The following is a 111,828-nucleotide window of genomic DNA, read 5'->3' as shown; positions in this document are numbered from 1 at the left end:
TCATTGCTTGCTATCTAACTAGTATCAGGTATTAAAGTGCTCTCTTTTTATCCTCCACAGAAACATCCTTTTATTCCCTTTACAAATCCTGTTCCTACAGAAGACATCCTGTGCCTGCGTAAACATTTAAATGTAATGTAAAGGATTATTGTTATTATTCTTTGGTGTAAATTACAGTTAGTGCAGCAGATGTTTAGCAGGTTAGCATTCCCACAAGGAAGCTGACATAAAATTTTTTTTAAATCGGGTGAAAATCTAATTTAGAGAATAATGTTTTGGTCATTTAGTTGTCCTCTTTTCTGCTAGTTTTTGAGTTTTGAGTTTAATTATGAGTCTTGGCTTAGGATAGAGTAAAACTGGCTCATATTGTGTGTGTGTGTGTGTGTGTGTGTGTGTGTGTGTGTGTGTGTGTGTGTGTGTGTGTGTTTGATTCTGCACTCCTAAAGGTGTGAGCAGTAAAAACTCAAAGCCCATTTTTCATATTTAGTTAAGTTCTTCTCCCTTTTAATTAAGCAGCTTCAATAAAACATCTGCTTTGGACAAACATGTAAACAGGAGCAAAGACCAATAAAGTGAACTATCCAAGTAATTAGGACAAGGAGGTGTCTTTCTTTGCCTGTCACTCATTTTACCGCTTAAGATACAGAACAAGCTTAACACTCAGGCATTCTACAGTAGTGTTATGTTATAACCTTTTTAGTGAACATGTGATATGAATAAAAATCAATTTGGATGTCAACTCACCTTGTGAAGTATTCATTAGCGTGGATAAGTTGGGGATGGCGGATTTTTATGTATGTTTAAAATGACAAGAAATCTACATAACTATCAGTAAATAAATAATATGAAATGATTTGCGGTACCTCACACATCCAGGGTTGGGGGTTCGATTCCTGCCTCTGTCCTGTGTGCACGGAGCTTGCATGTTCTCTCCGTTCTTCGGGGGGTTTCCTCCGGGTACTCTTGTTTCCTCCCCCAGTCCAAAGAAATGTGTTGCAGGCTGACTGGCATCTCTAAATTGTCTGTAGTGTATGAATGGGTGTGTGAGTGTGTGGCAATGGGTTGGCACCCCATCCAGGGTGTCCCACTGACAGGCTCTAAACTAGCATGAGAACCACCTTCAAAATTACATTGGCCTAAGTGGAACTGCATAGTGATATGCAACACAGTCATCGTGGAATTCACAGGCTTTTAGCAAGAGCTCTAAAGCAGAGTTTAGACAGATAGATGAGGTTCTAATGTGATCTTATTATTGGATTACATATGACACTATGTTAACCATTCTACTGCCACCATTGGAATCTGCAGATATTGAACACTCTGTGGGGAGTTGATCGTCACCTTACATTTACATTTACAGTTATTCATTTAGCAGACGCTTTTATCCAAAGCGACTTACAAATGAGGAAATACAAGCAAAGCGATATATCTAGCAGAGAACAATACAAGTAGTGCTACTACACAAGATCTTTAATTGAGTTCCAGATGAAGCAAAGTACACAGAGCAGAGGTGAAAGAGCCAGAGTAAGGTTTTTTTTTTTTTTTTTTTTTTTTTTTTTTTTTTTTTTTTAAGGGGTTAGTCATGTGTTCACAGAATAGGTGGTTCATTCCACCACTGAGGAACAGTTAGTGTGAAGGTTCTGGAAAGGGACCTTGAGCCACGCTGAGTAGGCACTACTCAGTGTCGGTCATTGATCGATCGCAGATTGCGTGAGGGAATGTAAGCCTTCAGGAGAGTGTTGAGGTAGGAGGGTGCTGTTCCAGACAAGGTCTTGTACGTGAGCATCAAGGCCTTGAATTTGATACGGGCAGCTACAGGAAGCCAGTGGGGGGAGATGAAGAGGGGTGTGACATGGGTTCTCTTGGGCTGGTTTTTGACGAGGCGTGCTGCTGCATTCTGAATCATCTGAAGGGGTTTGATGGAGCTGGCTGGGAGGCCCAAGAGTAGTGCATTGCAGTAGTCCAGTTTTGATATGACAAGAACCTGGACTAGTAGCTGTGTAGCCTGTTCGGTGAGGTAGGGTCTGATTTTCTTGATGTTGTACAGAATGAACCTACAGGACCGTGCAGTTGTTGAGATGTGGTCTGTAAAGGTCAAGCTGTCATCAACTATCACCCCAAGGTTCCTGGCTGTCCTGGTTGGCTTGAGTGTAGTTGAGCTGAGCTGTACAGTGAGGTTGTGGTTGATTGAGGGGCAGGCTGGGATGATAAGAAGCTCAGATTTTGACAACTTGAGCTTAAGGTCGTGTTCCATCATCCAGTCCAAGATGTCAGAGAGGCAGGCAGAGATTGGTGTAGAGACAGATGGATCATCAGGCTGGAAGGACAAATAGAGCTGGCTGTCATCGGCATTGCAATGGTATGAGAAGCCATGAGACTCAATCACCTGCCCCAGAGATGTAGTGTAAATAGAAAAGAGCAGTGGACCCAGAACTGACCCCTGAGAAACCCCAGTTGTGAGTTGCTGAGTTTCAGAAATACTTCCCCGCCACAATACCTTGAAGGATCTGTCTGAGAGATAGACAGATCTTACTCATGGCAGTGGGACACAATGGAAAGGAGAATGCAGGTTTCGGAATCACAAACATGAAACTTAGGTTACCGCATTTTCAATATCCACCAAGGTTCTGTTGCCTAACACCAGGCCTAAGCAGGGAGAGCCACCTCTCAGTCCCCTATTAAGGGGCATGAGCACCCTCTGTTCATCCCATTGGGTAGGCCTTAAACAAAACTTTCCCCCCAAAATATTGTTCATTTGGCAGTGACAACATTTGATCAATGGGTCCTGATATCAGTGTCACAGGGATACAAACTTCAGTTCCCCTGTCATCTCCCAATATTCTCTCACCTCAGAGCCTCATAAAAACCACACTCCAACAAGGTTGCTGGTCTGACCCACGATGTGTGTTCCCTCAGAGGTGCAACTGAGAAGATGAACCTTTAAAAAAAAGGGGTTTCTTCTCAATATACTTTCTAATTCAGATGTATAGTTTCTGTCCTTTTTAAGGTTTGATAGAATTGCTGAATTGGTTCTTAAAAACCCTTCCTTTACGTATGCTAAGGTTGTCAGATGTAATTGATTCCTTGAAGCAGCAGGATTGGTTCACACTGGAGGATCTGCACAACCCTTATTGTTCGCATTGGCCCAGAACGCAGATGCATTTTGAGTTTTGCCTTCCAAGCACAGGCATTCCAATTCAAAGTCTGTAATAGTCACTGCAAATGCCTCCTTCACTGGGTGGGGGCAGTGTGGTGCCACAGGGACACAGGGGTGTGAAACCCTCCCTGTGAGATCAGGCATATGAGATCTGAACATATCAACCAGCTAGAATTGAGGGAGGTAAATCAGGCCCTAAAATCAGGCCTTAAAATGTCTTACCAGTTCTGAGACATCATTACATGCTAGTCTGCTCAGACAACATTGTGGCACAGATACTTTAGTCATCCCGGCGGCACAAGGTCAGTGTGACAGTCTTACGTCAGTAGTGACTTGGTGGTGGAGCAGGTAGCTTTGTCACCTCACAGCTCCCCAGTTTGATACGGAGCTCATATTACTGTGTAGAGTTTTGTATGTTCTCCCCATGTCTGTGTGGGTTTCCTCTGGGTTCTCCAGTTTCCTGGTTCAGCCATACTAAATTGCCCCTAGGTGTGAATGTGTTTGTACATGGTTCCCTGTGGTAGACTGGTGTCCCATTCAGATTGTGTCCCTATTGTTCCTGTGATTGGATCTGGATACACTGCAACCCTGACCAGGATAAAACAATACTGAGGATGAATGAATGATGAATAAATGTCATATGTCACTTTGTTACATGTGTGTGCACATACTCTGGAAACAAGAATTTTTCCAGATGATTTTATTGCCTTAGGGGTTATCCAGGGTTTATTAAACCACTGTTACATACTGTTGGCAACTAGCATTTAGGGCGTTTTCAGACCTATAGATTTGTGCTTTGTTCCAAAATGGGGACTTAAATTGTTACAGTGTTGTATTTTCTCCTTGGCTCGGATCAACATGTTTCAACACGTACCAAAATGTGTTGCATGTGAGTAAACTGTCCTCTCGTTGGTCAGAGTGTGCCTGTTTATGTTCCGGGGTTCCGCCCATAGTGGTCATCAATCCAGATGGATAGACAGCAGCTCCACGAGCTTATTATGGCATTCTTTTTAGCTGTAGTTAAAGTAATTGATCTAATTTATATATTCCACAGAGGAATTAAAGCACATCTCATTGAGATGCTCGTGAAACAATTTGTAAACCTAGTGTTTTTATGCATTTTTGAAAGTTGTTCAGAAATATGATTATCAGACCAAATTTCAATGAAGCACTTTACCTCGTCTTTGGTCCAAGTTAAACCACGATTCATGTTGTGAGCCATTAGCAAAACAAACATGTTTTTTACATAATGCAGTTCCCATTAAGAATTACTATACAGGTTGGTTCGTTGGTCCATTGGATTCCTTTCTCACCATGAGCAAACCGCTCCAGAGTTCGTTTGCAATCGGGCCAAGACCGCCTCATTCAGGTGGTCTAGGCCTGATTGTTTTGGTGCAGATTGCCATGTCCATATATGTCAAAACGAACCGAGCCAAGGGAGAAAACGCACCAGGTTCCGAAACAAGCTTTCGAAACAAGCCAGGTGTGAAAACACCCTTAATGTTGTTAACTGCTGAGATCAAACCAAGACAGTGAGCTACAATAACCTGAAGTGTGTACTGGATAGGGTGTACTGGATAGGGTGTACCTATGTTGGGTGGTTGTGGCTCAGATGGATAAAAGCGCTATATAAGTGCAGACCATTTACCATTTATGTTTGGGCCTGTTTCATCTATTTACTATTCAGATGGTGTTTTCTCATGATAATTTTTTTTTTAAATGTTATTTGCGTATCTATACATATACAAATTCATGTGTACTTCAGTGTAGTATTTATAGTCTTAAATTGTATCTTATTACCATAATTACTTGGAAAAGTAATGAGGCTTTTTTTTATGTGTGCATAACATTACTCATTAAAACCATGTTCCTCAACAGTACATATCTGAAGCTTCTATGTGCCAGGGCCCACGCACATTTTTCAGAATGATGAAACCACTTGCATTCAGCCCCAAGTCCTTGTTAATTTCCCGGAGAAATCAGAAAGCCTTATGGAGGCACATTTGCAAAGCCGAAATACAGAGTAGAATGCATTCATCAGGCTTCAACTGACAGCCCTGATTCAGTGTTCAAACGAATCACCACTAGCTAAACACTTAGATATTACTGGAATCGGATAATTTAAATAAGAGAATATTTTGAAGGATAGAAGCTGGATTGGGAGTAAGAGCGATGAGTAATTCTACAGTCCTTAGATTGGTGCGTCAGAACAATACTTAAATTCACAATAAACATGACTCTGGCACAGACTTGGTAGCAGCTGGGAGACACAGAAGTACAGTAAGACATAAACTGGACTCTCAGGGTGAAAAGCTCTTTGTGGTGCTTTAGTTGCCAGTGATGGAAAAAGGGATAATTCATGCCAAGGCACATCAACAGAGATGATTGGAGCTTTGGAAGTGAATCTGAAGTGGTGTAATAATCAGTGCGCCATTCAGGGCTTCATGCTGTGAAGTAGAAAATCCATCTTTGAGATGTTTGGCTATGTGTGAAGCACAAGATGCAACACCCTCCCCACCCCCACCCCCGCAGCTGCAGCAAGTTTATTAAGTTCATTTGTGTTTTTGTGTATTTAGCATATACCTGCTGTAAAACATGTCCAGTTAGATAGGAAGAAGGTTGGCTTGAAACAAAATTATTCTTCCATTTGACTACAAGTGTTTAATAATTCTGGTGAAATACACCCTACGTGATAAACCTGTTTAAATCAACTTACTGAAATTTCTTTTTACAAAGCATAACTCTTCTTGGATTCAATTCAATTTGACCTCATCCAGGAACATGTTCCACAGAAAGATTTACTTGTCAGATTGCTCGAATTGCTCTTTTACAATAGTCAGGAAGAAAAGTTAACTTTAGACAATAAGTGTTGAAAAATGTCAGTTTCCATCTGATTGCTGGTCCCTCTAGTGAACCTGGATAATGAGTGAAAACCTTGTGTGGGTGGAAAGAAAGTGCTAGATGTATAGAGCCAAGATTCATTAGACTTTTGTGTAAAACCCAAAGTGCATCCTGAGTAATGTAGCACATTGTAATTCCTGTGGAGGTTATTTATTGATGTGATTGCAAAACATGAGTTCCTTTAGTGCCACTATAAGCTAAAATATGCATGAACACTGCCTAATTAAACATGAGCTAAGCTACACCCAGAGATATAACTAAATTGAACAAGCTGTCTTTTTAGTCCACAACTGCTGTTACCTGGTATTAAAAAGACATTATGAAACAGTTATAATTAACAGAGATGGTTTATAGGCAAGGTTCAGCTTTTTTCCTCTCTTGTGCATGTGCACATTATTCTTATTAATTTGAAAACTAAAAGAAAAACATGATTGTCTTGATCTTCCTGAGATGTGCACTTAACAAAGGGCACTCTCTTTAAAAGTCTCAAACAGCCAAATTCACACATTACAATTGAAACTATGGACATTTTGGGAAAAAAACAAAAATTTTTCAGCCACATATCTGTGTGTCAAGCTAGTTAGTTTGATTACATGGCTAATACTATTAAATACCATTGATTGTTAAAGTAAATTAAACTATTGTTAAGAGGTCTCAGAGAATATAATAATTCAGATTCACCCAGTTATTTATACCTGTGGAAATTGATCTAATTTACTAGCATTTAACTAGCCAGTTAGCTATATGCTACTGTTACCTATAGTGAAGCACAATATATTTTCATAGTAGAAGAGAGCAAAGTCAGTAAAACAAGTTATCTCAAAACCCCATGCCTTTTCATAACAGCACTGTAGTCCATAAATAATAGCACTGGGAATGGTGTTAAGTTGGGAAATGGGGCATGTCCAACAGTTTATATTCATGCATCTATGCATTTTTATGAAGGTGAAGATGTAGAGACGTCCCTAGTCCATTTTAGTAGTGCCCGGGCCTGGGCTGCGGCGATGAGAGCCATGCTAGCCACTTAAATTAAATTCTTATAATTCTTCTTCTTCTTCTTATCATCATCATCATCATCATCATCATCATCATAACACACACACAGAGTCAGACAGACAAAAGTGCATGCGTAAGTAGAAGCATCTCTTTCTCTCTCTCTAAGTGGTGTGCCAGTGGTTTTCCATTATAATACAATCAAGTGTACTGGCAAATGTTGCCAATGTTCTCTGATTACTGCTGAGCCTTTTCCATTTCTCACTGATTACCATACTGGCATCCACACCTAAACGAGGATAGTTTACAAAGTTTTCTTTTTGGCATCTTACTCATACGATAATATTTTTTTGTGTTTAACTATGACTTGAAAGTAGAAATTAGATTGTGAGCTTACACTTGAATAAGGATTAAGAGAGTAAATGCAGAATCATCATCTGAATTGTATCATGAACTGTACCTGTATAATACTCGATGCCAGTAATGCAACAAATCACAATGATTCGATAAATACTGCAGTGGTAGAAGATGGAAGGTAATAAGCTATTGTGAACCAGGACAGCAGGGTACTTTGTACATTTTAGAGAGTTGTCTACATGATAAAGTTTTGTATCTTGGAAAGTTTAATATAGAAATACATCATCTGAATTAGCAATAGTGCACATTCAGAAATACAGGTACCAAACTGTACTTTTCCTTGTCACTGAGGTGGTACGATCAAGAGTACATCCATCAATTTTCCATAAAGCTTATCCTACACAGGGTTGCGGGGAGTCTGGAACCTATCCCAGGGAACTCGGGGCACAAGGCGGGAGACACCCTTGATGGGGTGCCAATCACACACACATTCACTTGGACAATTTGGAAATCCTAGTCACCCTACAACACATGTCCTTGGACTGGGGGATTAAATCGGAGTACCCGGAAGAAACCCCTGAAACATGAGGAGAACATAAAAACTCAGGATTCAACTCCCAATCATGGAGGTGTGAGGCAAACGTGCCTACCACTAAGCCCCCGTGCGCCGGATCAAGAGTACATCTTTGCAGTGATGTTCCTTTAAAGCTTTACCACCCCAGTGGGAAGGAAATACAGTGTGCTACCTTTATTTCTGAGAGTGTGGAATGTCATGCCTTTTACACCACAGCACTAATGGTGTATTAACAATGTCCTACATACCAGGGGAATTCACAACCATAACTAAGTAAACAAATTGTGTTCTGAAACAGAGTTACATTGCTGTAGCCTAACCCAGGACATTGTGTAATTATTGTTGTCTGCAGGTATGTCAAGTGGACATACCTTATGGTTCTTAGTGACAGGCTCAAGCCTGAAAGGCTACAGGAAGCTTAAATGTCCCTCTGCCATTTTGTTCTGCACCTGTAGGAAAAACTCACTGGCTCTATTTGAGTCCTGCCAAGCAGGCCATGAACTAATCTAACCAATTCCAGGCACCACTGATAGGTGAGGTAAGGCCAATACCAATCTTCTGCTCTAGTTAATAGACTATGTGTGTGCGTGTGTGTGTGTGTGTGTGTGTGGTTGTGTGATTCGTGCATTGTATTTTGAACATATGCTGTGGGAGTTGCTCCACACATTAGTTCCATATCCTTCTCCATCTGACAGGAAAGCAATAACTTTAAGGTTATTCTTGACTTCCATGGGTTAAATCTGTATTGTAATTGAATACTTATTAGCTGTAAACAATCCTAGGGAGCCCAGAAAGTGTGTATATCTACTATATCTGTGTGTGAATGGGTGTGTGTGTGTGTGTGTGTGTGTGTGTGTGTGTGTGTGTGTGTGTGTGCATCCCATGTTTTCCCCTTTTGGATTGTTGCTCAAGGGTTTCCTTCTGACACACTCTCTGTGCGCGACTGACAGCTCTAAAGCGAGAGAGGCAAGACTCCCTCAACCATGCCACAACCAGCTGCTCTCCGCTGCTCTGCAGGTTTAGCTCAAAGCTGTTCAGCTGACTGGTCTGGCACACACATTCCTCACAGTTCACCTGTCACACTCAGACAAGCAAGAGATTCGGGGAGAACTTTTAGCCCCCTCTGCATTTTCACTCTTTACTCTGGAGAGCACAAGTATATTGGCTCGTAAACTGGAACAGCTGAGTCAGACTGTGCTGTAAAAGAGTAAACGCGTTGTAAGAGCGCTGTCAGAAGGATATTGACTAAAGAATATTGCAGTACCTATGATTCATGAATCGGAACGGCATGTCTAAAAATTATTCTAAATATAGTTTGAACCATACTAATAGAATTAGTGGATAGTATCGAATGATCACTTGTATTAAACATCATTGTGATCACTGAAAATATAACGCATGCAGTGAGTGCATTACTCAATGTGGTTTCTATATTTTTTTGTGTTTTACAATATGGACTATGGTTGGCAAAAAAAAAGCTTTACCAGGTAGTTTTATCTTCAAACTAAAATGGGAAGAGACATTATTGGGGGAAATATATTCAAGAATGATTTAAAATCCAGTGGGATATTGCAAAAAAAAAAAAAAAAAAAATCCATGGAGGGCATGGTGACTTAGTGGTTAGCATGTTTGCTGCACACCTCCAGAGTTGATTGACATTTCCAAATGGTCTGTAGTGTGTGCGTGATTGTGCCCTGTGATATGCAGGCACCCCATCCAGGGTGTCCCCCACCTTGTGCCCCAAGTCTCCTGGGATAGGAGAATAGAATGCCAATAAAACAGAATCTTGGTCACTTACAATTTAACATTTAATCAAAAATAACAATAATATAATACAACATTGATTGTATTACTCAGAAGAATTCAAATCCTGATCCTTCTGCATTTTTTCAGATCTTATGCCTAACAATATGGACTATGATTTTGGGCATAACAACTACAAGGGTTATCAGGAGAATGACAACACTCCATTAGTAATCAACTAGTTTATATATTCAAACAACAAGGAGGAGAGAATTGAGACATTGTTGTTGGAAAAATATTCAAGGTCTATTCAACTGCCAGAAATGTGCATCCAAAGACAGAAGACCAACATTATATCAATTAGACAATTAGATTAAAAAAAAAAAGCCCATTTAACTGCTTGGGATATTTCAACTCTCAAGAATTAAAGGTTAATTTCCTTTCCTTTCTTTCATCCCATGGAATGGCACCTACAATTTGACAATGGTCCAGATCGTACTGAGCACCTTTCACTGTCTGAGACAGAGCCAACGTGCACAGCAAATCCCATTCTTCTATACCCAAAGATTTGAGCCGAAGCCATCTGGGCTGGCAGGCCTCACTGATACAGCTCCATACGGTTCTCCATGCCATAGCACAGCACATGCTCAAATCAATACCACCCACTGACCTCTTAATGATCTTGGCTAAGGCAGCCTGATGCAGATGACTGAGAGAGGGCAAACATGAATTTGATGATAAGGATAATGGCAATGAAGGCATAGCGACCCGCGAGAGTGAAATTTTATTGTCGTAAGACAATATTTAAGAAAAAAAAGCTGAAATATAGTAAATATTTAAAAATAAATAAGAGTTTCACAAGAAAAAAAAAACCTCCCAATGGAATAAATTTTATTATCATACATCGGAATCAAGACAAGAACTGATATAAATACTAGAGATGCACCGATGTATCGGCAATTTTTAATGCTATCGGCCGATTTAAAACATTCGATGATCGGGCCGATTATATCCTGTCAATCAAAAGAGGGCGGGAAAACACACCGAATACGTACTGTGTGTAAAGAAGATGTCACTTGTGTGGAATTACTTTGAATTGTGTGACAATGACAACAAAACTGTAGTTTGTAAGCTTCATGTCTCTTTTTTTTTTTTTTTAAACTTTTTATTTATTCATGTTCATATGATTCATTTACATGTGATACATTTTCATCTGATTCATATTCATGTGATTCATTTTCATGTGATTCATTTACCTTTTCTCTTCTCTCCTCCCTTCCCTTTCCCAAATATTTCATTGTGAAGAAGAAAAAAAAGACAACAAAAAAAACAAAACAAAGGAAAACAAAATTAAAAGTACCACCCCCCCCCCCCCCCCCACTCAATAACTGTCGCTGGTTATATAAATATTATAAAACGCAAGAACAGGCACAAAAATTTAAGTGGGAAGTGTCTGTAACTCCATAAAGTATACAATAAAAGTATGCCATTTATAAAATAAATAAATAAATAAATAAATAAAAATAAATTAAAATAATAATAATAAATAAAAAATTCATCTAAGTTAGGAGCATATACAATACCTGTCTTTGCATTAGAGTACCAGCAACTATAATATATCTACCGTTCGCATCAGCGATAACGTTAGTGGACGAAAACTGTAACCTTTTGTCAATTAAAATAGCGACCCCTCCTACTTTCAAATTAAAGTTCGAGTGGAAGACATTTCAAATATGTAAAAACCTTAGATCTCTTGACAGGATTACCTCTGACGTTCCAACAAATAAATCTTAAAGGCGTGCCTGTCCCAGCCGGAGTGGGACCCCCCCTCCCCCCAACACACCCAAAGTCTCCATAAAACAAAGGGAAACAGCAGTGTTTCCCACCAAGAGTTGTCCACAATGTGAAAACAACTCAAAGAGTAAGCCGAACTAACCAACTAAATTACTTAAACAAAAAAAAATTCCAGTAAGAGAAAAGTCTTTTTTTTTTTATTCAGTCAATGTTAATATGAATTAATAACATTCAATAAGTTAAGAAATCTTACTTTAATCTTCAGAATTTAGTTCATGTGTTAATATTAATTTGAGTAATGTGTTTTCTGTTTATGAGACCAGTTACTGTGAAACTTGTTGAATTGGAGAGAATAAAGTTTTTATTTCCATTTCCTGCAGAATTGTGCAATTTATTATTATTAATTTAAACGAAGGTATAAAAGGCAGAACCACCAAACTATAGGTACCGGTATCGGCCGATATCACTCTGAATAATCGCTATCGGTATCGACTGTGAAATTTAGTATCGGTGCATCTCTAATAAATACCTTTCATCCCAAATGAGAGAGGTATTTGCTACTGATGATCATTAACGCTAATGACACAGTGTGGAGTTTGTTCTAATTCTTGACTAAAATTTGTTTTGAGCAGAAATAAGTGTCATTTAATACAAGTTTTAGTGCGTGTCTGAAATATTAATGTAAGTGCCCACCCACTTAAAAGATCTTTAATAAGCTTCTGTCTCAGAGTCTCCTGCACCCACACAAGTATTAACATCCACTGCTATTTCTCCTTAGAACAACACTGTTGTGTTCCAAAAATATGCTGTGGTTGTACTCTTTGAAAACTCGTTTGCTGCCATGTTTCCTAGCAACTGAACTGAAGTAGTTTTCGTTTTGTTGATATCTCATTTTCTTTCACAACACTCGTGTTTAAAAATGTCACCCAGGCTCTAGTGGAAGTAGAAACACTTGTCCTACCTCTTGCCAGGGTTGCAGTTCTTCAAGCTTTTGTTAAACTGAAAAAAATATATATTGAGAATCCGGTGCCTTTAGAAAAGCAGTGCCCTCCTTTTTGCCCGTTCTTCCTCTTATTAACTCTGCTACCTTATTTGAAGGTTAGCCACTCAAACGAGAAAATCCCTCCTTTCTACCCGTTACCAAGGAAACTATTTACAGTCAGTTTCCTGCACATAAGGAGAGAAAGAAAAAAAATGCAGTTGAAATGCAAAACTTTAGGCCAACTCAACCTTGCCCACATATAGTCATGTGAAAAAATAAGTACACCCCACTGGAAATTGTTGGCTTTTTTGACATATTAAGATCCAAGCAACATTGGATCATCTCTGAAACAGTACCTGTTAATAAAGATGATATACTTGAATACAACCACAAGGAAAATGATCTTTTTCAATCATTTACGCAACAGAAATATCAATAGATGTGATATTCTTCTGTGGAAAAAGTATGTACACCCTTGGCCTCAAAAGCTAGTATTTCCCCCTTTAGAAGAAATAACTTCTTTTAGGTGTTTTGCATAATTGTCCACCAGGCTTGCTGGAATTTCTGACCACACTTCCATGCAATATTCTCTCAATTCCACAATGTTTGAGGGTTTTCTTGCATGTGCTGCCCGTTTCAAATACCCCCACAACATTTCAATGGGATTCAAATCTGAGCTTTGTCTAGGCCATTCCATAACCTTTCATTTCTTATTTTCGAGCCATTCATTGGTGGATTTGCTAGTGTGCTTAGGATCATTATCCTGCTGAAAGGTCAACTTTTGGTTCAGGTATATGACCACAAATTATCTTCAAGCTGACTTTGCTATGATATAGAATTCATAGTTTAATCAATGAATGTAAGCTGTCCAGTCCCTGAGGCAGTGAACCAACCCCAAACCATAACATTTCTATGATCGTTCTTCACAGTTGGTATGAGGTGCTTCACCTGAAAAGCTGTCTTTGTTCTGCACCAAGTATGTCTGCTGTTACTGTGGCCAAACAACTCCTATCTTTGATTCATCTGTCAAGAGCACATAATTATGGTCTTTGCCTATATGCTTATTGGCAAACTGTAGTCTTGCAAAGGCTTTTTCCTGGCACACCTCCCATGCAGGTCAAATTTGTGTAATCTCTTTCTGACTGTAGACGCATGCACTTTGACACCAACAGTTACAAGACTTACTAGCAGATCCTGTGATGAAATTTTGGGGTTTTTAGAGACTTCTTTTTGCATCAGATGGGCTGCTCTTGGGCTGAATTTACTGGGACTGCCAGTCCTGGACAAATTGGCAGTCGTTTGAAATCTGCACCATTTGTAGATTATTTTCCTTACAGTGATGTATTTAAATCCCTTTGCCAGACTCATGGGCATCCACAACCGTTAATCTGAAGGCCTTACAGAACTCTTTAGATCTTAGCATGATGACACTACACACCTAAATAACAAAGGGAACACCAAACACTAGATATTAGACGGGTATAGATAAAGCCGTTTCCACCTGCACTTCCTAAGCAGGTTCTAATCACTGGCACCCAATCTTGAACACCCGATTCTAATTTTATGGATTTGAAGGTGTGATAAATGTAGTTGGGGTGCACAGTGGCTTAGTGGTTAGCATGTTCACCTCACACCTCCAGGGTTGGGGGTTCGATTTGTGCCACTGCCCTGTGTGTGCAGAGTTTGAATGTTCTTTCAGGGATGTTTCCTCTGGATACTCCAGTTTCCTCCTCCAGCCCAAAGACATGCATGGTAGACTGATTAGCATGTCCAAAGTGTCCATAGTGTATGAATGGGTGCGTGAATGTGTATGTGATAGTGCCCTGCAATGGATTGGTACCCTGTCCAGAGTGTATCCTGCCTTGTGCCCAATGCTCCCTGGGACAGGTTCCAGGTTCCCCACGACCCAGTAGGATAAACAGTATAGAAAATGGATGGATGGTTAAATGTAGGGGTGTACTTACTTTTTCCAGGTGACTGATGTGTTTTTTGTTCATTTAAATTGTGAACATTACTACAAAATGTCAGTTTTATGTATCATTTGATAGAGTGTATCACCTTTATTAATAGTCACTATTTCCAACTGTTTGCTTGTCCATATATGTCACAAAAGCCAATGATTTCCATGGGGGTGTACTTATCTTTTCACATGACTGTACACTCACTGAAACTGGACAGCTGAAGACTAAAAAACACCACAAGTTGTTTTTTTCTTATCTAATCTTCACCTGTCCAGTTTGGATGCCTATGATAGCCTCAGATTGCTGTTCTTGGCTGACAGGAGTGGAACCCAATATGATCTTCTGCTGTTGTAGCCCATCCACCTCAAAGTTCAATGTTTTGTGCATGCTGAGATGCTTTTCTGCTTACCATGGTTGTAAACAGTGATTATTTGAGTTACTATATCCTGCATGGCAGCTTGAACTAAGCTGGCCATTTTCTTTTGACCTCTCTTATCAACATGGCATTTGCACCTACAAAACTGTCACTTGCTCAATGTTTTCTTTTTCTTTTTTTGGCATCATTCTTTGTAAAATCAAAGGAGATCAGTAGTTTATGAAATACTCAAACCAGCCCATCTAGTAGCCCATCCAAGCCTCAATTAAAGTCACAATCTTTGATGTGAACATTAACTGAAGCTCTCGACCTATATCGGCATGATTTTATGCATTGTTCTGAACATGATTAGCTGATTAGATAACTGCATTAACGTGCAGGTGTACAGGTGTTCCTATTAAAGTGGATGGTGAATGTAGGTAATAAATCAATCAAGACCGGAACCAGGGCCGCTTTTTGGTTTGTGATGTACTTAACTCACACACTGTTTAAAGACCAACGAAATGACTACATCATTATCTTTTAATAAATGACTGTACGTAGGGCCATCATCTGTTTATTCATAATTTCACAAGTAACCTAGTTGCATAATGAAAAAAAAAAAAAAAAACATCATTAATAAGTATGCACAATTTATGGGCTTTTCTAGGACATTATTCATGTATAGGGAAATGGGTCAGCAAAAATGAGAAAAGAAAATAAACTTCAAGAGAAGTAAATTAAATGGAAAAAACAAATTATATCTGGTATGATCTCAAGGTTGGAAATTTGATAAAGCACACAAATAATTTCCAATGTTAGAGCTAGGGTCGTAATACCTGAAAGGACATACCATGAGGGAAAAAAGTATTTGATCCCCTGCTGATTTTGTACGTTTGGCCACTGACAAAGAAATGATCAGTCTATAATTTTAATGGGAGGTTTATTTGAACAGTGAGAGACAGAATAACAACAAGAAAATCCAGAAAAACGCATGTCAAAAATGTTATAAATTGATTTGCATTTTAATGAGGGAAATAAGTATTTGACCCCCTCTCAATCAGAAAGATTTCTGACTCCCAGGTGTCTTTTATACAGGTAACGAGCTGAGATTAGGAGCACACTCTTAAAGGGCGTGCTCCTAATCTCAGCTTGTTACCTGTATAAAAGACACCTGTCCACAGAAGCAATCAATCAATCAGATTCCAAACTCTCCACCATGGCCAAGACCAAAGAGCTCTCCAAGGATGTCAGGGACAAGATTGTAGACCTACACAAGTCTGGAATGGGCTACAAGACCATTGCCAAGCAGCTTGGTGAGAAGGTGACAACAGTTGGTGCGATTATTTGCAAATGGAAGAAACACAAAAGAACTGTCAATCTCCCTCGGCCTGGGGCTCCACGCAAGATCTCACCTCGTGGAGTTGCAATGATCATGAGAACAGTGAGCAATCAGCCCAGAACTACACGGGAGGATCTTGTCAATGATCTCAAGGCAGCTGGGACCATAGTCACCAAGAAAACAATTGGTAACACACTACGCCGTGAAGGACTGAAATCCTGCAGCGCCCGCAAGGTCCCCCTGCTCAAGAAAGCACATATACATGCCCATCTGAAGTTTGCCAATGAACACCTGAATGATTCAGAGGACACCTGGGTGAAAGTGTTGTGGTCAGATGAGACCAAAATGGAGCTCTTTGGCATCAACTCGCCGTGTTTGGAGGAGGAGGAATGCTGCCTATGACCCCAAGAACACCATCCCCACCGTCAAACATGGAGGTGGAAACATTATGCTTTGGGGGTGTTTTTCTGCTAAGGGGACAGGACAACTTCACCACATCAAAGGGACTATGGACGGGGCCATGTACCGTCAAATCTTGGGTGAGAACCTCCTTCCCTCAGACAGGGCATTGAAAATGGGTCGTGGATGGGTATTCCAGCATGACAATGACCCAAAACACACGGCCAAGGCAACAAAGGAGTGGCTCAAGAAGAAGCACATTAAGGTCCTGGAGTGGCCTAGCCAGTCTCCAGACCTTAATCCCATAGAAAATCTGTGGAGGGAGCTGAAGGTTTGAGTTGCCAAACGTCAGCCTCGAAACCTTAATGACGGAGAAGATCTGCAAAGAGGTGTGGGACAAAATCCCTCCTGAGATGTGTGCAAACCTGGTGGCCAACTACAAGAAATGTCTGACCTCTGTGATTGCCAACAAGGGTTTTGCCACCAAGTACTAAGTCATGTTTTGCAGAGGGGTCAAATACATATTTCCCTCATTAAAATCAATTTATAACATTTTTGACATGCGTTTTTCTGGATTTTTTTTTTTTTTTGTAATTCTGTCTCTCACTGTTCAAATAAATCTACCATTAAAATTATAGACTGATCATTTCTTTGTCAGTGGGCAAACGTACAAAATCAGCAGGGGATCAAATACTTTTTTCCCTCACTGTACCTATCATTTCACATTTATTTATAATCCAACAGTATAATATGACTCACATACATTTCTAGACAAAATTACTCACATTTATGTAGTACCTCAATGTTGACAGGTCTGTAGGCATAAAAATGACTCATTGGATAAACAACCTTAATTTAGTTTTGTTGATAAACTGGATTTACACAGCTTCCCATTTTAATTTCATGTCTGATGTAAGTGTAAGTAAAATTTAACTAGTGTCTGTGTATCTGTCTCAGTGTGCCATGTGAGGGATTTTCTAATGTGTTTATGCCCATGTTTCTGAGCGACATGCATTGTGAGTGTATGTGTGTGTGTGTGTGTGTGTGTGTGTGTGTGTGTGTGTTAAACGCAATCTCTGTTAGAAGTAAACATGTTCAGTGATGTGGATTAGGAAGTGAAAAAGGGAACAAGACTGCCACAATCCCCTGCAGTTTTATCCTGCCCCTCATGACACGCCTAACATCTGTTACGCTATACCACATGTCCAAATGGCCTTGCAATTTATCAGCTATTACAGGACTGGGAATGACCTGTACTGACACTTAATGCTACTTAGAATGAGTATTTGGCTAGCAAATATATGTCTTTAATGTTCTAGTGGTAGGTCTAGAATTAGTGGAAGTTATTTGAGTCGACTGGATTATAATCTTGAAGTGGTTTTACTGCAGGGGCGACTCTGCCACCCCAGCGCTAATCTCAAATCATGTTTCAGACAGATCTGGCAGCTCTATGCAATTCATGCAGACTTAATGAATCCAATCTGACCTGTGTAAATTTAAATCATCCCTTCAGTATTAGGAATTACTGTATACAGCACCAGTAAATCAGATCAGATATTCATGCAAATGCAACCTTGTCCTATACATACTAATTAGGTGGGCAGATCCTCTAGTAAAACACCTCCCCTATACCACCCCATTTCTAAAGAAAAATTTTACTACTCACTATGTACTATACTGTACAGTAGTATGGGGCTTATATCATATTATCAGACATGAACCTATTAGAGTCCATTAAACAAGTGGTTAAACAATATAATTCAGGATTTTAAATGATCCATCCATCCATCCATCTTCTATACCACTTAATTCTTTTCAGGGTCACAGGGAACCTGGAGCCTATCCCAGGGAGCATCAGGCACAAGACGGGGTACACTCTGGACAGGGTGCCAATCCATCGCAGGGGGATTTTAAATGATGATCACTTCAATTGAGTATTTGTGTGTTAGCCTCACTAACAAAGAAAATAACATACTTTACAAGGGCTGCACATGGTAAAGAGTTAATGAGCTACAGGGCTTGGAGTCATGCAGTGAAAGCAGAGATCATTAACTTTGCCTTGAGAACATGATAGGATGCAGATCTGAAGCAGGTAAGCTGGAAATTCTTTACACCTGCTTTCTGCTTCTTTTGTGATGCAGAGCTGCGAGAGTTGAGGAAAAGTGCACAGGCAGATGGAGGGGGCAGATCTGAATAATGGCACGGATATGAAAGCAGTCTTGAGCACGGTATTGAGCTGGAATACACTCGAGATCACATTCACACTCTCTGTGCATATGAGATCTATGAAACCTGGTTATCATGCAGGGACGGGAAAAAATACTTTCCATTTTTTTTTTTTTTTTTTTTTTAAAAAAAGCATTTCCAAAAATTGCAAATGTAAAAGCATCAAAATAAATTAAAATATACAGCTTGAAATGCATTCTAAAAATAAAATACAGCATTTTTTATACTTTTATAAGTCAGTAAAGGTAATGCTGGTGGATATCATTTGTGTCCCAATGATTTTATTTTTATAAAATGTATGTACAGATAAACACATGCAGGTAAAGAGTCTTCACAACAATCTATGTGGATATTTCAGAAGAAAAAAAAAAAAAAAACATTAATAAGACCTATCTTTCTTTGTTTGAACTTATTTCCACAACACCCCCTACATTCCTGTTAATATACCTATATTATGCTGTATTTATAAATTATATATATATATATATATATATATATATATATATATATATATATATATATATATATATATATATATATATATATATATACAGTATCTCACAAAAGTGAGTACGCCCCTCACATTTTTGTAAATATTTGAATATATCTCTTCATGTGACAACACTGAAGAAATGACACTTTGCTACAATGTAAAGTAGTGAGTGTACAGCTTGTGTAACAGTGTAAATTTGCTGTCCCCTCAAAATAACTCAACACACAGCCATTAATGTTTAAACCGCTGGCAACAAAAGTGAGTACAACCCTAAGTGAAAATGTCCAAATTGGGCCCAAAGTGACAATATTTTGTGTGGCCACCATTATTTTCAAACACTACCTTAACCCCCTTGGGTATAGAGTTCACTAGATCTTCACAGGTTGCCACTGGAGTCCTCTTCCACTACTCCATTACAACATCACGGAGCTGGTGGTTATTAGAGACATTGTGCTCCTCCACCTTCTGTTTGAGGATGCCCCACAGATGCTCAATAGGGTTTAGGTCTGGAGACATGCTTGGCCAGTCCATCACCTTCACCCTCAGCTTCTTTAGCAAGGCGGTGGTTGTCTTGGAGGTATGTTTGGGGTCGTTATCATGCTGGAACAATGCATACTGATCATGCTCTGCTTCAGTGTGTCACAGTTGGCATTCATGGTATGAATACAGGCACACCTGTATTTAAAAATTATTTTTTTATAAACTTGTGTTTTGTTTGCAATTGTTTAATATCCATGAGAGGAGAGTATTTTTTGTGAATTTTTTTTTAACAAAAGATCAAAAAGTTAAATAATACAGACAATTTTTATAGCCTTCTTTGCTCACCCTTACCAAGGGTGCCAATATTAGTGGAGGGCACTGTACGTACTTAAAATAAATATGAGTGGGAATCATACATACTAAATGTGCAAAGTGGTGAGCAAAAACGATGGCTGTGCAAATTTTAAAATACTTCAGAAATCATATTTTGGTATTAATTTATGTGATTCGATTTAACGTCTCATGCTTTAACATCATTTTGCACATGTTATCCATTATAGGTTATGAAAAAATGCACATTTTAATTGTATCCCACACCTTTTCACAAGTCACATGTTCAACAGGAAGCTGCATCATCCGAATTTCCTGATGATGATAGGAAGAAGAAATGTAAGTCCTCTCACTCTTTTCATATTATTTTTAAAAATAAGATTGTGATATTGACTGACATGGTAACTTTGATGTACAGATAATTATTCATTAAAAAAAAAACAAAACCTTAATGTCCTTATGACATGATCAGGGATGCCAGTTATCCTGATTTTGTGTATTTGCTAATTCTATCCTATATATATATATATATATATATATATATATATATATATATATATATATATATATATATATATATATATATATATATATATAAAACTAATCCTGTTACTTTAAACTATATTGCTTATCTTACACAAAATGCACCCATTGTCAGAAAATAAATAGGTGAGCTAACACAGTTTTGAAAATAGTGAAGTGCAAGTTTCATTTCTATCTTTCAGAAACCACACTGCCCTGTTGGACAGGCTAACTAATTATACTGTCCTTTTATTTTTAAAATAGTCCTGTACCACAAATGTGAATATGCCTTTAAAAATTTTTTCCCCTATGTTTTTGTGTTATAATGTATAATGAATAATAAAGGACACCATAATGTAATAGTTTATACACAAAACATTCATGTCATGGATTTTGAAGCATGTTGGATAAAAATTAGTCAGTCAACATGCTGAACCCTTCCATTTCCTCCCGGATGAGTGCAGGCTGTTTATCAACTATTAGATGCTTCCTTTTGTAAGTCTTGAGTGCTGCAGAGAATCTATAGGTGCTGACCAGCTATGATGGAGAATCAAACAGGAATCCTTTTACATCACATGTATGGGTTTTATTACCATCATAAAGCACAAATTCTAATATAGCAATTTCTGTTTTGGATATATGTGTAAGAAATAGCATGAAACATGGCTTCTCTCATTTCTGCTGTGCAATTTAGCATCTGTCAGGCTCAAATTGTCCATTCCCACCTTCCATTCCCCAACATAATGAGTGTTAGGTAGTAATGAAAACACTCAGAAGATAAAGTAAAGGTCAATTAAAGTACAAACAGAAAACTATTAATCTGATAAGATGTTATCTGTTGATGAGCAATATAAGCACATGTGAAAGAGTACAGCGAACATGGCTGCACACGCTGCAAGCAGTTTAGATCTCTGACGATTCTGTGAAAGGTTCAGTGTGTAGCACATGATGGATCTGATAAGATGTGTAACAGCGTTTCACAAGATTTTGTGATGCTTCACTAGAAATCATCCTTAGCTCGGTGCCAGAATTCTCTCCATTCAACACTTTCCTGCTTGTTCCTTTTTTTTTCTTAGATAGGAGATTTTGAATGAGCTTTTTGGCAGTAAACTACACCGTGAAAATATACAGTAAGTGTTTTTGTGTGTCTTTTGAGAAGAGCATTGAATTGTTGCTTGGATATTAGAATTTCATGCTGATATCGAAACATCTTACTCACACTCTGTAATCTCTTCTGAAACCCTCATTAGAATACTTCATTATCATGTGAAAGCGCCATAAGAAATACTGACCATGACAAATAAGAGGAGTGTTCTAATAAATGAAGTCAGTACCTTAAGAGCACTCTGACCTTAAGAATGCATTAGTGGGTGTGCGACTGAACAAGAATGTAATGGCAAACACTAATAGCTCGACATACAACATTAACCTCCTCGCTACCCATAGATCCTACTAGAACTCTTTTTATCATTCCATGCTAATGGGCTCCCATTTGCACTCGGGGAACCACTTCAGTGTGCCGGATATACACCTGAGATGCTCACGGAAGCCCAACAGCACAGCAGAGAGCATGTACAAGATGAATTACTGTCAAGCAGATGTGCGCTGAACTAGCAGTGTTAAGGATGCAGGCAATTTTATTTCTGGCTACACAAAGATGTATATTAAAGGAATAGCAATGAGGAGACATTTCCAGGTGCTTTTAGGAGACACTGCAAAATCAAAGTTTGCTCTGTTTGCTTGCACACACACATTCATGCACCATAAAAATATGACACAGAGCATTATCAGAGCATTATCATATTAATAATGAATAAGAGAGAAAGAGAGAGAGAGTGAGAAAGAGAGAGAGAGAGAGAGAGAGAGAGAGAGAGAGAGAGAAAGAAAGGCAAGCTATGGAATTGAAAGAGATAACATAACAATGAGAAGAAGGGGCCTGGCAGCAAAGAAAAAGTCAATTTCCTGTCAGAGCTAGGCCGGGAGAAGGATCTCCTCAGAGAAAAAGCTGATGTCACATTTGTGGATTACATGCCTAAGAGCCTATCAGTCTCCAAACCTGACACTTTCTCGCCTGCAAAGTACTACCACAAAAGACATTAGTGAGAATGAGACAACTTGCCACGCCACCACTCAGGCTAAAATTACAGGGCTCAGATGGATAGGCATTTCCCATCAAGACCCAGTGTGATTGTTTCCACTGAAAACAAATCTCAGTTCTCTCCGAGCCAAATAATATACATCAAAACCTATGCTCATCGATCAAACTGACAGAAGAGCTTTCTCTTCAACAATATGATTCATTTTGGTCACACAAATGAAAGCAATTTTGATACTTTTATGGTAACAGGTTTGCTATAGCATGAGACAAACGCAGCACTGTTACAAAATGTTCTTAATATAATGGTTCTGATTGAAGCGAAGCAAATCGTGTTTACTTTCCATTTTACCATCCGAGAGACCTGAAGTACCTTGTGTCTCTTTGGCGAATACATGCAACAAATATGGAAATGAGATGGATATGGACCAGACTTGTTTAGTATCATTTACCTATCACCTGGTTGTTTTCTTTATATCTGAAGCACCTGATGTGGACTGCCAAAATAGGAGTGAATGGTAACCATCACATGGGAGTTGTCCCAGTGGATGATGGCTGTGTGCACAGATATAGTTTGAAGGATGCTGAATTAAAATGGGAAACACTTGAGAGCCATCAGCTCACAGTGTCGGGTGATTTCAGTCCAATTTTCGACCTCTCATTCCCTGTCACTATCACTTTCCATTATGCCGGCTGAGTAAACAAGCCACCAAAATGTCAGTCTCTATAGGAGAAGCACTGTAACTATACAGCATCTGCCATTCCTTTAGCATTATACTCAGAGTTCATTATATTACTATCGCCTACTTCCAGTAGAACAGAGTGGGCAGGTATGACTTACTGTACATGGTATAAGATCAGGCCTCATGTTAGCTAAGAGGAAAAAAGCTTGTTTTTGTCAATGTGAGCCATTTAAATGTATCTGTTACATAGCATTTGGCATTTAAAATGTCCATTAAAAAAAAAAAAAAACTATTCGGGGCAAAAATGTTTTGTATAAAATTCGGATGCCTGTCGAACTCCAAATTCTTTTCTTTTTCTTCTTTTCTTCTTCTTCTTCTTCTTCTTCTTCTTCTTCTTCTTCTTCTTCTTCTTCTTTTTAATGTTAAGCATATGCTGTAGCGAGTTAAGGTTCAAAAATCTCATTTAATTTGGTGAAGTTGTACATTACAAGTAGCTGCATATGAAAGACATCTTTTGAGTGGTTGTTTTAATCCCTATAGTGATACTTCAGCTAGCAGTACATGTGAAATGGAAAAATCAAGAGCAAAATATCCCTGAGAGAGCTGCGTTTATACATTGATGAAGAAATACTCTTCTATAGTTCATTACCAAGAAAGCAAACTCATGAATGCTGAAATAACCCTGCAAGCAAAATGTGCTGTTGTCTTACATACCTGATTTTGGTTTCACTGGTGTGTGTATTTCACGTTCCACATGTGCCTGTGCTACTAATTTTTTTTCCTTTTCAACTAATCACAAGTAGAACGTCATTGGTTCTTACTGTTTCTAACCAGTGATTACATTCTGCTACTTCCCCCTCTCGCTGAATCATGACCCAGATTTGATGTGACTCATTTGGATGATTTGCATGGAAATGATCTGTCATTCTGAATATTTTATTTCTTGCCTGTGAAATGGCAGGTCTTTGTTTAAATCTCAATGCTGTGAAAATAATTCGGAGAGATGAAACAAGAATAATGATTCTGTATCTCATACATAAAATTGTGTGTGTGTGTGTGTGTGTGTGTGTGTGTGTGTGTGTGTGTGTGTGTGTGTGTGTGTGTGTGTGTGTGTGTGTGTGTGTGTGTGTGTGTGTGTGTGTGTGTGCATGTGTGTCGAGGAGGGTATGGGTGAAGGCAAGAAAATTAATGTCTTCCGTAGGTATTGTAATAATCTCATATAATAAAAACATCTTAATTTCCATGGACTCAAACAACCAAATTTCTTTATTTAAAAAATTTCGCAGGTCATTATGGGAAATTTGACTATTGTGGATCTATTTTTGTGCCATATTCACCATTTTGTAGTTTGAAGAAAAGGTATAAGATGCATGCACGGTGGCTTAGTGGTCAGCACGTTCGCCTCACACCGCCAGGGTCAGGGGTTCAATTCCCGTGGCTCTGTGTGTGCGGAGTTTGCATGTTTTCCCCGTGCTGAAGGGGTTTCCTCTGGGTACTCCGCTTTCCTCCCCCAGTCCACAGACATGCATGGTAGGCTGATTGGCATGTCTAAAGTGTCCCTAGATTATGAATGTGTGATTGTGTGCCCTGTGATGGATTGGCACCCTGTCCAGGGTGTACCCCGCCTTGTGCCCAATGCTCCCTGGGATAGGCTCCAGTTTCCCTGTGACCCTGAAAAGGATGAGTGGTATAGAAGATGGATGGATGGATGTTCAAACCTTAGATGAGTGGAGAACTCATGATAATTTACTGGCAGTCAAATGTTTTTGAACCCCTGGAGTTTGTGTTTTATTACAGATTAATCAACACTATTACCACAGATGATCACCAAATGATGAAGAATAGCAGTTAAATAAGGACAGCTCAATCTTACATAATAGACAATACTAGTATTAACTGTAATGTATAAAAACTTCAATTAGAGTGCTTAAGATTATTTTATGAAAAATGCTTAAGTTATTTAATATATGTTTTTTAATAAAATATACTTAAGTTATTTAATGAAAAGATGCTAAAATATAGGGTGTTCAAGAACTTATTACTATTAGACCTAATATTATTAGACTTTAAAAATGACCGGGCTTGCTGAAAACCTTTACAGATATCCCAAGATTTGATGAGTACAATCATATGTTCTTTCCATTGAAATGGGGTAAGTCTGGGTAATGGAATAATTGTCTAAGCGTACCCTCTAAAAACGGTTGGGTTAAAAATAACCCAACCTTAGCTCCACCACTGGGTAACTATGGGACAGAACATGCGCTAGGTTGGTTTGACCCAAGTTCTGGGTTTTACCATTTAACCCAGAACTCTGGCTTATTTCTGGCGAGTAAAATCTCGCATTAATTATAAAATACTTTTATTAACCTATAAAGCACTAAATGGTCTCGCGCCACAATATCTAAGCGACCTTTTGGTTTTATATGATCCGCCACGCCTACTTAGATCAAAAGATGCAGGCTATCTGACGGTACCTCGAATAGTGAAGGCTACAGCAGGGGGAAGAGCTTTCTCTTATAGAGCCCCACAGTTATGGAACAGTCTTCCTATTAGTGTTCGGGACTCAGACACAGTCTCAGTGTTTAAGTCTAAGCTTAAAACATATTTGTTTACTCAAGCCTACCCTGACTAGATTCTGTTCTACTACTTCGCAGTCATAATTATCTTTTTTCTCCCTCTCTCCTTTCGCCGAGCCCCACACGAATTTATGGATACTAGAGATCCTGATCCTTTCTGCCTCTGGATGAAGCTCAAATCTTCTTTAATTCCAGACTGCTGGGACTACGGCTGCTCTTAACGCCATACAAACTTCATATAAATCCATAATGAACTCTTTCACAATATCTGTTGTTACCCAGATGAGGATGGGTTCCCTTCTGAGTCGGGTTCCTCTCAAGGTTTCTTCCTCTTAAAACATCTTAGGGAGTTTTTCCTTGCCACCGTCGCCACTCAGTGGCTTGCTCAGTTGGGATAAATTCGCACCTTTAATATCTGTATACCATGTTGATATTTCTGTAAAGCTGCTTTGAGACAATGTCTATTGTAAAAAGCGCTATACAAATAAAATTTAATTTAATTTAATTTAATTTCATTTTCCCCAACCAGTGGGTGAAATGAATCTCTTGCTGGGTTAAATATTACCTGTACTTTGGGTTATTTCCTGTCTTAATGCCTTGCTACTTTTATATTTAACAACAACAACAACAACAACAATAACAAATAAAAAATAGCAATAACAAAGGAAAGTGGTATTATAATTATCGTTGTTCTGTAATACAATAATACAAAAAGAGGCCACTGTAAATGTGATTTAAATGAGTTTTCACATTTTTCCGCAAAACAATTTATGAATGGATGTGTCTGAACACACACTTGACATCCAACACCAACCACTAACCTCCCCATAGATAAAACCACAGTTTTTCTAGAACAACTTCTTTAAAACATACAGAACTGTGCAAAACTTTTAGGCACTGTTGAGTTTTATCCATCATGCCATACGATCAGGGTGGCATCTGAACACTGAAAAATTCATTCATGCCACATGACAATCAGTCCAAAGATTTAGAGTCATTAAGAACTATCTTCAGCCACAAGAACAAGAAGAAGTCCTGCAAAAGATGGTCCTTTAACATATGTTCTAAAAAATAAATAAATAAATAAATAAATTAAAAAACTTGTTAAATTTGGGCTGAAAAAATTTAACAGATGAGGACTCAGGTCCATCAATATGACAGACCGTATGCTGGAGAAACTCCCAGGTAGGAAGACACTGCTTGGTATAATTAACATCAAACATCAACAGCCTCCAGCCTCCACCATCGAATTGCGTTTATGTCCACCTAATAGTCTCCAAACTGAAGGGCAGCATCGCCACTGTTAAGAAAAGGAAAAACAAACAGCTTGTCCACTTATATTATATATTGGTCTCGCAGTTTATACAGCAACATAATATAGCTTTGACTGAAATAGAGGAAGAGTAAAACGATCTGTGTAAACGCCTTACCACCTTACCCTCATAATGTTACACCGAGTGATTACTGTGCAACGTTAGCTAACTTTACATACTGGTAGCTAAGGAAACATTAAACTTTTAGGTAACAAATAACATTACATACCAGTATGCGGTAATCTTTTGGTGTAACATTATTAAAGTAAGGGGGCATAGTGCTTTTAGCTAGCTAGTTAATGCAGCTAGCTAGCTAAAAATGGCGGGAAAATGCTTAACATGAAAATGATGTATTTCTCCTTGGATTAGTCGTTGTTTACTCGAATAATAATTAAGCTCTCGAAACTTACATTTTTTGACAAAATGATCTGGTTCTGACAGAAACATTATAGAAGACATACACAGACTGTCATTGAACTTACCCCCATTACTTCTTCTGACAAGTATATTTGTAGAATATGCCAACATACTTACACTGGTGTAATTTCAGTACAATTTCCCTCTGAACTTTGTGAGTGCGGTGCTAAAATATGGGACATAAGGAGCTCCATATGGATTTAATACACAGCGTTTTTTCCCCCTTTTAAATATGTGATGATTCCATAATATACCGAATGGTTGACAACCCTGAAAGATAAAAATGTGAAGTGGGACAACTAAAGTCAGAAAAATTAAGCCAGGAGACAATTTAAACTGCATATTTCAAAAAGGCTGCAGATATAGCTAGTTTTCCTCTAACAATATAGTGATTGTTGAGGCATTTTTTGGTCAAATAATATAACTTGCTAGCCAGTTAGCTATTTAATGTTTCACAGAATAAAAAACACTAACCTCCCACAGCCCCATATCAAAGACTATAATTTTAACAGTGAAATGAACTTGCTGTTACCACAACTTATTAAAAACTATAGGTACCATAAATTCCTGCCGAACTGCGAGTTGCGTGAAAGTCTGAAGGCAAGTGAAGAATCCAGAAAGTTTGACAACGAATGAAGAATGAAAAAACAGTAGCTGGGTCAAAATAACCCAACTAGCTGTTCAGCTGTGAGTGAACCCCTTACATCCCATTTGACCCAACAGTGTGTTTACAGTATTCCAAACAACCCCGAATTGTAACCCAGCACAATCAACCCAACAATGTGTTTACAGAAACAACCCAGCACTTTTTTGAGTGTACTGACTGTCCCCTCTGAAAATATTGGAATGGCAAGGCCAATTCTTTTTTCATTTAACATTTGGGGTTGAGATCACAAGATGAAAATGAGACATTCGATCAGAATTTCAACTTTTATTTCTTGATATTTACATTTATGTGTGTCTGCAGTACAAGCCTGGAAAAGCATTGCAAAAGAAGAATCACAATGTCACAATTCAGATGGTTGAGCCAGAAGCAGTTGCAGACACAGATGCAGATAAGGACATTTATTTAAAGAAGCGTACTAAGAAACAAATACACAATAACAACCTTGAAACACACTGTGGCAAGAAACAAACGTCGAGACATGAACAACGGGAGTCTAAGACAACGAAAGACAAACTAATGGTGCAGACAAGGACCATTTATACCCATGAGTGCTCATTAACCAAAAGATGAATCAGGTGCAGATGGTCATGTGACAACTAGTGCAGTGCAGTGGCTGATGGGAAGTGGAGTCCAGAGTTTCCCGATACGTGACAGAACCCTCCCCCAACTTTATTATACAAAATTATACGTCCTCCATCTGGTGGTCCTGGCCCCCTGGAGAAAATGTCCCCCGCAAAACCAGGAGGCTGGGCGGCTTCTACAATGGCACAGGGAGGCTGAGATATTTCCTCGGCAGAGCATGAAAGTGGTGCGACGCCCCCAGCTGAACTGGAAGGCTGAGAGAATTCCCCCGTGCGGCCAGGGAGAGAAGCGTGGGTCTCCTTGAAGCAGAAGGGGGGAACGCTAGTTGCCATGGAGCAAGCGGCCTGAGCGACGACCTCAGCTGAGCGGGGAGCCTGAGCGACGACCTCAGCTGAGCGGGGAGCCTGAGCGACGACCTCAGCTGAGCGGGGAGCCTGAGCGACGACCTCAGCTGAGCGGGGAGCCTGAGCGACGACCTCAGCTGAGCGGGGAGCCTGAGCGACGACCTCAGCTGAGCGGGGAGCCTGAGCGACGACCTCAGCTGAGCGGGGCAGCGGGACAGCCTCCTCGGCTGTGCGGGGCAGCGGGACAGCCTCCTCGGCTGTGCAGGGCAGCGGGACAGCCTCCTCGGCCTGTCCCTCTGAGGTCGCCATGTTGACCTCAGGTGAGAGCTCCACAGCTGAGACCTCCCCGTAGGCCTCAGGCTGGAGCTCTGCTGTACTCATTGCCCCCCCCAAAAAAATTTCTGGGCCAGCCTTCACCTCTGGACTGTGCAGCAAGGTGTGCCTCCCCTGCAGTGGAAAGCCCCAGATGCTCAGGTTACTTTGCTGGCTGTGTCGCAAGGCGGACTGTGGCGTGAGCGGAGCTTGGCGATGCGTGTCGGCGGACTGTGGCGTGAGCAGAGCTTGGCGGTGCGTGTCGGCAGCCTGTTGGCGCAATGTGGCAAAGTACTCCGCTAACATTGGTGGCATCCTGACGCCCCAGATATCCATCTTGGCGCTCTGCTGCTCCTGATTGTAGGTCTTTCGTTCTGTCACAATTCGGATGGTTGAGCCAGAAGCAGTTGCAGACGCAGATGCAGATAAGGACATTTATTTAAAGAAACGTACTAAGAAACAAATACACAATAACAACCTTGAAACACACTGTGGCAAGAAACAAACGTCGAGACATGAACAACGGGAGTCTAAGACAACGAAAGACAAACTAATGGTGCAGACAAGGACCATTTATACCCATGAGTGCTCATTAACCAAAACGTGAATCAGGTGCAGGTGGTCATGTGACAACTAGTGCAGTGCAGTGGCTGATGGGAAGTGGAGTCCAGCGTTTCCCGATACGTGACACACAAAAGAAGAATGAAACAGTTTGGTGATGTCAGTAGCTCGCAGACTTGATGTAGTTATTGCAAGCAAGGGATATGCAACCAAATATTAAGTGTTATTCATTTTAATACACTTCAAGCATGTTCTGTTCCAATACTTTGCCACCAAAGGTGCCATGTTCTAAGTTGTTTAACACATCTGGATGTAAATATCAGGAAATGAAAGATAAAATTCTGATCTATTGTCTCACATATATTTTGAACTCAAACCCAAATATCTTCAGCGTATAGCAAAAACCAAAGAATTAGCCTTGCTGTTCCAATACTTTCAGAGGGAATGTACATGTATCATATAATTAACACTGAGTCTTTTTATATGCACGTATACATTGATCATTTTGGCTATTTGGATTTGTTACTGGTCTAATGACAACCAATTTACATAATTAATAGCACAAGGAATAAAACCATATTATTCTTGGAATTCTATTGTATTTCAAAGTCTGATAATATTCCACATATACTAGTACATTTAAAACTGCTAGGGACTATTTGTGTAATTTAATTTCAGATTTCAGATGTAATAATGTGCTCTATCTGGTTTACACGTTGTTTTAATGCACCTGCTACTTCTTGTGAATATTAAGGTGATCTCTTTCATACACTGTTGGACTTCCATTTAAGTATAACAACAACAGTAATGAATTGAATTAAGATGAATTAAACTGAATGCACTGAAGTGATATTTGTACCACAGAGAACTGTTGTTTCTGTGAGAATGAAACTGGATCCAATTTGCTCATTTGAATTGGTAATCACATTTGAATGTTTATTCTGTTTAATTTGTTTGAAATTGCCTTAGGCAATTTAAAGTCAGGCAAAATGTGTTAACAAAGATTAGCATGACTGTCTACAACTTTCCATTTCTGATTTTATTAGCATAATTTGACATTGATGCATACTCATTTAATTTTAGAGGACATTGTAATTTATTATGCACATATGCATTAATCATCATTTTCACTTGACCTTTTTACAGTAAATACAGCAGCATAAACTTTGGCGTTCTGGCCTGAATAACTTTTTTATTGTTTATTCTGTACATAATTACTGATCATATTTATTTGGTCAGACTCCCTAAAACTTTCTGAAATAAATAATTAAACTACCGGGGGAGTTAACATCGGCTGCTCAGGCTCGTCAGCATACTGTAACACATTAATCTGGCAGCATTTTACTGATCAGGCATGATAGAGCAGCAGCCAGGAACAGCACTTTCCATTTCAATTCGTTTTAATTAGTAAGCAGGATGTTAGCAAACTTTTGTACTGTATTAAGGAGAAGAGGATTCTATACTGGTCATCTGAATTACTTTTATGCCTGATTATCCCAGAATATTCATCCTAGAGGAATTTAAACATTATGGATAAACTAACCTGAAAGATCGTTTGTACTCCATATTGTATAGACAGTGTAAAAAGGAAATGAAAAACTGGATGAAGCCATTGAAAAAAAAATCTACTATGTATATTACCTAATTTGATTTGATCCTCAGATAAAAACAACAGACTGATGGCAAAGTATAAGTTGCTGACATCCAGTTTAAGTTGCTTTTTAAGCCAGACGATAGAATCTGTTAGAATCTGCACCAGATAATGCTCTGTTTTTTGGTGGCCCACTGCAGGATAATGCTCAGCCCACGCTCCACCTCCACTGTGCCTACTCACTGCTATAACGAGGCAGAGTTTGTAGTAAAATAGGAACACACTCTGTACTTTGTCAAACCTCAGCTAAATCAATGCCAAATTAGTCCATCTGTATGTGCTATATTTGTGCAAGGAAAGGACATTCCACTTAACATGCTAATAGACCCAATCGACCCAGGCCACTCTGATATATATGATAATGTGCTGGTAATTGGTAGCCTGTTTAAAAATTGATTTGTGATGCTGGAGAAATAACTAACTGTAAATCAAATGTTGCCATCGAACATTGAGATAAAAGCAAGATCAGTTGTGATTTCTTAAGAACAAGAACATGCACAACACATCAAAAGTTGAGGTGGATGGGCTACAACAGCAGAAGACCACACCAGGTTCCACTCCTGTCAGCCAAGAAAAGAAAAGGGGCTCCCCAGGGCTGTGTGCTCAGTCCACTGCTGTTCACTCTGCTGACTCACAACTGTGCAGCAATGCACGGCTCCAATCACATCATCAAGTTCGCCGATGACACAACCTATCTGCTGAAGACTAAGTCATAACATGTTATGTTCACATTTATAGCATTTTTTATATTGTTACTCCTTGGCACCTATCTTCTACACTACGTGTTATATCAAACACTTCCACACTAAAACGGTGTACTGTTCGGCGCTACACTGTCACTTACTGTGCCTATTGTCCACTTTTAGTAGTACTGTACTATCCTGTGTTGTTACCACACATTTGCACGTGCACTTTATGTGAAAATATGTAGATGTGTAAGCATGTCTTATTTAGTTCTGTGTCATCTCATGTGGTTAGTGTATTGCTTTATGTAGCACCATGGAGGAACATTTTACTGTGTACTGTACCAGCTGTGTATGGTTGAAATGACAATAAAACCACTTGAACTTGATGTTTCTTGTGTGACAACGTGGTCACGAAAAGCCTTTTAGTAGACCATGAAATTATTAACCCAGCTGATATTAATTAGCACAGAAAGGAGGTATAATTACTTACGGATTTCAGCTGGTTCCTAGCCTTACCTTACCTTCCCTGCTTTTTCTTAGCATGTTCAATACTTTTTTCCTGTGTCATTCCACTTTATTACACATAACTTTATTTATGGCCCTTAATGTTGTGAATTCTTTATACTTCTAGATTTCTTGAGATAATACTGATGTCTGGTGAAAATTTCATGTGAATAACCTCATTGGAAATATATCTACTGAAAAAAAATGTTGACCGCGTTCAATACTTATTACCAGCACCGTATACACACACACACACACACACACACACACACACACACACACACACACACACACACACACACACACACACAAACCCTGTATTTGCTACTATATTGCCAAAAAGATTGTATATAAGTAAATATGTAAATATAAATCAAAGGCATGTGAGTCTTGTTTGTGTTTTGCATCATTCTATTTTAAGTTGCTTTGACAAGTACCAGCTCTCATGAGTGCCAACATGCTGTCTGGTTATGTTACAGTGTCACTGTTGAATCACCAAATGATTATCTGCGGCTATGTGTTGATTTTATTTGATGGGAGACAGTGACGTATCTGAAACTCATTTCTTGTTTGAAAAGGGAAGACTGAGTCCTTAGATAGTGGTGCATGTCTTCCTTCTAGAAATGAAAGTCACAATGACATAAGATGGTAGATATGAAATATGAAGGACAGTGCATTAAATTAAGTCACAACGTTTCTGAAGTCACAAAATTTTGCTTACATGGTTAGAAAGACATCATTTGAATGCAACGTTTGAGTGCAAATAAAAAATAGTTGATGTGCCTATCCAAGTGCAAACACTGACTAAAGCTTATTTCTCGTTTCTGTCCAATCACTCTCATGTGTCTCTCATGTGTGTCTCTGAGAGGAGTGGAACAAGATGATGTGTTGTGTAAAGTATCCAGATATGTCTTCTGTCACCTGCTCCTATCTCTGACTGATGAAGACGTCTTTCTGCACATAATGACCTATCCCTCCCCTGCCATTTTTAGAGCTCCATTTTTGGGATTCCACATTAGACAGAGCTCTCCATCACAGGCACGTCAGTGTCAGAGCAGCCTGACGAACCACCAGCTCATCAGAACAAGGAGGTTTTTCCATACCTCTATCAACAGGAGTTACAGGCTACAGCAGGAGTCTTCGATCAGGTTTGAGTCATTCATTTGAAAACTGTCTAACATTTTCCAATTGACAAAATAATTAATAAACAAATTATGGTGCAATTTAAGATTTTTCAATTGCATTTTGTATCAGCACAGTGGTGCAGTGGTCTGAGCTTGGGTTTCTGTCTGTGTGGAAATTCACAATTCTCCACATTTCCATGTGTCCAGGTTTCCTTCAGGTTCTATTGTTTCCTCCAGCCTCCAAAAACATTGCTGGAGTTAGATTGGCTATGCAAAAATAATTGCCCCTAGATCATGAGTGTGTGAACGCGCAAGTGCATGGTTCCCTGCAATGGTTTGGCCTCCCATACAGGGTGTATTTCCACGTCATTCCTATGGGAAAGCTCAGGAGCTGTGACCCTGACCAGGCTAAAGCAATTACTGATGATGATTTAGAATCATTAGTAACAGGAACATTGTACTTCAAATGGATTGTCACTTCATATGGATTGCCATAGGACCACTGTACATATCTAAACAGTTGCATATTTAAAAAGTATTCGTGTCCTGGGTTGCTATGGTATGATGTCATGTTTGTCAGGTTATTTCACTAAATAACTCATAGCCAGTAAACAATAGACAACAAATTGTACCACAGATTTACCCACACAGCCTTTAAAAATATTCAGTCGATGAATGTCTTGTGTGAACAGTATACAATTGAGTATTTCCCATTTGACAATTTAAGTAGCAATTGACTTTAATTGTAGCACATATATTTCCACAGCCCTGACACTTTTTGTCCCTCACTTCCTTGCAGTTCTGACAGCTCATCTACCATCATCAATGAGAGCTGCCATTCAGAGTGTCAGTCATCTGTCATGTTACTGATAAATTTGTAATTATTAACACTATTCCCTACTGTGATTTGGATAAATGACCTTCACTTTATTTATGACCCATTTTATGTACTTGACCCATTCAAACCCAAGATATTAGACCTTATTTCTCTTATTTCTGTTTTGTAGGTCTGTACAGCACTCCGGCTCTCTGTGTATTTATGCTTCTTTGTGGTGTGCTTTCTAGTCACAGGCAAGAATTTGTAACAATTTTATTAACAATTTGAATTCAATGACAAATCACTAAGCATATTGTTTTTTTTTTTTTTAATTTTTTTATTATAATTCAGTAAGAAGCTGTTGAAAGAAGAAAAAGAACGAAAGAGCAAATATCTCTATTTATAACGTGCTGCAAAACGTAGCAGCAATCGAAAAAGGATTTGGTCACCTGACAACTTTCCAAATTCATTGGGTTTGACATTGACAAAACAAACAAACAAACAAACAAAAAAACAATCTGTGCTGGATCTGATATGTCAGCAATTAAAAAGGACATTGAATTCACTGGTCAAAACAAAATTATAATCATAATAGCACATTACAGAAGTTTTCAACACAGAAAATTCAGCAACATGTAACAATGAACAACAAAAAAATATCCCACTTCCATTGTTTTTTAGTATCCCAAAGCAAATTGGTCTAATAACCAGTGAATAAATTTGCACTTTCCATATCTGAACGTATATTACAGTAATATCTACAAGTTAATGAAACACTTAAATGAGCCTTTTACAAAGCATTATTACATTCCATATCTATGCAGCTGCAACTGGCATTGCAATGTTTTTTTTTTTTTTATTGCTCTGACATCTTTCTGCATAACCACGATGCACAATATGTTTACACAATTAAAGCTACTTAAAAAAAAAACAACTTAAAACATTGCCTGATATGAAATCTTGATTGTAATTGAAATTGGAAAAAAGATAGATAGATAACCAGACAGACAGATACAAACAGACAAATAAATAACATCACCTATTGTCATTAAATTAAGGAAGATAAATTAGGAATGATCACGTGCAAAATGTTTAATGTACCATTTCCTCGTACAGCCAAGACAATACTGCAGCATGCTTTGTATATGGAATTACTTCCTTCCTTTAAACATGACTGTAATGCTAGAAATAAAATCACACGCAATGCTATACATCTGTACAGATACGATAAACTACGCTCATGATCAGTCCTGCACAGGGGAACAACTTCATAGTCCAGCATATTTCAGACATAAATAAAGATATATAAAAATATTGAGCTTCATTATAGAGGGTAAACATGCATTACTTGAAGCACTTGCAGGTGTTTGGTCCACATTATGCCACTAAAATAAAACATGATTAACAAAAATATAAATAACAGTTATAAAAATAAATACAAGCGTATCAATAGCCAAATTGGTCGTCCTTTGATTTTTCAAGGTAAAATGTTCATACTCAAAATCAAACAAATAAATAAATAACTAAACACACAAACATATATTCAGGGAGTCGTGCTGTTAACATATCTTCCTCTTCCCTGCCTGAAAAGTTTGTTCACAATAAATACCTCAAGACATCATATTTTCCATAAAAGTGTTTACCCGATATTGATTTTAGACGGAATGAACTTACATTAAAACTAATATTTAATGTAACAGAATAAAAAAATAAATAAATAAATGTAATCTAATTTAAACAGATGAAAAGTCAGTATTTACTGTTGTGTTCTTAATGTACTATAATCATTTAAAATTTACAATATGTAAAAAAAAATGCTGAATTCACAGTAAAGGATGAGACTAAAAATGTAGATAGCAATATGATGTTTCTTTCTCTTTTTCTGTTTAGGTTTTGACTCTTCCTCGCATGACCTCTTACTCATCTTGGTAACTGTCTACAAGCACCATTACAAACGAATAGGTAAAATAATAATGTCATGGTAATAAAATACTAAAAATAATTGAACTATATCATATACAGTACACTACAATATGCTAGAGTAGATCACAGACAAAGGTCAAAGTCTGATTTCAGGAGAATCCACAAACACTCACGGAACAGCAAAATATAAACACAGTAAACCCAATGGTTACAAACAGCCATGTTTGGAGAAAAAAACCATACAGGGCACATCTTATGCATAAATACATATTTACATTTTGAAAAGCGCGGCAGAAAAACGGTAGAAAAGAGAGAAGAGAGGAGACACAATCAACAGTCCATAGCTCGGTGGCTGGATATCGAGACACTGGTTTCATGTGTGAATGAGGGTATGAAGTCCCTGGATGGTTTTTGGCTTTTCTCTTTAGTCCTGTATCTTCAGCGCTACTAAAGAGCATCATTGGTTGGAGGGGACCATGTCCTTGATAACGGGTTCTCTGTTTAAATAGGTGGCCCAATAAACCAGGTTGAAGGTTCCGAAGAGCACAGGGAACATGATGCGGGACATACGGTCGATCTTACTCACGCTGTTGAAGGTTTTCTTGTTCTCGGCTGGTTTACTCTCAGTTTTGGCCTTGCCTGCTTCTGCAACTCCACCTTTAGCGATGGTGGGCAGGACAGAGTCCTTGGTGATGTTGGGAGCGTAGTTCGCAACAGCCACTGCGTATGCGTTGTTTTTCTTAATCACGGAGGCTTTCTCCTTCTTCTGTGTAAGGAAAATAAATGGTGAGAATAAGGGAACGATTTTCAGAGGAGTTAAATAAATCACACTGAGTATAAATTAAAACATGTACACAATGAACAGCAAAGAACACAATGAATGTAGGATAAAATAAGGGCCGCAAATGTTGTTTTTCTCTCAAAATCTGTCATTTGTAAGTGCTTGCAATGTTTCTGACAGGAAAACGTATGAAAGGTCTGATGTAAATTGATTTCAGGGGGGAGAAAAGCCTCCTGTTAAGACCTCAATTAGAGTTGCTGGATCTAAGGAGACATGACTGACAGCATGCCAGGAGAAATGTAATTTTCAGAGCGGAGCCTTTGTAACTGCATTACAAATTGTATTAGAGGTCATTTCAACCTGGAAATTGAACTCAAACAGTGGTGCACTATTAGTCGACTTACATTTGTAAGTCAAAATGGTGTCATATGCAGTAGTTTGAGTATGCAGAGAGTATCAGTCTGTGCGTCTGTTTGTAAACCAATGAATGCAAGCTGATTTACCTAGCAGCAACTCAGGTATGAGAGTTCATTGTATGTCACTGTATGTCATTTAGAGTTCATTGTATGTGGCAAGGCTTGATGAGTAAAGTGACCTTATTTTCTAAGATAAATGATAGATATATATGATAAATGAAAATGAAATATACAATTATCAGAACTCCTACACACTCATATTCACAATGTACTGTATAATATATATTATACTAAAGTAATACATTAATATCAACTGGCAAATGTCACTTGTTTTCTAATTAGAGTGTCATTTATCAAGTCATGGCTTAATTTAATTATCACTGATTTCCCCCCCAACATTACACAGGCTAATCCATCATCAAAAGACAAACATATTCATCAGGCCATTAGTTATTTGGTTTGATCCACATATTTCTGTATCCCGGCATTCATTAGAGTAAAATACGGTGCATCTTTGGAAACACAAGAAATATAAATTACATTTTGGTCATATCATCTCTCATCTTATACGGACATGGAAAACAATAGTATTGCATTGTTATATTTCTTGTAGTTGGCATACTCGTTCATCTATATTCCATCTATATTCCACAATAAGGCCCTTATTATATTCTAATTGGAGGGAGACCTATCTCTGGTTCTCAGTGGGAAAATATACACTCCTCTACAAAACTATTGGAACGCCATCTACCATCTACTCTTGGTTTTAGCCTTCTACCACAGTTTCACTTGTGAAGACTGCATTTGTTGTTAAAAAGGATAAGCCACCACGAAGATCAGAGAGCTGTCTATGGGAGAAAAGCAAGCCATTTTTAAGCTGAGAAAAGAAGGAAAATCAATCAGAGGCACTATACAAACATTGAGCATAGCCAGTACAACAATTTGGAATGTCCTGAAAAAAAAAAAATCAACTATTAGTGTACTGAGCAATAGACATTCAAACAGTTGGCCAAGGAAAACAACAGCTGATGATATCACCAACAACCTCCATAGGGCAGGAGTGAAGGTATCACAATCCTCCATTCAAAGAAGACTTTGAGAGCAGAAAAATAGAGGCCATACCACAAGACGCAAACCACTCATCAGCAGTAAGAATAGGAAAGACAGATTCGAAAAGAAATACAGAAATAAGCAACAAAAGTTCCTGAACCAAGATTAACCACTACAAAAATGATGGAAAGGCCAAAGTGTGGATCTGCTCAGGATCCAAAACATAAAAGCTCATCATTCAAGCATGGTGGAGGTAGTGTCATGACTTGGGCTTGCATGGCTACTTCTGGAATAGGCTCACTAATCTTTACTGATGATGTAACTCATGACGGTAGCAGCAGAATAAATTCGGAAGTTTACAGGAACATGTTGTCTACCAATTTGCAAAGAAATGCATCCAAATGAATTGGGAGGAACTTTATCATACAGCAAGACAATGATCCAAAACACACTGCCAACTCAACAGAGGACTTCATCAGGGGAAAAAAGTGGAAGGTTTTAGACTGGCTAAGTTAGACACCAGACCTTAAGCCAACTGAGCATGCATTTCACCTCCTGAAGAGGAGACTGAAGGGAGAAACCCCCTGAAACAAACAACAACGGAAAGAGGCAGCAGTAAAAGCTTGAAAAAGCATCACAAAATAAGAAACCAACAGTTTGGTGATGTCAGTGAGACACAGGCTTGATGCAGTTATTGCAAGCAAGAGATTTGCAAACAAATATTAAGTGTTACTTACTTTAATTTACTTCAAGAATTATCTGTTCCTGTACTTTTGCTTGGCTAAAAATTGGGTGGTCTGATACAAAAGGTTCTATGTTTTATTGTGTTTAACACATCTAGATGTAAATACCAGGAAATAAAAGCTAAAATCCTAAACTCTCATCTCATATTCATCTTTTGATCTTAAACCCAAATGTATTTGGTGTATAGCACTAACAATTGAATTGGCCTTGCCATTCCAATAGTTTTGGAGGGGACTGTAGGTATTCTTAAGTTAAGGGATATTTATAATGATGAGAGATTACATTTGTTCAATGAAATCAACAACTGCAGCTAAGGTCAGTGCTGAAAGCACATAGTGTTTTATAGCAATGTCCTGCGCCCATTCACTCACTTAATTATATTTTTTAATATGACCAAATTTTGGTGGAAGCAACATACTGTATATTACACTCCCAGTGGACAAGCAAATGTCACAATTGATCCCTTATGTAAATTGTGGCAGATGAAAGTACCAGTTATCTTTCTTCAACTCAGCAAGTGAGTTGATCTAGCTGGTGTCATAGCGGCTATGAAAATGACTGCAGGTTGGTGGAAACTACCCAACTGTCATTCCACTTAAAAATGGATTCTCACCTTTTTGAATGCCAACTATATGGAGCCCTCAACAGCTCAAATTAATTGCGCAAACAAAACTACCTTGGATATTTGGATTGATAAGCTAAAAAGTCCTTTTGTAGTTATTTAGATCTGCCCCTTTTTCATGTGTACTAGTGAGATAATAAAATAATAATAATAATACAATTTTGTTTATTTTTTTCATGCATGTATGTATAAAAAGTTTTTTTTTTGTTCCTTTAATATATAAAATCCATAGCTTTGTCACATAATGGCTCCTCATTTTCAATAAATATTTGATCCCAAAAATAAAAAAGACAAACACAATAACATATGAGCAAATATACTTGATTATGTGTTATTTTATACTATGTAAGATATTCTAGTACTTTACTGTAAATATCTTTTACAGTACTTTATTGCCAACCTGTCTGCCATATGTTCCTTGCCAATTAATCATAAACTGAGAACAAGTCATGCGACTATGAGAAGATGGTATAGGAGAAAGACAGCTGGGGAAAGAGGAGCCAGAGTGTACTTCATGACAAATTATGATCTATACTCAGCAAAAAAGAAACGTCCTCTCACATTCAACTGTTTTTATTTCCAGCAAATTTCTTAAGATGTGTAAATATTTGTATTAACATAAAAACATTCAACAACTGAGACATAAACTGAACAAGTTTCACAGACATTTGATCAACAGAAATTTAATATTGAGGCCCTGAATAATGGAGTGGGGGGGTGGGTTTGATATCAAAAGTATCAGTCAGTATCTGGCCTCCAGCTGCTTTAAGTACTACAGTGCATCTCAGCCTCATGGACTGCACCAGATTTGTCAGTTCTTGCTGTGAGATGTTACTCCACTCTTTCACCAAGGCATTTGCAAGTTCTCGATCACGTCTGGGGGGACACATGGTTACATTTAATTTTCCACTGCAAGGACGATCAGCTGTCCTTCCTGTCTCCCTGGAGCACTGTCTTAGATGTCTTACATTACAGACATTGCAGTTTATTGCTCTGGCCACATCTGCAGTCCTCATGCCTCCCTGCAGCAGGTCTATGGCATGTCCACTCAGGTGAGCAGGAACCCTAGGCATCTTTCTTCTGGTGTTTTTCAGAGTCAGTAGAAAGGTCTCTTTAGTGTCCTAACTTATTGTAACTGCGATCTTAATTGCCTACCGCCTGTAAAGTGTTTGTGTCTTAAGGACTGTTCCACAGGTGCATGTGCAATAATTGTTTATGGTTCATTGAGCAAGCATGAAAAACATCGTTTAAACCCCTTCCCATAAAGATTTGTAAAGCTTATTTGGATTTTACAAAATTATCTTTAAAATATAGTTTCCTTAAAAAGGGGTGTTTCTTTTTTTTCTGAGTATATTTATACAAAACGAAGTAATGTTTGTTTATGGTGAAATCCGTATTTTATCTTCCTATATGTATATACGTTTATAAAGTGTCTCGCACACTGTCTCTTCACTTTTATATTCATCCATCTGACTGTTTTTTGTCTCACTCTAACAAATACCTGCCTGTGTATGACAAACACAGGAAAACTAAAAAGCTGTAGCTTTACTAACACAGTAGGATTATTAACCATTTAAACTGACATCGGGTTTAGACTTGCATTCCTCTCCCTCTCCTAACTAAATACCTTTTCTATTAGTTTTCCTGTTGTTAGCTAAATTTGTTTTACGTAGCTGAATAATAATAGCTGAACAATAAGCTAAGATGAATAGATGAATAATAAGCCAAGATTTTAATGAACATTTATCAGCATGTTCATCAATCACATTAACATATAATGCTGTTAAATACACACGTTTTTTTACCTTGTCGTTGACAACGCTCTTGCCATCCCAGGCCCAGCCACGTTTGGTGAAATAGTTGACTGTAGCAAATTCAATGAGAGCTGAGAAGACAAAAGCGTAGCACACGGCGATAAACCAGTCCATGGCGGTGGCGTAGGCCACTTTAGGTAGTGAGTTACGGGCACTAATACTCAGAGTTGTCATGGTCAGTACAGTCGTCACACCTGAAAAACACAAGAGATGAAAAACTGAGGGACTAAATAAAGAATCCTAATTATACAGTCTTACCAAGTAATTTAATAATTATAATGTATAAAAGAATGGGTGAATCAAGTGGTTCAAACACAATGCTATACTCTGCTCAGCCTTTAATGTAAATTAGAGGTTCAGCAAACTGCAATATTCTTGGAGACCAAACAGAAAATATTGTCTGCCCCAAGTCTATTGTTTCATTGTTTCAGGCTCCTTTAAAAATGGCTAGAGCATCCTGTGATGCCTGACTGAACCTAATTTTCTCTTCTCTCTAATTTCCCTGTCTCTCCCACTATTTAGTACTAAAGTGCATTTTTATATCACGCCTAGAAAATTACACAAAGGTCTTTTGAACCCCTTTTGGCATACTTTTTTTTTTTTTTCAGCAAAAAATAACATTTTTTTTTTTTTACTTGAAATTACAAATTGCAATAATTATATCTTCTTGCAGACTAAATGCCATGTTTCATAAAGCTCCTCTTGGATTCTATCCTTCCTGCATAATATTCAGAGGACCACGTGAGCACGTGAGAAGATTCCTAAACCAAAGACCTTTTTACACTTGGTTATTTCATCTATTTGAATAACAGGATTATGGTCAGGTGGAGATTATCCACTGAAAAATGACAGATTTATTACACTCAAGCCACATTTTAAATCCGATCCTTCAAACCACTTCAGGAGGTCTCAGACACATTTTTGCCATGTTATACAAACACATTTGTTTCTCCATTTGCATTTGACAGCCGTCGTATTCATTACAAACAAGGAGAAGTTAGTGTTTTAATTTAACGAGCTAGTTTGCATATTAATGCATAATACAGCAATCAGAATTCAGTCTTGACTACAAGTGAAAATGCATGCGATTAAAATCTTATCAGAATGCTATCTAGATAAATGATGCAAGAAATGATCAGGTGTAAATGTGATCGTAATGTTGGACAATTACACCTCTGTCTCCAACTAGAAGAAATGACAGATTGTCTGCCGCACACAAGGTACCTTTTAATTTTGATGAGCACATAAACAAATGCCTCTAATTAATTGTATGAATTTTATGAATACTATCGTGAGAGCGAGGAAATCAGCTGTTTGTCAGAAACCCTCACCAATATAAGGGACTAAAATGGGTTATGCCATTCTGATGATGTAAATACTCAAGCTTAATGCACAGAGAACAAAAAATAAAGGCAATAAACAGCATAGTAAGTGATGATTTGGGGTGAGCAGAGAAAATGAATGACAGGGAGCAGAAATGTTCTAATGTGATTGCAGCTGATTTGTTTGCTGAAGCAGTCAAATTTCTAATCACCTCATGTTATACTGATGGTGAATGAAGCACAGTTAAAAATTATTGGGATTATTCAAGAGAACAAGCAAAAATAGCATTAAGTTAATGACCTCTATCAACCAAATCAACACCAGAATTATTACAGAAAGCCAAAGTCAATGAGAAACAATTCGTTTTTTTTTTTCTTCTTCTCTGTCCCTGGATTTGACATCTAAGAAAAACTAAAGAATATACAGTGTCCTCCACTAATATTGGCACCCTTGGTAAATATGAGCAAAGAAGGCTGTGAAAAATTGCCTTTATTGTTTAACTGTTTGATTTTTTGTTCAAATAATTTCTTCAAATAATAATAAAAAAAAATCACAAAAATACTCTGCTCTCATGGATATCAAACAATTGCAAACACAACACAAGTTTATTTTTTAAAAATGGTTGTTAAATATAGTTGTGGAACATTTAATGGCACCCCTGTCAATTTCTATGCGGAAAATAAATTTGAAGTATATTCCCTTTGATATTTTTAGTATACCTGGGAAACTACGAACAGGAAATTGTTCAGTCATGACTTCCTGTTTCACAGGCCAAATTTCCTTAGTCATTCATAACAAGGAGTAAGACCAAGAATATAGCTGTGATGTGTGACAAAAAGTTGTTGAGCTTCACAAAATGGGAAGTGGCTTTAAGAAAATAGCACAAGCATTGAAAATGCCCATTTCCACCATCAGGGCAATAATTAAGAAATTCCAGTCAACTGGAAATGTTATGAATCAACCTGGAAGAGGACGTGTGTCTATATTGTCTCAACGCACTGTGAAGAGGATGGTTCAAGTGGCCAAAAAATATCCAATGATCACATCTGGAGAATTGCGGAAGTTAATTGCATCTTGGGGTCAGAAAGGCTCCAAAACTACAATCCGAAGTCACCTACATCACCACAAGTTGTTTGGAAGGGTTTCAAGAAAAAAACTCAACTCTCATCCAAAAACAAACTCTTCAGTTTGCCAGACACGACTGGAACTTCAGCTGGGATCAGCTTCTATGGTCAGATGAAACCAAATAGAGCTTTTTGGCAATAAACCCCAGAGTTGATTTTGGCGCACACAGAGAGGTAGCCATATGGAAAAGTACCTCATGCTCATGGTTAAATATGATGGAGGCTCTTTAATATTTTGGGGATGTTTTTCTGCCAGAGCACCTGGACATTTTCTTAGGATACATGGCATCATGGACTCAAATATCAGAAAAGGATCTGGAGAGATTCTGTGTGGAGGAATGGTCTCAGATCCCTTGCCATGTATTCTCCAACCTCATCAGGCATTATAGGAGAAGACTCAGAGCTGTGATCTTGGCAAAGGGAGGCAGCACAAAGTATTGACTAAAAGGGTGTCAATAATTGTTGAACACCTATACTTAGCAAAGATATTTGTTTTGATAAACCTGTGTTTTGTTTGCAATTATTTGATATCCATGAGAGCAGAGTATTTTTGTGAATTCTTTGAACAATAAAGACAATTTTTCAGGGCCTTCTTTACTCATATTTACCAAGGGTGCCAATATTAGTGGACGGCACTGTAAAGAAGACTGAAATGTTCTGCACGGAGCAGAGGCCCACAATCCATCCGGGCTTGTTAAACATTACAAAGAATGGCTCAGCACTGTTATTTTCTCAAGGTAAAGCTTAAGTGTGGAGTGATAATTACCCTCTTCTGCATGTTGTTGCCATAAAGAAGCATACAATCTATCTGTATTTAAAAACTTTTCACCAATTTCCTTTTTTTTCCTTTCTTTTTTTTTTTTAAAATAGTAGATTGGCTTTAGTGTACCAGTTATGTAACTGGATGAAGAGACATGACATTTAAATCTCCCACAGTAAAACCCCTGGTTGCAAGGAGTTATGCTCCTAATGAAATGTGTACCTTATGTATGCTTAAAACAGTCCTAAAACTAATAAATGTACCCCAAACTACCCCTAAAATTAAAAAAAAAAAACCCCACAATGATGCATGTTCTTTTTCTCCTTTTTACCCTTTAGAAAACTATGACTTATCTTTCTTTTAATTCATTTTAAAACCCACTGAGAGTCCACTCGAGATCGGTATGGTACTCACAGTAGCCAACAACTGCCTCAGTCCTTCAGAAACATTTTGTGTATTTGAGTCCCTGTACTCCCTAAAAGCTTAAATGACTGTACGTGGGCTGGTAACTCCTTTTAATTCTGGGCAGTCAATCTCACTTTCAAAGCCATGCACAGGTTGACAACATTTAGCCTCGTAAGTAGTTCTAAAAACCTTCCACAATCAGGCTAGCATTATCTCTCTTAATCTTGGGAATGGTCGCCAAACTGCTTCATCAGTGACCTGCTGCTGCTCGCTCTCTTGGAGTCTTGCCTATTTAGTATTTCTCCGTCGTTGTTTGTGTTCTTAAAAAACGCTGTTAATGATAACCGCTTTCTTTTCACCATGACACACTCAACAACGCATGCTGTAGGCTTCGCTTCGTGACAATGAATTCAGGTGACCTTTGAACTTGAAATTATTACATTATGTGAAAAAGGCTATTAATTGGCAATAAGCCAGTAGCAGTAATATAAGATTAGCCTTTTCATTGCAGTTTTTTTTTGGTTCTATTTTATTTTTGGTGAATTAAAAACTAAAACTATGTGTTTTGATAATATTGCTGTGTGAGACTTTAAACATCCAGCTACAGAGATGGCGGATCCACATAAAAAGGCTCAAATTAAGCTCTGGCTAAATAGATCCTTGGCATTAAGGTAAAGTCTCTTTTATTGATAAAAAATATATATATATATATACATTTTCCATGTTTATGCCTTTTTCCCTCCATAGTGTCTTAGATTCAATTACATAATAAAAATGGCTAAATTATTCTTCTCACTAAAATTGTGCCTAAAATTACTTTAAAGTAATAATTAAATAAAGTCAGTGTGATTATTTGTCAGTTAGGTACTACAGTATAGGTATACACTTGATACACTGGACACAGATTTCACAAATCCGTTTACTGTTCCTGCTTTTTCAGTATAATTAGCTAAAATCATGCACCCCAGCATTCTGTAAAGAAACCACACAAATAGAAAAAAAAGCACCACGCAATTATATTAGTCACATATCTTAGTCATAGTGAACCTTTGGTCTCAATTTATTCAGCTTGCTGAAAGAACATGGTGTTTCTCTCCTGGAGTTCAAACTGCCATACTGACTCACTCATCTAAGAGGTCAAAAACACAAAGAAAAAAAAATCTATAATATCATAAATAAACCAGAACTACAAATGCTGCCATAGAAAAGACTGCAATAATAGGCACATCATTAAAAGTGAATATTCTTATGCATTAATAAATAAATTGAAGGTGGATGTATAAATGCATGCTGCATACTGTGATTATGAGAAAATGAAAGGTCAATAAAGACATGGGGTTTGTACATTCACATATGTGTGCTGGTGTGTAGCTAGCGTGAGTGCTGACAATGTAAATATCCATAACACATTCACCTTGGTAAATGTCTTACAACGGTGTTCTCAAAATTACAAAAAGATTATTTCTGAGTAAAAGGTTTGTGGATGCACATTAGTTCTGGGGTCCAAGGTGAGGTTCTAACTCTTCTGAAGCTAGCCGAAAGCAAGAGGAGAAAAATATATAATTACTTGGTTAGAAGAAAGAAAAGAAAACAACAGGAATCTCCATGGAGACAGTTCCTTAATTCTGGCTAAAACTAGTATTAAACCTGTACATTCCTCACTCTTGTAACGCCACATAATTTTTTTTTTATTTTTATTTTTTACAGTTTTAATGTAGTTACTGATTAGTTACTAATTTCTAACTTCTATCCGTAAAAAACAAACAAACAAACAAACAAAACAACAACAACAACAACAAACAAAAAACAAACTAACAAAAAAACAATGCATGAGATGTATTGTCTCAGATTAGGATACAGTGCTGTGATTTGTTCTTTTTTTGTGTACATCTCATACTAAATAATTTTAGATCTTCAAATGAAATACAACATAAAACAAAGGCAACCTGAGTAAACACACAATAAAGTTTTTTGATTTTTTAAAAATTTTTTTTATTTATTTATTATTGAGGCAAAAAAGTCAACACCTATCACCCAAGTGAAAAACTAATTGCCCCCTTAAACTTAAAATCTGGTTGTGCCACCTTTAGCAGTGATAACTGCAACCAAAAGCTTCCAATAACTGGAGATCAGTCTTTCACTCACTTCTAGGACTAGGACTTACTTGCTTTGGATGCTTTGGATCATTCTCTTGCTGCATAATCCTGTTTTGCTTGAGTTTAAACTTACAGACCGAAGACCGGACATTCTCCTTTAGGATTTTCTGATAGAGAACAGAATTAATGTTTCCCTTAATTATTATAAGTTGCCCAGGCCCCAAAGCAGCAAAGCATCCCCATACCATCACACTTCCACCACCATGCTTGACTGTAGGTATGATGTTCTTTTTGTGGAATTCTGTGTTTGGTTCTGTGTTTGTTCTTCTGGGTTAGCGGTGGTTTTCACCTCGACACTCTTCCATGGATGCCATTTTTGCCCAGTGTCTTTCTGATAGTGGAGTCATGAACAGTGATCTTTATTGATGCAAGAGAAGCCTGTAGGTCCTTTGATGTTGTCCTTGGCTCTTTTGTAATTTGCTGGATGAGTAGTTGCTGTGCTTTTGGAGGAATTTTGGAAGGTCGGCCACTTCTGGGAGGGTTCACTACTGTGCTGAACTTTTCTATTTGGAGATAATGGCTCGCACTGTGGTCCTTTGGAGTCCCAGAGCCTTTGAAATAGCGTTGTAACCCTTCCCAGACTGATGTATATGAATCACCTTCTTCCTCATCATTTCTGAAATTTCTTTGGCATAGTGTGTTACTGGGTAAGACCTTTTAACCAACTTCATGCTGTTGAAAATTTCTATTTAAGTGTTGATTTGATTGAACAGGGTTTGCAGTAAGCAGGCCTGGTTGTGTCTAGTCCAGCTGAAACCCATTCTGAATGCAGTTTCATAGATTTGTGCAATTAGTAAATATGGGGACAAATACATTTTCACACAGGCCCAGTTGGTATTGGATAACTTTTTTGCTTCAATAAATAACATTATCATTGATAGACTGTATTTTGTGTTTACTCAGGTTGCCTTTGTTTTATCTAAGATTTTGCTTTCATTTCTGAAACAATTTAGTATGAGATATACACACTAAAAGAAGAAATCAGGATGGGGTCAAATACTTTTTCTCAGCACTGTACTATCGCCTTTAATGTCAACCATCCAGAAGAAGAAGAAGAAAAAAACATATCATGGTAACTTTTAAAGTTATGATACTATTAATGAACCAATAGGGTCATATTTATGTATTTAATATTGGCCTCAAATAACATTCAGTAGTTTGTATGGTCCAAAATATAAATTTCAGTAGGACATATTGTGGTTAAATCAAAATAATATTGCTCGTCACTTGTGCGGATATAGCACAAGTAAAATGAAAACTCTCGGACAACTTCTGAATAGCACTGTAGTTATGTAGGTTGTAGTTATGTCTGAAGTCTGAATACCAATGTGAGCAATTATGTTATTAAATCCAACCATCCAACCATTTCCATATTGCTTATCCTACACAGGGTCGCAGGGAGCCTGGAGCCTATCCCAGGGAACTTGGGGCACAGGGTGGGGAGTGCCAACCCATCGCAGGGCACAATTGTACACACATTCACAAACTCTGGGCAATTTTAGAAATGCCAATTAGCCTACTGGACTGATGGGAGAAAAATGGAGTTTGTGGGAAGAACATGCACATAGGGTCGTGAATAGATTTTGAACCCACAACCCCAGAGGTGCAATGCAAACGTGCTAACCACTAAGCCACTGTGCCCCCCATGGTACTAAATCCCCACTGCTTAACTCAACTCTGAATACAGCCCAGTGACCTCCTGCTGCTCAAATGGTCATTCATACACCTAGAATGAAACTCCGATTGATTTCTCAGGTTCTTACTCTGCTTATCAATCATCATTGGACATGGGCACGTGTGACTGATGTTTAATGATAAGGTAGTGAACAAATACCTGGTGCTCCTTCTTGGCTTCCAGGGGACTCCCACATTAACTGCACAAGCACAAGTCTTCCACCGTGGCTCATTAGTCTCTCAGAGCCGAATCTGTGTATAATCAACCACGGGTAACTTGGGAACTAATCAAGAAAAGTGTGCGATACGGTGGGAAAAAAACAGTATTTAGCCACAGGCCTAATAGTCTTTTGGAAGCTGGGAAAGTAACCAGAGCTAATAATGCCACTCTACGAGAAGCATCTCCTCCTCATGGGCATTAGTTAGCAGTTTTGTGCTCCAGGAATTCTGAGCTGCTACTCAGCAAGAAGGTTGTATGACAAAAGTATTTATTTATGCTACATCACTTTTCACTTCATGTACACTTCGTGTACCAGAGGGCATCATAGTGATATTCACCAAAAACAGCAGTTATCTGCTATTCATAGAACCACAGTTGAATATGTAACTAGTGTTCTGCGACAGTGCAATTTGCTTATGATACTGTGTTTTTTTCCTGTTTTCCAATATAATTTTCTAACTCCAAATAGTTTTTGACTAACGCCATTTGTCTGCTTATGTCCTTTGAAAACAGATTTTTGGTTTTAAGTCTTAAAACACAGAGCACAGATTTCCTACATATCTCCTGCATCTCTCTCTCTCTCTCACTATTACTTTATTATTTTATAAAATATGCACAACAAAGACAATAAAATTCTCTTGTCCTTGTCAAGAAAGCTAAGAAAACTGGGTTACTTTTCATACAGGAATTCCAGAATAATATCTTTGACACCCAAATAATTCAGACTCAGTTCTTGTCGAGCCAAGCCAGCTAATCTACACGTCCCACTAAGGTGTCACAGCAGATTAATTTCAAGGATTTTTTGTCATAAGCAAGAATCACAGGGCAGTAGCACAAAATAACCTGCAGCTATAAAAACCCATCATAAATCATAAAAATACTGTGACAGGTTTATGTATGGCACATAGCCTTTCTTGACAGGTGATTTAGTGATGTGGATTGAGGACGCCTTCAGCACATTTCCATGCTACCAATTTATTGGTACTGGAGTGGGCGTGTGGTGTAACCAGTACAGCGGGGCAAAACATCTTGCACCTGGTTGTCAGGCACACTTTAGAAGGGAACGGCAAGTTTGATGTGACACAAGTATCCTGCAGTGGAAAGGTGTCTCATTGTTTTAAAAATGATTTATAAATGTAATGTATTCTATTGTGATATCAAAAAAAAATTATTATTATTAAAATTATCATCATCATTATTATTATTATTATTGTTATTATTAATAATAATAGTAATAATAATGCTGATGATGATAATGATAATAATAATAACAATAAAAATAACAACAACAACAACAACAACAACAATAATAATAATAATAATAATAATAATAATAATAATAATAATAATAAAAAGGAGACATCAGCCACATAGTCACTGGTTGCATGATGATTAAGTACACTCAGAGACATAACAACGTTTCCAGATACATTCACTGGTCCATGTGCAAGCACCTGAGGGAAGTACCTGACAAGTACTATGAGCACGTCCCTGACAAAATCATCAACATCAACAAGACAGCATCCATGTGGGATGTGCCTATCCTCACTGACCAGATGATACTAGCCAACCGTCCTGACACAGTGCTCCACAATAAATGAGAGAGGACGTGTCGGCTGACAGACATTGCCATTCCAGACGATGCGTCCGTCATGCTCAAGGAGACTGAAAATTTTCTGCAAAAACAAGGATCTGGAGATAAGCAGGATGAACCCCAAGCCAAGAGTGGCGCTGGTCAAAGTGGGAGCACCAGGAACACTCAAGAAGGGATTTGACAACAACCTTCAGATCCTCCCAGGTCATATGTCAGCCGGTGAAATGTGGAAGATTTCACTCATGGGCAATACGCCTATCCTTAGAAAGGTGCTAGGACGAATCGTTGTGTTTTCTTGTTGAGATCTGGATTCACCAGAAAACTGCCGAAACACCAGGCGAGAGGAAAGGAAAACTGTTGGACATTTCTCATGAACAGTGTCACAAATGTCGCATAATGAAGAGCAAATAACATTTTTAATATCTGACCAAATGCATCTACACTGCTATGTGTTAAGATATATACCTTAAAATGAATAGGATTTCAAATAGGATACAACAACTGTATCCAATTGCAATGCAGCCTACTCTCTCTCCCTCTCTCTCTCTCTCATAACTGGATTGTACATTTATGCTTTCTAGTTTTTTTTTTAAAGACCACTATACAATATTTACCAACAATAAAAGATTTTGTGCTATGTTGAATCTCATTAAATTGTATTATACTGCATCATACACTATATTTAAACAAGCTAAATTACCTCACATAGACACATTAAAATGTATCTTTCATGCACTGGATTGTTGTACTTTTTTTAAACGCATATAACATTGCTTTGAGAAGGAGAGACAGATTACTCTAGTGTTACATGAAATTCAAATTCAGCAAGTAGTGTGGGTTAGTGGCAAGCTGGAGGGAATCACCTTTTGCTTTATTTTTGATTCAGTGCTACAGTTACTGGGATGTAATCTCAGACATACACGCCTGAGACATTACCTACTCATCTCGTGTGTGTAAATAAGAACATATTCTCCATATATGTCATCGCCACATGCCTGAATGTATGGTGTAAATGGAATAGATAGGAAAAAACTACTCATTGCAGTACTCACCAAACACAGTCCTGGCAGGCACAGACTCACGATTGAGCCAAAACGAGACCTGTGATAGGATGACTGTCATGATACACGGGAGGTACGTCTGAATCACAAAATATCCAATCTTCCTCTTCAGATGGAAGTGAGCTGTCATCACTGTGTACTCGCCTGAAAACAGAGAAAGGAGCATGTGATATAGGAAGTAATGCAACACATAAACATATTGTACAGTTTAAGCCTAATTAAACACCACACTAGAAACCAAAAGGAAGAAATGTTCAGAGCTGATTAAGAGCTCTGATCAGAAGCAGTTTGATGCTTTCTTCCATTTTGGTCAATCTAGGAATCATTAAAGAATGATCTGTTTCACACTGACTGGGTTATGAATGTATATCATTATGGCCTAAGAGAGTAATTAGTATTCAGAGCTACAGAAACATTGAAATTTTAAATTGAAATCAATTTAAAAAAAAAAAAAAAAAAAAAAATTAACAACAACAAAAAAAAAATTAACAAAAAAAAAAACCCCACCACCTGTCTGCAAATCCATAATGACGCCGATTATTTAAAAAAACACACCACCAGCCTCGGAACAGGGGATACCTTATGGAAAACGGTCAACAAAACAGACTAAGAGAAAGAAAGAGGGTGGAAAAGAGAGAGAGAGAGAGAGAGAGAGAGAGAGAGAGAGAGAAAGAGAGAGATGGTGTTGCCCATGGCAACAGAATGGAGAAAGCTATCTGGATTCTGGACGTGCTGGATTCTGTCACTCAGCGAAGAGGGAGCTCCTTCTGAGAGCTTGTGGAGGGATTTTTCCCTGCATTATTCCTCTAAGATACACTCTTTTGTCAGTACGAACACTCCACACTTCCTCCTTATTCCTCCCTGAATTATCAGGTCTAGATGTGCATGTTTTAGATTTTGCACAGGGGATTAACTCAAATGAAATCCTGTAGTCCTGATGCACTGTGTTGCATTCTATCACCTGATTTCAATTTAAAATTTCAATTTCTATCACCTGATTTCTCCCAATGTGTGTGTGTGTGTGTGTGTGTGTGTGTGTGTGTGTGTGGTAAAAGTAGAAGGACAGACATTTTTTATGTGTATGAGAGAGTGATTTCAAATTATTATTATTATTATTATTATTATTATTATTATTATTATTATTATTATTTAGCACTGAAAGTGTAAAACTATTTCTTTGCAGTTACTGAGATTAAGGGTTAGGGTTAGACTTATGATTACGTGTAGAAAATTCTCCAGTCCAACGTACCTTCAATATATGTTACTAGGGATGTAACAATATGGAGTATCGTATTGTAACATTTGATACAAGGCTTTCAATTCTATATGTCAGCATATTGAACAATACCTTCAACAGACTGCATAATAAAGTCGGCTATTCACCATTAAACACCATTTTAATTATGTTAGGTGTAAGAAGCATCTAAACTTTATCAAGCCACACTCCTTCCTCTGAAAAAGTATCTTCCTCTATATCTTGAATCTGATGAGGCTATAATAGTTAAAAAAAAATAAAAATAAAATAGCTAGCATACTGTTTGTCATGAGCCAATAGCTCTCATTCTCTCTCTCTCTGCATCAAGGCAGCATTTCTTGGTTGAAATCAGTGTAGTGATTGGAAAGTTCATATTCACAAAGTAGAGGACGAATAAAAAAAGTTTGACTTACAGGTTGCCTAAATTGGGCTAATTTCAAATCGATGAATCAGAAATGTGTGCATGTATTGGTCACTTTTACAATGGCCCAAATGTTTTGGCCAAGTTTCTGGTATTTTGTGTGGTTTTGACTTGGGGTGAAAATGTTCCTGAGACCTGGCAACCCTGCACACCATTGAAAGTTTGACCAGCGCATTAATGTTTAAATAGTCATTAATTTTTTTTTTTTTTATTACATTATGTTTTGTTGAGCAGCGTTCCAAGAGTGCCTATATTTCTTAAAACTGCACCGGGACATTTCACTGTCTGTATCACTCCGCTTGTCTGCGTTTGCCATGTAAAATTCCACTTCCTTGCTTGAAAAGGTTACTACAGTGATGTTAGTGTCATCATCAGCGGACATGGCAAGCGATATTTTACAGGCTTAAAATATGAAAGCTCTTCATCTGAAGATGAAAAAGAAAAAGGGACACCAATTTCACCAGAAGCACCTTTATCAGGAATGTACAAATCAATGGAGCCAACTAGCTGAGGTGATATAAAGTGAATGTAGCTCCTTCTGGATGTATTTCCACTAGTGGAGCAAAAATAAGCAGAACATTCTTGTTTATAAAACTGTTGTATAAAAACAATATACAATGCTAAATGTTTTAATCAGTTGAAAATGAAAACCAAGGACACATATTCAGGCAGCGCTGTATCAAAAATGTATTATATCGAGGTACCACCATACTGTATGTGTGTGTCTGTCAAGACTTCAGCTATAAGCATGAAGTCCTTGTAGCATGAAGGTAGCAGTTATGATATGGAGATGAAATCATTATGCATGTGGTCCCAGATGACAGCAGTGTGTGGAAGAGAAGGAGAAACTGTGTGTGTGTGTTTTTTTTTTTTTACCAGGGTGAGGTCATGAAGAACTGCCACATTTCACACCACTAAAGGTCTGTAATTGTGTATCAGGATGGGAGAATGAAACTGAAACACAGGATTTAATGTGCTAACAGATTTACATGTCGCATAGACAGCAGCATTTAGGCCCCGGTGTATGTGAATTTCCTCTCTCCTTCCTTCTGTTTATCATTCTTCTCTGTCACGTTCACTCCCTGAGTGTTTTTTCAATCGGAATCTGTGCCACGTTCTTTATTATTGACTCATAAATGATGCAACCCGGACTGTGAGATTAATTTGACAATTTTTTTGTCCTTGGCATGAACGGTCGACTTCTTCTTCTCTTCTGAATCATTCCAATTTCCAGACATTTCTCCTGTTTAGCGATGATGTTAGTCATGTCTAGTCCATGTGCACATAGTCTTTCTATCCATCCTACTCCTGTGATATAAACAAGAATTGGCCTTCTAATTGCTACTGATGAGCACATTCATCCCTCTCCCCATACCTAGCAAGATGCTATCACCTGGGTAATCAGTGATTGAAATGCAGCTGTGTCATCATTGAATGGGGCAACACTGTGACACCAGGGGAGAGGATTTTTGACAAAATTATGATAAAATTGGGGGATTATTGATAAAATTATCATGAGCATGCACCAAAAACGATAAATACTTTTGACACAAGAAACCAATAAAATCTCTTAGAAACGAAGGCAGAGATGGATTGACAAGGGAATGAAAGAAAATGCACAAGTCATAACGTTTTTATGGTTTCTGTAATCATCTTTCCAGACCAGAATAATTATCTAAGTGGATGTTGTTCTGAATATTGCATACTCTAGTACACCGTGCCAAACCTGATTATTTCAGTTTATTCAAACTGTTCTTACAGAAAGACTGTGCTGATTAAATTGCCTGTTCTTATTTGAATTTTGTTTTTTATTTGATTCTGGTTTGAGTGAAAGCAGCAAACTTAGATTAATCTATCCAGTCATCAAATACCTCCTTAAATGTAAAGACATTTCCTTTAAGGGTGATATTCAGAGTTGAGTTATGCACTCGTCGTATCGAGAGTTAATACCAAAATTGTGCTACGCAGACAGTTGGCCACTTAATGAACTGGTACAACAGTAATAACTATGCAAATAAATCATCATTGAAAGTAGCATCACTAGATGCTGAGAAAGTATTTGTTAGGGTAGATTAGTCCTTTCTCTTCACCTCACTCTCTGTCACTTTGGATTTGGAACACGTTTCATGAAATGTTTATAAAAAATGCTATATAAATTGCCCAGTGCCACTGTGGTAACTAACAGATACATATAAAAACAATTCAAGCTACAAAGAGTTACTCAACAAGGATGTCCATTATCTCCATTACTGTTTGCATTTTTCATTGAATCACTGGCTGTTGCCATCAGACATACCATCATCTTATTACAGTGCATCCAGAAAGTATTCACAGCGCTTCACTTTTTCCACTTATTTTCCCATATTTTGTTATGTTACACATTATGTTCCAAAATGGATTAAATTCATTATTTTCCTCAAAATTCATGACAACGTGAAAGAAGTTGTTTGAAATGTTTACAAATTTATTAAAAATAAAAAACAAAAAAAGCACATAAGTATTCACAGCCTTTGCTCAATACTTTGTTGAAGCACCTCTGGCACCAATTACAGCCTCAAGTCTTTTTGAGTATGACGCTACAAGCATGGCACACCTATTTTGGGACAGTTTCTCCCATTCTTCTTTGCAGGACCGCTCAAGCTCCATCAGGTTGGATGGGGAGCGTCGGTGCACAGCCATTTTCAGATCTCTCCAGAGATGTTCAATCAAAAATGAACATCCTGCCCCCAAAGCAACCACCTTTTCTCTAGTAACTCCTGTTACTCCACCCTTGGTTGGGTCTCCTTTCTTGACAAAGCCTTCACCAAACTTTATTGGAAAAACTAATAACCTAGAATCAAGCTATGCGTTCTCCAAAAACATAATCAATTTGAAGGACTATGGGATCTAATTTGTTTTCACTATTATTTCCTATTATACCAATTGCTTTATATTTGAGACTAGACAAAAAACACAAACCATCCATGGTTAGAAATTGAGGATAGTTTAATTAAAGAGCTGGCCATCAGAGGCATTCTGTTCATAGACCAAACAATCATAATAAAAAAAGCATAATTGTCATAAATATAACACTATTAGCACTCTTCTAACTGCCTGGTGGAAAACAAACAAACTCCCTAATCACAGTTTCTCTCCATCTGATAATACCCCACTGTGGAATAATCCCATGTTCTTATTTAACACTAAACCTTTTAAGTTTTCAGCATGGAGTCAGAGAGAAGGAACCAGCTTGGGAGTGTTATTCAGTAACAGCTTGTTTATGACCTTCATACTATACCAGATCACTGACATTTAGCGTTTACTCAAATGAAACAAGCTATAAAGAAATGCATCAACATCAGAAACCTTCACAAATATAGTCCAACTCTCTACCTAAAGTTACACTCCTTCAAACCGCATAAAAATGTTGGTAGACATATAAAAATTCATATTATCTACAAACAGCACAATACACACATCATTTCCAATTGAGAAATGGACTGCTGACATAAATGACCAGCAATCTGACATCAATTGGCAATATACTGTATGTAATAACATCTTCCCAATGTCCTCTAAGTCAAAATTAATACAATATAAAGTGCTTCACACAGCTCACATTACCCATAAACTGAAATGCATGGGATTCACTCACACTAATACATGCCCACACTGTCCAGCATCCACAGACGATTACTTTCATTCTGTCTGGCTGTGTACTTAGAAACAAGATCCTTGACCCCAGATAGGCCAATTTCACACTTCCGGCTTTGTTGCTTCCGGGAATCACCGCTGCCGTGTAATCTGACCTCTGGTAAAAGCGATGGCTGAGTCCAGAAACAAGTCTTTCTGGAGTGTGCCTCAGTGCAGTAATTCAAAACAAAAACAACCATATTTAAGATTTCATGATTTTCCATCAAATGAAAATCAAAAAGAGGAGGTGGTCTGTGCAATAAGGAGAGAAGAAGGGTCTATGTCCGTGATTCTCAGAGGCAGCACGTTTGTGTATAGTCAGTATTTCACTGCTGCCAACTACATTCAAGGAAGTTCTGGTCTGAAGATTGGTGCTGCTCCGAGTCGTTTTCAATGGAACAATTGTTATGTACCACCTCAAAAGCGGTCTGCGTTTGAGAGCTCTAGTGCAGGAAGTGGTAGTAAGGAGATTTTGCTGTAAGTGGGCAGTAAGTGTTTCTTTTTTTGTAAAAATAAAAAATCCCATGTAACATTGTATGATAAATGCATCTATAATCGTATTATTCTATAGATCTAGATCTAACATTTCTTTGTATTTTACAAGCATTATTATTTTATGATAAGACCAGAACCATACAGGCATATTTCTCAAACTTTTCCTCAAGGTTTTTCAAGAAAGTTTTAAATATCACCACCAGACACTGACTAGACAAACTAGGTGCGCTAGAATAGAAACTTAGCAAATGCACAGGTGTAATGGCAAATCCAAAAATGTGGGTGTCTCAACAAGAGGTTTGATAATGACAACAAAAAAAAAAATGCACTGGAAGATTCAAAAACATGATTGCATTTTGAAAAGGTCATCTTCTGAAGAGAGAGAAAGAAATCCAGTTAAGTAATTACTCAGCATCTGGCAGAGTCGTCTGGCACTAAAGTTTCAGAAATGGTCTCCAATGGTGTTCTAGGACACACTGATGCTGAGAAAGAGAATTTGTAGAACGGCAAAAGCAGAACAGATACTCTCATTAGCCAAAGACCATGAAGTGCCAACCAGTGATAAATCCCATAGAATGATGAATCCAAATCTTAAAAAAAAAAAAAAATCGAATTAAGGTGCCAATATGTCAGAAAAAAAAGCTGGTAAGAAACATAGTGATGCAGATTTCTGTGAATCCTGTGGTTTTCAGAATGATCGTGACTCGCCCAAAATACTGAAAACAAGGGCGAGTGGAAATCTGATGCAACCCACAGTACTAAAACGACCGTTTATCTCAGTATAATTGATGTATGGGATAATTTAAGAAGGGAAAAGCAGTCAGGTATTTCATGGCATTGTGTATTTTAGGAAGATCAATTACATACCTTTTAAAAAAAATCTTGTTATTGTTGCATTATTGTTTATTTGAAATAGCTTAAAATTATATATGGTAATTTCAAGCAAATATAAACATTTGTGGATAAACTGATATTAAACATCACTTTGCTTAGTACTATTAATTTCCCCAAAACAAGACTGCCTGCTAACCCTGTCATTATAAATGATTAATCTTACACTATGCAATTAAGAGATTTACTATACTACCCACTGAGAAAGCCTTAAGCCAGAGTTATGTTTGGTTTTTTTTGTTTTTTTTTGCTTACTCTTACAGTACGTACATGTGTTGTAATAATGTATGCATATTCTTCCTGATATGACTTTTTTTCCTTGCTTGGCTAAATGAACAGTCTTTAAAGAACGTGTCCTTTGAGGACATTCGAGACGTGCTGCTAGAAATTCTGTCTATGGAGACACAATGGGAAGTGGCTTCCCATCGTCTACCACAACAGCTTGATTAAGAATATTCGCACAATGTAGAGCTGGACAAACAGATGATAATAATGTAGGAGCAGGATGACCTTTATATGACCTTATCGAGCTGGAGGCGAACATGTGATGCATTCTAAAAGAAGACATCCGTAGCTAAGTGCGTGTTTGAGAGAGCCAGGAGGCTCCATGGTGGCTAAGTAGGGTTCAATCAGCAACAGGATCGATCTCCCACTGCTAGACACATAAGACACGAGCATACGCAGCGTTTCTGTTACGAAATCAGTTAAACCATTTGTTCATGGTGTTGCACTGTGTATTTAATTAATAGGGTAATTTATTTATGACCCTTTCAAATTTACCCTGCAACGCGGACGATTAAACCACATAAGCTTAGGAAAGTGGTGTTATTGCTAAGATGGCTCTCTTGTTGTTAATATACTATGTGCACAAAGGAAGTGCATTACTGCTTTTAGTTTCATTCACCACATGCAATCCAATTATATAGGATGAATTCTGTTTGTATCCCTCCAGCCTGTTTCTCATACCTCTCACAATTCACAGACTCTGTGAGGGACAGAGAGCTATAGACAGGTATAGGTGTTTCCTTCCATGATGTCTTTACAGCCACTGGCTCAGATGAAGTAAAATAGAGAAGAGAGAAACCAGAGAGGCAATGACATGCACAACCAGACAGACACGGAGAGGAATCACAATAAGAGACAGAATGTTGTTTTCCTCCTGTAGAATGCCAGCCATGGTTGTCTCTAAATCCAGAGAGGTGATGTACTGGGGGTTTTCTGTGCTCAGCAGAAGTGGAAAGTCTTGTCGAGAGGTTTTGCCTCTGCTACGCCCTGTGCCATTTTTGTTCGCTTTACTGAACCGCTAAATGGCAACGAGTGAAAAGCGGCGCCGCAGGCCACAGCATGAATACATCGAGAGCAAGTAGAAGGGGTTGTGGAGGTGAAGTTGGTGTTGAAAAATAAATGTAAGTGTTTCTGGCTGCGTTGCTCAGTTGCGTCCAGAGAAGGCAATATAAATATTGCGACCGAGAAAATGAAATGTGGCATTTGCTAGAACATAGCAACCATCTGGCATGAAGAATATCTATACTTATGTTCCTTGCCATAATATAAGAAAAAACAACAACAACAACAACAACAACAACCACAACAGAAAAGCAAAAAAAAAAGCACAGGATGAAGAACTGTTCTTGTGGAAGTTTATGCAGAGCCACTCACCAGTGCTGGATTTAATTGTCTCATTGCCTACAGTCTGTCCCAGTAAATCATACTGGTTTAATCGGGAGCTCTCCCCCTCCACCACCACCGAGTTTGAGGCATTCTTTGTCCAGGTGTACGTTACCTCTGTTGTTGTGTAGGCATCTATGGAATGCGAGTCACACACATTTATCACCTCAGTAATCTGACCCTATAATCAAAGGTGATCAAAGGTGAAGAGTGTTGCACTCACAGCTGCCAAATTTGAGAGGACAGGAGTGGAAATCCATGGGAAAGTCCTCAAGATGCATTGGACACTCAGCATGCACCGTCAACCTGTCACACACACACACACACACACACACACACTAAGTACCATGAAAAGCATAAAAATAGAAATGCATGTTATTCTTTTATTATTTTTTTTACGTGAAAATGAAGGAATAAGGCAGCAAGTGCCATTTAAAAATAAAAAGTGAAAATAATAAATGTGCTGGACGAAGCACGATTCCTGGTGTTGTTTTTCCCATTATAAGACTCTCGCTATTAACTCCTAATATCATGATGTGAATAACATTCCCTTTGAAAAGGTCAATCACATTATATTAACAAAGAGAACTGTAATGTACTGTCCTCAGAAAGAGATATAACATTTATACATAGCAGCTCTCCCAATGTATAAGTTCAAGAAAGGGCAAGATGTTTTATAGGAAGCACTTTGGTTTTGCTAGTTCCATGTTGAAATCTATACAGAAATTAGAATGATATAGTGTAATAGTTAATGTTAGATTATCCCACAGAGAGGTTAAATTCTTGAATCAGTTTTTTTTTTTTTTCTAAAACAGCACGCCTTTGACAGTAGTTCCGGCTGTAAGTTAAGTGATACGTTTATTTTTAATGCGCTCATTCTAATGTCATCATTTCTATAGTAACAGCTCAATCACAAGGACATGTATGGCAGATGCTCTGCATAAACTATGGCTTATATAACACATTATTATAATTTTTTTTTAAATGGTTGTGTTTTTACAAAGACAAATGTACAGTCGTTGATATGATGAAGTTTTCTGTTAGTAGACATTTGCCTAACATGTCTGGATGGAGTTTCGGATGTCAGCACTTTGTAACGATCAGTTACAAAGTTATTTGACAGAGGAAGAGGTTTCAGGACAGACGCGTTCACGCTTTATGGCTTCTCTGTCACACGACAAGCCGCATATAAAAAATAAAACCGATCTTATTAACTTGTTGGTGAGCGAACAACTGTTTGCAGCTACAACAATGTACAGTAAGTGAACCTGTCTCATGGACGTTCCATTACATTAATTGCAAGTATAAATGGTAAAACAGTATGATGTTTTGTAATTATTGGAAAATCGCAGTGATATGTATAAAATGAAAATAATCCACTGCATATCACACCACCCCATCATCGGTTATTTTCGTAAACCGGCACGGCCAGTTGTGTGCTATTATTTATGTATTAGGACTCCGAAATTTTATTTGGTGTATAGCAAGTGAGGCATGAGACAAACATCAGGCGGTCTTGAAGCATCATTTAGAAAGCAATGAGATGTCCACTGAATCAGCAGTCATGTTTTCAATATCAAGTTACCGGTTAGGAAGAACATGTTCTCAATAAATGTGATAATATATGCTACCGGTCAAAAGTTTAGATACAATCATTCTTTATTTAAATTTTTTCTCCCACATTTTAGAATAATAATAAAATCATCAAAACTCTGGAATAAATGGAACTATGGGAATCATGTTGTGATAAAAATAAAAATAAAATAAAATAAAAAAATAATAAAAATAATGGATTTTAGCATCTTTAAATTCGACACCCTTTTTGCCTAGAATTTCCAGAAATGTATTCTTGCCACTTACTCAACCAATTTCTTGAGGAATCCCCCTGAATTGCTTTATAAACAGTATTAAAGGAGTTCCCACCTACACTGGACACTTCTCAGCTGCTTTTATGAATATTTCGGAATGTTAAGTCATCCATTTAAAAAATATAATTTTTTTGTAAATTAAATGTTAGCTTTCTAATGAAAGAAATGAACATGTTGGCACAATTATATTTTTGTCACCGATTTCAAGCATTTAAACATACACCTTCAGATCATGAGAAACATTTCAGTCAAGTGTCTCCAAACTTTTGACTGGTAGTGTATTTCATACAGCATATATGAAAAAAAAAAAATACAAACGAGTAGCTCCAATCCTATCTGTAAAGGGCCGGTGTGGTGCAGGTTTTCATTCCAATCAAGCAGAAGCCACACCTGATTCCACCTGTTTAATCAGTTGATCTTAATGATAGTCTTTATTAATCACATATACATTACAGCACAGTGAAATTCTTATATGTCGGGAAGCTGGGGTCAGAGTGCAGGGTCAGCCATGATACAGCACCTCTGGAGCAGAGAGGGTTAAGGGCCTTGCTCAAGGACCCAACATTGGAAGCTTGACCCTTTGACCTTCCGATCAGTAACCCTGAGCCTTAACTGCCAAGTCACCATTGCCCACTGCCCCAATTTTGACTTTTAATAGATTCAGGTGTGGCTTCTGCTTGGTTGGAATGAAAACCTACCCATACCAACCCTTTCCAGATAAGATTTGACACCCCTGTTCTAGATGATTAGTACTGTGTGATCTTCCATCTGAAGAGTTTTGATGTTCTGCAGCATATAAAACATACAGCATACTATGTATATTTACTCACCTCATGGTGTAAAGCAGAGTGCCATCATCCTGGATACGCAGGAGCTTATTAGGCATGGTCATGTTGTGTGCCACTGATTTCTTCCCATTATGAAAGAATGTGTCTGGAGTCCAGATTTTGCTGGCCATCAGGTTGTTGAGACGCAGGATGTTCATTGGTCCCTCAAATTTCAACCTCTCATCTTTCCAGCTCTGCCTGAAGAACACATCTATTGTGTATTCCTATTTAAAAAGGCAAGAAAACAGAGAAACATAATGTTCCTTTCAGTGCCCAAGGTCTGTCTAGGTGTCACTGTATTGTCAGCACAGTTTGTTTTCCATACTGAAATAAAGGCTTTTTCATCTTCAAGTTTGAAAATAATTGAAATCTGTGTGTAACAATGACAGAAGCTTTCATCTCTGTTGTTAAACTCACTGCAAATCCTTATTTTTATTTTTTTTATACAATTACTGACGAGGGCATGTTAATGCAGCAAATCTGTACTGTTGAAAGCAAATCTTTCTCCAAAGCAAGCTACTGCATTTTTTCTTACTGCGGTTCACGCTAAGGAACACTCACTCATTGATTCTGTCAGTGTGAGCTACCAGAAAGTAATATTTGCCAGTACAACAATCAGCTTAAATCTTTATCAAAATGGCTAATCCTTATCTTAAAATCATAAACCTTTCTGACAGGATGCATTATTAAATTTACCACTTGAGCCTTTCAAAGTTAAGGTCATCCAGTGGTGCTGAGTGCACCCTGTATTGGGATGATGTAATCATGCGACCACACAGTAGAAGCCTAGAATGGGAACTGGCTAGAAGATGATCAAAGTGTTGACAATGCCATGCAACAATCAGGAAAATAACGGTTGATAAAGATATAAGGCAGTTTTGCCATTATTATTATTATTATTATTATTATTAGTAGTAGTAGTAGTAGTAGTAGTAGTAGTAATAATAATAATAATAATAACAATAATAATAATGATAATGATAATAATAATGTTGTTGTTACTAAAGGACATTATAAGACATTACAGTTATTAGTACAGAATTAAACATTAAAATAATACAGTAAAAACACCTTTGACTCAACAACACAGTATATAACCAAAACAGAAAACAAATATTAAAACTGAAAAACAAAATGGCATTTGTTTTATTGAATTTTTCTTACATTCATCTTGTTATTATGAAAGGCATTTCAACTGGCTGAATTTCTGCTACCTCTATTTATACTGAATTGAATAAATATAACTAAACTGTATGAGCAACATGCCAATATCTAGTATAGTATAAAGAAACTCTCACATTCAATTGCTTTTATTTCCAGCAAATTTCGTAATATTCAAATATTTGTATTAACATAAAAAGATTCAACAGCTGAGACATAAACTGAACAAGTTTCACAGACATTTGACAAACAAAAATGGAATAATGAGTTCCTGAACAAGGGGGGCTGGGGGTGGCTGTCAATAATAAAATTAATAGTCGGTATCTGGTGTGTCCACCAACTGATTTAAGTACTACAGTGCATCTCATCCTCATGGACTGCACCAGATTTGTCAGTTCTTGCTGTGAGATGTTACTCCACTCTTCCACCAAGGCATTTAAAAGTTCTCGATCACGTCTGGGGGGACACATGTTTACACATAATTTTCCACTGCAAGGACGATCAGCTGTCCTTCCTGTCTCAATGGAGCACTGTCTTAGGCATCTTACATTACAGACATTGCAGTTTATTGCTCTGGTCACATCTCCAGTCCTCATGTCTCCCTGCAGCAGGCCTATGGCATGTCCACTCAGGTGAGCAGGAACTCTAGGCATCTTTCTTCTGGTGTTCTTAGAGTCAGTAGAAAGGTCTCTTTAGTCTCCTAAATTACTGCAACTGTGACCTTAATTCTCACTGCCTTTAAATTGCTAGTGTCTTAAAGACTGTTCCACAGGTGCCTGTACAATAATAGTTTATGGTTCATTGAACAAGCATGAAAAACCTTGTTTAAACTCGTTCCAATAAAGATCTATAAAGCTTCTTTGGATTTTACAAAATTATCTTTAAAATACTGAAGAAGGGACGTTTCTTTTTTTGCTGAGTTTATAATGCCATGAAATTAATTATATTAGATTTAAAATTTTTGCTGCTTGGAAAATGCCAAATAAAGTAAAGACAACAGCTTTGGCACACTGTTCGTTAACAGTAAAACAACAAACTGTTAGTGTGAAAGTTCTGAGTGCTATCAGGTGCAGGATAATGCAGGTTTGTCTGAGTGCCAGCAAAAGCACTGATGTCTCTATTTGTCTATTTGACCCTTGCAGTACAATCATCAACCTTAGTGGGGGCAGAAGAGCAGTACAGACACTAAACAATTGCTGCCCTTTCTCAAGCCATCACATCCCTGCCACCTCATTTTCCCATTTCCTTTCATTTTTTCCACACCCCAGTGTCTCTCCATGGAAAACTGAGGCAAGTGAAGAGCTGCTTAATCATATCAAAGTGACTTACAGCATCCCCTTTCATCCATCACTGACTGGGCCTGGCCTCTCCTCTGAGTCTGAGGGAAGCCCACTCTGTATCGCATTCACACCGCAACACTAATTTAATAGATACTGTGCAATCTGGTGGAGATATGGCTCACTGTAGACACCCAGGGAGAGACATGACAGCAGCTAATGATTAAAGCAAACTGGGCCGTAAATGCAAAATGTAATAAGATACTCATGAGTTCTCTGGGTTCCCTGTGCTTATATGTGTAGACATGGGTCCTACTTTATTAGTTGGGTTAGTCTGGTTAACCCTGGTTAGCACTTTAACTCTACTATTTCCTTCTATTTGTTTCTTCTCATGTAAATGCAAGATTGAAAAAATACATTTATAAATGGGCATTTCACTGGAAATTTCCTCATTAAAATATAGGGTTGTAATGATACACAGAATTCTAATTCAACATGATATGATACAGTGTTGTCTGAATATGTGTCTTAGCTTTCCATTTTCGATTGATTAACACATTTAACATGAGAAAAGTGCAAAAATTGAAACGTACAAATGATACAGTGTTTGCGTGGTCCATTCAGACTCTTAGCAGCAAATATACATTTTCTGTTTATCTGCAGACTTCAGAGATCAGTAGAGGATTGGCTCTGAAAATGAAAGTGCGAAAGATCCTAAAGCAGAAGCAGAGAGGAGCAGCAAAACAGGATTTAGAAAAAGAAAACAGGTTTTTACTAACTGCCTCAAGTCCTTTAGATATAGCATCAAGATCTTAACCCTAAAGTCAATACCACTTGACAACAAGAGATAAAACACCAGATACATGAAAAGGCCATTCATCATCATTAAAATGGATGTGTAAAAACAAAACAAAACAAACAAAAAAAACCAACCACAAAAAAACAACAACAGTGCAATCTTTAGATGTTTAAGACCAGGTACAGCCCAGCAGCCCTAATCATTTCTTACAGACGTGCATAATTCATTAGCGGCTACTCCAACAGCCCGATCAATGATCAAAGGTTGACTAATGTCGAATGCCTAATGCTGCAGGTAAAATATCTTGAAAGAGCCTGAAGTTTATGTAACATCAGGTTAAAATGAAATTAAATACAGAAAAATCATTTTCAGTAATTGGTAGGGGAACAGCGTGTACGTGGGATCCATGAAAGGCTTCACTGTCGGAAGAATGAGAGTGAATCCATTTCAAAAGGTGCAAAAAAAAATGACAACTGTCAAACCCCTTGAAATAGAGAGAGTGAAAGATGGTGAGGTGAGGAAGGAATGAGAGAAAGGATGAGCTCCAGGGAATGTGTGGAGGGAAAGAAATAGGACAATTTGTCTTTGAAAATGAAAAATATATCAAAGTAAAGCCTGGACGTGCCCGTTGAGCTTGTGTGTCTCTTCTATGGAAAGGGGACAGCCTGTACATCAGTAACAAGGAGGGCAAAAACGATGATTTGCATTAATGTGTTACATTATACCCTGAATGAAAGAGGACAAAGAAGACAGCAGTGTACAGGTCCCTCTACAGAGCTAATTTAATCCGGCATGTAGCTGAGAGAAGAGAGCGAGAGGAGACACAGGGAGACCTGTGGAAGAAGACAGAGGATGGATTATGGAGGATTTGGACAGAGAGCTAGAGAGTGGAACCAGAAGAAGGGAAGAATTGTGGAGGGGAGGTGAGACATGTCCTGCTGGTTTGTGATTCTTTGAGCTTTGAAGCAGCATGAGAAGTGTTTAATCTTTACGCAGACATGACAGAGCTGATGTGCTAAAGCAAAGAACGAAGGGATCATGCACAAAGTACATACCATACAGGAGTGTCTGACAACATCTGACTGCATTGTATACTATAATGCTATTAAATGGATAAAAATATGAGCATGATAAATGTAACTTTATAGGAATTATGAATTTATGAAAATAACGTGTTATAAAAAGATACGAATAAAAGGCACACTATTTGCATTTCTTTCCTTCCTTCCTTGTTTGATGTAGAGGCGTGCATCAGGACTGGAAGCCCGCAGGACGCAAAATAAGTATGACATTTTGACGTTCATCCAGATGTGAGCAAGCTGTCAGATATGAAGCTTGCAAGACAAAGAAAGACCACATATTTTGGGAAGTAGAACTAACAAAATATCACAGGCAGGTACGGAAAAAAAAAAAATAGCTGTACATGCACGTTTCTATTATGAACTCGAATGATGTACGTAGCTGATATTGAGGAGCTGTCCGAGCCAGAATTCATACACCATGCTGACAGATGGCATTTTTCTCTACTGCTTTCCAGTGTTTCCCAACTTCATAATAGTGGGGTTCATAATTAATTAAAAAAACAAACAATAAAAAAAATCCTTTCCAGTTTAGGTCACGCCAACATCAGGTTTAAATCCGGATACCGATATTTGTAGCACTCAAAAGACACAGATGCAAATAGTATCATTGTGTTCCACCCGTAATATGTATTATATGTATTATACGCGTATATATATATAAATATCTGCATACACCTCCTGTGCTATTTATGAACAGCTTTGCCTCCTTTTGCACCCCATGCTGTGTCTGATTCCATGCTTAGACTGCTCTGATTAAAACCTGCATTAAAAAGCTGCTTCCTTTGGCTGCGTCACTATTTGAATCGATAATGGAGACAGCTGCGCTGGCGGATCCATGAGTCATAGAGCTGCTTCCTCTGGCTTATCAGGGGAGGAGAATCTAATTCAGTGTGGCACGTTTGCAGTCAGGTGACATCACTTTTCATTTCACCCCCTGATATGGCAGCATCTGATACCGGCAGGGCCACCACGGGCCATTGTCAATTTACTACTGGCCCCTACACACGTGAAGTGGCCCTTTGTCTCTCACATGGACAAAACCGAGCAGAGGAGGGGAAACAACAACGTTGTCTCTAACATTTATATCCAAAATATTTCAAATATATATTGAAGTGAAGATAATATTGATGCACTGTCACTTTATAAAAGTGATTTGATGGAGGAATGGCCCATTCCTGTCTATTACCGTCTACCTGCTCTTTTTTTTTTTTTCACTGATCAACTTTGACACAACTGCAACCTCTGGTTTTCTGTGCATGGGATGGAGACGTCACAACAAAAACAACCAAAAAACCACCCAAACAAAATACATGGCTGCCACTGGTGTTTGTCATATTTGTCATATAAGATGGCTATCAAGCATAGAGAAGAACCTAGCATTGCTGACCAGAACTAATCAAATAACGATCTATTTTTGGCTAAGCAGTGCTGCATACAGCTGTGCTTTATTTGGCTCAGCGCATGGCCTTTCCTCGTAACCATAAGTACGAGATTTTAAAAAACATTGTTTCCGTTTGGTTTTTGTTTTATATATACTGTATGGGGATGTGCAAAGATTTTGTAATCGATTTTTTTTTTCATTTTCACCACCACCAGCATGCGCTTTTTAATCGTCGATTAATACAATGATGTCATGAAACAAACCATGATATCTTTGTACTAGGTTATGATACCATGAACATTTAGATCATAACACCTGAACAATCCCCTTTCATAAGGTTACTTCTGTCAAATAAATATGACCATTTCTTTTGTGGCTTTTTAAAGATTGAGTACAGTCAACTCACCATATCAGTGTCTGAAACAGGCCCAAAACTGGTGACGTAGATATCAGTCTTCACTGTGGTGACCCGATCTGCAAAAGGGAATGCGGGAAGAGGCAAAGACTCATTTGATAATGCTATTTTAAATGTTACATTTTCATATCATGTCATCATATTACATTTTCGCTACTTAAAAAATGCTAAGAAAAGAAAATTCTACAAGCATGTTTGTTACCTTGAGTTCAGATTCTAACCTCACAGTGCCTAAATTCCCATGTGAAATAAAAAGATGTCTTGAAGTGCTTGTAAGTACTCCTCAGCGCTGTCTTTTGTCATGTAATATCGGAAAAGGGCTAGAAACTATGTTTCCCATCAGCCACTGCACCATGTCACGTCTCATTCACCTGTTTCACATTTAACTCATTAGCACTGGTGTGTATATATATATATATATATATATATATATATATATATATATATATATATATATATATATATATATATATATAGTCACATTCAGCACTGCACTGTTGTCTTGCATTGTTTGTTCTGTCCTTATGTATCACGTTAAGCTCGTCCTTGGTTCATATAAGTGTTGTATGGTGTTTTGTTTGATTATTAAATGTTTTACTGAGATTCTGCATTTGTGTACGCCTCTAAATCAATATCGTGATAGAACGCAAGATCGAATAAATAGATGCAGCAGATTTTTTCAGTGTGCAAGAGGCCCTTTTTGAAAGGGAAAAAACCACGGTGGGAGAAGGGAGGGAGAATTAAGGAAGATTCTCCCTTCCTTCTCAAGGCCAATCAGGAATGGCTGATCAAGGCCAATCAGGAATGGCTTGACATGATGTACTCCCTCAGGGCGTACCTTGAGAAGGAGCCTTCCAGCCAGGTGGAAACCATCTCCCACCCTTCTTGCCCCACTAAGGACATTGATCTGCCTCCCTCCCCTACTGTGGATCTTGTTCAACCTGCTGAGTCAACAGAGAATGTTGTTCAGCCTCCCTGCTCGACTGAGGATGCCGCTCAGCACCCCTGTTCAGCTGAGGACACCACTCAGCATATTTGTTCAGCTGAGGATGCCACTCAGTCTCCCTGTTCAGCTGAGGACGTTGCGCCGCTTCCCGGTGCAGCCAAGAGCCCCGCATTGCTTCCTTGCTCTGCCTTGGACGTCACTACGCCAGGCTACGCTTCAGACAATGCTCTGCCTTTCTATTTCACTGAGGTCGTCACTCCGACCTTCCTGCTCGATTGAGGACATTGCTCTGACGTCCTGCTCGGCTGAGGACAATGTTCCCCTTTCTGCTCCACGGAGGACATTGGTCTTCCCTCATGCTTGGCGGAGAACTTCTCTCCCCCCTCTGGCCTCAAGGAGAGCATCGCTTCCTCCTCTGTCTTCATGGGGAATGTCGCTCCCCACTCGGGCTCCGCCTTGGGCTTCGTTCACAGACTACGCAGTAGCTCTATGCTCAAGCTAAGCCGGTGAGACGTCATCTCTCTACAGGGAGGAAGAGACTAACCCAAATCTGAACCTCAGTAAACACGTTAAGTGTCCTCTATCCATCCCCACGAGGGAGGACACACTATGGAACTCTGAAATGCTTAGGCACATCTGGTGTGCCAGATCCAGGACCCCTTCATGAACTGGTTACGCACTTCGAGAGCTATGCATTAAGGGAGAGGGGGGGGGATCTGTCATGTAATATTGGAAAAGGACTAGAAACTACATTTCCCATCAGCTACTGCACCATGTCACATGTCTCATTCACCTGTTTCACGTTTAGCTCATCAGCACTGGTTCAGCACTTCATTGTTGTCACTCTTCTGTCCTTATGTATCGCGTTACGCTCGTCCTTGTTTCATTGTAAGTCTTACATAGTTTTTTGTTTGATACTTTTTGTTAAATGTTTCACTGAGATTCTGAACTTCCATCCACCTCTAGATCAATATTGTGACATCTTTTCTGGCTCTGCTTTGTGTCTCTGCCACTGAAGGACTCTATCTGTCTCACTTCTATTTTGGTGATTGTCATTAAATAGGTATTTCTCTTTCTTCTTTATGTCAGGCTTTCCGTGTCATTCTGCTCACCCTTGCTCCTGTTTATCCCTGGATGACTCAGAAAGCTCCTTGTCTGGCTTTTTGTTCTCTCTGTGGCAGCTGTTCACACTTAGATGTGGATTGTTAAGTGTTGCTCATTAACGCTAAACAACATACAATCAAAAAGACCTCTGTTATCTTGATCAGGCTCGGAGTCCTCAGTCAGAGACTGTACATTAAAAAATCAGGTCCACATTCTGTGTAAACAGCAGATAATAGAATTTACTTAATTTACCATTCACGTGTGAGACATGTACCAACTAAAGATGAGGAATATCTAATGATGTAGTTTATCAGAGAATACAATAATCAGTTACTAAGAAAAACAATGGCTTGCATTCAAACAAAAGCTTGACTTCTAAGCAGACATAATCTTTCAGTTTCCTCCACAAGAACAACAGAGAGCATTTTTCTGCAATTCCATATATGCCCAAAAAGTATGAAAAAATAAATTAAATATTATTGTTTGATACACACATATGCTTAAATTAAAAGCAGATGCCCTGAAGGGGTTGGCGATAATTTACTATTTAAAACTGAGGAGTGCTTTCAGAGCCCCAGGATGATGTTCTGGTTTATTAATAGATATGTAATGTAGGTTGGTTAATTCCCCTCAGAGGGAGGAAAGAATGGTGCTTTCAAAGGCCTAGCTTTGCCTTGATGTTTTTCACCCTGTGCCCCGACTCTCATAATGCTCTTTTTTTGCATTAAAGTGCTTCAAAATACATGCTTCCATCACAGAACACTCCTGGAGAGACAAAGGTCAGCTCATACATACAAAGAACCTCTCGCCTTCAATGGCTCTGTACTCTGTCCTTTTTTTTCTCCAAGGTAAAACATGATGTGAATAATTGCAGTGGGTCACAGATGCAGACATTCAACAAGTAAGTGGAAATGAAATGAATAATAAAAAAAAAAACTGGGAAAACCCCCCCACCAGCCACTGTTATAGGAACACCTCTACACCCGCAGGGTTGGGAGGTTTACTTTAAAAATGTATTCCGTTACAGTTACAAATTACTTCATAAAAATGTAATCAGTTACATCATCCAAGTATCACAATATCAAAGTGATGTAATCTGATTATTTTTGGATTACTTCAAGGTCACGTATGTAAACAAAGTCAAGAGAAAAGCAATATGATCTACAATACTTTTATTTAGAGTTTAAAAACATGTGCATTGTTTGGATTTGTAATAAAATAAATAAATAAATAAATAAATAAATAAATAAATAAATAAGCAAAAGATCACTGTGCCTGATGTGGGTGACATTACATTATAAAAGCTGGTGTGACTATATTCTGGGGGGTGTCTATATTTTGCTATGACAAAATATTCTTTTCTTTGGTTTTAAATGAAAACAATTGTAATCCTGCTAGTATTCATATTGCTTTTTTATTTTTACAACATGTACCTGTAATCTGATTACTTTGTTTTTTGATGTAAGTGTAACGGATTAGTTACCAGTTTTTTGTATCCTGATCATGTAACGTCGTTACATGTATTCTGTTACTCCTAAAGCCTGTACACCTGCGTATTCATGCAAACATCCAGTCAGCCAATCGTGTGGCAGAAGCGTAATCAAGAAAATTCATGCATATACAGGTCAAGCTTTTTAGTCAATGTTCACATCAAACATCAGAATGGGAAAAAATGTGATCATCGTGACTTTAACCATCGCATACATGGTTGTTGGTGCCAGATGGGCTAGTCTGAGTATTTCAAAGTGATGCAAAAAACAAAACCACATCCAGTGAGTGGCAGTTCTGCGGGTGAAAACGTCCTGGTGATGACAGAGGTCAGAGGAGAATGGCTCAAACAACCACTTGTTGAGCAGAAAAGCTCTCATAAATTCCCAGCACATTGAACCTTGAGGCACGTTGGCAAGGACTCACCTAAACCGGACAGCCATAGACTGGGAAAAGAGGTCAAAGTTCAAACTGTTTTGCATTCTGAGATGTTTTTCCGCTCACTGTGACTGTACAGAGGGTTATTTGAGCTACGTCATCCTGTCGGCTCGAAACAGTCTAGCCATTTTATACTGAGCTTTTTCAAGGGTTTTTCACAGTGCAAAAAATATCTTAGCAAGTAATCATACTGTATCTTAAACGTGAGCAAATTTATCTAATATTTCTTATTATAAGATTTTTGTAAATCACACTTTTATTTTCTTTCTATTCTATTTTCTTAATCTATAGACAGATCATTTGATTCTTAAAATAAATGCTTAAAACCAGAGAAATTATCTGCCAATAGAACCAGACCATTTCAAGCTTTCAATGAGTAAAATATATGTATAGGACTAAGTTTATTAATCTTATATTTGGTTTATTGTAGTCTTATAATAGGAAGCACTACATAAATATGACTATATTCAATATATTTTCAATTGCTAAGATGTCATTTTTGCAGTGCACCTGCAGTGCTGTTGTTCTCTGGATGCTTTATGATTTTTGCACCATTGTGTAAACTCTAGCGACTCTGTTGTGCATGAAATTCCCAGGAGATCAACAGTTTCTGGCATCAACAACCACAGCATAGTCAGTCACTGAGATCACATTTTTTCTGATGTTTGATGTGAACATCAGCTGAAGCTCCTGACATGATTTTATGCATTGTTACGCTGCTACGTGATTGGCTGATTAGATAATTGTATGAATGCACAGGTGTTAAGCATCCTGATAAAATGGCAAGTGAGTGTATATTGCATTAATTCACCAGTAAATGCAAGAATTACTGTATGTAGGCATATATGCATTTTCATTCATCTTCAATAACTGCTTTATCTTGAACAGGGTTATAGTGAATCTGGAAGTTATTGAATCTGGAGAGAACACTGGACACAATGTAAGAATACATTTTGAATGTATGCAGGAGGATCTTGGTCCAGCTAAATTTGAGAATATGCAGTGCAAGGTAATGTTTGGGCCAGCACCTTTGGGTAATGTTCACATCAACCAACAGAATGTGGAAAAATCTGATCTCAGTGATTTTGATCGTGGTATGATTATTGGTGCCATATGGGCTGGTTTGAGTGTATCTAAATATACTGATCTCCTGGGATTTTCACACACAACAGCCTCTAGAGTTTACTCAGAATAGTGCAATAAAGAAAAAAAACACCAAATGAGTGGCAGTTCATTGGATGGAAAATCCTTGTTAATGAGAGAGATCAATGGAGAATAGCCAGACTGGTTTAAGCTGACAGAAAGGCTACAGTAACTCAGATAACCACACTGTACAATTGGGGTGCGCATAAAAGTATTTCAGAATGCACGTGTCGATCCTAGAGGCAGATGGGCTACAACAGCAGAAAACCAAGTTGGGTTCCACTTCTGTCAGCCAAGAACAGAAATCTGAGGCTGCAGTGGGCATAGGCTCAGCAAAACTGGACAGCTGAAGACTGGAAGAGTCTGTTTCTTCTGAGGCACACAGATGGCAGGGTCAGAATTTGGTGCCAACAGCATGAATCCATGAACCCAACCTGCCTTGTGTCCAACAGTAGACTGTTGTAGGTGGTGTGGCTGGTGGAGGTGGTGTAATGGTGTGGGGAATGTTTTCTTGGCACACTTTAATACCAATTAATCATCGCTTGAATGCCACAGACTATTTGTATATTGTTGCTGACCATGTGCATCCCTTCAAGGCCACAATTTACCCAACTTCTAATGGCTACTTCCAGCATGATAATGCACCATGTCACACAGCAAAAGTAGTCTCTAACTGGTTTCATGAACATGACGGTAAGTTCTGTGTTCTTCAGTGGCCTTCCCAGTCACCAGATCTGAATCCAAAAAAACACCTTTTGCATGTGGTAGAACGGGAGATGAAAGTCTGAACATGAATAAAATCTGCAGGAACTGTGTGATGCAATCATGGCAACATCGACCAGAATCTCAAAGGAATGTTTCCGACATCTTGTGGAATCCATGCTACGAATAATTGAGGGTGTTTTGAGGGCAAAGAAGGCCCTACTCAGTATCAGTATAGTGTTCCAGATAAAGTACTCTGTGAGTATATATTTTCACTACCTGTATGTGCAGTTATTTGTTATTCGCCAGAAGTCACCAACAGGCCCAGCCTCCGGGGGGAACAATCGGGAACGTTGTCCCGGTCCCAGCCCAGAAGAGGGCTGGGACCGGAACTAGACTGATCATTAAGTATAATGATCATTAAGTATAATGATCAGTCATATGTTGGCTATTTATTGGTGGCATATTTAAACAGCGTTATGAAAACGTAAAGAAAATGCTTTATTTGTTTGGAATATATCATGCTTGTTTGCCATAAAATAATATTTTTCATTGTATGTAGCCTTACTATGGGCCCACATAAAGTCACAAAATGGTTCTTCGACACACCCCCTCACACTTCCCCGGACACACCTCCCATTCAATCGAGTTGTCAGAGTGGCTACTCATAAATCTGGCACTCAAAAACGAAAAGAAAAGAGAAAAAAGAAGATGACATCACACAGGCAAGACAGCAAATGGCGACATTTCTGAAACTAGAAAGACAGAGTGAAGAATCAAAGAAGCAAGGTTGGATATGTTAATGCTTTTACCACTTTTAGTCAAACACGAGTATGGTTCTTCACATGTGGCCATAGAGCGCTAGCTTATGGTAGCCTACAGTGGGCTAACGTTAGGCCAGAATTTCACTGTTTCCCCCAAAGTGTAGTAGTTTAAGCCTTTAATTTTTGCTACCTCAATAAACTGCAGCTGCTATGCTATGTGCCTCCGCTATGCTTATTTTAGTCAAAAACATAAACCTAGCAAGATTTGTAGATCTGCGTTGAATCTATACACCCTACCCTTGCGTGAAGGGCTTGCCGTTGAATCTATAGAGATCACTAATAGAAGTAGTGTGTTCTACTTGTGCGCTGGTGTCAGTGTAGCTCTGCACTTCACCACGCTAGTAAAGTAATCAAAATCCGTGGAGAAAGTCTCATTTGACAAATTACTCTACAAATATACAAATCTAATATATGAATTGTTTGCTTGGATTTTGTAAATGTTACCGAGAATTTTAACTACTGAGCTATAAATTTGTGTTACGCAAATTTACGGTCTTTTCCTTCATGAGTTAGCGCCTTTCATGCCATGTCTAATGACTGCAGATGGAAGCGAGAGCTTTGAATGACATTTGTAATCAGTTGTTTGAATAGTTGTTAAAGCATGGTGCTGAATATTCCAAGAATACTGTCAAGATTTTTTTGTTTGATTTAAAAATAAAGGGGCTGGGCTTGGGGGGGGGCATTAAATCGTTTTGTCCCTGGCCCCATTAAATCGTTTTGTCCCGGGCCCCATTAAATCGTTTTGTCCCGGGCCCTGGTCACCACAAAGATTTCTGACCTCAAGTTACATGCAACTACATTATTTGCTATGGAACAGTTCCATCTTGTTGCAGTGTTGAACACGATGGGATAAACATGCAATACAGTACCACAAAACATAATCATTCACTTCTGACACAGTCAAAATAGACACTCAATACATTCTATATACTTGTAAAATTGATGTGGCATTTCTATAACCATAACATAAAATGGGTGTGTTTTTCAATGATTCCATTTCCAATGTTATTCCGTTTAATGTTGGTAACCAGAAACAATTTGAATGTCATTATCTGTCTCCAGCTAGATTATCTTCAGCCATATCCTCCACCTACTACAGGTCACAGGTCTGGTTTATTCTTCGGGGAGGTGTGTGTGGCTGAATGTGAAGTGGGTTGTGCTTGAAAAAGGCCACAGTTCAGGGAGCTCTGGAATGGGGATTTGTCCAGATGGGATGTATTCATATGGCTTGCCTCCTGGTCAATCCTCTAGCCTGGAGTCGCTCCGTTATAGATGAGATGTGTTCACATATTCAGCAGCTTACTCCAGAGGACAGCAGTTTAACTCTGACAGGTTGACACTGGAGCTGCACAAATTATTTTTCTCCGTCTCCCATTTTTCTTCCCCTATCTTTCTCTTGCAGCTTTCCTGACACCCGTTTTTTCCTCTTGTAAGGAAAGAACAATGAAACTCTGGTACGGTAACACTACCTGCTTATTCATTTGACATATCCAAGACAACACACAGCAGTATGTAGCTTTTCAGCCCTGGCTATCTTTGAAGTGTTGCACATCTCTCATGCTGTGATGCAAAATGCACTACTGTATATGCATCTGTACATATGCTGGGGAACACTTCTGTCTGCAATCGAGCACTCAGCAGGTTTGTCATCTATGTAAAGTACATTTCAACAGCAAATGGTTTATCACGTGGCTCATCATTAATCCAAGATCACCAGAGTGTAGATGAGGCTACAGTTTCCCCTTCAACACAGTCAATGATCTCTTAAGGGCAAAAGAATAATCAGAGATCTGTTTATGCTGCACCTGAATGTGTCTTTTATTAGGGCATTAAATCCTCAATCCGACGGCAGTAAACCTGTTCCTTTAGACAGTGATGAAATGGCCTATGGCTGATCATTAACTGAGCTAAAGTTAATCAGGCACAGCTTTATAATAATAATAGCAGGATGTTTGGTTCAATGAGGATGTTATTTCAACGTTATATTGAAATACAGACTCCAAGTAGCATTGTTATATTATAGATAGCCCCATCTCTGTTTAGGATATAGGATATACTACAGTATGTTGCCATCAAAATAAGACTCAGCTTTGAATGGTGTTAACATCATATTTACAAAGCCTTATACTTATTCGAGTTTAGCAAAAAGCAATTATTGATTTCAAATGAAATGTTGGGTCATGGTGAAGAAAGAGCCCAAAGCCCAAAGGGTTTGGACTCTTTCTTCATCATGACCCTACATTGATCAATCAGTCAATAAAAAGCTCTTTAGCAGTCTTGGGAGAGGTTTCATTTCAAAAGCATGCACGTTATTTCTTAAGTGATCAGAGAAATGTTATATTGAAATACAGACTCAACATAGCATTGCTATATTATAGGTAGCCCCATCTCTGTTTAGAATATTATTAGTCTTTAAAAGATTTAGGAAGCAGCAAACTCGCCTGCCAAACCTCATCCATCCTTCTCCTTCAGGTGGATGGTGGCATACTAAGTTCCCATACACCTTCTCCTGCATGTATTCCATATACGATAGCTTGGCTAATGAATGATTTAATATAATTCAATAAACATGTGGTTTTGTTCAGTGTTATGCACATGCTTACACAGCCTCTGATGACCTCTGACTGGTTACAGTAAACTAATCTCTGAATAAGTTATTGATTTTCTCTATGTGCTGAGGGATATAGAATATACTACAGTATATTACCATCAAAATAAGATTCAGCTTTGAATGATGTTAACATCATATTTACAAGATAGAGTTCACTTGAGATCTCTATATTTCAATACAGTATATCAATGTGCAATGTTCATTCATATCTGTTGTCCACAGGCTCACCGCAATTGAACAGCTGAAGATTGTTTTGGTGAGCCTGTGTCTCAGGATCCTGTTGACTGACTGGAGTGGAACCCAATGTTCTACTGTAGCAGATATGCCTCAAAGTTTGATGTTGTTGTGCATTCTGAAATGATTTTCAGCTTACCATGGTTGTAAAGAGTGGTTATTATATACCTTTTGTCAGTTCGAATCAGACTGGGCATTTTCCTTTGACCTTTCTCATCAGCAAAGCATTTCCACCTGAAGAACTGCTGTTTTTTTGTTTTTCGCACCAATTCTGAGTAAAACCTAAAATTAGAGATCCACCGATATATCGGCCGATAAAGGCTATTTTTCCGCTATCGGCCGAGAGTATGAAAACATCTGATGATCAGGGCCAATTATATCCTGTCAATCAAAAGAGGGCGGGAAAACACATTGATTTCATGCTGTGTGTAAAGGAGATGTCTCTTGTGTGGAACAACAACAAAACTGCAGTTTGAAATCTCTGTAATCTCTGCACTGCTAAAATTTTACACTGGACGCTGCAGCAGTGAATCGGGAGTTTCGACGTCGAGTCAAATTTTTTTTTTTGCCACGCTGCTCGATCTGAATTAAAGCGCCAGTACACTGGTGAAAGATTTAAATGAAGATGAGTTGACAAAAAAGTATATATTGCACAGAAAAATATATTTGTAGAGTAGTAGATTTCATATCCAGTTAATGTTAATATGAGTTAATATCATCAAAAATAATATCATCAAAAAAAGTTTATATTAGGCCTGTATATTACCAGTTTGATGTTCAATGATGAAATAGATGAGATGTGAGCCTAACTGGAGTTCTTTTTTTTTTTTTTTAGAATTCAGTCAATGTTAATATGAATTAATAACATTCAATAAGTTAAGAAATCTTACTTTAATCTTCAGAATTTAGTTAATGTGTTAATGTTAATTGGAGTAATGTGTTTTCTGTTTATGAGAACAATTACTGTGAAACAAGTTGTTGAAATGGAGAGAATAAAGTTTTTATTTACATTTCCTTCAGAATTGTGGAAATAATTATTATTCATATAAAAGAAGGCATAAAAGGCAGAACTATCAGTATCGGTTATCGGTATCGGCCGATGTCACTCTAAATAATTGGTTATCGTATCGGCTGAGAAATTTAGTCTCAGTGCATCTCTACCAAAAATCCCAGGCGATCAGCAGTTTCTGAAATACTCAAACCAGCCTGTCTAGCACCAACAACAATGCCACAGTCAAACTCGCTGAGATCACATTTTTATCAGTGAAAGTCAATAAGATCACATTGTAGGATATGAACATTAAATAAAGCCCCTGAACTGTATTTGCGTGATTTTTTGCATTTCACTGTTGCCGCATGATTGGCTGATTGTACCGGTGCTCTTATTAAAGTGGCTAGTGAGTGTACATACATCATCAGTTCAGTTTTTGGTTGAAAAACTCTGTGTTTACAATCCAGTGTTAAATGTGATGTCATGCTAACGTGCTGCACAACACAGAGAGGAGACTTACAGATCAAGATTTAGTCTTTATAATGTTATAATAATATGATAGCATTATATTGCTATTATTGATATAATATATAATAGCAATACCAAAAGCAATACTGAAGGATAAATACAGGCCAGGCCTAATGTTAAATTTATGCTAGTTTTCATAGTTAAAATTCCAACACACTTGTATGAGGAGCATTAACTAAATCTGGATACAGTCTAATATTCTGACTGACAGCTCAGTGGGAACAAAAAATGCTTGTGTATACCCCTGACTCAGAATAGAGTAAACCGACTGAGGCAATCTGAATAACGTTTCTATTTAATCACTCATTGTGACAAATCTTTTTAATAACCTGCTGAACAGAAGAATAATCATCTAAATCTTTGTTCTTATACACACAATCAGTACGGATTATGCAAAATGTTCTTGCAGGGAAATGAAGCTCATTACAAACTGTAAATGATTTAAAAATAATTGTGAGGTAGATGGGCATCAAAGTAACAACTAGAGGGAAATACGGGATGTGAAGTTCGATCAGCATTTGATATTTGCCAGACTTCCAGAAAACGCACTTGTTTTTTAAAACAACAGAAGATGCAGCTTCACTGTGAGTATAAAAGCCTTTAATACAGTATACCCGTTGTTTATTTGTTCCTAGACAATATCTTTCAATACTGATCAATTACAACTGCCTTATCAAATAATAATAGTTTTAACATATTTAACTGCAATCTGCAGGAATTGTTTAAATTTTAAAAGTAATCATAAAACAAGATTACTAAACCATGTAGTGTGTGTGTGTATGTGTGAATGTGTGAATGTGTGTGTGTGTGGGTTTGGACTTCATTGGAAATCAATGTTTTTATTGCAACTGGAATTCACCTGGCAGGCAGAAGAGGGCTCTAAAAATCACACGCAAACTTCTAATAATATATTTCCATGTCGAAACCGTGGCAGGAGATTTTTGTCACTGTCTACACTGTTTATGAAAAATATTATCTTATAAAGGAGAAGCTACAATACTAATGGAAAACTGAATTCAAATTCTTTGAGGAAATGATCCACAAAGAAGACACAGTGAATGCTGCTCATTGAGGAACGCTTTAATAAGTCCTTGTACTGTATGTACAAGATGAAAAGAGGGTGATTATTTTGGCAGGAACAAAAAGCATCTCCTGCCTGAAAACAGGGTTATATTAATAACAGCAGATGTGCATTAATTTAGCACAATATGAAATAGAATAAATTAAGAATATTAACTTTAATTACAATAAAATCTGAAGCCTCGATTTAATCAGAATACCAATGGCCAATTTAAAGCACTTCACTCTGTGGTGATATTATAACAATTTATTGGTGATTAGGCATTCACAATGCTAATATAATTACAGTGTTACTAAACCTACTTTACTATTCTATTACTATTTATACTGCAGTGCCGATATTCAGTATAACGACACTATTGCATGTGTGATATTGATTAAATAAATGTGTTTATTATTAATTTAAAAAAAAAGCATAATACATTTCACCAAATAAATCAAACCAAAAAATTTTTAAAAAACCAAACGCAATTTTACATTAAAAAAACAACATTAATTAATTAATTAAAAACATATCACAATGTTAAATATATCTTAAAAATATATATTGTGACATAATTTATCACAATATTAATATTATATTGTCATATCACCCAACCTTAGTGGATATTATGATTAAAATATATATATTTACAAGTGGAAGCAGCTGATTGTAAAATGATAAACATTTTTTCTCTTTTTCAATCTTATTTAAAAAAAATTAAATAAAGAATTTTTAAAATACAAAAAAATCAAAAATTGGTTTAAAATTATTTAATGAGTTTTTAATGCAACACTCCTGTACCACTGGCAGTTTGTGAGCAAACCTATACAACATGATAAACATTGCAGAAATTTTATTTTTGTCATTTTGCTCAACCTTACAGTGGGTGTGAATCAGACACACACCCTGAATCGGATGCTAGTCTATCGCAGGGCACCAAGTACACACTCATTCACACAAAGGGGCAATTTAGTTTAGCCAATACATCTAATGGCATGTTTTGTAAATGTTGGGTGTAAACCTAAGACACTGAAGAAAACCCATACACACATGGGGAGAACATTCACAGAAACTCCACACAGACCACACCATGCCACACAAAAAGCCTTTATATGGGAGCTAATTGTAGGATATGGTGATAGGATAGTGCATATTACTGCTAACTATGATTGGATCCCAGTTGAATTCGCTAATCAAGTCATGACTAATGGCCACTGCTCATTGGATCCAACTTCATTAAGATATGGCAGAAAGACAGCTTGAAGGCAGATAATGCAGCATACCAGCATACTGACACAGTCTGGCGTCCAGACAAGCGAAAAATATCAACTAAACATTGAAATTATTTCTGAAGGGAAATCGATAGTATTTCATGTTATCAATTTTGTAATTTAATCATTCTGTTATCTCAAGTCCATTTGCCTGCTAAAATCTCCTGCCATCCCTGAATGATAGGGGAAAAATGTTCTACCAAAGGCACATTATTTGGACAAGCAGTGGATTATATGTAGTAAGGGAAGAATGGCGCTTGAGTAACCAAAACAATTATTCAGAATGACACTGTCTCTGAATGTGACAAAAGGTATTACATCATACACAATGTGCAGTGACATGAAGCCATGCAAAATGTAATTACACAGAACTTGACAAACTGGTGATATGTTAGAGTAGTGGGTATACAGTGGTGCTTGAAAGTTTGCTTGAAAGTATTTCTGCATAAATATTATCTAAATCATCGCCAGATTTTTCCTTTCTCCAAACATAACGCTTCTCATCATTTAAACCAAAAATTCTATTTTGGTCTCATCTGTCCACAAAAGATTTTTCCAATAGCCTTCTGGCTATCCTACATGACCGTTAGCAAACTGCAGAAGGGCAACAATGTTCTTCAGTGTTCTCTTGATGGTGGACTCATGAACATTAATGTGCACCTATTATGGTTTTTCAAATATTACCTTTCATGTAGTGTGTTATAGAGCTGTTTGTGAATGTAAAAAGTCTGCAAAGTTTAAAAAATCAAAACGCACGACAAACGGAGTTATTGACTCCCAAAAGAAGGAACCGATTCTGAACAGCTGAAACGAGTGTTTGTAATTCCAGACTTACTTCCTGCACTAACGTACGTAGGTTTGTAACAAAACGCCCCGCCTTTTGTCTTTATTAGCTGCTCGCTGACAACAGTAGACCAATCACAACAGACTGGGACATCTGACCAATCAGAACAGAGTATGCTCTCTGAAAGGAGGAGTTCAAAATGAATCTTTTAGAACGAATCATTTAACGAGTCGTTTGTGACACTGGGAAAAAAAGGTAATGCTGCAATTTAAATTATGAGCACATTGGATGCATGTAAATCTATTGTATGAGACCTCTAAAACAAAATTAGGCATGTTTCAAAACCATAATAGGTGTGCTTTAACATTAGCCAATGTAACAGAGGCCTTCAGTTGCTTAGAAGTTACCCTGGGTTCCTTTGTGACCTCACAGACTATTACACAGCTTGCTCTTGGAGTGATCTTTGTTGGTGGACCACTCCTGAAGACGGTAACAATGGTCTTGAACTTCCTCCATTTATACACAATCTGTCTGACTGTGGATTGGTTTAGTCTTATGAAGATCAGACTTCGATAGATCCCAGTTCTTTAAATAAAACAGGGTGCTCACTCACACCTGATTGTCATCCCATTGATTGAAAACACCTGACTCAAATTTCACCAAATTGCTAATCCTAGAGGTTCACATACTTTTGCCATTCACAGATATGTAATATTGGATCATTTTTCTCAACTAATAAAAGACCAAGTATAATATTTTTGTCTCATTTGTTTAATGGGTTCACTTTGTCTACTTTTAGGACTGTGTGAAAATATGATGATGTTTCAGGTCATTTTTGCGCAGAAATATAGAAAATTCTTCAGGGTTCACAAACTTTCAAGCACCACTATAGGTGAAACACAGTTTCACATTTATATCTGTCGCAAATATTCTGAGTCTGCTTTGTTAGTACAATTCTAGTTGCTATGCAGCCTACTCAAGACTGAAAAAGAATTAATAAACAATGTTGCTTCAGTAGATTTCACCACTGGAAAATGTGTGGGCTAGTCTACAAGAATCTTCCTTGTAGAGCACTGTAGAGGATTTTACAGGGTTTTTAAGGCGGTAAATTGATTTTGGCATTTGTTTAGGCCTAATTCTTTGCCAGTTTTTATGCCTCAGGTCTCTATTTGGCCTGAACTGTTATGAAAGCAGGTGGAAAGATTATAAATATCGGCTTTAGGCTTACCTCTTTATGGAAAGGATTGAGACTTTGGTGCTCAGCACTAAAATCTGCGTTAGGGAGAAACAGTTTGTGTATTTTTTTTATTTAATAAAGCTTCCATAAAGACCTACTATTTACCTATGGTTTGCATGTTTGTGTGTCGTTTCTGGTTACACAGCAGAAGGAAAACCCTCAAATCTGTCGACTGACGTTGTTGGTAGGATATAGACTAGCTGTGTGATGAACCATACAGGATAGCGCTTATACAGCATGCATAAACATGACTTGTTGGCAACTGTGCTTTTAGAAGTATATTTTTAAAGTTTTTAGCTAACCATGTCTGTGGGAATGCGCAGTAGCGGCCGGGTGTGCTCATTTTGCTGAGGAAACACTTTGACGAAGCATTGGGCATCTAAGCTTAAAGGGACCATAAATTATTCACAGGCTTAAAATGCTGAGGAAAAGGAGCTGTGGGGAACATTTGTCAATTTAATTACAGGCCTGTTTTAAAGCAGTGAACTGCTAAACAGCAAAACACTTTAAATATCCTGACATCTAAACTCAGAGAGTCAGCAGTTGGACATGCCATGTAGTTAATAAGTGTCAAATCTCACCTCCTAGTCCAGGCCTGAGCCGGTTATCATAGCCATCCAGGAGTCTGTCCAAGATGCGTGTGAAGAGGGTGATATTGTTTTTGAAGGCATCCGTTGAGGTGTCTGCACTTACTGACCTACATGACAAAAGCAAATAGGGGAACATATGCATGACAACTGCCTGAAACAAATTAAATTAAAGTTATAAATGCATCCATCCAGCCATCCATCCATTTTCTGTACCGCTTATCCTACACAGGGTCGCGGAGGAGCCTGTAGCCTATCCCAGTGAACTCGGGGCACAGGGTGGGGCACAACACATTCACAATCTGGAAATGCCAATCAGCCTACAATGCATGTCTTTGGACTCAGGGAGGAAACTGGTGTATCTGGAGGAAGCCCGTGAAGCACAGGAGGAACGTGCAAACTCCGCACACACGGGTGGAGGCGGGATTTGAACTCCCCAACCCTCAGGGGTGTGAGGAAAATATGATATCACTAACCCACTGTGCCCCCTCATAAATACAATCCTTAAAGAATACAGACTGCAGGAATAGTTTGCTGTGTAGATGTCCTGTAATATACAATCTGTTTTCTCTACCTAAAGAATGGAGGTCATATACTCAAGGATTTAAGAGTTTGTTGTTATTAGTAACATCCTACTTAACTTCTATCCCTGTAAAGCCCCTATGAGTTTTACAAAATCAAATAAATTTTTAGCAATACTTGCTACAGCTTATGATTGGTTGCTTTTTTCATGTCGTACATTCACACCCAGTTTCAGTTCGGTTATAACACATAAGAAAACTATACATGGAAGTGGTATGATGCATTACCTAGGCAATTATGCATTAATCTCAACTCTGATCAGTAGCCAGGCAACAGATCCTCCAGTATATCAGCTGCATGATTTGTGTTAGTAAGAGCCGAAATGTTCACACAACTACAAATCCTACCCATGGGGCTCACATCAGGCAGGGCTGTCACATCAAATCTCAAGACAAAGAGACAATTTTGGGCCTTACCTCAACTTCCAAAACACAAGGGAACACAAACACATCTCATCCCAGACCAATGAACTAACAATCCTGATGCAGAGTCACTTTACATCTCAAACTACCCCGACATGATACATACAGGAAATCCAAAATTACTCAGGAACGACATTGTTTCATATGATCCTGTTTCTATTCTATTCTATTTCATTCTCACATCATCAATAAATGTATTTATGTTCTGTTAGACTGTTCTAGTAACAACCAAGTCATGTGTGTGAAGTAAAGCAGACGCAGAGTGAGTATTCAGAGCACAGAGTGATTTTTCCCCAGTGATTAGAGCATGTCTCTGAGCAAACACTCCATATCGCTCCAACTGCACTCATATCACAAGCTAATGGCATTTGCCACCTGACCCAGTGCATTAGTCATTGTCTAGCCATCCCAGATAGCTTTTTCTAGTAGTAATTTGCTTGTGTTTCAAACCTTTAAATACAACTGATAATGAATATAGATAAGTGTTATTAAATTATTTCCTGAAGCAAATGAATTTTGGTTAATAATGATGCATGGATTTTGGAATGATTTCTAATGGGAATGGTCATTGAGCCTTGGAGTTCGGGAAAAGTACCAAAACTGTGAGAGTAGAATGAGGATTTCATCTTCTCTAGTGGAGGAAAAGGAATACATTTATTAGCTCGCCCACTGGGCATGTGAAAGTGCCAGTGTGCTTGGCAGTCCCATGTTTTGGTTGCCTGGAAACTAACTGACTGGGCTAAAAAAAAAAAAGGTAGCTAACATAATGTAATAGCGTGTGGCAAAGTATACCTAAACATTCATGCATTAATTGACTAAGAAAATGAATGAGTATACAGTATGATCAAGTATCACATTGTGTTTGTGTTTACGACAAAAAGGCAGCAAGTCAATGGTCAAAATTTCAGGCTAAGTTTTTTCATGTGCTGGGAGCACGGTGGCTTAGTGGTTAGCATGTTTGCCTCTAACCTCTGGGTTGGAGGTTCAAATCCCATTTCCACCCTGTGTGCATGGAGTTCGCATCTTTTCTCTGTGCTTTGGGGGTTACCTCCCACAGTCTAAAGACAGTTCAAAGACATGAGTGGTAGGCTGTTTGAGATTTCCAAATTGTCTGCAACATGTGAATGTGCAATTGTTCCCTGCAATGAGTTGTCTAGGGTGTCCCCCGCCTTGTGCCCTAGTTCCCTGGGATAGGATCCAGGCTCTGCTGCGCTTTGTCACTGAGTCCACAAACCTGCATGTTCCTCATTCTGCAAAGATCATCTGTTATCCGAGCATGCTGAATAATCCGCCTAGTCAAATCATTGCACCCTTGGCCAGATTGTACTTTGGCTGATGTGTATAATGCAGGAAGTGGTGAGATGCGGTAGCATGCACTATACTTACAGCATCAGTGTTGTAGACTACATTAAAAAATTAAAATGAGTTTTTTCTGGTTCTTAAACCAACTAGTCCACCATCAATCCATCCATTTTCCGTACTGCTCATCCTACACAGGGTAACGGGGAACCTGGAGCCTATCCCAGGAAACTCGGGGCATAAGGTGGAGGACATCCTGGATGGGGTGACAGTCCATTGCAGGGCACAATTGCACACACATTCACACACCCATGCTGGTCCACCAAGCAGCAGTAAATAATAAACTAATAACCCCGCAACTCCTGCATCACTAGGCACCTGGGCTAGTGATTTTTCCACCTCTTCTCTTAACTCTACTCACATTATCTGCACAAAAACCAACCACAGTTCACCCTGAAGCCATAGTTGGAGTCAAACAATTAATGGGTTTTGTAAATCTGCTATGTGTGAATTGAGATGACTGAGATACTCTCATATTCATAGAGAATAAGAGGCGGTGAAGTGGTCTAGTATGTCAACTGAAGTTCTATTTGCTCTCATTTTCATAGAAGGAAATTTCAGATGTTTTTTTTATGATGCAAGGCAATAAAAGCTTTTCTCAGCTCTTTGGTACTCCAATAAATTTTTTGCTTTGTTAGCACCTTGACCTCAGCAACATGTGAAATAACACACATAAAATTGAATGTATGTCTACTGAGTAGGCCAAAAGTACTCTTCTCTAAGTACCAGGGACGCACAGTGTCCACCCCATTTACCACATGTTTACCACATTTACCCATTACCACATCATTACATACATATAACATAGGTAAATGGTCTGCACATATATAGTGCCTTTTAACCTTGGTGGTTCTGCAAAGTGCTTGACATTGTTTGTCATTCACCCATTCACACACACAGCATGTGGAGGGGCCGGGGAACGAACCGCCAGCCCTGTGATTAGTGGACAACCTGCTCTACCACTTGAGCCACAGCTGCACCCAAAACATTTTTTATTGTTAATTTATTATTAACCCTAAAAATTCATTATTCTTTTAACAATTAGATTATGACACCTTATATTTTAAATGCAGTGCAAAATATTCACGTCAATTTTTTGCATTAAACTTTTTATTATAATTCTTACTTACTATTTAATTACTGTAACAGTAGCATTCAATTGAATTCTATCCCCGTGAAAACACCTTAAAATTCATCCACATTTCTGCCATTACTGCAAAATATTGTTACATTTGTTAAACAACTCTGCCTTGTGGAAAATGTTTAGCCTTCCATACCTGTGTAAATGACTACAGTGTGTTGTGAGTAAGTGAGTTACAGTGTAATCCATGTTTGTACTGTAGCAACCTGACACTTTGTATCAGTACCAGGGCTACTACTGTCCAGAAATGCTGGATTGGAGGTGGATTGGAATATCCACTGACTAATTATATGCAGTGAGAGCCAGTTATTTTTGGTGACACAATCATACATGCAAACATAAGACACAACTTAAAGCACAATGCTATCTATCATGCTTCTCAGGTTTCGCACCTTACAACAGAACCGTACAAATACATCATTGTTAATGAGGAGATGTCAGTATCCATTATTGGCCAATACCTAACGCACTAACATCAGCCTCATACTGGAAACTGAAAAGTGAGATTTGTGTATCCCTATTAATAAGATTGTTTACTGCAAAACTGACCAATTGTTTGCCTTACTCTTCCTCGGGAGCAGTGACAAATCACTCTATCAGAAAGTACTCCAACAGGTAGAATTGGTGACAAAGGTGCCACCACTGCTAATGAGGAAATCCTTGCAGTCAGAGAGAAAACCCCCCCTGAATTTTACCACATAAACCATAAGGTATGTGGGTAGTAGGGATGTCACGATACCAAAAATCTAGTAGTTGGTACCGATACCACCAAAAGTACACGATACTCGATACCAAAGTTGATACCATGGTGTGGTTTAAATTATTATTATTTTTTTTTAATTAAAAAAGAAAATGGAAAAATCCTGGAGGACATCCTCCTCTGGCTGAGGGAGGGGGGGGGGGGGTTATTTTAGTTATCAAACACTGTCTGACTCCTAAACATGCACACACACACACACACACACACACACACACACACACACACACACACACATTTTACTCTGAATGCATTAGTTTAAATTCACTGATATTGTGGCAGGCCAAAAAGATTTATTAAAAGCATGAACATTTCAATAATTATTAGTAACATTAGGCTACATTTAGCTGAAAGGACACGGGCTGAGTGGCGATGCATGTTGACCTATTAGGAGGTAGTTTATAACACTGCAATGCGTTAGCATTGTTAACAAATAACTGGCTATCGCTAACATTACATGGAGCATAAAGTTAGCTGGTTTCACAGCCACAATGCCAGCTGCCTCAAACAAACATAATATAGGGACCGTCTTTCAGGTGCTTCGCCAAATTCCAGGTGTTTCCTTGCTTTGTCTGAAATGAACGATAGCATTGGTTACACACCGGCTTTCCTCTCTCTGCCTCTCAACGAGTTGGGGCGGAGCTAAACTTGTTAAACTAAGCTAATCTTCTGTAGTTTTTCCCTTGTGCTTGTAAGCATTCTTCTCCTTCTTTACCACTTGTGGACCGACTAAAACACTTACGCGTATTTGCTGCCCCCTTCAGTTCCCTAAGAATTGCAACCTCAGCACCTACGCTACTGCCGAAAAACAAGTACCGTCACGTTTTAAGAATGTTGGGACATGGTACCGAAGTATCGGTTCTCGTGACATCCCTAGTTGGTAGACAGAACTCCTCCATGCCAACAAACAGTACATTCTACCCTGCGCTTTAACTTACCAAATATACCACAGCCCTGTCCTCTTGTTTACCATTTGGACTGAGGTTCACAGATTTACATGTCAAGTTTCACTTTGAATTGAGTCGAATTAAAGTGAAAAGAAATGCACCCATTTGTTGTTAAAAATGATAAACCAGCATGAAGGCCAGAGAGCTGTCTTTGGGAGAAAAGCAAGCCATTTTGAAGCTGCTAAAAGGGGGAAACATCTATCAGAGCCATTGCACAAGCATTGGGCATACCAATACAGCAATTTGAAATGTCTTGGAAAAAAAAGGAACCAATGGTGTACTAACAACCAGACATGGAACAGGTCGGCCAAAGAACACAGCAGCAGTTGATGAAAGAAAAAGTGTGAGAGCTGCGAAGAAAACCCCCAAAACAACAGTTAGTGGCATAACCAACAACCTTCACAGGGCAGGGGTGAAGATATCACAATCCACCATTCAAAGAAGACTTCAAGTGCAGAAAAATATAGAGTGGTTTACTAGAAGCAGTAAGAATTAGAAAGCCAGATTGGATTTTGCAAAGAAATAAAGAGATGAACCACAAAAGTTCTGGAACCAAGAGTAACCTCTACCAAGAGATGGAAAGTGTGTAGAAAGAAAGGATCTGTTCATGATCCAAAACACAGAAGCTCGTCACTCAAGCATGGTGGAGGTAGTGTCACGGCTTGGGCTTACATGGCTGCTTCTGGAACAGGCTCACTAATCTTTATTGATGATGTAACTCATGATGGTAGCAGCAGAATGAATTCAGAAGTCTACAGAAACAATCTGTCTTCTAATTTACAGAAAAATGCATCCAATCTAATTGGGAGGAACTTCACCATGCAGCAAGGCAATGACTCAAAATGCACAGGAAACATTCTGCAATGTGATGCATGCTCCAAATGCTCGTTTTTACACCCTTAAACCCTTTTCAGATGCACACCAAGTCCACAGCTTGACAACACTGCAAAATGTGAATTTAGAATAGAGCCATAGGACTTAGGATCATTTGGAACAGGGCCTACATTACAGGGCCTATGCTATGAATATGCTACTATAAGTGAATAGCACACTACAGATGGACACTCCTTCATGTGTCAGTAGATCAGTGTTTTCTGGCATATCTGGCACCAGGATTTCAACTGATTCTGTCATTTTACCTACATCCATGCTTATTAGTTCATCCCTGCTTATTAGAGATCTGCTTCTCTGCCTCTCAAGAAACCCATACCCAATGCATTACTGAGGTAATCAATATTGCAGAAAGAGGTGGACATTCAGATGCTAGGACCACAAGCATTACATTGTGCTTGATTCGATCACTTGAAAAAGCACTTCCCATGCAGAGTTGCCAGTTTGAATGTTTTTTTTTTCTATCCAGCTGGCTTGTTTTTGGTTTCATTATGCACGGGAAACTGGGGAAGTATACAAGGGCTGGTTTGCCATGATATGATTGACACAATATGCATTGCTGGATCCTGCAGTTTTCATTCACCAACATTGCTGACTGACACTATGAGCTGACTGACAGTGCTGTCAGTGCTGGCTTGTGTTGTCACATGAAGCTTAGTTTTCTATGATACGTTTGAGTTTTATTTCTTTTATTATATTGGGTACTGTTAAGGAAAGGAGTAGCATTGGCATTTTTTTTTTTTTTTTTTGTAGTTGTACATATTAGCATGATGCATGCATAATGCATTTTCTTTTATTCCACACACTGTTGTTCATACAAACGCTCAATCTGGAACGAGTATCTCTTCGGTGCCACTCTTTGCTATGACAAACTGTTACACACCTCCACCTAGAGGAATTAAAAAAAAAAAAAAAACGCTTAATGAATGAGGCGCTCCAAAGCGACTGAACCAAGCCTGGCTTTGTTGAAAAACACCATGTTTATGAAAGAACTGTGTGACACGACACTAATTTCTCGCGCGCAAAGGGCATCGGTTACGCACAGAGGGACCTGGAGCTGGACACGTGCGATTTCACGGATGGGAAAGACTTAATAGCCGCTCGTGACAGTTCAAAAGGGGTTTTATAACTGCATATCAACATTGCCACAAGACAAAGAGTTGCAAAGAGAGAGAGAGAGAGAGAGAGAGAGAGAGAGAGAGAGAGAGAGAGAGAGAGAGAGAGAGGTGATTTATATTCTTACCTTGTACCACAAAATAGCGTTAAGGAGATGCAGAACACCAAGCGGTGAAACGTGAACAGCTTCTCCCTCATATCTTCACACCTAACATAGAAAACCAGTTGAATGCAAGATCCAAAACAAAGCGTTAACGCTTACAAATGAAAGCACATTGGCAGGATATACTTGGTGTAACGCATGCACGAAATACCGAGGATGCAACCTGAACAATTTATTGAAATGCAACCCATTTATAGCCTATGCAATGCATTTATAGCTAATAAACGTATCACTAAGGTAACAAAAAGGGCTCGCTTGGTATTCAGTGACACGTAAACATCCCTGCGCTGAATAATAATAATAATAATAATAATAATAATAATAATAATAATGGTTCCTTTCTACGTGATACATCAGTTCCAACTAACAGTAAATAAATACTCTGGCTCGAGATCAAGTTGAACGTTATTCACGTGCGCTTCAGGTGCTAGCCGCTATTTAGCTGTTGACTGGCGTCTATCAATTATACACCTGAAAGCAAATGCAGGCAAATCCAATAAGACGTAACAGACTTGTTTTTTGTTTGTTTGCTTGTTTGTTTGTTTTTCTTTCAAAACACCCACCTGATACGCCTGAAGTCCGTCCTTACAGTGCTCACGAGAACCAGCTGTTTTTGTAACACTAAATATCTCTATGGAGGCTCGAAAACGGTAAAGTTCCGACAGGATGTCAGCGCGCGCCTGTATTCACAATGTGTGTATTAAAAACCGGCTGGAGCGCGCGCGCGCGCAGTTGCGCGCGGCACGAGAACGTGCGTTAATAAATTTCCCTCAGCGAGATGTTCCCGTGCAAGCTCAAAGGCGAGTGGGGCTGTTTGAAACGAGCCTCGTTTAATTCACGAAATCTTCCTTGGAGCGACTGATGTTGGTACACAGTATCACATAATGATCACTTTCTCGTAGGAGAAGAAGAAGAAGAAGAAGAAGAAAAACTACACCGAGAAAGCCAAATGGATCACAGTTGGGTCCTAAAAGGAGTTGATTTCCGTACATGTTGCGCGGACACACACATAGAGAACTACAGTATGTAGGGGTGCAAACCTTAGGACACCCATATGTGCTTATTGAAAATCCCATTCCAAAACTATGGGCATTAATATGGAATCGGTCCGCCTTTGCTGTTATAGTAACCTCCATTGTTCTGGGAAGGCGTCCCTCTAGATTTTGGAACATAGGCTACCTGTGGGGATCTGTGTTCATTCAGCCACTAGAGCATTGGTAATGCCGGACACTGATGTCCTGCAAGAAGAAGCCTTTATTGGTCACATGCACATTACAGCACAGTAAAATTCTACTCTGCACATATCCCAGCTTAGGCCTGGCATGTAGTCTGCATTCCACTTTATCCCAAAGGTGTTCAGTGGGGTTGATGGTAGAGCTCAACGCTGAGTGCAGGCCACTTGAATTATTCCACAACAGCCTTGGCAAACCATGTCACTATGGACCTTGCTCTGTGCTAGAGGCTGACCGATCGTGGACTTGACCAATACCGATAACTAAGTTGGGCAGTACAGTACCTACCGATAACTGATTAATCAACCGATAGTTTTTCAGATTGATACTGAATGAAAACATAACACTCAAAGTAAAATATTGCTGAACTTTATTCCAAAAATAAACAGTTCTGACTGTAGCATGAAAATGTACTGTCCTTTTTTTTAATGAAATAAATATCTAAATATGAATATATATGAACTATTAATGAATATTAAAGTAAATCAGATATATACATCCAAACTGAACCAAAAGCTAACGATCCAAATAACAAATAAAAATAGAGGCATTCAAAATGAATCAAAAAAGACTTAAAATAACACAACAAAATTTTTCAGTGATAATTTTTATTTCGCCTCTAGAGGCCACTCTCGTAATCAGCCACTCCTGCAACTGGCACAAATGGGGAAAAAAAATATTTGTGTGGATTTTTGGTGATAACCGTGGTGCCGAATCATCGGCAAAACCGATCAATCCGTTGACCTCTACTCTGTGCATGTGACATTATTGTGCCCCTTAGTGCCAGGGAAGGGAAATCATAATTTGTAGCATACAAAGGCATTCAAGACAATTGTGTGCCTCCATCTTTTGGGCAACAGTTTGGGGAAGGCCCACGTATGGGTGTGATGGTTAGGTACCAACACTTTTGGGCACATAGTGTATCATGGTTTTATGGCATCACAGTATTAATTGACCAGTTAAAAACACACAAGCCAGCTGTGAAAATGCAAGGAAAATGTATTATCTTGCACGAACCTTGTACAAAAGTATCTTTACACTTCCTTGTATATGTAACAAAAAACAAAAGGAAACACGACACCAAATCCCCTAATTGTTCTTCTTTTTCTTGTTGCTGAAAACGTCTTTTCCATAAAATCTCTTACATTGTGATCATTTATTACATTGCTATTATAAGCTGATTGAGAGAGTGGCTATGTGCTGAAACAAAAAAGAAAAAAATAAATAACTAACTAGCACAGCTGTGTGCAGCATTGCTTAGCCAGAAATAGATAGTTGTTTTATTTAGCTGGTCAGCAATGCCATTTTCTTCTGTGCATTTGATAGACGTGGTGTATAATAAAGTTACAAACATGCTAGTAGTGGCAGCAGAGGTAGCAATGTACTGTAACATGTTTACATCAGTAATGGATTACACAGTCAAAGGGTTTTTAGTGCAGTCTGTGTCCCCTGCCCAGAGAAATGGAGGATGCTGTAGTATGATTTAAGTGGATGGAGGGAGGGAACTGTGAAATCCAATATACATTTTTGGGGAGTCATAGATGGACACAAAAGGAATGAGAACCACTGGAGTAGGGAAGTTGATTGGGTAAAAAAAAAAACGGGCAGAGAGTAATAAATGTGAAATAATTTTTTTAAATTAAAAAAAATATATTTTGAAAAGAATAACAGTGAGGTAATAGTCTGATCATATAGCATGATTAATCTTGAAACTGTGACAATTTAGCAACCCTAAGTACCATACAATTTGGCTTTAATACAGATACTAGGTATAGTCTGGGGCACCTCCAGAAAATGTTGATGATGTAGAGTGCAGACCTCTCAAGTCTCACACACTGGGGCCACATCTCAAAGTTTCACACCAAACCTTTCAACTCTCATGCACTACAAAAAAGTCTCAGAGTGAAAACAAAATAAAGAATAAACATTTTAATATAGCATTGCTTATATAGTTGACCACTGTATGCTGTGCAATATAAGGGGCATCCATTTTCTGTACCATTTTCTACACAGGATCACAGGGCATTCTGGAGCTCTGGCTCAGTGAACTCAGGGCATAAGGGGGGGGGGGGGGGGGGGGGTGCTAAAGAGTCCAAAACACATGTCTTTGGACGGTGGGAGGAAACCAGAGTACCCAGAGGAAATCCCCAAAGCACAGGCAGAGTCGGGAATCGAACCCCCAACCCCGGAGGTGCGAGGCAAAAATGCTAACCACTTAACCCGGTGCCGTGAGGGACATCTTATTGCATCATAATGTGTTTTCTCAGAGATTAAATGTACAGTCCAGGGGAAATCACATGAGAAGTATGCAGGTGCATCTCAAAATATTAGAATATCGTGGAAAAGTGTTTTTTTTTTTTTTTCCATAATCCGAACTTTCATATATTCTACACTCATTACACATAAAGTGAAATATTTCAAGCCTTTTTTCTTTTAATCTTGATGATTATGGCTTACAGCTCATGGAAATCAATAATCCAGCATCTCAAAATATTTGTTTGTTTTTAAAATACAGGATTTACCATTAAGCAGTAAATTGTCTGATGAATTATGTACTCCAGTCAGGAAATGGGGGGAAAAACCTTTAGATTTTAGTTTATACCAAAGAGCAAACAACTGTTTACAAAAACAACGTTATAAAGTCAATTTGTATACCTAGTGACATAAAATTAGTCTATAGACTTTATTTGCAATAGAAATTCATGGTGTTCAGGATTCACAAGGAGCACATACTGTATGTTATTCTAAACAGATACAGCCACTATACAGATTAAATGTGAGCCTGTTTAAATTCTTGTGCAAAATATTCCTAAACACCTACATATCAGCGAACTGTGAATCTTCTACTGATTTATGGTCCATAATTCATGTTTCCGTTTCACAGAATTTTACAATGTTAATGAATGTCACTAATGCTCTAAATGTCAGTGAATTTCAGCGAATTTATTGAAGCGATACATAACACCATGCATTTTAGCTAGCATGGTGTGTTTTACACCTGATTATTGAGTGAGGGTTAAAAACTGAATGAGGAAAATGAAAAATAGAGAGCTTAAGTGAAAGATATGAATTAATAAAAAAACGTTTTTCAGTTATATGTCTTTAGGTCTCGTGTGTAAAAGTGTATTGTGTGCTCAAGATTGTAAAAAAAAAAGGAAGGTCAGGTATCATCAAAGAATATAATATTATTTCTCTCTGTGATTTTTTTCTGTTTCTGAGCCACAGCTTTTTCTTTTTGTTTTGTTCCTGATAAATCATCCAAAACGACAATACCTTTAGTCCCATCATTCGAATCACCCAGTCAAAAAGTGAAAATCAAAAATCAAAATAGATAGATAGATAGATAGATAGATAGATAGATAGATAAAATTTTCTAGCCTCATACACCCACGACATCACTTCATCTATTTGATTTAATTAATTATTATTATTATTATTTTTTACAGTGGTTCCCTTTGGAAGAGACTTTAGATCACTGAAAAAAACCCATCTTCTTTCCCAGTGCTGTATGAACATTAAATTCCCTCTGATAACTGCTACCTCCTGCTGCTTGTTGTTTACACTTTCTGGTGTTTGTGTTGAATTTTCACTGTGGTTGTTATATGCACAATATTGTATGTGCACTGAAAGGTAAAGTCATTTATGCACTGCACTGAATTGTGCTGTTGTCTTGTATGACATTGAATCATATTGCACGTCCTGTAATAGTGTTTCATGTTGGAAGTGATACCAAAAACAGCTTGTGTGTGTGAGAATCTGAACTGTAGCAGTGCTATCAGAAAGCCCGCAGATGTAAGGAGAAAACTACAGAGGAACTGTACCTAGTAGAAGTATGGATACTGAAGGATAGACCCAAAAATCTACTTGAGTGAAAGTCAAAAATTATCTAGATTTAACACTTTTTACCAGAGGCCAAACATGTTTAATTTCAATCTGTTTTGGTGGTGCCTGTGTTCAGCATTGAATTCATTTGTGATGCCACAATCCACAGTAGTGTCAAAAATGACTCATTAAACGATCGTTCTAAAGGATTCTTTCTAAACTCCTCATTTCAGAGACCATACTCTGCTCTGATTGGTCAGATGTCCCAGTCTGTTGTGATTGGTCTACTGCTGTCAGCGTGTTTCAAAAAGGAAACGCCCACTACCATAACCAGTTTCAGCTCCATCTGTTTGCGAACAGCCAATGAAGACAAGAGGCGGGGCTTTTTGTTACAAACCATCGTAAGTTAGTACAGGAAGTAGATCTGGAATTCGTTTCAGCTGTTTTTGTTTTTTTAAAAAAAAAAAAAAAAAAAAAAAAAAAAAATTTGCAGACTTTGTACATTCACAAACAGCTATATAACACATTACATGAAAGGTAATATTTGAAAAACCATAATAGAAAATAAATACATATAAACAACATATAAAAGTACTCACTCAGGGCTTTAAGTATTTGCAGTTTTTCCTAATTATTTCTTTTTTGACCTATCCTAATAACTTTAAATGTTGTAATTTTATTGTGGCAGTTATATACAGTGTTTTACTATTTTTAAATTTTTTTTTAAAAAAAGCACTTTTCAAAAACTTGCACTTTGAAACCCATTTTCAAAAGTTTGCGTTTTCAGTCCCCAAAACGTCTTTGTCATGTAAACGAACAGCCAAACCACATAAAAAAGTTTTCTTTTTTTAGTTGAAAACAGTTTAGCTGTGCTGTCCGCTTTACCTCTGTACCAAGGTTATTTTGGAGAGGTGTGAATTGTTTGCCCAGCAGGGGGCTCAAACCCTCCCCTTTCCCATCACCCTGCTCACCAGCAGCTAAACACAGCCACAATACTCTACACACAGAAACCCAACAGTGTACTGACTAATCTTATAATAGACTTGCAGTGATAAAATAATTCATTTGTTTATACTGATTGAAAATGTCTGATAAGTCGATTTCCATTGCACCAGCGGAATGGAACGAGTATTAAAAGTAAAAAGTATATGTTGATGAAAAACACTGACCACAAGCTCATCCTGCCCAATCCTGCCCTAGCCCTTTGCAAAGCAATCATAAGGAAAATTATTACTGCTTAGCTAATGTTTAGTAACCCTGATTAAATAAATGCTAAGGCACCTGAGTAATGAAAACAAAACTTAGCTAGATAGCTAATTTAAGAAGCAAATTTACTAAATCAGCTGTACTATATGACCAAAAGTATGTGGACACCTGACCATCACAGCCATATGTAGTTCTTCCCCAAACGGTAGCCAAAAATTTGAACGCACACAATTAAATAGAATGTCTTTCTATGCTGCACCATTAAAAATTCCCTTCACTGGAACTAAGAGGCTCAAACTTGTTCCAGTATGATAATACACAAATCAAGTTTTATAAAGACATGATTTTCCAAGTTGATGTGGAAGAACTCATGACCTTAAATGCTGACCTTATACCCAATGTACACCTTTGGGAACGCTGACTTCACACCAGGCCTTCTTGTCTGACATCAGTGCCTGATCTCGCTAATGCTCTTAGCTGAATGGACACATATCCCCACAGCCACAGTCCAAAATGAAGTGCAAAGTCTTCCTGGGAATGAAGGTTATTATACCAGCAAATATATATATTATTTTATGACTTCTACATTATCAGATTATTTAGTTTCCCAAACATTAGTTTTGTAGCACAAAATAAAATGTTTGTATGTCATTAAAGAATGCAGAACATTACATAAGAGACTTTTCAGACAAAAAACATAATGAAGGCTACTGGGTTTTGCTGCAAAAATAAGAAATAAGTATGACAGTCAGAATTCTCCAGAAGAACTGTGGCTGGTTCTGCAAGACACTCAATAAAACGTACAGCTCATTTCCTTATAAAACTGCACAAATTGTACCGGAGACTACTCTATTTATTTTTATTTATTTTTTTTGTCACACCAAATGCTGACTTTATTTCATTTACTACTGTTTACTGCTCTTTACTGTATTTTTTTATTATTTAAGTGAAGAAACATTTAATTTCATTATTTTGAAGGCATCTTTACTCCAAATCATTTCTCTGCATGTGCCCAAAACTTTCACACAGTACTATATATATATCTTCACAAATAGTACTTAAGTATATTAATGAATTAGAATTACTCACATATTTGCCACCCCTGAGTATCACATCCCACCGCCTAAAGCTCCAATTTGCTGTGCACTGTTCGGTTCTATGTCAGTTTGGGATGCTAAAGCCAGGAAGCTTCTATTGTGTGTGTGTCTCTATGCACAGTGACTTTAGGTCCCAAGAGATACGCGGTGATATTCAGATGCATTAAGTGCAGCTTGAACACAGAGTATTTGTATATGGCACAGTATATTTGTCACTGTAAGGAGCAGCTGCTGCTGTGGGACATTGCCTCATTTCAACAATGACAGTGCTGAGTGGGAATGAATAAAGCCAAACAGTTGTGCATTCCTGCAACATCATCATCAGTCACGTGCGTCAGCTTCCACACGAAAAATCATTAACTAGGCTACTGAAGGGACATCCCATTATTAGGGGGTTTTCCATTCATCTTCATAGATGAGTAATGGTTGGTATTCCAGCTGTGTTATCTTCTGGCCATAAATACGGCAATGATATGAAAAAGGCACCCCATTTGTAAAAAGATGAGTGAAGTAGTTCATGGGTCTATTCTGTCTACTCGGATGTACTGTAGATGCAGGAGTGTAGTGAATACATCATAACATCCTTTGTACACCTTTTGGTTGTCAGATTTATGTTGCTTTTCTTTAAGCACTTCAGGTAAGGACATACATTTTAAGTCTGTGAGTTAAATGGTTGTAAGACTAGATGTATTTTTTGCAACCAAAGTAGTCAAGAATTCCTTCCATTTTCTACCTGAATATGCACAGATCAAATGCATTTTCTGAGAACAACATGCCACCAACAGCTGAAGATACCACGTGCTGCTTCTCAGAGGAAACAGTGTGTAGGAGTAGTGGCATCTCCTGCACCAACATCCCCCCACCCCCTGCAGATGCTATTTTGATCTCATGTTAATTAAAATTTCTGCTCATAAATCTCATGTTCCTGCCCAAGAAATGATAAAAAATGAAGTGTGTTTCCCCACATATAACCTGACCTACAGTATGATCCCCTCCCTTTGGAGACTGGGCAGCAGGGCAGTATTCCAGCATGATAACGACCACAAACACACTAAAGAAGCTTAGGGTGAAGGTGATGGACTGGCCAATCATGTCTCCAGACCTAAATCCTATTGAGCAACTGTGGGGCATCCTCAAATGGAAGGTGGAGGAGTACAAGGTCTCTAACATCCACCAGCTCCGTGATGTCGTCATGAAGGAGTGGAAGAGGACTCCAGTGGCAACCTGTGAAGCTCTGGTGAACTCCATGCCCAAGAGGGTTAAGGCAGTGCTGGAAAATAATGGTGGACACAAAAATATTGACACCGTGGGCCCAATTTGGACACTTAGGGGTGTACTCACTTTTGTTGCCAGCGGTTTAGATATTAATGGCTGTGTGTTGAGTTATTTTTAGGGGACAGCAAATTTACACTGTTACACAAGCTGTACACTCACTACTTTACATTGTAGCAAAGTGTCATTTCTTCAGTGTTGTCACATGAAAAGATATAATCAAATATTTACAAAAATGTGAGGGGTGTACTCACTTTTGTGAGATACTGTATATACCTGCCTTTTATCCAGGTAAATGTTGTCCATGATGTAGTTCATAAAATGAGGAGGGACAGCTTGAAATGCTGATTCATATGCAAAGTGGGACAAAAGGTTCTGTTCGGTGCACTGATGTGTGGGTGTGGATGTGTAGGAGCGTACGCTAAATTGAGGATATAAATGAAAATATTTTTCTGAGTGTTTTAACAATAATATTAAACATTCATAATGGTTCCCATACTTGCAGCAACTTGGGGTTTCAGTTGACTAGTCAATGTAACTTGTTTTTTTTGGAAGCAACCAAGAAAAACCTCCCAGCTGCTAATGTAAACATCGCATCTTCCATACAAGTTACTTATTGAGCTATAATGAGGGCTCTGTTGATGTACATGAGCTTCCCTGCTCTTGGCTAAAATTGTTCATATGCTGATAATGCATTTTAAGAATTGATACATCCTTAAATAGTTTAATATGATACAGATTTATGATTTTGCACATTCATTTCTCTGATTTATTTATTTTCATTATATTATTAACAGCATAGCCTGAAAAGCACTGAAGATGAAAATGAAATTTGTAGGCTGTGGATATGGTTGTTAATTTAACGGTGATTTGAAACATTCTGTCACTGTTTATCAGCATTACAGTGTCCTCCACTAATATTGGCACCCTTGGTAAATATGAGTAAAGAAGGCTGTGAAAAATTGTCTTTACTGTTTAAACTTTTGATCTTTTGTTCAAAGAATTCACAAAAATACTCTGCTCTCATGGATATCAAACAATTGCAAACAAAAAATACCTTTGTTAAATACAGGTGTGAAACAATTATTGGCACCCTTTTAGTCAATACTTTGTGCTACCTCTCTTTGCCAAGATAACAGCTCTGAGTCTTCTCCTATAATGCCTGATGAGGTTGGAGAATACATGGCAAGGGATCTGAGACCATTCCCCCATACAGGATCTCTCCAGATCCTTCAAATTTCTAGGTCCATGCTGGTGGACTTTCCTATACAGTTCACCCCACAGGTTCACCCCACTGTAATTACACTAATAAAACTTAGAAACAGCAATATCCTGAATCAGTCTGAGCTTTGACTACAAACAAGATGACTTTTTCCTGGTTTGAATTCCTGCCCAGCTAGTAAAAATTAATAGTTGTGCAAGCACACTGGAAACAGTTTGAAGATTATTCAATACAACACCATACCATTTTAGAACATTTCAGAAACCTTGTTTTTGGGATTTTACAGTGTGTCAAATACTGAGTACTAGAAAACCTTTTTTGTTAGCTGGAAGAGCTCTGTTCTGCTGAAATTGTTGTGTATTTTATCAACATTTTATTCCATGAATCACAGTGTCATTTTATAATTACTTGATATAAAGCATCATACTTGAATGTACAATATACTGTATGGCCAAAGGTTGGTGGACACCTGACCATCCGCTCATATGTGGTTCTTCTCCCAAAATTGGAAGCACACAATTGTGTGGGATATCTTTGTATGCTGCAGCATTACAATTTGACTGGAACTAAGAGGCCCAAACCTGTTCCAGCATTACAACACCCCTGTGCAGAAAGCAACACATGGTTTGCCGAAGTTGGAGTGGAAGAATTTGAGTGGCCTACACAGAACCCTGAACTCAACCTCACTGAACACCTTTGGGATGAACTGGAATGCCGACTGCACCCAAGGCCTCCTCACCCGACATCAGTACCTGATCTCACTAATGCTCTTATGGCTGAATGAGCAGATCCCCCAAAGCCCTGCTCCAAAATCTAGTGGAAAGCCTTCCCAGAAGAGTGGAGGCTGTTAGTGCAGCAAAAGGGGGACTAAATCTGGAATGGAATGCTCAAAAATTACATATGAGTGCTACGGTCAAGTGTCCCCAAACTTTGGGCCATGTAGTGTACATTAGTGAGATAAATAAAGACCACTTGAATTTGTCATTAATGTGTCATGATGTAAACTTCTTAAATACTTCTTATTCAGTTTTTTGTCTAAAAGCAGATTATTCAGGAAGTATTCCTCACCTACACTGAAACTAATTTGCAAGAGTCTGGGCCAATTGTTGGATCCTGGGATTCAGTGTTTCAATAATTATTTATCATTTCCAAAATATAATTGCCTACATAACAAGACATTCATCTTTACTATTGTCTAATAAGAATGAAGAATTCTTAATGATGAACGACCATAGGTTTAAACACACACATAGTTACTCCAATTACTCCAGTGACTCCAGATCATAACAGGCATGACAGCTCTGTGACCTCACATACAGCGGTCAACTTCACAGATCTGTGCCCCATAATGCTTTCAGCCAGTCTAACTGATAATCTCACTGCCCTTTACAACCCAATATCCAGTCATGCCATTCAACATTCAGCCTCTCCTCTGACACCTCCAACATTTACTGCTTTCTGTACAAATTCATTACATTCAAGGTACCATGCTTATAAGTAAAGTGGGATTAAATGAAAAAATATTTAATTTATTTTTTTTTTTTTTAATTTTGTGTGCATTTGAACACATGAGTGAAATCATGTAAAGGTCAGTCTCTAATATCTTTAAACCAAAATACTTTACCTTTTCCATTGGTATGCAAGGAATGCTCATGTAATTTGTTAACACTGTTGATTTAAATGTGATTGATATGACTGCTACACTGCTAAATTTGTCAGCTCCCTGCTGGATGCAGTGACAAAATGTCAATACATATGCCCACTGAAATGGAAATATCACTTATCCACACCACATTATCCATCCAATTGGTTTCATTACCGTCTGTTCATCAAAAAACTCAAATCTGTGATACATACTGTACTATAAATCGACAATATCACAGCTTAAAGCATTTAGTTGTTTTAATAACTAGCTAAATTATGTTATAAAGCATGTTTAAAATAATGACTATTGAGCCACATTAACATGGTTAAGTTCTAGGACTGAATATTCATTCCATAAGAAATGGACTATAAATAGCAGGATGGGGGAGTATAATAAATATACGACAATTCATATTAAAATGTCACAAAAAATAATAGAATCCTATTAAGTTCTTTTCTGCTTCTAAAGGTTATCTCTAAAGTATTCCTGTATACACACTCAGAAAAAAAATCCATCTAGCACATTTAAAGGTGCTGTAGTGTATGAATGTTTAAAGGGTCTACATAGAACCCTATAACAGAGGGCTTCCCCTCTTACAACCCTTTCAGACAGTTATAACCACCCCCCCCCCACTCCCCGCCAAAAAACAAACAAAACAAACAAACAAAAACAAAAACTCTTAAGGAACGTCTATACTTTTAGACAAGCCTTAGATATTTGTTATGATCATTAAATGGCTACAGTGCATATTTCAGACTTTTGTTCATATTCAGGTTGTGGTGTTGCATATTTTAGAATTTCTAGCCTTATATTTTGCTATACAAACAGTGTAGGGAAGTCCCCAGAGGATCTGTAGACTAGTGATGTGAGAGTGACCTCTGCTGCTCAGAATGATAAGTACATTTCTTTTGAAGGGTGGAATTTTGGACCTTTGGTGAGCAGTTCTCGTCTCCATAGAAACAGATGGCAGCCTGAAAGTTCTCAAACTTTGTCAGATTGAGTATTATAAAGTATCTAGTGCAATTTGTGCCTCAAGGATATTGTTTTCAAATTCAGCCAAGCTTCTTTGTAGTCTGAAGAACAATGCCATGCAGTGGTACCACACATGTATAATACACACAAGAGATGGGGAGACTGTGATGATCAAGGAAATAAACCATGCACATTCTTATTACTGCATAATTTTGGTGTACTAGAGAGAAGCACTCCAAATCCTCCAGTAATGTCTCTTAAAAGACTCAATCAAATGACAACATCATCTTTAAATAAGTTAACCTAGGAGCAGATAAACGTTCACAGACCTCCCTATTAATCCGCATGCCTCCTGTCAACAGACTAAATTCATGGTATTGCGAGGTGCAAAGAGCATCTCAACCAGCTGATCACTGCTGCTGATGCTATATCAGACATGCTGCCGTCTCCTGTTGCCTGGGTAACTAGAGTGAAGAATGGGAAAACCAAGAGAGATCTGAAGTCTCATGGCAATATCACCAGCCCTTCCTGTGCTTTTTTCAAACTAGTCTTATGAACTACAGTCTGTTTCTTTTGACCATGGTTTTCACTGTAACACATCTAATAAACCTATAATATATATATATATATATATATATATATATATATATATATATATATATATATATATATATATATATATATATATATATATATATATATATATTAGGTTTATTAGATGTGATTATATATATATATATATATATATATATATATATATATATATATATATATATATATATATATATATATATAAATGCAAAACTGAAAACTGTTAAATGAGTTCATCGATGATGCATCTATAAACCTGCTCATGTAATACAGACTTGTCTCCAATTTATGAGGTACTATAAAGGCTTTCTATGACCAAAATATATTTAGATTTTTAATAGATGGTAATAAAACACTAGAAACAAAGATGTTATAAAACTGAGAGAGGAAAGTCTTACCTCTGTGTAAGTGCTCTTTATTCAGGAGGTGTTGGCAAACGTTTTCAACATGCAGTTAGTAGACAGCCAGAATAGCTGGAAAAGAGGTTGAGCATGTGCCTATGTACTGTAGTTACACTGGTGTTTTGCAAATTTTTCAATTGATTAATTTATTAAGAGCAGTATTTGACCTGAGAGAAGCCAAATAATTTCTCTGTTTAGTTAATAGTACCAGACTTCCCACTTCCCAAATTTGGACTTTAATTTTTTTTTTTCTGCTCACCTGTAATGCATCCTTGATAATTACTGTAGGTTTATTTCCAAAATTCAATTTATTATGTTTATATCAGTGGTAGGTTCAGCGGTTATGGCTCTGGGTTACTGATTAGAAGGTTGGGGTTCAAGAACAAAATGTATGTGTGTGTGTGTGTGTGTGTGTGTGTGTGTGCCTTAGGGGTTTCCTCCGGGTACTTTGGTTTCCTCCCCAGTCCAAAGACTTACATTATAGGCTGGTTGGCCCAATTGTCTGTAGTGTGTGTGTGTGTGTGTGTGTGTGTGTGTGTGTGTGTGTGTGTGTGTGTGTGTGTGTGTGTGTGTGTGTGTGTGTGTGTGTGCACTGTGATGGGTTGCCACCCTGTCCAGGGTGTCCCTGCTTGGTGCCCTAAGTTCCCTGGGATAGGCTCCAGGCTCCCTACAATGTAATGTATATGTGCTTCTATCCTTGATCTTTGAACTGTTAAGTTTTGTATGTTCTTGTAATTTGTGTATTCCAATGTTTACCTCTTTTTACCTTGTTTGGATTTTTTTTTGTAGAATTACAGAGCGGTGATAAATTGTTGTGGTACATCTTTTGATATATCATTAGAAGTAGAATTACCTGCACTGCACTATATAGCTAAATTTGATCTAAATTGGACTATTTTCATGACTGGTAAATTTATTTTTGTTATTTTCGAATTGGAAAAATCTCTGCACACATAACTGACCCACTCTTTAATACGATATACAAAATCTACACAGTACTTGCATTATATATATATATGTTCACTGAGATGTGTCTGTTTAAAGCACTATATACATCTAAAAATAGAATTAACCAGTTTCAATATAATGAAACAGTTTTCATATAGTGTGATCAATAGATGAACATTCTGTGTGTCTGGAAATCGGGTCGAAGTTGTGTGTTTGCTGCACTTCACTTCTGGAAATAGTCCAGCACATGCACATAAGCCTGAGCTCTCTGCGTAAATGGAGGAGGAGAGCTACATGGAGCTGGTGTGTGGGTGTTTCAGAGACTTGCACAGATTTGGGCAGGAGGTTGAGGTTGAGTAGGTATGCAATCCCACAAAGAAAAGTTGAAGACACAAATCCGCTCAGTCACAGGACACGTAATGTAGATTGAAACTGTCTCCTAGGTGCAACAATAAACAGAGAGATGGGGGTAGTGTGTAACAAGAAACAAAAAAAAACCAAAAATCCCATATATACACAGTAAGAGGGGAATTTTTTCCATTACTGGTGATTAATAAAGTCTGTGTGATTTCAGCAGCTTGAACTATATTAATATATAATTATTCATGGCACTATTATAATAATTAAGATGTAAAAACTTCCCATTTCCTCACATCAAGGCAGTGTAACTCATTATCAGGTCCCATTAGCTAATGACTTAACAATTCAGAATTGTATTAGGTGTTGAACTATTCTTGCTAACAATAATTAAAATGAATTGCCACATAATACGCACACATACTTGATGTAAATATATTTGCCCCATAATGACTTTCATGTTATTTTTATATTTTAGGAATAGAATCCTGGAATTTTGAGGTCATTTTTGGTAATGAATCATTGTCTTACACATTCCCAGAACAAAACTATATTATATATGATATTTAAAGAATAATGTTCTCAAAAATAACACTTATGGAACGGCATTGTTATTGGTGATTGGTTAGCGCTGATTTCATAGGATTTATTATTATTATTATTTCTATTTTCTAGAGTAAATTATTAGTTTCTAGAGTTTACACAAAATGGTGCAAAAATACAAAGAAGTGAGTGGCAGTTATGCAGCTGGAAAAGTCTTGTTGAGAGGGATCAGAGGTGAATGCAGACTGGGTTGAGGTGACAGGAAAGTAACACTAATTCAAATAACCACTCTTTGCAATAACAGTAAGCAGAAAAGCATCTCAGAATACACAACACATCGAGCTTTGAGGTGGATGGTCTACAACAGAAAATCGAATCTGGTCCCTGTCAGCCAAGAACAGGAAACGGATGTTACAGTGGACACAGACTCACCCAAACTGTACAGTACAGCTGAAGATTGGAAAAATGTTGCCTGATCTATATCTAATCTTTAACTGGATAGATCTGTCACTCAGCGGATGTTTTTTGTTTTTCGCATCATTCTATGTAAACTCCAGAGACTGTGCCGGAAAATCCCAGGAGTTCAGGAGTTTCTGAAATACTCAAACCTGCCCCTCTGGCACCAGCTTCCACTGGCTCAGTTAAAGTAAGCAATATCACAATTTTTCCTCATTCTGATGTTTGATGTAAATATTAACTGAGGCTACTGACCTGTATCTGCATGGTTTTATGCATTGCACTGCTGACACATGATTAGTTGATTGGATATCTGCATAAATAAACAGGTGTACAGGTGTTCCTATTACAGTTGCCGTTATGTACTGTATGCGCTTGTATGTATGCCAGGGTATATAAACACTTCTGAAGGATATTATTTTGCCACTACAAATGTAAAAAATAAATAAATAAAAAAACAAGCAAACAAACAAACAAATGAATGAAACCCTGTCAAACTAATGGCAGATTGCTTACTTTGAAATCACATTAGTAATCCCTTGGATGATTCATACACACACCCAAATGCAACTCTACTGACCTTGTCGTTGCTATTCTCAGGGGTTTTTCTACAATTTCAATTGCTAATTCTGCCCGACTGGTTTCCACGGAGACTGTTACTATGGTCCTCCTGTCACTGGTGGAGTCTCCTGTGATACAGCTCATCATCTCATCTTATTAATAGACTTTAATTTGCATGTGGAGGTGCCATAGATACACACATATACACACATATTTTCATACAGCAGACCTGATCATTTTGATGTTTAAACTTCCCAACAAGCTGTCCGCATGTTATCAATCTCTCTCTCTCTCTCTCTCTCTCTCTCTCTCTCTCTCTCTCTCTCTCTCTCTCTCTCTCTCTCTCTCTCTTATAAAGAAGTAACAAATAAACTGATCACGTTTCTCCATTTAAAATTCAGTTGAGAACCCTCAATGCACAATACACCCAAGGAATAATGGCTTCATCATTCACTGTGTGCCATGTGAATTTCTGCATGACTGTTTTTTCTAAATGTATCTGCTTGCTAATTATTCCATGTGTGGGCGTGTGGGGGTGATTGAGCTAAGTATATAATACATGTACATGTGTGTTTGTGTGTGTTGCTGGTGGGAAGATGGTTTAATGTTTGTGAACTTGCCCTTGTTTGTGTGGGCATCTACAAAAAGTGGCTATCATATGAATGTACCTAAATGTCAAATGCATCCTTTCCATGTGCAAATCACAAACCTTAAAGTGACTGTGCAACAGTTAGGCTCAAGGAAATCTGAAGAATGTCCTGCAAGATAGACCTATCATCTCCCACATTTCACTAATTACCATAACATTCACACAGAGTCGAAACACCCACAGTGCACCACACAGTGACTACTACACCCTTATATGGTATAACTCTAACTGTGGAAAGGTTAGGTCCATGAGCAATATCCATCCATCCATTTTCCATACCGCTTATCCTACACAGGGTTATACTAGGGAGCTCGGGGCACAAGGCTTGGGACACCCTGGATGGGGTACCAACCCATAGCAGGGCACAGTCACATACCATTTACACACTGCAGACAATTTTGGAAAGCCTATCAGCCTACAACACATGTCTTTGAAGTAGGGGAGGAAACCGGAGAAAATCCCCAAAGCACAGGGAAAACATGCAAGCTCTGTGCTCGGTGTGAGGCAGGCATGCTGACCACTAAGCCACTGTGGCTTAGCTTCACTCCTGACATTACTAAGCCTTTTGTGCTGCATTTCACATTTTAACTTATTTACATAGTTTGTCTTACATAGAGTTTGTCTTAGGTTAGTCCAATCTGTTTGCTGAATGCCTGACCCCTTGATCGCCTGACCCTTTTGTATACAACCTGCCTGTGTCTGACGGCAGCAGAAGTGTCAGAACAACTGTCCAGAAATAGAGACAACTGTAAAAAGAAGAGGATGCACAAGTACAACCAAGTATAAGCATAAGAGTTGGGGCAAGTAACAGTACTCAGCTGAGCTCCAAACACTAGTCTCAAAGCAAAGGGGGTTTGAATGATACACTCTGATACATGACAGTGCACATTAACAACAGTACCATTATTATTGAATAGTGTTTTTTTTGTTGTTGTTGCGTTTGAGTAAAGCTTGTAACTCGGAATTTCCATCGTCTGACTAGGAAAAACCAAAGAAAATTCACCTTCAACACAGAATTCTTACTAAGGAAGTCTGGAAGAGGTCTTCGATCACCATATGACTTCATATCAACATGGCTGCTCACACCCTGAATAAATAACGCTAAATAAATTATCGCTTCCTTACTTTAAATGAGTTTATAGTAGTATTTTAGTTTAGCTTGAATAACATAGACACAGTGCCCTGTGATGGATTGGCACCCTGTCCAGGGTGTACTCCGCCTTGTGCCCGATACTGCCTGGGACAGGCTCCAGGTTTCCCTGTGACCCCGAAGGAAGGATACGTGGTATAGAAGATGAATGGATGGAACATAGACACATTAATTAAATATATAACACTGACCATACATTTCACTGTTTTGAAGTAAACATAAACTTATTGTGATTACTTTTTCCCCCACTTTGTAGATTGAACATACAGAGCTTGAATATAATGTACTTTCTGAGATCAGACATATGCAGCAACAGTTCGCACAAATACTCATTTCACTACATTCATCACCTGCATCATAAAAGGCTCTAGAGTGTCTAAAAGTTTTAAGAGTGTCTAAACAGTGAAAGAAAATAAAAATCCAGTATTTCCTTGCCATGACTTTCCAAGAGAGGAAAAAAAATATATAAGGAGAGATTACAGCAGTCAGAATGGAAAAAGATGTCAAATTTACCATCATTCCCTCAGCATCTGTATTAGAAACCCCCTCACAACA

At 38.1% G+C, this 111,828-nt stretch overlaps 1 protein-coding gene across 1 annotated transcript; it reads right to left on the bottom strand.

Moving 5' to 3' along the window:
- Positions 1 to 35,287: 35,287 nt before the first annotated feature.
- Positions 35,288 to 94,251, bottom strand: LOC108268623 (gamma-aminobutyric acid receptor subunit alpha-2). Its single transcript, XM_017473679.3, has 10 exons — positions 93,713 to 94,251; positions 93,114 to 93,194; positions 85,766 to 85,881; positions 69,812 to 69,879; positions 63,709 to 63,929; positions 61,234 to 61,316; positions 61,002 to 61,145; positions 52,600 to 52,752; positions 42,283 to 42,485; positions 35,288 to 37,630 (listed from the first exon to the last, which is right to left on the bottom strand). The coding sequence occupies exons 2-10, from the start codon at positions 93,182 to 93,184 to the stop codon at positions 37,322 to 37,324; spliced, it is 1,368 nt and encodes a 455-aa protein (XP_017329168.1). The 5' UTR covers positions 93,185 to 93,194; positions 93,713 to 94,251; the 3' UTR covers positions 35,288 to 37,321.
- Between the last annotated feature and the right edge of the window lie 17,577 nt (positions 94,252 to 111,828).

Source organism: Ictalurus punctatus, chromosome 8 (assembly GCF_001660625.3).
Source record: "Ictalurus punctatus breed USDA103 chromosome 8, Coco_2.0, whole genome shotgun sequence".
NCBI classification, from domain to species: Eukaryota; Metazoa; Chordata; class Actinopteri; order Siluriformes; family Ictaluridae; genus Ictalurus; species Ictalurus punctatus.
The sequence above is the reverse complement of the archived record's forward strand: the minus strand, read 5'-3'. Positions and strand labels throughout refer to the sequence as shown.

What these genes read in the sequence shown, in the direction of transcription:
- LOC108268623 (XM_017473679.3), bottom strand. Translation starts at nt 93,184, where the DNA reads ATGAGGGAGAAGCTGTTCACGTTTCACCGCTTGGTGTTCTGCATCTCC. An exon ending in ACTCTGCTTTACACCATGAG is followed by an intron (nt 61,317 to 63,708) that starts GTGAGTAAATAT and finishes TGTGTGTGACAG; the next exon opens with GTTGACGGTGCATGCTGAGT. An exon ending in GCCTGCCAGGACTGTGTTTG is followed by an intron (nt 42,486 to 52,599) that starts GTGAGTACTGCA and finishes TGTGTTTTTCAG; the next exon opens with GTGTGACGACTGTACTGACC.